At 39.6% G+C, this 144,179-nt stretch overlaps 1 protein-coding gene across 1 annotated transcript; it reads left to right on the top strand.

Annotated features, from left to right (window-relative positions):
* The first annotated feature begins 60,692 nt into the window (after nt 1–60,692).
* Nucleotides 60,693–143,122, top strand: MINDY4 (MINDY lysine 48 deubiquitinase 4). Its single transcript, XM_037386778.1, has 18 exons — nt 60,693–60,967; nt 63,098–63,217; nt 64,720–64,928; nt 68,711–68,969; nt 70,009–70,427; nt 85,784–85,842; nt 86,191–86,300; nt 87,441–87,557; nt 91,066–91,154; nt 95,637–95,738; nt 96,722–96,785; nt 98,151–98,216; nt 98,470–98,537; nt 116,237–116,300; nt 118,191–118,352; nt 129,635–129,815; nt 134,601–134,673; nt 139,494–143,122. The coding sequence occupies exons 1-18, from the start codon at nt 60,905–60,907 to the stop codon at nt 139,540–139,542; spliced, it is 2,274 nt and encodes a 757-aa protein (XP_037242675.1). The 5' UTR covers nt 60,693–60,904; the 3' UTR covers nt 139,543–143,122.
* The last annotated feature ends 1,057 nt before the right edge of the window (nt 143,123–144,179 follow it).

Raw genomic sequence — 144,179 nt, 5'->3', positions numbered from 1 at the left:
TAGCTTCTGCTTCGAGATCTTCATGACCACATGCCCTGTTACCTCCCCACCAGCAGATGATCACGGAAGACTGAAAGAACAGGCAAACATATGGACAAATACTCTCCATCATTTTGCAGCTTAAGGGTTTTCTGCATGAGGGATGTTGTCTTAAAATTGAATAGGCCTTGATAGATTTCATTTTTTCCCCCACCACATACTTTTCAGTCCCGTTTTGAATCTATGAATTTTTACCATCCATCACACCTTGCAGGAAAGATGTTCCACAGCTGAAGTACACAGAGTGCACCACTCTGCAAAGAGACCTTGCTTAGCACTGAGCTAAGCAGCTCTGCACGGAATTAGTGCAGCATCTCAAGTCCAAGGAACTGCACAACCTTTTCAGTATGGTGTCCAGCCTAGGGCTGTCTGCAGGTAAGGATCCATGCTATGGCTACAGCTCATCCCAGTTAAAAAGGGTCCCTATCCAAAGAGTATCATCACACAGCTGGAGCAAATACGCACCTCCAGGACAGGCACAGATCTGTCTAAGCCATAGCTCACCCTTGGGAGTTGTTTTTCTTCTAAGGGTGAACTGGGTCCTACATATCTTAGGAAATCAAGAGCCCATGCAGCACTCCCTTGGCAGAAATTGGTCTCACTGGAGAAAGGAAAAGCTAAAAGGTCCCTAAGCCCTCTGCCTGCTCCTCACCATTCCTCCCAAGAGAAAGGAATGTCATACACTGGAATAGCCTTTGTTAATATTGACATCCAGGGAAAATGCTTCTAAATCCAAGTTATAGCTCCACTGATCAAACAGTCTTAATGTGTGGCAATTTCAGTAGTGCTCCGAGGCGCACAGAAGGTTCCATGCTGCCAGTGATGTCTCTAAGGAGACAGGGAACAAGACTTTTTTTGCAAACTGTGTTCTTGTAGCACAGTAGAAATGATGATTTTATTTTTACTTCCCTGCAGGGAAGCTCTGATCTAAATAAATTACAGGTGTACGTTAAAAGAAAGAACACCCCCTCCCCTCCTGCACCTACATAAAATTTGCTTAAAGAACAAATCTGCATAGAAATAGGAGATGCTCTCATGCCTGATAGATGGTCATGTAACAAGCTAATTGCATTACCAGGAAGAGAGAAAACATTTTTGGTCTCCTTTTTAAAGTAAATTATACCCTGTTAATACATGCTTTGCTGCCATAATAAGGCCAAAAATGAAATTACTCGTCCTGCATCAAAACCATCAAAAGTAAACATGCTAATTTCCTGTTGCATCTGTTCGATGCACCCAGTTATTCAAAGACCATTTCATGAGACTACTTGAGTATCTCTTCACAGTGAGTCAGCAAGTGTAATCTCGCTTCCCTTGAGATGACTGCTAGAAAGCAGAATTTTGGGGAATCTACTGAGCTCAGGAAAGTTTTCACGGGCTTCCTTATAGACCTACCGCTGTTATTCCCTCCAAGCTTCAAAGCAAAGGTGCACCACAAAGACCATGAGAAGGTGCAGCCAGCCAAACTGCTCTGTGGCCTCTACACGCTGAGGATTACTAGAAGTCCTGGACAGTAAAGTAATTGAGTAGTTACAAATTTTAAAGATGCCTTACGTAACAGGTTGTATGCCCTGAATTTTTCTGTGTGCAGCCCAACAGCTTGAGGCTGAAGTGGAGCTTGGTGTGTGGAGCCCCTTGCAGTGGAAAAACCCAACAGAAGCTCTTCATGTACCTGCTGCATCTGGTGACCAAGGAGCGGTTTTGAGGCTATAAAGACCAATCCATTTCACCACTCTTTTAAGGCCAGTGAACAACTCTACAGACCCAAAAGCATACAGAGAGATGAGCCTTTGGGACATTTGAACATCAATGCTTGTCATCAGGCAATGCTACCGGAGAGTCAAGGTTGGATTGAAGGTATCTAGAGTGGCCAGAAGAAATTTGTGCAACAACAGGTAACGGGTCACTTCATCAATTTTAGTTCCCTTCTCATGGCAGCAGCATGGCAGCTCAAAAATACAAGCCAGACTTTAGGGATGTAAAACACAGCATAATAAAAATATCTTGGAGTTAAAAAATGAACTAAGGACTTTTGTGGAAGAGGCATAAGGTTGAATAACTGGAGCTGACATCTTTATGGTTGCCCTGGTCTTTTCTCTTTCCAGAGGGAGAGCATGCAAATCAAAGGTGGCTTCTGTGACCGAATTCATCTCTGGAAAACTGGGAAGGGTTTGAAGATATTTAACAAAATCACAACCTTTGCAAGCCACGACTCATTATCTGCAGTATTCGATCACAAAGATTGCAAAGGCCCACAAACAACAACAGTCCTATGCAACCAAAGTAAAACTAAATCAACCCTTAAGCAACCCAAAACATATTTCTATGATACAGTAAAGGCCTTGGATGCTCACACTAGGGATAAATAAATCAATAAAAATTTAGATCTCCAGTCATTCTCTTCTGGCCCGCTTTGAATGTGCATTACTAACAGAGGGAGTGGGGCTGACAGAGGAGAAGGGAGAGGGAATAATTTTATAACCTGTTCTCAATTCTCTGAGCCACTCCACTACAGTGACAAAATGGAATCGCTGGTGAAGTTAAATCAGAAACCATTTGGATAACCATGCTGTGTTGCTACGTGGCACCTCTTCATTATTATGGTCGCAGTGGTACATTAATTGTGATGGGTCACCAGGTAGCATTTTACTCCTTTTAAACACCTTCAATTGCATATTACTCCAGCATTTCCCAATCAATAGGAAATAGGATTACAAAATGCCTGGTTCCTTGCCCATGCAACATTTGATTTATTTTCAAATACATTGTCAAAGTAGGTAAGAAGCTATGCACAATGCAGTCCCAGAGCAGAAGTAAGGAGAAAATGTATTGCAAGGTCATTGCAAAATTGGAGGAGCAATTTCAGGTGGAGTAAGCAGTTATTTCAGTTTTTAGCTGCTCCTACGAGTTAATACTTGAAAACCATTATGGTTCCATGTGTTAGCACTTTTGCATGCAATGGCATGCTTTACTGATCTAGTTAATTAAGTTGAAACCAATAACATAAGCTCGGAAATTAAGACATAGTTATATCTCACATTCAATGGGTGTTGCAGTCAGTAGCTCAGATTTGCCATATGCAGGAGGTGAAGCAGTTCTGAGCTACAGATACTGGCAGTGGACAATTTCTGGATCTTTTTACGTAGGTTGATTCATGATAGTGAAAAAATGAGGTTAATGGGAAGATACCAGAAGGTCAAGGGCTGTGGATACAAAGAGGTCTTCTGTTATTTCTGATTTAGCATATTCCAACATTAAAAAAAAAAAAAAATAATTCCCCAGGGAACCATTGGCTGGATTGTTAACATCACCTCACAGGGGATGCACATCTGTCCAGGTGTCCCACTTCATGCAGAGCACGCAGGGGTGGTGCAGCTCATTTCCTTCCCACTGAATCCTTCTGGCTGCATTTTATTCATGTCCCTCCACCTGAAGCATTTGCAAATGCATGGTTTAGGAAGCTGCCTGCCCTAAGGCAGGTGAACCCATTTCACCCAGACATCAGGAAGCAATAAGGATGGTTATCTCCAAAGTGCCTTGTGACCTTGTGAGATGTGCACAGGAACATATTTCTTTCAGCAAAAAGACATAATCTCTCTAGAGAGAGGTGCTTTCATTAGCTGGGTTTACTCTGCTTGACACTCAAACTCAGCTAATAGCCCAGAAAAAGCAAGCAGAACATGGAGCTTTCAAGCTACAGGGACAGGTTTTTGGTTGGTATTTGACACTAAAAGCATGTAGGTAATAATCAAGCTGTGCTAATTTCCAGCAGCTAGAGATTTGACCTTAACAAGGTCTTTTTAGATCTTTGTTCTGTTTCTCATATGGACAGGACTTCTTACCTGATGGTGCATGAACTGCAATTAGGTTCTTGCTTACAGCTGGTGGGAATTTGGACTGGACATGATTTAGGTCTTGTTTTCAGACTGCACAAAGCCACTTCAGAGCTTCAAGTCAGAGAAAGACAGTTTGGAAAGATCCCAGCAGGCACCTATAGAAGTTCAGGGCTACATCTCATAAGCAACTTCAAGACTGGTTCACAGTCTTCCTCTGATGGACCCTGCAGCACTCTCCTTGGCACTGTAACTCTGTAGGCCTGGGGATATATTGCAATAGGTACTTAAACCTGCAGTAATATACACGAAACAGAGCCCCTCTTCCTCGAGAGTACTTCTTACACGGGCTCACCTCACAGTATGAATCCCCAAACTAGTCAGTGAAGAAGAAAGGACAGTGTACTGATCAGTTGAAAACCCACTGGGTGTCAGAGGTTGGTTTCCTGTAGCAGCGCTACAGCTAGAGAAATTCAGTGTGGCCCTATGGAGCGATGGGTCTTGGCTGCACAGTGACACAACTACAAGCAGAGGCAGAAGCGCTGCACCAGACACGGCCATGTGGTTTAGCTTGTCCTACTGTGACATGCGATGGGCTATAGGTTCAAACATTCTTCCCTCGGGAGGGATTTTGACCCAGTTCCTGCACTTCTGAAACCTGGGATGGCTCTGAGAACGGTCAGGAGCAGAGGTGTGAGCATCTGGAGGCAAGCCAGGGGATGACCCTACCACCAGTACAGGTACAGAGCGATGCTGACAGCTGCTGAGCAGTTTTTGAATTTAACCCTTCATGGGGCTGCAACCAATTTCACTGGGAGCAAGTCACGCAGCCTGCCTGCACACCCTGCAAGGGTCCCAGGCATGTAAATCAGTTTGGAAATTGAGCCTAGAGTTTTACAAGTCAAAAGGGACATCACTGGTCCCAGTATCCCAAACTTGACAAGATCTGTCCATTAAAGTTGATCTGGGCTGTAGTGCCAGTCTGGGAAAAGTGCTGCAAGTAATAAAGATAATCACTTTTCCTACCTTATAACTTTGATGTATGTAGCCTCTTGCTTAAACAGACATAATTAAGAACGGTGTGAATGTTACCTTTGAGGAATGAGGTGATAACTCAGTGTGTTTAAATTGAAAGAGTCAGCACAGTAATGAGTCTGCACGCACATATGTATGTGTTAATCACGTTATCCACAGTGCCTGACTACGATGTGTGCTTTCTGAATTAGTTACGTGTTTCAGATTAACAACAGGATCCTTTACTCAATTACAGCAACAGTCCTGATGAGTTTGTTTTCATATTTATTAATTTTCCCATGATAGTGTGTTTTGGAGAGCACACATACATTTTTAATGAACTGAAATTGCTTTGTATCCGATAAGTGATTCTTTCCCCAGATGTTGATATTACATAGAATGAGATTCCATTCCCTGAATTAAATTCAGCCTCCCTCAGTGTTTTGCCACTGACCTGTTTCCATTATATGATCCTGACAAATTAAAAAAGACCCCTCCTCTCCGATTTTCACTCTCCAGATAAGAATTGCCATGGGAAAAGTATTTCTAAGAAAGAGGCTTGTTCATGCTGTACATAAAAGTTAGGCTGCTTTAATGCAAAGTGGATGGTAAAGCGCATTGGATTGCAGGGGGGACAGGTTTTCATTCCTTCCTCTGCCACTGACCCCCTGGGAAACCCTGGTCAAGTCACTTTAGAGGACATTTGTCTACCCTAAGATTAGATTCTGGCCTAAATGTATTTCCCAGGTAATGGAAAGAGACAGCTGTCTCCAGAGAGTGATTCGGTTGATGTTAAAATGGGAGGGGGAGGAATTAATCACCCACTGGAAGAGTCTCTCTGCCTCTGAAAACAAATAAAAGAAACTAGCTGGGTGAGCTAGAATAGGTGGTTGAGCTACCATCTCACTTGCTCTTAACTTCAGGAGAATTACATATGAGTTACACAGTTATGAGCAAAAAACAGATTTGGTCAAGTTTTAACCAAGATATACCCTTATTCTGGGGTTTGGTTTGATTCTACTGATAATTTAATTAAAACAAACCTAAAAACAAACAAACACAAAAACCCTGCAGTGTAAACTTGCTCTCAAACATCTTTGTTTCCAGTCAGATCTAGTTACAGGCTATGAAAATAAATCTCATTGTTACAGGATGCATAAAGTAAAATTTGGCTGCACCAGCTCTGCCTAATTACTGCATGAACAAATTAAGCAAAACAAAGAGATGGGAGGGAAAAGACCTTTTCAAAACCATTTACAACTAACAAATGTGGCAAGAACTGAAAAAAATGTACAGCCCTATTCAACTCCCAGTTCAGCTGCCTAAATGTCTTAGCACCTATTGTAATCTCAGGCTCTGTGGGTGTATCCTGCCAAGTCTCTATAGCCTCTGCTGCTTCTCATTAATCCTGTACCATCTCTGGCAGCCACCCACAGATACCCACGTAGGGTAGTGCCACCAGATGCCTGTGTTCAGGCAACTGAATCCTGCCCTAGAGTCCCCTGGAGCTCACGGAAATCTGATCTTTGAGTTAAATGGGGGCTATTTAAGGACTATCTGAGCATTCTGGGATACTCAGATTTCTACAAACTTTTAGCAAGTTGCAAGTATCTGTGGGAACATAGTAAGTATTTTAAGCAGTAGAAGAAATTCACAGTGCCAAAGGGAAAGGGAAGCATCTGGGCCCTGCAGCAGATTGTGAAATTTTGCTCGGAGCTGAATTAAGCCTAGTATTGAGGTTGAAGGTTGTGCAGATCTCACAACGTTTTGGGCTGAAATGATGGAGATAGGTGTTGCAAAACTATCTCTAATTGACACTGATAAACTGTTACATCTCTCCCTAAACTCAAACACCTATAGTTCAGTCCAGGTGGAATGCGCCAAATTAGGTCAAAGCTGTTAATTCCATGCATCTCCCTAGCACATTTAAGACACTGATCAACCTAAGCATAGATAAGCCTATCAGTACTAACAGAAGTTGGCTAGACTTCAGCATTTATCATATTCTCTACAGAGTGACTAATAAAGCTAAATTCCATTATGGGATTCAACTATGTTCATATTTACCAGGTAAACAGATTTTGCATGTAGGGCTTGTTGCAACATTCTAATTTTCATTCAAGCTATCATTAAAAAATATGAATGAGGTTGCTGAAAATTTAAATTTTCATCCTAAGAAAAACACTTTCAAATTTCTTTTCAGGCTGTAATGGTGCCACATATTTCATTCTGACAACATTGAATGTTATTGTTTTGATTTTGCTATTAGGGAGCAAGAAATGTCAATACGAGAGTCAAAGGAAAGCTGTTAATTTATTTTCAAAGTGCTCCATCAAATAGATGCATTTCTGCTGGATATCAAATTCCACTGAATCAACACGTTTAACTTCACAATACTGTGTCAGGTTTAAGACATATATATTATTGGGTAATAAGCCACCTTCATAACAGCAGGCACATTCATCATCACCCCTAGACATTACCCATTTACTGTGGGCTTGTAAACAGTTAGGGTGCCTCTACATTGGTGATTTAAATTGCAGCAGGCATTCTCTTAGGTGTCACTGCCTTGTTATCCACATTTAGAGCTGGGCAGCAAACATTTACACCTGACATGGGTAAAATTAAGTCCTTTTCTCTAAGCGGAACCAAGGCCAAAGTTGCATGCCATGGCACTGGGTAGAGCGGCCCTCTTGCAGTTACTGGTTTGTGGTACCTCCTTTAGGAGAAAACATGAGGTCTTCCTCCTAACAACCTTATTACAGAGAGGGGTGCACATTTCTGGAAAGACCATGCAGGAAGATGGCAATATACAGAGCCCACCTGTTAGCTGGCTGATGCCAGGTTCCCAAGAAGAAGCAATCAGTGCTATACAAAATATCAAAAATTACTCTCTAAGACAGTGATGTTCATCATCTTGTAATGGGCAGAAACTGGGTTGCAGAAGCTGCCCATCTGCCCACCACTACCCTTCTTTTATCCAGCTGGCTGAAGTTTTTGGATCAGAGGACATACCATGATGTGTACCTTGCCTTGACCTCTTTGTTTTGGACACAGGTTTGAGAGAGCTCTGAAGCACCCGTGCCCACTGCCAGAACAGATGGCCATGACAAGATCTCTGTATCACAGACAACATAATTCCAAAATAATTTAGAATTCTGTGTTTATGTCAGTATCCATGGTAAATTCATAATTCCAACAAAACCAGATGTTGATTTCTTGACCCTTCTTTCCCACTGTAACACATTTGCATTCCTAAAACAGGTGACATGGTAGACAGAGAAGAAGGAAATTAGCCTCAAATGCTACTGAAAACAGCACTTGCAAACATATTCCAACATTAACAACAGCAATTCCAGTTTTGATGGACCTCTAATTTCCAGTTCTGTTCAAGCTCCATCGTTATGTATTTGTTGAGTGATTTAGTCCCTTGCAATACTTTTGGGATGGTACTCACCCATGTCTTTTTGTAATATATTTGGAGCTTCTCCATTACCAGAATCAACACAAGCCATTTTGTTCAAGCACTTTGATCTCCTGTTGGGTTTTACATTTATAAAATATGATTGTAATAAAATGACAGAAAGATACATGTGCAAAGCATATAACTTTGCAGAAGTCAGAAAGTCACAGGGATCCATATGTCTTCTTTCTATGCCTATACAAAGCATAGATTTCAGGCATAATGGGTGCTGGATTACACCAGTACTTATCTCTTTGTCAGATCAGTGGAATAATAAGAGGAAAAATAGCAAACAGGATCGAGTTTTGTTGTGTTAATGCCAGAAAGCCATAGTGGGAGGATCAGGGTGCCTTCAGCCTCGGCTTGGATGTACTAATCCCTCAAGATGATGCATTTAAGAGCAAACCTGTTGTTTCTCTGGCATGCAACACACAATTAATTATGTTTACCCAGATGGGAAATTTGCTTGCCATAGGTTCCTGAAAACAACCTGCCCTTTTACTCCCAAGTGTGTCTTGCAGGCAAATAACACTTGTACTTAAAGATTTGTCTTCAGGAAGCTCAAAAAAAGTCCTTGTCAGGCCAAAAGTAAGAGGCTGACTTACTTCCTGCATGTTCTTTTTTTGGCAGGACACCAGCATTACATAGCTCTCTTGAAAATTAAGAATGCTATAAAACCAGGATGTTTGTTGTGAAGTTACAAGTGTCCCAGCTCAAGCAGTCTTTTCTTACTCCCCCCTGAAATACCCTCCATCCCAAAGGTGTATTACACCATTGTTCAGACACTGAGATTTCTTAAAGTCTGTCTGATCTAACCCCTCCTGGGATTAATAGAAATACCACCTGATGGCGTATTAGACTCTCTCTCTCATTAGCATTGCATCCATAGTCGAAAAACTTGCAGTCTCTCTTTTCAAGGACAACAGATGTCCTCCTGGTCCTGTACACATACCTCTCCTACAGTCTCAGTTCATCAAAATCTCTGGGTATAATGGTGACTTTGCATTTTACCTTATCATCCTTACAAGGTGCACTGTCAAGTGCAATGAGAAACTGAAACCAGCCGATGTGATTACATGCCACTATTATCATACACAAGGATCCTGTAAGTTATTAAATGCCACAGGAAAACATACAGTGAGTAAAAGCCACAGGGCAAGCCCTTGCAACGGACATACATGTGACAGCAAAATGCATCTCTTTCTCTTGGGAAGCTCAAAAGTGACCTACAGATTTCAGGACCGCACTTCCAAGAACTCACCTCTCCCAATTCTGCCTCAGCTATGAGGTATTAAATATCACATTCCAATAACATCACTACTGCTGTTGAAAAGGCAAGAAACCAACTCAACAGTGCAAACGGAAAAGTATCTGAGAGAGAAAGACCTTGCAGAGCACGAACAAAACACCACACAGCCCCATCACAGCACAGCCTAGGGAAAAAAAATGAGCATTATAACAAATAACCATTAAACATCACTATAAAGAATGCTATAGGGCATTGTTTATCTCCTTTCTACATCCAGTGCTTTCACAGTTTTGGCACAGGTGCTAAGGAAAAGCAGAGCATCAATTTTGGTGTGTAGTAAGAGTGCAGGGAGCAGAGGTACTGAGGTGTGCAAAAAATAATTCCAAGAACTGAATGCAATTCAGCTGGCTGTCACTGTTTAGATGCTTAAGTTTTCACCTGAGTATGCAGAGCTGCCTCACTCGCATCCTCCTTTTCCCCCTTTAAGTGGAAGGTGGTGCTGTGTGAATGGCCACTTGTATGACAGCTGGCCCAGAAACACTTGAGCAAATTCAGACTGGTAAATTTAACATATGTTGACCATACAACTGCTAAAAGGCATTCCTGACCCCCAAGTGGTCCTTATTCAGTCCTTTTAAATCCCAATTTAAGGGGATTTTGAGCATCAGAATTAGAGAGAGGTGTTTGACTCATTTCCTCTTTGTTACCACTTCACTCCTAAAGATCTTACAGTGCAAATGAGGTTGCACTAACCCATATTTGGGCTCCGGTTGTTTTGACCGTAATGGAACTGCACTCACTGAAATCTACAGACCTGTTCAGCTAATTACGTCCTTAAATCTACTTGGCTGAACTGCTGTCTAGGCTCCATGGACTGCATTGACTAGACTTCCCTTAACCACAAAAGGAGCTCAGAGAGTCAGATGTCCAAATCTCAAACTGAGCCTCACCTTTAAAATCAAGTAGTACAGATCTGGAGCTCAGATTTGCTTTGGTCCCCAAGCAGAAAGACATATGCTGAAGAGCTGAACAAAGCAACTATTTCTCTAATGTTCATTGGGCTGTGGATACAGGCAACGATCCTGCATTGCTCATGGAGGCAGAGGGGAAGTGAGATGGATGGATTAGGTATCCCCAGCGTACATTTAACTCACCTGAGTTGTCCCAAGTTCAATTCAAAGAAAGGGTAAGATTTGCCTAATTATACCAACAGTCCCCATTTCCATCTTCCTAGGTCAAGATTTAAATCAGTAAGTGTTATACAAAAAGTACGCGCATGTCTTCTTCTCATAAGCATTTACACCTTGGTACAGCTCTACTCATTTCAGGTCCAGCTCTTTGCATATGCAAGAGCAGGACTGATGGCATCCAGAGATGCAGAACCTCCAGGATTAAAATGCAGCTCCACAAGACTTTGGGGCTGCAACTGCAAACACTGGCATGAGTGGTTACATTCTCTTGTCCCCATGTAGGTGTTTTGTGTTATTTGTCATGCTCTACAGCATCTTTCCCAACTTCTAGAACAGGACAGACCTACCTAGCACATCTGTCAACCCAGGAGGAAAGTAATGAGTACCTAAGGCTCATCAAGTGGCATCAAATGCCTAAACAGTATCTAACAGCATGGAACAGCTCTAAGTCTCTGTCCAAAGTCTGTGGTAGGCACCTGTACCCTTTTCTAGCTCTGTCCCTCAGTGTTCATCTTAGGGAGTCTGTAATTGAGTTAGGAAGGAAAGTGAAATGCACTGCCGGCCCTAGCTATAAGGGTGTTCACTCCTCATGGCAGTTAACAGCATCTGGGCACTTCAGTCCCTCCTTCCTACAGAGCCACTGCCTTATTTCACAAGCTGTGCAGAAATGAGCCAGGGACCTCGGCAAGAGGGGAAATGTGCTAAGCATGAGATGATCACTACAAAAGCTGGTTCCTTCAGAGGTAAATTCTCTCCCTGTGCCACATCCCCAAAACTAGACCCAACCATGGCACTCAGGTGACTGTCCTTGGTGATAACAGGAATGGGGGACCAGCAGAGGGTCCCTTGACAGACCTCTGTGATGGTGCAATTTGCATCATGCTGCTGTTCAAAATTGCCCTGAGACTGGTGTTTTCTCAGTTGCCTCACAAAAAATAACCATTTACACTATTGGGTAGGGGTTGATGGGAAATACAAAGGCTTGAAAAGCAGATTTGTCACAGGGACCAGGGTATATGCTGGTCCAGTTTGTCTGAATGGTGCCACACTTATCAATAATTAGCAAAAAAAGAAAAAGTACTTAGTGTCTTTCTTACAAGCATTCATGTTATTATTTGATTTCTTGGAAGTCTGTGAGGTTCTTGGCAGAAAAAACAGGACAGCTTCAGGTTGTAACTTTTCTTGATATTCCTGGGGGATGCAAGCGGAGTGACATATGAGTTGGCAACGTGTGCTGACAGCCCAGAAAGCCAACCGCATCCTGGGCTGCACCACAAGAAGCGTGGCCAAGGTCGAGGGAGGGGATTCTCCCCCTCTGCTCTGCTTTTGTGAGATCCAACCTGAAGTACTGAGTTCAGCTCTGAGCCTCCCAACATAACAAGGACATGGATGTATTGGAGCGAGTCCAGAGGAGGACACAAAGATGCTCAGAGGCTGGAGCCCCTCTTCTCTGCAGACAGACTGGGAGAGCTGGGGCTGTTCAGCCTGGGGAGACCTTATAGCAGCCTTCCAGTGCCTAAAGGGGCCAACAAGAAAGATGGGGAGGGACTCTTTATCAGGAGCTGTAGTGATGAAAGCTAATGGTTTTTAACTGAAATTTGGATTAAAGATTTTCTTCCTTATCTCTACCATGAGGGTGGTGACACACTGGAACAGGTTGCCCAGAGAAGCTGTGGATGTCCCATCCCTGGAAGTCTTCAAGGCCAGGGTGGACGGCGCTTTGAGCAACCTGATCTAGTGATGTCCCTGCCCATGGTACGGAGGTTGTAACTAGATGATCTTTAAGGTCCCTTCCAACCCAAACCATTCTATGATTCTCTGACATCCTTCCCAGAGTTACTATGGACTCTGGGGCTTGAGCTGAACCCTGCCGCACTGCGATGGGGAAAGGCTCTGCTCCAGCAACCAGGCTGACTGGATCACAGCGCAGCAGTCCTGGAAGGGCCAGGAGCAGAACAAAGCCATCAGAGTCTGCTTGCTTTGCTCATGCAAAGTCAAGCCCTGTGCTTTTGTTGCAGCCTGCCAATCTCTAAAATTGGCTAGTGACGTGACAGAGCGCTGTGTGAGGAAGAGGACAAGGCTGCAGTCTTTGCCTGCGAGAGCTGAACTTCCTGGTGGTGTTCCCTCCGAGGTGGATCAGGCAAAGCACTGTTCAAAAACGCAGTACAAAACCAATTAAAGGGAAGAGTTCAAATCCGTCCTTGAAGTACCTCAGCACCATGAGTGCTCTGACAGCTTCAAGCACTTGCAGTTGCAGCATCCAGAAGCCAGGAACAATCACAGATAAGATGCCTGAAGGTGGCTAACATTGCCTCAGCAGTGATCCTGCACAACACCTTGCTGCCTTTGCTTTAGCAAGCAATGGCAGTCTAGGTTTGATGGGGCCATCATAAAGCCTGGGTTTCACTGCAGATGCCCTGCTTTTCTTCCTGGACTTTTTAACTGAGTGGAATTTGAGGTTTTATTACACCTGTGGATTTACTGAGGCTGCTGTACATCCAGAAATGTTGGATTTATCTATACCAGGTGAGAATTAAGCCCAATACTTTCTGAAAAAGTTCAGACTTCCTACATTATACACAGTGACAACAGACCCATACATTGGCCTGCCTAGAAACACTCAAGCTAACAACAACCCAGTGGATTTAACATACCAGACTAGCAGTTAACTCCCGGATCTAATGCAGATTTTTCTGTCAGACCCTGTGAGACTTTACTTCATCTTTGTGTGTCCTGTATCCTGACAGATGTAACACCGTATCTGTTGCCTGAACCATGTGGAAATAGTTGTCAACTCTGTGTATTTTCTGGAATATAATTTTCTTGAACTGTTAAACATATTACTGTAGTGGATTAATAAGCAATAATATAAAATATTTACATTTCACTGTACCCCAGAGTTAAAAGCAGGAAGCCTGGAACATGTAAGTTATATTCACCTGATTCTGGTGTTGCTTTGATTGCTGGTGTTCCTTTGATTTTTAGCACAAAAAAAAAAAAAATTACTGGAATTTCATTTAGAGATAAGCTTCCAAAAAAGCTGTGTTAATAAGAATCATGAACTTTCTGTTGAGCTTAATTCCAGTTTCTTGCAAACCTGTTGAATGGTCCAGGATTGCTTCAAATTGGATGCAGATTTCTTATGAAAGGTCATGAACTTTGATAATACCTTTATAACCATCCCAGATTTAGAAATATTTCTGGGGAAAATTAAGTGCCTAAAGGCTAAACTGCATCCTGTGTTAGAGCTCCCATGTTTGGGTCATATTTATAGAGTATAAATTAGCTTTGTCTGTTAGTAGCTCTCTGACCTTTAAGCCTTCAATGTAAAATCTTGTAGTTTTTGGCTTAAAGTAAATTAAAAAAACACAACCCAGGTAGTTAAAGGGATAAAATGATATAGCAGCAATGGCACACAGATGTTATGTTCCTGGGAGGACTGTCCTTTGTAACCTTCAAGCTGTCGATTCTACTCAATCTCCAAAAACTGCATTATATTTAATACTAAAATGAGAGCTTGTAGGGACGGGCATCTTTGCCCATCTGTTTTTCCTCTGAAGTGCTCAGTATTTTAGGAAACAATAAAAATAACAAAGTGCTAAGAGCCAAGTTTTTTCAGGAGGGACTAGTTATTTTGGATTTGTTCTAGGAGAACTGGCCTCTTCCCAACAAGGTGAGCATAAAAGTCTGCCATGTGTTGGCTTATAACAATATACAGCCTTGCCTGTGAGTCTATAGAGTCAATAAAGCTGCTGGAACATACTGCAAAGAGCTTGGGGCCAAAGCTGTGCTTAATGCGCACCTCCTAAATGCTCCTCTTTGAAGTCCTGCGTTTGATGGTTCTCTAAAACTGCCTTTGGGCCTGATTCACTGAAATCACTCAAAGCTTTTTCCATTTCCTCCATCCTCTTTTTAAGCTGTAAACACATACCCCAGAATTTCCTTGGGGGATGGAGGGAATGATTTGGCCTTTTCTGAACTTTTACTGTGCTCTTACCTCCACACTTGAAGGTGCCTGTGACAGAGTTCCACTGCTAACTGAAGCTCTTGAGTGTTTCTGCTCCAGGTTGCAACCTTGAATACTCCCAGCTGTGGTCCTCTCTGGCTCCTCCTTAACCTCCTGATCCCCTACCCTCTCCATTTACCTCCTCTGCACCCAAGGCCCCACCCAAGGCTGTGGTATCACCTTACTGACTTCTTCCTAACCCTGGCTAAACTTGTCCTCTAAGCATCAAGAGGAGGAAAGCTCATGGAGAAGATGGAGGTGATGACAGAGCCTGTTTCTATATACTAACCTCTCAGGTATCCAAGCACAGCACCTGTGGGTAGCATCAGCTGGCTCCCTGGATGCCTCTGGGGAGCAACAGACATCATCAAGGATGCCCTGCTTACTGTCCTCCTGCAATTCTCTCCAAACCCGTGTTTGAGCCTTTGACCCTCACATCCCTTCCCTTTCCCCTTTGGTTGTGCCCGTAATAACTTTTTTTTCTTCTCTCCCTTCTTCCCAGCACCAAAGTACTTGACAACTAGGTGTCCCCTGACAGGAGAATGACAAAAGAATAAAATTTAGCTCTTTCAGTGAGAGGGAAAGAGCAGCTGGTTCAGGTGAAGTGCAGTTCTTTGTGCAAGATTAATGCGTACCTAGTGATTTACTAATTTACTAAAGTGTAACCACTTTATTGGCGAATTAATTAAAACAGTGTGAAAATGATGGCTGAACAAGACATCCTTTCCTGTATCTGCCACCCCTGGGTGGTGACTGTAACCAGTTTAGTCTTCTGAAGGAAGGGAAGGCAAAAGGGAAGGGAAAAGGAAAGGGAAAAGTAAAAAGTAAAGGAATTAGGAAACTCTTATAAAAAATTCTGAACTTCATTACAGGAAAATCAAAGATCCAGTCTCATCTCACTTCTTAACACTCCTCATACTTCCAAAAGCTATGTCATGTATCACGAGGCTTTTTTCAGGGTGTTATTTGAGACCAGAAAGATGTTTTAAAACAGGAATTCTTGGGTTTTTTTCTGATTAAGAGTGCCTTAGTGATCTCCCAGAGGAGATGACATTGGAAATCCAGGACTAAAACACAAACACAGCCTAAAACCATGCGATTTCAATGCAGAGAAAATACTGGAGTGCCAGACAGAGTAGCGAACATGTGTGGGCAACCACTCTTTCCAAGAAAGAGTAACCAGATACATGAAATAGCTTTCAGCAGGACGTACCCCTCTGTTTCTTCTCCCCAGGTTACTCGGGCCTTTCTCTGAACAAGCCCCTGTGGCAGTAAAGAGTTGTGTGCTAGGTCTCACCAACCATTCAAACACCTGGAACTTGTAGCCAGTTGAACCTTCACATTGAGGTTCCAACAAACACTGTGGTACCTATTCCAGTGTAAAGGGAACTTGCTCTTTCCAGCACAAAAGAGCAGACACTTTAGGCTCTGTGACCTGAAGGGGGTTACATTGACAGCGGGAGTCATTCCCAGTTCAGCTTCAGGGGAGCAGAAGTGTGCCTGAGTGGATGAGTCCAAATATGTGATTTACCTACAGGAATTCAGGACTTAACCTCAGTACAAAAAGCCTTACCCAAACAAAGGTCACTGGTGTCACTGAAAAGACTGACCTGAACCACAGCTGTCAGAGGTTATGCAAAAGACAGAGTGCTGCAGCACTAAAGGTTGATTATTCTCATTTCTGACATGTTCCCATCTTGTTGCTTCTGTTAACACTACTTTCTCCCATCCTTTCCCCACTCTTTCCTGTCTTCTTTTAGCATAAAAATGAGTCTGCTAGACAATGCATTCACAAGTTAACGCAGTGCAACAGCCTGCGACTACATTAAGAGCAACTAACAGGAAGGTTTTATATCTAAGCTCTAGGGAAAGAGTAATGAAATAGAAGGATAGAGCTCAGCACTGCTGTGAAGCTGAGCAGCTTCAGCTATAAAAAGAATCCTTTTACACAGACATATAAAATAAAATACAGCCTGAAAGCTTCTCTGCTTTGAGAGAAGCATTAAGCAGCACATAAGCCCCGAGCTGATGAGAAAACACCTGGATTGGACGTGTACGGAAGAAAGGTGCTTAAAAGCTAGGTCTGCAGCGTACCTCCTAAAACCAGCCCCGCAGAGGATGCGTGCAGGCATGATGGAGCCAAGGTGGCTTTTCTGGGCAGGTGGGGTCCCAGGTCTGGCTTGCTCCACGTGGCCAGGTGCTTCACACATGGCTTTCCCCATGTGTAACTCTGGGATATCACAGGATGAAATGTGATTATATAACTGTTACCGCACTCCTCTAAGCAATTTTAATGAACTGTGGAAATGCTTTGTACAGGCTGCGGCTACAGCAGTGGTGACATTGCCCAAAACACCCATGTTGCCTCGGGATCCTGGGCCAGGACTTAAAGTAGGGCTCAAAGTGCAAAGGCTCTATAAGTGTGAATGCCAAAAAGGATTTGTCACCTATCACTTCTGAGCATTTGTTATTTCACTGCTACACTAGGTCAAAGCCCAGGCAACTTCTGGCAACAGCATTTCTCACAGAGAGTATCTGGTGTTTGTTTTGAGACATCAAGAGTTCAGTCCTTCATCTCCTTGGCTGCGATGATAATTCTGTCAAAAACAGGGGTCTTGTCTGAATTTTCCTTTGCTATCCAACACTGGTTCTTGCTGTGTTGCTGTTAGTTTAAATAGCTTCTTAACTACTTTGCCATCTCTTGTGGAGAACATACTTCTGGGGTGCAATCAAGTCACCTCTCAATCATCTGTCTGACAAACTGAAGAGACCAAGCTCATTAAATCACTTATCAAAAGTGTCTTCCACAGCCCTCAAATCATTTTATGTGTTGCTTCTCCTCCCTGATTAGTTTATCCATGTCCTGACGCCAACAGATACCACTGTGAATTTGTCCACTGCTCCCAGTTAAGGTGATTTTTTTAACCAGCTGTTCCTCTCCCAACACCTAAAAGGTTGATCAGACACACACACACACACCCCCCCCCAAAACGCACACACAAATCCCAGTCTGTGACTGCCAGTGCAGACTGAACTGCTCAGAATTACACTTACAAGATCATCTTTGGAGTCAGTGTTTTCAAAACACTATCATCTATCCAAGAATTACCTGCATTCCTAGAGGCAGCAAGTTGCATTTGTCTGCAATAAAAAGACCATTTACACAGGCCTAGCTGATAAGCAGTCAAAATTGCCCTCTCTAAATGTCTTCTCTTCATTATTATTTACAGGTCCTTCATCATTTTGACACCCACAAATTTTATCAGCTGTGATTGCATATTTACTTTTGGATCATTAATGACACTGTTGACTAGTGCTGGGCTTGGTGCCAATCTTGTAAAATGCCAGTAAAGCATCTCAAAAAGCCATTTCATTAGCTACAGGAATGCTGTTTGCCTTGTTCTTAATAACCTGGAAGTGTTTCTACAGATAAGAATACCTACTCTCATGAACTGATGAACATTGCTCATTAGTGTCCATACTATTGCTCAATCCCAATTAAAAGCATTTGAAAGATGCTTTGGCATATTGGTGCACAAAGCTTCACAGTTTCCCTTGATCAAGTGTCTGACAAGACCTATGTTCAATAAAGCCATGCTGACAAACATTGTAATTGCATTGCCATCCTCTGTGTCTTCACTAATCAAATCCTGTATCAGCTTTTCCATAATTCTGCCCAGGGCTGGAAATCCAATAAACTGGCATGTAGTTAACTGGATTACCCGATACTTAAACATCTAAAATTAGTTCCTTGCTGAATTCTCAAAAACACTATGACACATCCGATTGAATCCAGAAAAGATGAAATGCCTACACACTTCCAATTGTTCATGTTAATCCACTTTCAAAAATGCAATGTAGGGCTCCAGCACCAGGGCTCTTGCAGATTTTGCCACAGTGAAGCTGGTGAGATTGAAGAAAAGGTGCTCTCAGCTCCTCAGCCACTTAAGCATCTTAACAGAAACCTAACTTTGTTTAGCTATCTATAGAGTTATACAGGCTGCTCATCTCCATAGTGACCAAAACACTGTACTCTAAGATTATGACTTTAGTAACTGCATTTGGAATGAATCTTTCATCTATAAATATCTCTGTTTAGCTCTGCATTAATCCCCACAGCTACTGACTTCACACTAAAGTTGCAAGCTCAAGCAAGCACAAATGTGTGAACTCATAATCATGAAGGAGATTTCAAGAAATATCTGAAGCTTAGCACTTGAATTTATGGATGAGTTAGCCTGCTTCTTCCACTGTGAACAGTTTTGTCTCACAGCTTCAGGGAGCTCTGCTCACAACTCAAAACTTAAACACCTCCCTCATGAGAGCAGAAACACTTCTTGGGAAAATAAAAGTATTTGTGACCTCCTTTCTCTGGGTTTGGGGTTTTGGTCTTTTTTTGTTTGTTTGTTTTGTTTAGTTTTGTTTAATTTTTGGTTTTACATAAAAAGTTTCAGATCTGTAGATAAGACCCAGATCTAGAGACAGTCAAAACCAGAGTTATACCACTAAAACTGAATTCTGCTCTCCTTACATCCAGGGTTTGTGTTGTGTTCCTCTTTGGGTCTTGAACTCTACTATTTCATGGTCACTGCTGCCAAGGATGTCATAGATTGTCATAGCCCCAAGTATTCATGACTCAAAACTTCAGCACTGCATATCTTCACAAGACATTCTCCCCAAAACCCACATGAAAACAAAGAGTGGCTAAAATCCAACCATAAGGCTTAAGAAAAAGCAGGGGAAAAAAGTTGTGGAATATATTGTTTCTAAACTCCCTAATTCAAATTGAAGCCAGTGGAGCTTTTAATGTGCCCACTGGCTAATTAGAGAGGGAAGTGCAAAAATCGGTAGATAACTTTTTCAGTAACTCTAAAGAAAAGGCAAACAGCACACACATCACTGCAGTCACAGCAAGGATGAGAATCCAGGAAAGGTTCAGAGATTACATGCATTTTGGGTACTACACTCCTCTCGTGTCAAACACTAAGGAACACACTTGCTGCTACATAAACAGGCAAAACCAAAAGTCATCCTCACAGCTATCCTCCAGTCTAGACACAGACAGCCTGCCCACATCCACCAGGAAAAGAAGCCAAATCCTTAGCTGAGCCAAGACAACACAGTACTGCGAGTCCTCAGTCAAGGTACTTCACGGTAGGGAGAAAGTATTTGAAACTCAATTTCTGATATCTATAAAATGTGAATAAAGAGACTTACAAATCTCAGAAGGTTAGGCAAGCTTTGTGCCATGCCCTGAAGACACTATCCTCTATTGTCTTAAAGCTTATTATACATAGGCTTTGATCCTGTTTTTAGCACCATTTCAGCTAGCAGCTATATGTCAAGCTACATAACTGTATAATTATATAGAGAAGGAAGAAGACACAAAAGCCTTTAGTAAAAGGAACAGACACTTCACATAAAGTTGTATTAGCCTGAGTGCAGTGAAACGTTAAGCCAAAAGAAAAGGCCTTCAGAAGTAGTAATGTGCCCCAGCAAAATCTGTGAGAAATAAGCGTTGCACTCGGTGCATAAGTAGGGCCACGAGAAAGCTGATACATGCTCTGAAGTGGAAATGGCTAGAAGGCACATAGGCATAACATGCTTTCCTTAGAGAAAGGGCTTCAGAAGAATCAAGGTCAGGGCATATAGTGACGTCCCTAAAGATGAGAGATCAAGTTATTTCTTTGTATCAGTCCCTGTGGGTATGGACACAGTGTACCTTGGTCTGGGTTTTGCCTTCTGGGCAAATTGCTGGTTCTACAACCTGGCCCAGCCCAGTGACCTTCTCACAAAGGTGGTCTGGGAAAACCAGCAAGTCCTGGAGACAGCAAAGTCTTAGAAAATAGCCTGCAGTTTAGAAAGCCAGATTAACATCTAGCTTCAAGGCCTGGCTGTTATGCTCTGAACCACTGTAACTATGAGCTATAGTTATGAATGCTGTAACTATAGCCAAAATGAGACATCCAGAAACACTACTTTGCCCAGGACAGATAGATAGTCCAGGTCCTTATTCTTGAGTCTGGAAAGAAAGTTCCACTATAGCTATATTATGACCCCATTTCTTCCAGTACATGTTGCTCCTCAACAGCTTCTACAGTCATTGTTACAATAAGCTATTACACTAAAAAGAGCACTACAAAAGGCCATAATGGTATGGGGAAACGGGAAAATAAGAGACTTCTAGGGAATAAACTTATAGGAAATAAAAGATGGAGGCATATTGCAAGAACAAGTCGAGATGAAAAACCCACAAGAGAGGGACAAGTTGAAGTCAGGAAGTCAGAGGGGCTTAGGAGACCAGCTGAAGCCATGCCACAAGACTGACCACTGACATGTGTCAGCATTAAAAACCACTTTCTAGCACAAACAAAAAAAAGGGCATCTATTGGGTTTTGATCTGTTCCAAGCAGCAGGACACTTTTCATGTCAATGTTTCTTTCTATAATGGAAAAAACCTTCTGCTTAATGAGCAACATGCACCAACACCATGGACAGAGCCACCTTCCCACCCCCTGCCAGACCCAGCTGGAATTAGAGCTCATGTCACTGGGAGCATATTTCAATACCAACACCGACACTCTCCTCACAACATCATTTACATCCCCATCCAGAGACTGTTGGCTTCCTCCTGCCAGCGGTAATTTTCGGATCCATCACCACCACCAACCACAGGCAAAATCCTCCCAACAGCTGACAGCTCATTTCAGTCCCTTCTGACAGATAGTTAATATCGGAGTAGCCATCAAATAAAAAATAGCACATAGCCCATTGATGACAACGCGATAATGCTGGCACGGGAGACAGTTCATGGCTGTCCTTCGAAGCTGTCCACTCCCACAAACCTTGCTCCTCCAGACAGACACCCCGCTTCAAAATATTGTCCAGGCATCTCGAATGCTGTCACCAACACTGCTGTTGCATCATGCGTATTTAGGATAGTTGAGCACCTCTTCCCCCTGTAGCAACAGCACGGTCTATTTTGTGTTTATTTCTGGCTCAAGTCTTTCCATTTGTTACATTTGGCTGTATTCCATGCACAGCTGAAGAGCCAAATAGCCAAGGGCAGAGGGCTGCTATTCCATCTTTGATAGATGGGAACTAAAGTTACTCTTGGCAGCTAACTTGAAGCTTCTATAAAGAAAAAAATGGGGCTCAGTCACAAAAGGGCCATGCTCTGCAGGCTCTGATAACAGGTTTAGTTAGGATTACCTGAGCCTGGTTTTAAATCAGCATGGGGAACATATTGTTTTCAGGATTATTTTGCTGAAGTGCATTTAGAAATGTCATGGTGTGTTTAAATAGATTATGGTAAGAGCAGCTACAGGCTCCATAAACAAACACACACACCCAAACAACAGAAAAAACAGATCCCCATTTGATCACTTAAATATCATCTCAACTTTGCACTGTCAGGAAATAGAGAAACACACAAAATACAGTCAGTCTGATGTGAGAAGACAGTCTGATGAATTCAGAGATTTCAAATCTCTTGGAGTTTCTTAATTATGAGAGCTCTAATCCCTAAAATTGTTCAGTCTTTTCCCACCTTTATTATAAATTTTAGAAAAACAGCAAGCATTTATGGTACACATAATATTTACAAAATGAGGAACATAAAGTTTTGTAGAAGTGCACATGATATGGGAAATAGGTTATAATGTCACTCAGCTTTTATATGTGATCTTTTTATCAGGAAAGCTCAAAGAGAACTCTCAAGCAAACAGCATCATCTCTTGATTTACACAGGTAAGAAACTGCAGCACAATTGCTTTGCACAGGATACCCCACTTTGTTCTTAGTAGAGCCATGAACAGAATGGGTGATTGCAGAGTTAATTCTTCTGACTTAACCATCAACCAATGTTGTCTCTCATATACATACTGGCTACAAAAACTGTATCCCAGCCTTTGCCAACCCTGATTTGGCTCTTAGTTGATGGAAGTGAATGCAGCTACCTAAAACCCCAAGGAGCTGCATCTAGGTTTGTCAGCTGAAGATTGGGTCCACTATATTTCATATTAATGTATCCCTGGAATATACTATGTCTATTCAAAGTGTTTCTTAATCTTTTATTACTTCTACATCAAACACTGCAGAATGTGCTAGCTTTATACAATTTAGACATCTGAGAATACCATAACATTCCATTTTAATTCCTCTTTCTGATGGATAAGTATATAAAACCATTCCTAATCAGTTAGTCTGACTTTCAGAGACAATCTCTGAGTAAGTAAACTGTGACTAAAAGGAGCTCTGCAACACTAAGTGCCATAGATGGATCTGGCATGATCTAGACTAATGACAGATGAATCCAGCTCCAGCCAAATCCATGGCAGCCTGTTTTCATGTTAGTAGTCAGCAAGAATGAAATCCCATTGGAATCTGGGGGTGTCTGAAACTGGATTTTTTTCAGTCTTGAAGCACAAAGCAGTGAAAACTCTAGAATACTGAAGTGATTTGGAAGCTGAGATCTACCCTCAGCCAAGCGTCTTTGATGATCTTTCTCTCACAAGCTCAAGGTCTAAACCTGATGTGTGGAGGTAGCAGGTCATGAAACGAGTGTTAGGAACTTGCGTGAGGATGCAGTGTAGGTGTTGAGGGAAAATAACTGCATTTTTAGTCCTCTAGACACCTCCTTAGGTCTGAACTTCAGGTTTGATTATATAAATGTTGGAAATAGGTCAGTGACCCCAGCAGGTCCTTATGTGTTAGAAAGTCCTCGTGTGACCTCAAGAGCCCGAACCACACTGGAGCCCTTATAGGAACCTGCTTCCCCAGAGGTCAAGACTGTCTATAACTCAGGGGGTTTGTTTTACAAGTTACCTTCTACAACAGTATTCTAGTACATTGGCCCAGTGAGCTAGTCTAACACCTCCTCCACAGCTACCCAGACAGAAGCACAGTCCTGAGGGAACAGGCACAGAAAAAAAAGGCTTATAATTGTAATTTCCTTTGTTCCTTTGCCTTGGGATCTTCCCAACAAGCATGTGGTCCCCATTACTACTGCATATGGTAAGTAATGCAATACTGAATGCATTTTTTTTGAAATTTTGAATTATTTTTTAAATAGTAGACCTTCTCCTCATTGCTTTGATTTCAGGAAGAAAATCACAAAATTAATTTCATTCTCCATTCACAGCTCTGGATGAGGACAACCAACTTCTCTGTCTGAGCAATGGAACTAGTGAGCCTGCAGCCTCACACACCACCTGCAGATAAAGCCCCCGAGGTACAGAGCAGTCTTCCTAGATGGTGGGAAGACACAAAAACCCACCCCAGCTAAGGGAAGTGCACCATGATCTGCTGGCACCATGATCTCTTTAGCATTCTGACTTTTCTTCAGGTTGCTGCTGATCACTCAAGACTCTATGTTTAGTCAATGTACTGTGTAGCAAATAGCTGAAGGAAGCCTGTGCTTGATAACTCACGCCTGCAGGAGTTCTGCAGCTATTCTTTCCAGCTGGAAAAATCTAAATTGTTTCCAAACATTTTCCCTCCTGAAATGCCAGAACTGATATAAAGAGCTTACTTTGTCTGGCAAGCTTGGCTTTCTCAAATCTAGTTATTTCCCCTCTGCAGGTCTTCCCACTCCCCTCTCACCCCCCACCCCCTGCTTTTGTAGCAGGACAAGAAAGCTTAACCCAGAAAGCAGATGCACGCTAGGCAAAGTGGGCTGTATGAACAGGCATGAGCTGTAGTTAAAGAACAGAGCGGTTTGTGTGCAGAGTATAAATGAACACAGCGACAGTTAAGTAATAATAAATAAATAAATGACTCTTCTCTTCCAGATGTTTTACAAGTGACCTTCCCTGTAACTGGAAGCAATTTCCCTCTATCTGCTAGTCCCTTTTCATTTCTTATGCAGACATTATATCCAAATTTTCCGGATATATCATATATTTCACCAGCTGTCACAGGGCAGCAGCTGGATTTTGCTTTCAGCTGCACATGTGTGCGTTAGTTAAACAATGCACATCCAGAAAGATGCCAAAGTCATTAAGGAGAAACTGGACCCAGCACAGCATCAATTATTCCTTCTGAGATGTAGATGGAGATTAATTTCACCTCACTTCAACTGCCTTTGAATTTGCATCTTAGAATACTGGCCAAAATTTGACAGGTATGCTGACACCAAAATGATGTTCAGGTAAAATCTGGCTGCTTTCCAAGGCTGTGGAAAGTTATTATTCCTCTCCACGTGGCACTTGTGAGGACATATTTGCAACACTGTGTCTGGTTCGGAGTCTCCTGTACAAGCGAGATGTTGACAAAGTTGAAGGGAGGCCAGTGGAGGATCATGAAGGTGATTTGAGGTCTACCAAACCAGGGAATATGATGCATCAGGGGAGCCCGAGAGAGCTTGTTCAGCCTAGAGAAGGCTAAGGGGGATCTGACTTCTTCCAACTATCAAATAGGAGGCAACGGAGACGAGGAGCCAGGCTGTTGAGGAGTGCACAGCAGAAGGACAAGAAACAGCAGTTACAAGCTGAAGCAAGGGAAATTCCCACCTGAAAAATGAAAACTGTTTTCGCTATGGCGGTGGTGAAGCATGGGCACAGAGGCTCTGAGAGACTGTACACTCTCAGAATGATTGAGGTTGGCAGAGACTTCTTAATATCTTCTAGACCCACCTGCCATGCTTAAGCAGGGTTAGCGACAGCAGGTTGCCCAGGACCATGTCCAGCTGGGTTTTGAGTATTTCCGAGGATACAGACTCCACAACCTCTTGTGCCAACCTGTTTCAATGTTCAACCACATTGTTGAACAACATACCTCCACTTGTTTTAATGTTCAACCTCACAGTCAAAACAGGTTTTTTATGCTCAGATGGAATTTCATGCACTCCCATTTGTGCCCATTGCTTCTTGCTTTGTTAGTGGCCACCACTAATAAGAGCCTGACTGTCTTCTGTAGACTTTCCAATCAGTTAATTATAAACACTGATAAAAGCACCCCCCTGCCTTCTCCAGACTAAACACTCCCAGCTCTCTCAGCCTCTTCTCACATACCAGATGTTACAATGCCTTTATCAACCTGTGACCCTTTGCTGGATTTGGTCTTGTCTTGGTAAGTCTGTATCTTTCTTGTACTTGGAAGCCCAGAACTGGACACAGCACTCCAGATGTGGTCTCATCCATTGCAGGAGCGGGCTGGAAATTAGGACCATGCGTGCAATCAGTTAGCTGAGGGGAATGTGCTCGAGCTTGTATAGACACAACAATTAACAGGATGAGTCATGCTGACAGAGCATGGGGGAGTGGGGGACGGATGGCGCCAAGGAAAGGTAACACCTTGCTGTTAAATTAATGGTAGTTAACCACCAATCGGGGATGGCCTAGTATGCAATGCTTAGCTTCAAGAACCAATCTGTTTAAAACGCGCAGCTTCTGAAAGTGTATATAAACTCGTGCTTCTGTACAATAAATCGACATTTGCTTGCATCAAGCTGCGTCTCGTCTCTCCATTGCAGCAATCCATGCTAAATAGAGAAGAAAGATCACCTCTCTCAACTTGCTGGCAATGGTCTTGCTAATACAGCCCAGGAAACTTGGTTGTCTTTGTTGTGAAGTCACATTGCTGGCTCTTATTGAATCCGTCATCCATCAGGACCTCCAAATCCTTCTCTGCAAAACTGCTTTTCAGGTGGTCATTCCCAGCACATACTGATGCATGGGGTTGTTCCTCCCCAGGTGCAAGCCTTTGCATTTGCCTTTGTTGAGTGTCATAAGGATCCATCATTGGAGATTTTCAGAACTCTACTAAAACCTTGAGCAGCCTGGTCTGAGACAGAAGCTAGTACCTCTCAGAGCAATATTTGGGAACAAAGACTCTAGGGGGCAATTCCAACCTAAATAGTTTTGTGATTTTACAAATAATCATCACAGATGTTTCATGGCTCCAGCATACTGGGAAGCTTCAGCTTTATGAACATGAATCATTACATAAGACAGACCCCAGCTAAAACACACAAAATGCAGAGTTAGGGGGTTTCTCTACATTCATTCCTGGCAGCCACAGATCAAGAATTAGCTTATTTTCCCAAATTTCACTTGAGCAACTTCCCCATCATTATCCAGATTCTTAAATTTCCTTCCAACGTTTTTTATCAGTTCAAGTTCATGAACTCCAACTTCACATATGCTTTCAGCTGTAAGTGCACACTATTATTTTTTTAAAATCAGAAATGGATGAGAGAAACATGCAAAGTAAAAGAACAATGCACAATAGACATCTGAGTTCCCATATCTGACATAAATGTTGCACTGCGAGGAATGACCGGAGGTGTACATGGGCTTAAATGTGTGCACATAATTAAAGTGAACGACTGGATATAGATTAAAGATGACCCCAAAATAGCGACAACCACAGCTATGACATGTAAATGCACTCAAATACTTATAAAAAGCAGGTTGGTTCCTTCCCCTATCAAAGAAGAAGCAGAAGCCAGGAGGATGACAAATCCCCAAAGTATAAGCAAGCTGAGCTGTTCCAGGCAGATGTCTATCAGTACTACTCAGTCCAAAAGAAAAAAAAAAAAAAAAGTATTTTGGAGACATTGCTAAATATCACCAGCCAGCCATCAGCACTGTACAATGGGATTGCTGTGAAAGACTGTGACAAGTCTTAACCATAGGGAAGCTGAACTTCTGGTTTCTAATCATAAGCTGCTACTTTTGTTCCTGCAGCTGACTGCTCTTAGGAGAATGGCCCAGGTATCACATCTGTCTGTCTGCTTCAGTACCAGTGCACTTCCCTAGGACCTCTGGTAAAACCAATCTGGTTTGGCTTTTTAATTATTGACTGTTTCCCTGCTTTTTTTGTTTTGTTTTGTTTTGGTTTTTTTGTTTGTTTGGTTGGTTGGTTTTTTTGTGGTTGTTTTTTTTGTTGTTGGTAGGGAGTTAATTTTCCTCTGAGTAATTCTGAAATAGAGACGAAAAATTATACTGTGCCCACATGTGAACGTTAAAGCAATGCATGTGTTCATGGCCAGATAATAAGCAATTTTGTTGCTATATATTCAGGTACCTACTTGGGAGAGCACAGGAATGAAATTCAGAGGAACACAGTATCATCAAGTATTCTTGCCACTAATGCAAAACTACACACATCTATTGAAGACAAAGTCAGTGCACTGATTCTTGTCCCAGTTTCTAGGTATTTAGCAGCTATTTAACCTTCCTTGTCGAGATGATGCTACTTGAAATTTGCGTTACTTCTTCTGTGGCTGTCCAGTACAGCTCTTGGTAAAAGGACTGATTTATGAGCACCAAGAGCACAGAGGTAACATCGGTCCTTCAAAGAGTGCTCCAACAAGTGCTATTAGAGCTACTTAGACATTTCTATGCAATAAATAGCACATTTTCCCTAAGAGCCAAAGGTTTCTGATTTCTGTGCTCATTCAACAAAAACCTGAAGGTTTTTCACCCAAGCAGTACTGCACCCCCAAGTTACATGGCTTGACAAAACGTTTTCAAGCAAAAAATTTGCTCACAACTAAAACAGCTAATAAAAAGATATGGAAAAGGAATCACATCTGCCACGGCTGCTGTCTGAAGGTCCCTTCCAAAGTGCCTTGAAAAATTAAACATTTCCAGGGAAGGCTGTGATGATTCTTCATCATAGCAATTATTTCTATTAATTATATCAGCGTCAGGGGTCTCAGCAAGATGCTATGCTAGTTGCTGTAGCATCCTTTGAAGAACAATCTGGTGACAAAAGCTGGCAAGCTAAGTAGAACAGAGTCAAGGAGAGTGAGAAAGGGTCAGGTATTCTTGTTTTATACTGGAAGAATCGAGGGGCAAAATGATTAAAGGCCTTCAACAAAGGGTCACAAAAAATCCTATCTTCAAGCTGAGAAGAGACTGCAGATGTCTTTGATCATTTTGGAGCACAGCTGCAGACTATTTACTCTTGATATCAATCTGGTAAAGGTTTTTAGAGTATTTTTGCTCAAGTCAGACAGAAACTTCCCTCTCATTTCCACACTACAGTCTGAAGCCTTCATATAATATGTGAAAGTGTCTAACAACAGGGCTTCAGCCACAACATACTAACTGCTCACCATCACAGTCACAGCAACATTATTACACCAGCCCTACCTACACACCAGCCACAGCCTCACCTAAAAGCCTTCTGCAGAAAGGAATGGCTACCCACCCACCAAGTGACCGTCTAAGCGTTTAGGAGGACGGGAGTAGCAAAGGAAGCGTTTCTAATCTATTTGGTAATAATCCTGCCAGTAAACGCAAACTGCAATAGAATTAGTACCAGTAATTCTGTCTTCTCTTTATAGTCATTGTTCTCTGGACAGCCTGAAATTTGATCTTCCAAATTTGACGATAAATTGGCCACCAATTCATCCTTTCAAGAATTATTGACTTTTTTCCCCCCATTTTTTTTCATTTAATACAACCTGGAATTTATCACATTTCACAGCTGCCAAATTTTACTGAAATTCGAATTATAACTACTTATTTCCACAGAACCATAATAAATTACTCTTTTCTCCCTTATCAGGATGGTTTAAGCACCTATACTCAGGGCCTCTACAGGACAATAATTAATTTGTCCCTTGATGCAAATCCAGTAATTAATTTTCTACATTTTTTACATTTACTCAAAAGTGACATACTAGCCCTATAGCAAATGAAGGTCCACATGGTATCAAGAGGACTGTGCTTGGCCAAGCATTAACATCTCACTTGACCAGATCCTAACATAAACATAATTGAAGTGTTCTTTTGTTTTAAACTAATACCACAAGTAGTTCATATGCATTGTAACCCTCTCTACTCACATCAAATCAAGATACAAAATATGCAGGAAACATGTATTTCACAAACAGAAATGTCACACTTGGCGATGAAACAATTTATTGCTGGCAGCTAAAGAGAGTCACTTCTCTCCCTGATGTCATTAAGTCTCCTCTGCTAATGCTGCCATAACTGAATCTTGAAGATGTGCTTTGCTTTACAAGAGTCATACCCTTGGTAACAGAGAGGCATGCTCTGGGCTTTTAAAAACTTGTGGTTTTTTTTAAAGAATTATACCCTAGTTTTGAGCTGCAAATCCCTCCCTTACTGAAGTACGTTAGGAATAAATCACTAAAGTTAATGGGGTCAAACCAGTGACCAGGTGACAAGGCAATGGAAGAGCAGAAATGGTCAGTGTTATTTGTACTGCAAAACTGTTATGAGCCTGTCCCTGGCCTGGAGTAGGCATGGGACATGATAGAAAGCATTTCCCCAAAAGTTTACATTTCAAGTGGGGGAGATGACATATAGATGAATGATAAAATGGAAACCCAGAGAGAGAACAAGCTAGACTGACCCAATATGACATCAGACACTTAACGAGGAACATCATCTTCTAAGCAACGTTGCGATGCACAGGGAATGATTTAGTGAACTTGGCAGTCCTGGGTTAATAGTTGGACTTGATCTTAAAGGTCTCTTCCAATCTAAATGATTGTATGATTCTATGCAGAGACACTAGCACCTCCTGAGGGATAGTGTATCCTTTTGCTGACCACACAGACCCAATTTAGGTCTCCAACTCAGGTGCCTCTCAACTTCCTCAGGCTTTTAGGTGCCCTTCTCAACTACCAGGAAAATCAGGCTAAATAACTTCCCCATACGCATAAAAAGAAGTCACTAGTGAAATGATAGCAACCTCAGCCCAGTGGACTGAAAACTGGACTGCTAAACTCAAAGGGTTGTGATCAGTGGCACGAGGACCACGTGGAGGACAGTCACTGGTGCTCTGTCCCAGGGGGTTCATACTGGGGCCAATACTGTTTAATCTGTTAGTTAGTGACTTGCATGTTGAGAGAGAGTACACCTGCAGCAGAGTCACCGACAATAAAGAACGAGGAGCAGCGACTGATAACACCAGATGGTTGGTTGTGCTGCCATTCAGAAGACCCTTCCCAGGCTGGAGAAATGGAGAGGGACAAGACTCAACTACAGCATATGCAACGTCCTGCAGCTGGGGAGGAACAACTTCATGTACTGGGATGGGCTGGGGACTGACCAGCTAGAAAGCAGCTTTGCAGAAAATGCCCTGAGGATCCTGGGACACACCAACCTCAACATATGCCAGCAATGTGCCCTTGCTGGAAAGAAGGCTACCAGCATGATGGGCTGCATTAGGAGAAGCATCACCAGCAGGTCAAAGGTTATCCTTCTGCCTTATTCCATATCGCTGAGGAACACCTGGAGTGCTGTGTCCAGCTCCCCTGTGTTCCCCAGTGTTAACCCAGCTCCCACAGCTCTCCACTGACAGTTGCCCTGGGTAGTTTTCTAATTATTTATACCTATAGTCAATTAGATTTTCACCAACACTCTCGTTCACTGTGGTGATGGGTTATGTTAAGCCTACACCCAAAAAACACCTGCCTTAACCAAAAAGGCCTTTCTCCCTCAGAAAAGTGCATACGCTGGTACGTGTAAATGGTATCGACAGAAAAACTTTACAGTTAAAGAAAATTGCTACAACTATGATGAAGCCAAATGTTTCAGAGCATTAAAAATAAAATTTCAGTATTTCATAAATTCCAAGGAACAAGTTTCTATGTTTATGACAAAATTGGTGGTAGTTATGCCTCACAAAAGAAATAATTGATAGGATGAAACGGTTTTACTTCAAGTCATTGCTTTGGGTGGAGTGCTTGAAAATGAGATCCATCAAGACAAAAAAATAGAATCATTACACAGCAATAAAAGTGTACCTAAGTGGTTACTTACTATTAAAAACTACAATACTGATGGAAGAATGAAAAAAATCAAATTCAGAGTGAGAGGCTTGCTATACTCTACAACAGCATCCCACCTCCAAGGCTCCGTTTCTGAGTGCACAGGTTAACGTGCTGCTTTTTTGACATGTTAGTAGGCTGGGATATGCAACAGGTTTCTACAAGGAGAACATCACTGAATGGGGATGCCGAGCCCAAAAGGACAGCTACAAAACTTCAAAACAACTCTCCAAGGTCAGTGTGGGAGACAACCACCTACAGCAGAGATCACCTGCCCTCTCCAAGGGCACAGCTAAGTCTTGGCACCATGTTCAGCATGTCACAGCCATCCCAAGCACACCCTTGTGGTAAGTACACCCTAAAGAAGAGCACAACCCAGGGAGAAAACTACTGCAGCCACAAAACCTTCGAGGCCCCACACTCTCCCCATAACCGCTTGAGTGACAAGCGCAGTATGAAGATTGCTTATTTTGAACACAAGGCACATAGAGGCTGGCTGAGGTGACTGATTCTTCTCCCCCATTTCCCCTGCATATGAATGCATTCACACTCCAGTCAGTGTGAAAAACAACAAGCTTGCTCACCCTCGCACTGTCACTTGGGGTGAACAGTTATATTTCTGAAGCCTCCTGTGGCCTGCACAGCCTCCCAGAGACTCTGCGTGGTGCAGAACACTGACGGGTTCGAGGGAAATGGAGGCACACATCACCCAAGTGACAAAACCATCCTCAGCTTGGCTACGACAAGAGCAGCAGGGAAGAGGGCAGAACAGAAAGAGACCAATGGACTGTATTTGATAGCCCGTGCTCCTCGCAGCTCCTTAACAGGGCTGAAGAGCATCTTTCCGTATCCTGGCCAAGCTCCAGGGAAAGTGACAGTGCAGCACCCATTCCGCTCTGCTCCAGCAAGCTGCATGTCAGCAGAAACTTCATTTAATAGATTTTTCTTTCTGCACCTGCCTTCTTTCTGTTCCCACTGAAATGAAAAATCACAGGAAAGGAAAGGGAGTAAAATCCACAGTGCACCTTTCTCATGCAAGCCTGAGAACTTGCAAGCCAGTGAAACCTAATCTTGCTATTTCTAGTCCACTGTGCCATATCACAGTTTGAGTGATAAAGAAGTGCAGGTCAGGGAGACAGACTCTGTATTTAAGTTAGTGTATCTGAGGCTGGTCTAATTTCGCTTTTATTTATTCTTTTCAATTCACTTGCTTCCATCTCCTCCAGCTCTCATTGCAATCGCCATGCTCAGCTGTCAGCTCCATGGGGCAGGCAGTCCTGAGTCTGGGCAGTTTTCACACCAAATAACACCACATCAAGAATGAGCACATGGTTCCTGAGGCAGCAACTGTTTTCTGTGTCAGGCCCTCCTGGAGCTTCTCACCAGGGCAGAGATTGGAAATTCTCTACCATCCCAGTCCCAATTATAAAAAAGCAGCAGACAGAGGAAGGTCAATTCTGATAACTGAGTCAGTCGAGCAGAAAAATTAGCACCTCTTAGTGATTTAGCATCTCAGACCACTGATGTAATCCTTTCAAAATTCAATTACAGCTAATTAAAAGTAATTCTCTCCTCTGAGTTGATCACTTACAGTTCCAAATTACAGTTAAATCGTGCTGTAACAATGACCATAAAAGCTAACGCTCTAAGGAAAGCTGCAATGTTTGCTACTGATGTAACATACCATAATATACTTAGTTGGCAGCCCTCTGGCACACTGGTTTCACATAAAGCAAGACTAGATTACAGTGCTGAGTATCCTGATCTCCCTCCTTTTGTTTTACCTGCCCCCCCCCCCCCAAATTGACATCAGATTGCCTGGGAGAAGCAGTGCTTGAGAAACTGCTGTTGTGCTTCACACACAGCTTCACCTGGAATTACAGTATCTCGTTTGTAAAGAAGTGGTGTGCTGGCTTCCGTCTACTTTTTAGTCTAGCACCAGCAAACAAATGAATACATTATTATTAGCACACACTTAATGCAAGGTCAAGTTCTGGTGACCCACTCCAGCATTTGGTCTGGATTAAAATGCTCTGTACAGTCAGTAATCTTCCTCTGACATCTGGGATGCATATAAAGCTGCTTGTTAGAATAATAAAAGTAAAAAGAGAGGTAGTAACTTTGAGCCATAGGCTTAATTCTGGAATGGGTTTTAAAAGCCAGGCATCACTCTTCCTTGCAGACCATTCAGCAGGATTATATCTCATTCAGGAGTTTGATGTTCCTGTTCTTCTATCACTTCACTGTAAAACAGGGGCTGGGGAAGCAGCTATAAGACACAAAGTACCTTCCCCTCCTTACTGCCCCATTGCACTAAGTGCTTAACTCCAGGGACTCTCTATTAGCAATTTCTTTATCATGTCATCTGGATAATAAACCAGCTACTTACACCACTTTTATTGACAAGATCAACTATGGGATTTGCAGGAGCAGAATGAAGTTCCTGTTTTCTTTCAAACTGCCAAGGTCAACACAAGCCAGAACACCAGTCACAGCAAATATATCGCAGGAAGGACATGGTTCAGGTGGGAAAACATTTCTGGTGTTTTTACTCTCAACAAAGCAAGCCTTGCCAATGATTGACCCTATTACAGTATTTGAAAATGAACGTTTCATCACACAAGCTTCAGAACAGAGGCTGGTGATCGTTTTCAGAGTGTATCACACCCTCCATATTCATCAGGGCACAGAAATGCACATAAAAAATACGATTTGCCTAGGAAAATTCATTGCTTTCTGACACATCACCTCTTGCAGGGACCAGAATATGCTACTTTGAAGAAAAACAGATTTTCTGACTAGACCACCAATCCAGGAAAATAACACTTCCCAAAGGAAGAAATTTTCTCTGGCTCTTGCAGAGAACAGTTAAGCCATGTTGTATATGACACAATTATCCACATTTTTATTACCTTTTGTGTCTTAATTACTATTACAGTATGCTTGGCAAACTGTCACTCAACAGCTTACAATCACAGTCTTTGACTACATTATTTCATTCATTAGATTACACAAGCAGCCAAAGAAAGTTGCAACACAGATGCTGGTTTCTGTCCAGCTACAGTCCTCCCAGCTCACACAGCTGGCTGTATGGGCAGCCCTAGCTACTCATTTTCAATGAACTGCTCTTCAATTAGCTGCACTGCATCTTTTTGGCACATTTCTACAACAGCTGAGAAACTGCAGGTATTAGTCCCTGGGTAGATGCTGCTTTATCAATTTTTATTATTTATTATTATTATTATTTTTCTCTGTGTGTGTGTTTTGAGGATGGGAAGAGAACATTACTGCACAAACCCAACATGCTGTGTCTTCAGAGCAAACTTCATCCCCAAAGAGAAACAGTAGGAAGCCTTATTCAGTAGGGTTTTTATGTCTTCTGTCCAGGTTGTCCTGCTCCAAGCAAGGCTCAGCTCTGACCAAAGATTTTCAGTTATCAGGGCATTTGTAGCATCCCTCTCTCTCACAGGCTCTCTAGAAGCTAGAAATGGAGCTCATCTCCCACACCAGCATTGAGGGTAGCAATTGAAAAAAAATATTTTTTTTTTCACAATTCACAAAAAAAAGTGGGCTAGGTCCTTGCCACTGATTTACATAGAACCCATAGGAATGCCAAGATCTCTTTCCTGCATCATGTTCCAAAACATGCAATCCTATTAAGGATATTCAGGATTAACAGATAGGAAATTAAAAAAACCAAAACCCAAACAAAAAAAACCACCACCAAAGCATTAACAAAAAATTACCTTTCCCAAATTACATATAAGAAATTGTTGCATAAATTATAGACCAGACTAGATTAGGCTAGACTATATTTCAGTTGGAAGGGACCTACAACGATCATCTACTCCAACTGCCTGATCACTTCAGGGCTGACTGAGAACTAAAGTGTGTTATTCAGGCATTGTCCAAATGCCTTTTAAATGCTGGCAGGCTTGGGGCATTAGTCACCTCCCTAGAAAGCCTGTTTCAGTGTTCAACCACCTTCTCAGGAAATAAATGCTTCCTAATGTCCAGTCTAAACCTCCCCTGGTGCAGCTTTGAACCATAAATTACTACTTTATCACTAAAGGAAACATAATTCTCTCAAACACCTGACAGTCTCTGGCACATATAGTCAGATGAGCTCTTCTCCTGGAAGGATATTCATTCATCCATCCTCCAATTATTGTCAGTTTATTATGGCGATGAAAAAGCAATGGAAAGACCATTGCAACATAAAAAGCACAAAAAATGAGCCCGAGCCAGAAATACTATGCTTCTGGAGTACAATGAAAGAGAAGATGGTACCTAGCTGCATCTTGCCTACAAAGTAGATATAAATATCTTATTGAGAGCCTTAGCAGTGGTGAGGTTAGAGAAGGAGACAGGACCAGAACTTTGCAACATATTAAGCTCACATGGCTAAACCTTTCATCAGGCTGGTTACATTACAAAATATTTTCATGTCTCAGAGGGCAATCTCAGCTAACACCTGATACGCAACCTAGGAAGCAGAAAGAAAGAAAAAATGCCCACACTTCGTCATAGTTTTTTACACCTCTCTACTGTCTTTATTCCAGAAACTGGTCACTTGATAGTATTACCTTTCCTCTTTTAGCACCATTCAACCAGGCAAAAGAAGGAAAGTGCAGAATAAAGCCTGCCAGTTATGCTGAGGCAATGTAGTTAGGGACAGATGAGACCGGGAAGTTCGTACAGCCCGTGGCTATGACACAGCTATCATATATATAGATGGTTCAAGGGCCTGCAGGACACAAGCATCCAAGCTCACCTACCTATGGGTAGTTCAGAAGGCAAGAAGCCAACAGAACAATTCACAGTTGTTGTCTGTTATTATCTGATTATTATATGTTGACATCTTTCAAAGGAGGTGAGCCCAGAACAACGGTCAGTGAACAGACTGGCATCTCCAAATAGTTCACCCTGGTCCAGTAATGCTGGAGACAGACGGGTGGGATATCTGTTGCCATGAATACGTCATTGATTTTTATTTGATTATTTTCCATGGCTGGATGTAGCAACGTTCTTTCAGTGGACTACTTATCAGCAATCTACCAGTAAGATGAAGCAGCACTCACTCACAACACTCCATTGAGGAAGCTATTGAAATTGGACTCCTATAAATGTTCTTTTGTAGTAATTATCTCATTAAAAAGTCTTTCTGTTCTGATGGACAGAGCTTTACTACCAGCACAGTGGCATGCATATGATGTTTCCATTTCGATTCACAACACTCCTTAATGGGTGCATCTAATTTTGGATGGAGGGGTCATTTAATTTTATATTGCACCTCAGAAAGAGCTGCTTCCTGCACTCCACCCATCTTCAAAGCATCACAGAAAGCTTCCTCCTTTCCTCCCATAAGATATTTCCATAGCAGAAAACCAAATCACAAAATTATTCCATTCTTTGTTCCAAACTGTGTTTTAAGTATGGAATAAATTCACTTTCAGTAAACACGTGGGCTACCATCACTGTTCTGCTGACTGGGCTGTGAACTACAAGAGTTTAGACTCAGATTAATTTCTGAGATGCATTGTCAGAACAAAGATTCACTTTTAAATAGGGAAATTAAAAAAATATTTCTTAGTAAATAGTTTGGGGGAAAAAAAAATCTGCAATTACTGGTCTGTTTACATGTTACAGGTGATAGATTACAGACTGACTTAATGATAATGGTAGTTCACCTTAAGAGTTTCCACAGGGACACAAAGCAGCTTTAATTAAAAGATGATATGAAAAATCACTTGTTGAGACACAAGTTTGTTAATAAAACAGTGATAAATTACATGGTGGATTTAATTGGAGAGAAAGCAGTCCAGCACACTTAATTCAGTTCTTTTATTTATTTCCACACAGAATATGCTTAAAGCATTTTAAGTATACCTCTGTTTAAATGATTTAGGGAAAGAGAAGCCTCAGCCTGTGATTCAGTAGAGGCATTCAGACAATATGGGGTGATTTAAAGGACTTAAAAGTAACACTGAGGAAGCACATCTGAAATATAGCAGCTATTTTAAAGGACTATCATTTTACCAGTAGCACAGAATATATACAAAGCAAGTCTTCTGTTTAACATTTGCACTGTAAGAGGTTTGAATACACCAAAAGGTGCTTTGGGTAGGTGTTTTTTTTTGTTGTTGTTTGCTTTGGTTTTTTTTCCTTTGTTGCTACTTCTATATTTCTAAATGCACATAACCAGGGAGCAACCCCAGGCTCTCAGAGAACCTCCTGCCATTCACTTCAGGGGCATTTGACTCAACTGTGTGGTACTACTGAGGCTGACAGACAATTCCTGTTGTAGTGGGTGTCTTTCCACCACTCGAAGTATTGATGGTGACAACGTAGCAGCTGACCAGATGTTTTTAAGATGTAAATTGGAAGAACCTGATACAAAGTTGGGAATGCAGAGCTTCCTGGGAGAGCACTGGAGGGCAGGAGGAGCTCAGGCTCATCTCTACTGATCATGGAAATACTGGAATTAATCAAACCCAAGCTTCACTCCAGAAGGGGCTGATTTTCTGACACCTATAAAGGGCCTGGGAATTAACATGGTCAATCACAGACCCTAGAAAAGCAGGGAGCCAGGTTAATTGACAGTGTAGACATGTCCTGTCCTAGTACAGCAGACTCTGGAGTGATCTGTTTTCCAAGAAAGTAAATTGGCCCATCAGGGGCAGAGTATCCTGCTGTCACTGGAATATTCTTGGTTTCTGAAAGATGTAAATACCTACTTTCTGCAAGTCAATCCTCCCAGGATAACTGGGCATCTAGGATCTGTCATTTTGTCATCCATGTTTTTCATATTAAATGCAATTTTTTCAGTTCATTCTGTTCTGACACTGATACCCCAAAAATATTAATCAGAAAGTATGCAGTTGAATTAATGTGGGTAAATAAACCTTTACATGTTTGGGAAGGATTGTTTCTGTGCTTGATTTCTATTGCCATAGCAATTTGCAGTGAGATGGCTGGTACTGAAAAAACACTTGTTCAGTAGAGGAACTGCAATAGTAAGAAGTATTAAAAGAGCAGCAATGTCAGTATTTTAATGTCTAGACATACCAGTACCCTGTATCAGAGCAGTATCATGAAGACATATGAGTTAGTAAATTGGAATGGTTAGATCAAAGCTGTTAATTTCTGCTTGTCTCCATGCCTTTCCCCACAAAGAGGGGGCTCTGCCAACATTCCTCAGCTGTCCTCATCTTCCAGAGCCAGGACTGATCAGAGCTCAGGTTCTCTCACTTCCACAGTCTCTTGAAAACTGCAGGAGGAGTTAGATCTCCTATTTGGCTACAACAGACAAAAGACCTGTATTAAGAGAGCTGCAGTAGGGGAAAAAAACCCTACCTACCATATGATTCTTTTATGGGAGGCTGTCGCTTTGAATTCACTGTTCATATCATATTTTTTGTTGTTTACCAGATACTGCAGACCTTAGTATATCAGAGTTTTGTCACTAAGTGCTACTAATCACTATTTCAACATAAAGACCGTATCTTTGAATAAGACAGGAGATCAGTTGTTACTCTTACTTCTGCAACAAGCTTACATTCTTCCTTAAACCTTCAGTGGAATATCCTGTTCAATTGTTTGATCTGACCAAAGTTTGCCAAGTAAACTACAGTGATACCTAAGAAGCAGTAATTTCACTGAATTTCACTCCTCTTAATGTGGACAGTAAGCTTCAGCTGCTCAGTTGGTACGGTGAACCTGGCTACCGGGTCCTAGCTATTCTTCTAGTCTTCCATTATCAGTAAATGGAGAGATGGGCACCTCCAGGAGGTGACTTATTCCACCTATTCGAGATACCATCTATTTCAGAGTAGTACAAATTACTCACTAAATGCCACCTTCCTAATGCACTGGCAAGGCAACCTAGCTCAGCCACCCAGAAGTTCAGCACCTAGTTCAAAGTCAGATGATCCCTACAAGAAGAAATCCATCCAGCTCCTTAAGTTATCATCTGATGTATTGTGGTGTCCTCAATCCTTTGCAGTCACTTTGCAGAGAAACTGCAGCACTAGCACAGTTACATGATCTTCTCTTCAGAGTAGAAGCTCTTAGTATAAAAGCCCTCTTATTCTGAAGGCACATTATTTGGTGCAGATTTAGGGGATGTGCAGAAGAGCCCATTATTAGTTTTCCCAGCATCTCCATTCTACAAACAATATGAAAAAGCGTCTCTGAATTGATTAAATACAATAAAATTATAACAGCACCGACCCAAAGCTAAAACCGCCTGGCTCCAGAATCCATTTTGATGTGTTGAAAGCAGTACTGAAGACAGTAAGAAATTTAGCTGGGTGCTATTCTAGCTTGGTGCCGTTGCAAAGGGAGAAAATGCCACGTGTAGGGAGCAACTGGGACTTCTCACTTGTGCATCAGGTTTCCCAGGAAGGGCCAGAAAGGCTAAAACCTTGCCCTTTGATGTACAGCTGCCATTGTGACATTGGACAGTTGGGAGGAGAGACAATGGCAAGAGACAATTCTGTATTCCCGCCCCCCACCCCCCCCAAATGGGCACTTCTAGATTACCCTAGCACTTTAACTGTCCAAAAGCTCTCCGAGAGAGGACAAAGTGCCTTGGACTAGCTACAGCAGATCAAATTCATCTCAGGGTTGATACTGCTGGAATGAGTTTTCAATGACTGGAAGTGAAAAAAAAAAAAAAAGTCTGACATGAATTGAACTCTGCTTGCTGACCGGTATGAAGGCTTCATCACGGCCGTTAAATGATTCCTCTGGATCCCCTTGCTTGTGCCCCCCCTGCAGTCACTCACTTCCCTCATTTCTTTCTCTATGTACCAAGGGGTCTCCTGTTTCACCCATCTCCAGCTCCTTTGTGCTAATCCCCAGGAGCTGGCTTGGCCAGATGCTAAACTGGTTCTTCCCTAGTGACTGGCTGGACTTTAGACAGTGTATTTCCCAGCTGTTATTCAAACACATTCAGCAAGACTTTCCTTTTCAAGACATGATTTAGATCAAGTAATCTTTGTTTTCAGTAGTGCTGCATCATAAAATTAGGTAATTACTCTTACAAATCTGTCAGGGCTCTAAGTAATTAGATAATTTAGAACATTTAAACTAGAAGGCAGGAAAACTCCACATTCTCTTCTATGTGTGGCTTAGAGGAATTAGCCTGGGGGATACAGGCACGCTGATAGTCTATTCTATTGGGCGAGCTGGTCAGCAGTCAGAGATGTCCATGAGTGTACAGCCATCTTAAGACTGATTTTTCCTTTGGCTGCATTCCTCTTCCTTTTCTATTCCATTTGCACCAAAAAAGAAAGGTTCTTGCAAGGAATCAAATTTCTGCCTTCAGCTGTGTAGTGGAAAGTTAGAGGGAAGACAAAGCCAAATTATCCTCAGAGGTGCACAATGAAAAGACAAGAGGCAACGGACACAAACTGCAGCAACAGGAATTTTGGAAGGATATGAAGGAACAGCTTTTTTCAATATGAGACTGGTGCAGCACAGAGACAGGTGCCTGGAATCTCTGTCCTTGGGGATTTTCAGCACTCAGCTGATGAAAACCTCAAGCCACATGATCTGACTTTGAAGTGAATCCCTCAGGGCAGAGGCTGCACTACAGACCTCCAGAGATCCCTTCCAACCTACATGGTTCTATAATTCTATCAATCATGAGCACAAATCTATAATTCTGTATTTCAACAACCTTGGCATGTAGGGGCAAGGCTGACTCAAGCAAGATTACCTTGTTAAGCTGAAACCACATGAACAGGGTCTCTAGTGCTGGGATCATAGAGGCCCCTTCAACATCAAGCCATGTAACTGAGGTGAAGGTAATGTTGAATCAGAATTTATTGAAAACCTGAGTACAACAGTTACCCAGTGACATTTTAGGCTTAAAATCACTGTCCTCTTAAATTACTAGAAAATGAGGAAGAATGACTAAAAAAACCTTTAAAACAAATTATGCATGCAAAAATGCTTCTCCTTACCCTCCCCCTTCTCCCCCCCCCCCCCCCCCAAGTGTTATATCACTCAGAGGACAACACCTGGGCTCAAATCTCACTGTGCACACAGCATCTGACATCACCATCACCAAGAGCTTGTCTTCAGCAGTGAAGCCTGCTGTTGCAGGAAGGCTGCTTTCTCTCCCAATCTATCACGGAAGTGCCATGCCTAGCTCCACACTAGCATCCACACATATTTCAAAATGTCCCTATTTTCACAAAGCAGATGTACTGTTTCCCAGCCAGTTCTACTTGAGAGAGTCCCTATACCTCCCTCCATCTGCTCCCCAGGCCTACGCAGGCAACAAACTGTGCAACCTTGTAATGATGATCTTGGCTCTATGCCTCCACGAAAAAAAAAAAAAGAAAAAAGAAAAAGAAAAAAGTCATCTGCTTCAGCTAGTTTTAGTATCTATAATTAGCTTCTACCAAAAAACATGAACATAAAAGCATAGATTTTTTTTTTATAATCTTTGAATGATGATCCTAAAGACAGCACAGGAATATTTCAGAGCCACAAACGTTTCAAAGCTACCTTATGGGTAATTTCTAACAAGCTTCTGATATTGAAGGCATGCTTTCAGTAAGAACAGAAACAGAATCATAAATGCTTGCTTGGACTGCTGGAAAGGCAGGATACAATTTCCATTGGAATTTTACCTTTCCTTTCCCCCAGTGAAAAACTCAAATGTTTCTCCAGAAGAGCAAATTCCAATACCTTTGATGGTTGGACAGACCTCAAGGTCTTCATTCAAATTAGGTGAACATGTGAAGTAGGAACAGCCCTCAGGCATAAAACATTTTAAATCCAAATTTTAAATACCTCTGAATTTTGAAAGAGATTCAAGGTTCGGGAACTGTCTGTTACAGGAGGGAAGAACAAAACTGACATTGGAGTCAAAATACATGTTTGATATTATAGAAGATGAACACTCTTAACATCTGAAAGTTTTAATTGTAGGTTAACTGTAAATTACAGATTGTTTGAAGTGGAAAGTTTTAGCCTTTTTCTACAGAATCTCTATTAAAAATTATTTTTACTTCCCCCACATTCTCCTGAATTTTACTGCCTATTTTCAATTGCATGTTCTTGCTGTAATCAATTATTTAATCCCTAGACCACTTTCCGATCCAATGCCACTTCTATGAAGGTTTTCACTAAACAATCTGTAACACAAACAAAACCTCCCCACACATCTGGATGAATGGTGAGGGAAGCAGAGGCTCCAACAATTAGACGCTGTTGTTGAACTACATAACACTAATGAGGACAGTTGTTCAAAAAAGGAACAGCATTGTTAGATGAAAACAAATGGCCCATAAAAACAGAGCAATCACAAGAACTGACATTCAAAGATATGTAAGCAGCAACTGTAACCTTATAGCCTCTTATCCATGCTGGAGTAAACAGATAATTGCTGATGCATAAACATAAGAAGGCCTTAGGTCTCAATAAACAAAAGGATTAAACTGAGAACATTCACAAACAGGAGAAAATGAAAAGTCCATAGACTCCTCTTGAGAGGCAACTATGCAGCATTGTGCTATGACCTCCTGCACTTACAGCCCAGTTCTGTGAAGCCTTTATCACTGAAAGCTAACGATCCACTAGGCTTTCTCCCTCAGTCTGATTTAAAACATGGGGAAAGCAATGGGTAAAATGGTAACATCCCAACTAATCATCTCCTCTTGAGGCTCCCTTGTGCAGCAAAACCTGTGTGACACAGGCTGATGCACGTGAGATGTTAACTTACCTCCCTCACTCAAACACTTGCTATTCCTGGACTTCACTAAACTCATTCACTCGATTTCTGTGAATCTTCGTTTTTAAACCCTTTTATGCATGGAAAGATTTCCCCATCATCAGGTCTGTTCTTAATATAAGAGAATCCAATCAAAGTGACCTTGGTGCAATTCTATATAAAATAGATATACGATGCCACACCAAAGGGTGTCATTAAAGGTGTATTTAAGAACAGAAATAAGGTTTTGCCAGACCTGTCCACTGCAGATTTTCTTGCACCTGCCAGTGTGACCTGGAGAGATCTAGCCTAAAAACCGTCATGATTTCATCCTGTTGCTACTCCAAATTGCAGAATTACCTCCAAAACTTGGACTCTAAACGCTGCAGTAGGGTCTGGATCAGTTAATCTAATTCTGAGTTCAGGAGCTTGCCATAACCCAGGGTTGTGGTGCAAATATACAGTACAGTTGTCTTGTATTTGAGGTAGCAATGCTGAGGACTGAATAAATGACCAAGACAGCAGCCACAGAAACCATATGACTTATTAACATATGTACATACACACAAGTAAGTGCGTGTCTGCAAACCTACAGATAACTTCAGCCTTATTTTTCAATCCAAACATTAAGCATTTTCAGTTCCTGTGTAGTTTCTGCAGATCTCATTTTTTCACACAGTCTAGGTACAAAATCCAAACAAGTTTGTAAGCTGCTGGACTGGAAGTGATTCAAATTACAGTGCAACAAATGCAACTAGGCTTGAATTCCTGCAGGACCTTGGGACAGACATCCTTTTACATTGGCTCTCAGCAAGTACCCAGGCATTCCTCTTTTAGCAGAAATACTCATAAGAAATTAGTTTCAAGATCTCATGGGTGCATATTTGAGGCTCCAAAGACTATCTGTACACACACAAGTATGTTATTCATGCCAGAACTGCTCATCCAATCAAGGAACGGAAATGCTACTACTGTTTGTGGTTCATTTACCCAAATGCTCCCAAATACTGCAACGGAAATTTAGAATAGTTGGGACCACTACGACAGTGAAAATATTCAAAAAATGCATGACAAAAATTCTAACGTTACACTAAAAATCCTGTTCTTCTCTCAGAAGGGGAAAAAAAAAAAGAAAAAAGCTTATGCTAAATGGGTTCCAAAACACCTGGAACTGTTACAGGCCAAAAAAAAATCATATGTTTTTGAATAAGCAGTGGATAAGGATCTGTAAATAATATTTTCCTAATTAATTATTGAGAATATTATTTATGTTTTTTATTAAATTACATTTCAACTTCAATTAGGCAAAAAAATATATTGCTACAACATGGAGTAAAAGGCAGTATTTTATTTAAAGTTTCTTTTTTATTTATGGTTAGGAGAACATGAGGAGGCTCAGCTCCCCAAGCAAGCATCTGGAAAAAACTAGAAACCATGAATCACGAGCTCACCCTAGTGTTTTAAAGCAAGACTGCAGTAAGGAACTAAAAAATCCTTCACGTTAGATTTAGCATCTTCATAAATCATTTCATTTGTCTAACTTTTCCATATTAAAGCCACATTACTTGCCTGAACTCTGATTTCTTTTGTTGGTATTTATCAAATGGTTACTGATCTGGATCCCCCATTTTACAACAAACTGAATATATTAAAATGTTTTGATGTAGATTTTTACATCAGTTAATCAATTAAGGCCAAAGCAGTAAATTCCTGTTTAGTTTGCAGACTACAAGCATTGCAGAATTTATCATGGAGAATCCCTAGTAAATTATTAGTGAAGATTTCACTCTGTATCTTCAGCATAAGACACAAGACGGGAGAGAAGAGAGGGGGGAAAAAGCAATCGCTAAAAATCTGAAGTATTTCATGTGGGATTTATAAGAAATTCCCAATTCATTCATGACCTGGTTTTCAGAAACTAGTCCATTTACATAAGTACAGTCTGCATGCAGCTACACGCTGTCTTTCTAATTTTTCCTCCTTTTCCCTGCCTATTTTTAATTCCCAATAAAACAATACATTTCAAGCATCCAGTTTGATGCCATTAATGATGACACACTCCAGGGAGGAGGGGAAAAAAAAAAAAAAAAAAGAGACAGGTTTTTTGCAAAGCAATACCTATCAGCTGTTAATTGGCACAGCAACCCTCTTCAGTCTGCCTACAAACAGGAGGACAGAAAGTATCAGGAGGAGTGGGATGGCAGACACTTCAATTTCAACAGAAGCTTGCAGTAGGCTGCAAATTGTGGGAGAAAAGGAAAGGAAGGAGATGTCAAGCCTTTGAAAACTACAGTAGGAAAAGCTTTTCAAGGCCAGATGCAAAAACTTCTGCAGATTGCTCAGTACTGAGAAAAAAACCCCACAGCTAGCATGTTGTCCACAGCAGGTGAATTTCTTAATAGAAGGTGGCTGCACATTTTAGGGGAAGAAAAGAGTGTTTTGCAGCACGCAGAGCACTGTTCTCAGTCAGTTAGCCTGCAGAGTTGGGGGGGGGGGGGGGCATTGTAAATTTGCTGAGCCAGAACTGTGCTCCAAAGACATGCCATTATTCATGCATTTTCCAGTAGAAAAAGGGACAATAGGATGACACCAAGAAGAAAACTGCTTGACCATCCCAATGTGTCACTGTAACTGTGTATAAAAGAAACAAAATAGCAATGATCTGGTATGAGATGAGGGTTCTCAATTCATACCAGAAGTCAAAAACCACTGCAAACACACAGCAGGTGCAAAAGCTTGAGATGGACTGACATATTTGAGGGCAAAACTAAAGGAAGTGGAGCATTTCTGTTTATTCTTAACAGCTTTAAAGGTGTTTGAAAGGATGCTAAGGCAGGGCCTTCTGGCTGCTCCATCTTCTTAACTGCTTCTTAAAATCCTCCCCCAAAGAAACAACAAAAAAGGGATCTCAATCTATTTCTGTTTCAATCAGAACAATTAGATTCTGCAAGAAGTTACTGCTTGAAGGTAAAGGTTTTAAAGACAAGATATGAAAGCAAGGCTAGTCTGGAAAGGAAGCCCTACAGAATCCATAAAAGCAAGCAAAATCTTGGAAAGAGTCAAGGCAACAATTTATTTTGTTGACAATGATATGCACAGAAAAATGAAACATCTCATCTATTCTTTTGATTCATACCCTTGTATTAAACATATGTTTTATCAGAAGGGAAAAAAATCTTAAAAGAAAAAGGATGTTTGAAAACTGACTTGACAGTCAGAGCATGTATTTTGTACCTGCAATTTTATTCTGCATTTTGTTTATTTCCCAGCCTATCTGCCAAAGCATATTATTGTTCACTACTGGTTAATTATTTTCCTGACAACAGTGCCAATTTCTACTTAAATAACAGAATATACTCTTGATTTTCCACACAGTCATACAGCTGTTACTAGAAATCATTCTGAACCAGTGAAATCTTTCCTCAAAGTTTATCTGTTTTTCTGGATCTTTGAGATGCAGATCATTGCAGAAAAAAAAAATAATGTGAGCCACTGAACTTAAACTGCTTCTGTTAAGGTTTGCAAGTAGACTGGGCACTGCCTTGAGATTTAGTTAACTGAACAGACCATGAAAAACTACGGGACACAACTTGGAAACTCCTGCCCCTTAACTCCTGTCCAGAAATAGGTATCAACAGCTTACTGCACTGCATGAACTGCTAGGAGAGGTATCTGTTCTTTCTGAACACAGAGTAGCCCTATTCTGATTATTTGACTTTTGGGATGGTGGCAGGTGGACTCAGCAAAGGTAGAGCGGTCATTATCAAAGCATTTCCATGCAGGAAAGTAGCAACAGTTCCTATGAAGGGTAGAGAGACCACTGAGAGACTTCCAAAGGGGTGGGAAAGATGCATTTACTGAGAGTGCAGCAGCCACCTAGATGAATATCCCCTCATACGGACCAGAGGAATTCCTATCTTTATATTTGTGATTTACATAGGCAAGAAAAATGGGCAACGATTTTACATACTGCACTTTGTAATGGGCACTTGCAAACACTACACAAGAGCTTCATACTTTCAGGATCCTAAGCAAGCCATCTAAGTCACCAGAGTATCAAGCCAATGGAACTTGTTCCCATGGTAGTATGGGCTCAGAATTACTTCTATGCCCACACAACTGCTCCAGCAAACAAAGGACGCATATCATAACAAGGAAAAAAAAAGAAAGTTTGGTTGAAGTACAGTCATCTAAAATAGACTGTAGTGAAGAGAGGTTGGCCGATAAGAAATGTCCATCCATGGCCTCTGTGTTCTCTCTCTTCTCCTGCTTTACAAATTGCAGGACAACAAAGTTCTGCAAGAACCTCAGCAGACATCAGGACAGTTAACTCATTAAGACAGGATGAAATAAAAAAGGGGAAAAGTTCAAGAAATTTAGGCTATCAGCAACTATGCAAGAGTTGCACAAAGAATGAGCAGAAAAGCCTACTGTTATCAGATGCTGCATGAATGCTACAAAACAGACCCCAAGTTGTATTGCTTCCATATTTCCAACAGAATAATGATGAACATTTGTTTATAACTATTATCCCAGCATTAAGACAAGACTAGTTTCTCTGACTCCTGCTGCTTAACATCTTGTATTAGCAAACAGTCCCAGAGATTTTGACTAAATTAGTTTTTAACGATTTAAAATGCAATATTCACACAATTATGACAACCTGGTGTTGGGAAACTAATAGCACCATTGTACCCAAGATACACATCATTACACACAGGATATCCAGTACTCTCTTAAGAACAGGGCTGATGAAGAACAAGGCATCCATCACATTTCTAGATGAAATATTACAATATTAAAAATTACACAGCTGCTTACTTTCAAGGCCTCAGATGCAATTATAAAACTCAGTGGTAGAAAAGTACATATTGTTTGCTTTCATTAGTGTGCTTCTAAGAAATTTGTACCTTTGTTTTATACTTCTTCTGTAATAGAAGGCTGTTCCCATTAATCCAGTACTCATTTTTCAGAGAAGCAAGACAAAAAGATAGATGAAGTTTCAGACTGAAACAATGCCATAACTCACACTTCATGAGTTATACAAGGGATTACATTACTGTATTTCAAACTGCATCTGGCATCTCTGTGATTACTTGCTCTATGTTTGTAATTCTCAAATACGCAGAACTGCACAGACCTTTAGGGAAACAACCAATGCTACCATGCAATACAGAATAAAGGCTTTTTTGAAGCATTTTCCTATGTTCCCAGTCCCCCTTAGACTGACAAGGAGTAAGGAATGCTGAAAAAAAGCATGGTGCCATGCCTTTTATTTTTATAAAATGAAACAGCTTTTCAATCGCACATCAATAAAGTTCTTAAGAAAACACTAGCCAAACATTCCTCCTGAGTCCAGGGCTGGGACTGCAGCAACCTCAATAAAGCAGGTGTGCTCTGGTCAGATTACTGAATCCAGACCTGGTAGGAGGCCAAATGAAATGCTTGACATCTAATGACTGCCCCAATAGCAACAGACATCCCAAGGATCCAGGGAAAACAAGGTCCTTCAACAATGGGATGACAAATGCCAAGTAATCAACCTTGCAAAAGTAACAGAGGCAGGTGTATAATTATTTAAACAATATTGGAATACATGTTTGTAGTGTAATAGCATGAAGATGTTATAAGAAGAGAGAAGCGTGGCAGAATCCTTGAGGTTAGAAGTCCCACAACCTAATTCCAGTTTAGCACTGGAACTGGACACTACTGATCCCCATAAGGGTAATGACAGTGATCATGAAATGCTGAACACAGAAACTGTACATTTTGGACTGGTAATAAGAGGAGTTAAAATACCAAAACACAGAATGGGTCAGCAATTTACCAGGATGATATGCAGAAAAAAAACTCCTAGAAGAACCTGCATAGGAATGCACATAAGAGATGCTATTTTGGATTTAGATTCAAGTGGTGCTTGGGAACCAGTTCAAGTGGAATCACTGGAAGAGCTGTTCTTTAGCAGTGATCACAACACAGTTAGGCTACTATAGAAAAGAGTGGGTGAGTGAAGAAAGCACTAGATAAAAAGTGTGAAGAAATGGAACAATGTAAAAACAAGGCTATTAGTCAAGAGAAAGATGAAAAGAACAGCCCCAAAAGCAGGAACAATCAAATCTACAAACAATCTAAAAACTGTACAGGATACTGGATTAGAAGCCCAGATAAAACATGGACCAAAAGGAAAAAAAGGAGGACCCTCCCCCCCCCCCCCCCTTAATTCTTGCTTGGCTCAAGAGGGAGCTAAGAAGGCTGTCAGAAGGAAAAGGTCAGAATTTAAAGAAATGGAAAGCCTGTGCACATGCAGAGAACAGAAAACCCATACAACATGCCAGGTGAAATGTAAACAAGAAATTAAGATGGAAATGAATTCAAACAGCACCTTTCAATAGATACTCAACTTCATAGTAAAAAGTTCTTTAAAACCACTAAAAGCAGGAGGCAAGCTAAGAAATCAACAGGACTGCTTGATGAAGAAAGCATAATAGAAGCACTCGAGGGTAGAAAAAAACCACTCAGTGAATTTCTTGCACTGGTCTTGTCTGATGAAGGCCACGGGAAGATTCCCACATCTCTGACATTCTCTATAGTGAATCAGCTTCAACACACAAGTACTGGACCAAACCAATAATGCTACTGAAATACCCGAACGGGGCAGCATTCTTTCAGATGCGAATCTGCAGAACTGCTGGCAAAGGCCTGCTGCCCAGCCTTACAGCTGCTCTGCCAGAAGCCTGCAGCACTGCTGACACAGTTCCCATCCATAAGGGCTTCAGTAGGTACCTTAGAATTATGGGCTCATTAATGTCCTCCCTGGCAGTGACAGTTCAAAATAAAGAATAAATTTTGAGCACATACACAAATACAACTGTGTTTGGAATGATTTGGTACAGATTCGCAATGAGAAATCCGGCCTGACTAGGCTGCTGGATTTGTATGACTGTTATCAGTCAGTATTTGGGTAAAGGGAATCCCATGGACATGATATATTTGTATTTTCAACTAACTTCTCATTAATAAGCTATGTTGCCTCAGGGTTGGAAAGAAGATACTACACCCAGGACATGACCAAAGAGCATCCATGCCCAGAAACATGCTAATACCACCACCAGGTGATGAAGAAAGTGCAATACCTGCTTCCTAGAGCAACTACTCTGGAGACATTTAAAAGCCTTTCAAGTTCCCTTGTGCAATACCGTTTTTTTATATGTATTTTAATACTTCTGCAGCTTATCAGCTGTAATTTCCTATATTCCTGTTCACAGCAGCTCTAGAAGAGAATACAGTCAACACAAACTACTTTACTTTTAAATAAAATGTACAACTGCAGAACGGAAATGGAATTATTTCTAATGAATATCTGCATTAATGAGCCAAGCTCCAGCTAAACACACCATTTTTCTCAAAACCAAATTCTATAATTTGAAGTGGGTGTCATAGCCTTCAAGAGCTTAAGCACCGCTTTAAAAGAATCTGTCAATTATTTAATAGAAATCCTTTCCTAGTACAATGTTGCTGATCTATGTCTCACATCCAAGGTTAATTTAATGCTTAAAATGTAGCATTTCAAGTACTGTTGCATGAAATAATTTATCTTGGAAAAAATGTAGAGAACAAGGCAACACAATTATTCATGTGAATAAGAGAACATGAATCACAAAGGAGAGAAAATTGTTTCTCTAAAATGCAGACATGCAAAGATCAATCCATTATACCAGGAGTAACAAAGCAAGGAGTTTTAAATTGTAGGGTAAAATTATAGCTACATACAGTACATTTTAAATAGTAAGAATCTGGTTCACCATCTGGTCAAGTCAGTCAAGGCGCTACCATGCCACCCAGAAGATCTCTTTAAACTCACTCAGGTATGTCTGTACTGTCAATACACACTCTTCCTTCCAAAGGTCTCAAACAATCAAGAACACACATGAGCACTTGGTAGTTCCACAGAGGAACGCACACAAAGGTTAGCCCCAAGGAAAAACCAAGGAGGGTAAGTACCAGGAACAGGACCTGCCTTTTCAGCAGAAAGAGGATCAGACACCTAAATTTTAATTTATCAGTGAGCCTAGATGATGATTAAAAAAAGAAAAAAGAATAAAACCCCCACAACCCTCAGACCTCCCATGAAGTCTCAAAGGCCAGCTTCATCCATTTTCCAAGGTCATTTCAGTAAGTGGCCAAGAATCAAACCACTGCTCTAGAGCAGGCTGGTATAGCTGCCCACATTGTTTGTGACCAGGACTCCAAATCATTTCAAAGCCCCTACCTTGGGGTTTGGCCCCGTAATGTGGAGAACCCCAGAGCCAGATGACAAGGCAAAGAACCAACTTCCTGTCCAGAGAGATTTGGTACTTCCCCTGGGCTTGGATCAGGGATGCCAAGGAGAGACTGCCAAGGCTCATCAAGCCCTTGGGCACTTGCTGCTCATTCACATGGGCAGCAATGATACAGTCAAGGGAGACCATGAGCATATCAAAACAAAAGATATTTTGATAATCTGAATGATTAGAGCTCTGTGATAGACAGATTACAGGTTATAATGGAGGAATTCAGAAACACTGCAAAGGCATATGGAGATGGTGTTAGAAAAGCCAGAGCTCACCCACAGTTCATGCTTGTAGGACACTTCAAGAGCTAAAAAAGGAGCTGCTTCTCTCACATTAGTAATGAGAGGCTGACCAAAGAAAACAAGGGCCTGTTGCTCTACAATGCAGGTGACTTTATAATGGCAAAGAAACTTAAGCTTAACCTAGACAACTTCTTCTTTGCCTCATTTGCCGCTGACAAGGTCTCTCAGGCCTCTAAGATTCTCTCCAAGATGATGAACTACTGGCAGCAGATATGATTGAAGTCAAGGATTACCTGTGACAGCCTGACTTCACCAGTTCCATAGAACCAGATGGGTTTCACCCATGGGTGCTAAGAACTGACTGATATCATACCAAGGCTGCTCTCTGTCATCTCTGATAAGCTGTGGAGATCCAGGGAGGTCCTCAGTCATTGATGAAAGACAAACATAGCAGCTGTCCTAAAAAAAAAGCCAAAAGTTCTACCCAGGGACCTGTGAGCTAGTCAGTTTTCCTTCTGTCAGTGTGGAAATGGTGGAGTCCTCCTGGAACACAGGTCTGAGTGTGTGAAGGAGATGGTGGTTATTTGGAATAGTCTGTGGAAAAGGATATGGAGGTCTTGTTAGTCAGCAGTCTGCACACCAGCCAACAGTGTGCCATGGCAGAAAAAGCAGCTGACAGCATCCTGCACTGTATTAAAAGGAGCATGACCTGTTAATCAAGGAAAAATGACCGAGGGAAATTATTATCCCCCATGGCTCACTAGATAACATCTACATGATCTGTAGATGTGAAACATCACATACATTTTTGGGACCCCTGGTATGAGGAAGACATTGAACAACTGGATTCAGTTCAGCACAGGGTCACCACGATGGTCAGGGGCTGGAGCACATGCCCTGTAAGAAGCAGCTGAGGAACAGGCCTTGTTCAGTCTGGAGAAAAGCCGCAGGGTGGAAGAGATCTGTTAGGTTGTGTGAGAAAAAATTCATCTTCACAAACACAAAGAAGCACAGATAGTGGTAAATAGGAGAACCTGAATATTATCTTGCCCTGACTATTCTGAGATACCACAGGAGTCATCAGCTTGAAGGAGCACAGATGAACAACAGGTAAGTGAACCCCAATAACTCACCCAGAGAAAAAGAGCCCCTGCCACAGCTCCTCCCAGGGTTATCACAGGAGAGCCATCAATGAGACAAGATGAAGCTCTCCTGTGCATCTTTTCAGACAGTGCAGGAAGAAAAACAGGATTGTTCAGAATTTACTGGGGACACGAAGGAATGAAAGCTTTATTTCTAAAATGTCCTGGGTAAGTGTCTCTCTATTCTGCAGCTACGTGTGAACACAGAGGTCAGAGTCATCTGTTTCTCTCTTATGCTTTGAACTTGTTTTTTCCCCACACCTCTGACTGAGCTAAGGGAAAAAAAAAAAAAAAAAAAAAAAAAAGACAGGCAACAGAAAACCCAAAAACAGTGGACCCAAATAATGCTTTGGCAACAAGGAGCTCAACCAGCTTTCTTGTTTAGCAACCCATATACCAGTGAAGTCCTTTCCTGTATAAATCAGTCACTCTCCAAAACTCTTATTTACAGAAATTTCTTCTGTTCACAAAACATTTATGCGTTTCATATTTAGAAAATCTTTACAGAACTTCACTTTCTCCTTTAACATATAATGAAATGTTCTGCACTTTCAGAAAAAAAAACAAACCCCAAACACCCAGGAACACTGCCTAGCCAAATAAAGGTAATCTCAAAAAGCATCTAAATCATCAGGCTTAAGTGCAATTATGTTCTCCACAGCACAAAGCTGAGAACAATGGGAGTCAACAAATTGCAGCACATACACAATTTTGTGCAATTATACCAGCAATATATAACTTGTTCTAATTACTTTGCATTGATATCAGACTCTATTGTATTCAAAATTCTGTATCAAAAAGATGTTAGCTAACTCCAGGTGCCTTTTAAAAGCCAGATCTATTCTACTCCTTGTGCATTACTCAGGAATTATTCATATTTACAGACACCGCAATGTTCAAAGAGTATTTTAAGAAGTCTTTCCAGACCTCCCATTTGCTGGATTGCTGGAACTGTCACTCACACTACTGACAGTATTTCCCTTAGCCCCTAACCAGAAGAATGTTTCTGGATCGCACATATTTAGTAGCTAGTGGTGCTGAACTAGTCAAATTAAACTACACACTGTGCTACCCCAGCTGCTATGTGAACAGGCTGTGAGCTCAAAGTGTCTACCATGACTGTCACCAACTGGGATCCTGAAGCTTGGACAGTGATACTTGTGGGGTTGGTGACTAATTAGAAACAGAAGCCTATAAAGCAGCCCCAGTTACTGTTGATTAATAGACCCACACAGACAGGAGTGCCATTTCCCCAGAGTGTGACCATTCAACAGCCCTTTGCTCAGACAGAGATGAAGGATACATGGGAAATTTGCAGTTAACAGCCTCAGAAATGCCTCTGCAGCAGCTGTGGAGATGCTGGAAAACCAGAGCAGATGGGATGCAGCTGCACTGGGGGAAAGGTCAGAGCACAGTTAAACCATTGGAAGCTGGTGCCCCATCTATGGGTTACACAGCATCCTGCTGCCAAACTGGGCTTGCTGCATTAGGGGCTGGCTGCTACTGACCCGGCAGCTGATTAGGAGAATCAAGTTTACGGGACTATACAGAAAAGGCGGCTGAGCACCCTTATGCCTCAACAGCATCACATCTTGGCAGACCCTGTCACTCAATGCAACCAAAAATCATTCTGGAGACCTTGGAGAAAGGGAATCTCAAGGAGTGTAAATCTCAGCTCCAACAAGCTATGCAGTTAGTTAACACAGTCTGTAATCTACCATAACAGCTCTGCAGAAAATCAAACACCCCAGACTCATCTAGGTCATATACTACCAGCCAGTCCCAGACATGCTCGGACCAAGAGCTGAGGCTGCATCTCTCCACCTGCAGCAGTAGAATTCCCTAAGGATGGAGACCCTACAATCTGAGGACCAAGATTTACCTGCTGGGTGGAACCTGAAGGCAATGAAATCAATACCTTTACATATAACAAATATGATGAAGTACCAATAAAGTTACATTGATACAGAAGGGAAACCACCAGTGGTGAAATGCCTACACTGTAATGAATCGACATTGCTTAGAAGCCACTCTGGTTTCACATGTAGCCTCAGAGTTGCTAGGCCCATTAGCCTAGGGATATATCCCACAACAGCGGTGCCTGTATGTTGCTTACTTTGCTGTACATTACTACTATAGCCCTTTGTTTGCATAAGTTACAGCAAACGGCTCAAACTGTTAGTATCTAGACAATCTAGTCTTCAGTATGTATCTGACAGGGGGGATGGAGTTTGCAATGTTGTAGGCTGTAAGCAGTGGGCCATAATAGTGACCTCTGGGGAAGGAGACCACAAACCACCCTGTGTCAGGCAAAATCACTTCCAGTCTACCCCAAGACAAATGAAACAACAGTGGAAAGACCCATGTGTGCCAAAACTTAATCAGATCAGAGTATCTGAGCTTAAATATATTTAACAAAACATCAGGAACTTTTTAGGGAACTCTCAAGGGGAAAGAACACAGCATGCCAGGTCAGGTATGTTATATATATATATATCAGGTCAGGTATCTCCTATATATCTATATGAGAGAGCTCCAGCCTGTAGCTGACACCATGCTGGAGCAGGAACCACCACACTTATTGCCTCAAACTCCCAGATTGCCCATCTATTCATCAGAGGGATTTTGATGACTCCATCAGCTGGTGAAAATAAGGGAATATAAAACAGTGAAATGGGAAGATGGAAGTGTTTATCTGTTTTCTCCTTCCCTGCACACACACCACACAACCAACGCACCCTCCCCCCACCCCCCCCACCCCCGACCCAGTGCTCAAATCATGGTTCAAGAGTGGTGGACAACAAAGTAGCTCAAGTAAAACAGGGCAACTATAAACTGCTTCTCCTGCAATGCTGTTTCTGAAACTCAAGGAGCACTGGCCATGTAGTGCTCCAAATACTGTTCTATGATCAAACTGGACTGTAGAGCACATATGACAAGATACTACACCGGTAACACTAGAGATGACTGAAGTTGGATTGCTGTTGCAGAGAAGCATCTTAGCATTATCGCTACTAACTCCCATAATCAGCATATGCAGTCATGGAGATCTAGAAGGCTGTGGCTACCGTGCTCCAGACTTGGCAATAAGTTTGGAGAAACACAGTAAAAATAGCATAGCCAATGCTTTTAAGTAATTGCTTTTCATTAATATAGTCTGGATTATCTGTCTATAAATACTGTATTTTCCAGATAGATCTGCTATGCTTGGGAAATGTGGGACTGCACCCTTGCCGATGTCACCACCCCCAATCATGATGTGGTAACCCTTGACATCTCGCCCACCTTCCTCTGCAAAGCAGATCTGCTCTTGCTGTTCTCGGACACTGGAAAAATGGATATCATCAGCAGAGACTTCTGATTAAATGTTCTCCCAACAGTGCTCATGCTGAGCATGGTACACATCCCCAGCAGGTGCCCTCAAACTCACATTACCGCTGATCAACAGGAACCCAAAAGGCAGAGTGAGGGCTTGACAGCCAGCGTCCCTTATCCCTCTGTCTGCATAGAAGTGATCCTGCCCAGATCACTTGAACATACAGGTTTTTGGAGTATGTTGTAACAAGGTTACTGGCAGAAAAACTATATAAAGCAATAAATATACTACATAGTAAAAAAAAAAATATCCCCTTCCATGGGATTACACACTGAATTTTCTTAAGTTAATTTTCTACAGAAATAGCACATCCCCTTTCCCACTGCCTGACACAACCTTACTCAGCTGAGGAACCCCATGATCCCAGGGGTGCCTGCGTTGGGCTGCAGGGAAGTGGAGCATGCCATTGACACCTGATTTTGCAGCGGGGCTAGGTTAGGAGATTTGCCACATGCCAATGCAGCAAATGCTTTAGACCTCCACTGCTCGGTACTGCTCTGTCGGTAGCTGCATGACAAGAGCTTTTCTCAGTGCTGCAATAGCGACTTACAGGAGCCAGAGGGCATTCCTGGCACTTTCAGCTCGGGAAAATGCACTTCCAAGAGTCATTACCTCTTTTAGAAGGAATCAGAGGTATCAAAAGCTGGCAATAGGCAAACGGTCTTGTACTTTTTGTAAACACGTAACAGCATCCATTTTTTCTAAGAGAAACTGAGGGTAAGACACTGTAAGAGATTCAGAAGTAAAAGCTCTGAAGACCTTACCTTTGTCATTCTATATTACATTATCTTTGTAGTTCACTATCTGCACCTAGATTTTTTCCCCTCACATGCTAACCCAGACTCTTGATATAGCTTTCTCCACAGGCCTCCTGTGGCTTCCCACTGCACGAGCACCTGCAGGACTTCCCTCTGCCATCTAGTACTCTCATCTGATAATACTGGTTTCCCACCCTTCTCTTCTTCCCACAAAGAATTAGGGAGTTCTTCCTACTCTACAAAAGTAGGTCGACGTGGAATCAACTTGTGAGCATGTCCTGGTTTCAGATGTCAAGACATGTTCAGTATATAAGATGTGGGAAGAAGGAAGAGGTGGTGGTGTGTCACAGCACAAGCAAACAGCGAAAACGCTTTACCATTGGCCAAACTCTACTGTCCATGCTGTTTCTCCATCCTCCAGAGGCCAGACCACACTCCTTACCTCAGCTACATTGAGGTTTTCCTTCATCCAGCATCCTCCTTCATCCATATCCTCTTTCTCTCTGCTTCATCCACCACAATGATGATGATGATGACGATGACGACCACCCCCTACAGCTGCACATCATCCATGTCAATCAACCCACTGCCCTCAAAGCAGGGCCACAGCTGCATATTATCAGCATCAATCAATCCACTACCTTTATTCCCCTTCTGGGGAGTTATTCACAGTGATGGCATTTGTTTTCCCCAGCAACCATTAATGTGGGATGGAGCCTGGCTGTCCTGGGGATGGCTGAATGCCTGCCAGTAGGAAGTAGTGACTGAATTCTTTGTTTTGCTTTGCTTGCAGGTGTGGCTTTTGCTTTACTTGTTAAACTATCTTTCTCTCACCTCATGAGTTTTCTCACTTTTAAGCTTTGGATTCTCTCCTTCATCCTACCAGGGGGAAAGTGAGTGAGTGGCTGTGTGAAGCTTAGCTGCTGGCTGGCTGGGGTTAAACCACAACAGAGCAGAGATTCTTCCATTTTTGCAAACATTTAATTCTAAGTAGCTGAAAATACTGTGTGCCAATGTCTTTAAATAGTGCTACAAACGCCACAGCCAGAGCTGTGCTGCAATCACTGAGCAGTCATTACATTACACTATCCCTGTTCCTTCAGGCATTTTGGTGATCAGTGTATTGGGTTTACGTTGCAGCAGAAGGGGGGAAAAGTACAGGAGCCAGTGAGGAGGTACATTAAGAGGCTGGCAGGAAGCAGAGCCAGGACAGCTGATCCAATTAGCCAAAGGGATATTCCATACCATAGAGTGTCATGTTCAGTTTATAAACTGCGGGGAATTGGCTGGGGCCTGCCAATCGCTGCTTGGGGACTGGCTGGGCATCAGTCAGTGGGTGGTGAGCATCACTTGGTTTTTTTGGGTTTTTTTTTTTCCTTTGGGTTGTATTCCTCTCTCCTTCTCTCTCCTTTTCATTACAATTGTTGTTGTTAGTATTATTATCATTAATAATTCTGATTTGTTTCAATTATTAAATTGTTCTTATGTCAACCCACAAGACTTTAGCTTTTTCCCCCAACTCTCCTCCCCATCCCTCTGGGGAAAGGGTTGGGGGAGAAGGGAGTGAGTGAGCAGCTGCATGGTACTTAGCTGCTGTTTGGGGTTAAACCAGGACACACTCTTTTAATGAACTCAGGGAGAAATATTTACACCACCAGCTGATCTACTCAAGTGCTGACAGTCATTTACCTAAAACAAAGTCCACCCTCCCAGGTCCCTTCTGAAATAAAATCTGCTTTTTTGCATTGTTCACTAAGCTTCACAGGCACATCACCCTTGCTGTCTCCACTGGCTGTTCTTCCATTGTAGGGGTCCTGTGAGTCGTGTTCCACCCTCTGTCAGTCACAGAGCTGACATGCACATGTGGCAGAATAAAGGCTGGTATTTCAGCCCTACCAAGTAAAATTATAGAAAACCCAGCCAGTTTTTTCTTGCAGGTATACCATTTGTTACTTCTGGATGCAAAGTTAACTCATAAGTAAGCAAGACACCAGGTCTGAAGTTGCTAAAAATGGCTCACCTGACAGGATGGCTACAGGATTTCAAGAGAAGAGAAAAGAAGCAAAGAAAAGGGGACAGGAGAACTGTGCTGTATGCAAAGCAGCAGTCTGAATGCAGAGACCTGCTATGCAACAAGTGATGAGCCAGGCAAGAGCTTATGGGTCAGGACCAAAACAAGGGTCAAGAAAAGAGCTATTGCTGTGGGGATCTGACACAGTCTGCTCCATCGAGAGCAAAGGACTTCTTCAGAGAACTGGAAAAAGATTCACCGTTACCAGATCTTGCTTCTCATGCAGGATTTCAAGCATCTCAACATCTCCTGGGAGAGAAACGTGGCCTGACACAACCAACCCAAGAGACTTCTGGAGTGTGTTGACAACGTTTTGATGTTGTGCTGGATAGACTAGCTGCTGAAGACGGGTGCTCTGCTTGATCTGCTACGCATGCATATGTGAATATGGGTGAAGGTGAAATGCAAAGCCCTGCAATAAGAGGGAATATACCCACTCAAAAACACAGCCTGTGACTTGGTTACGCAAGAAAGCAACTTTGCAGAAAAGGCTCTCGGAGAGCAGGTAAACAAGCTGAAATTTAGTCAGTAGGATACACTTGCAGCAAAGGCACCTAACCACATACTAGAATGCACTAGTAAAAGCACAAATGCCCCTCTGTGAAGCACTCCTGAGGTCACACAGGGAATATTTTGTTTTATTTTCCTTCCTCCACTGTTCAGTTTAAGACAGATGAAGTGGATCACATACAGCAAGGCACCAGTCAGGCAATTAAGGGGCTGAAGCACACAAGAAGCAACTGAGAGGGCAGCATATGCTCAGCCTAAACATAAAAAGAACAGGTAAGGCTCTAGATGTTATATGCAGCTATTGAATGTTGGTTAAAACAAAGATAGAGCCAGACTTGCCTCAGAAGGCACAGTTAAAGGGGGTGAGACAAAACAGTCAGTAACTGTAGCAAGTGAAATTTTAACTAGATAAGGAAAATAGCTTCCCCACCCAAGAGTGGTCAACTATTGGAAAAGGCTGCCCAGGCTGAGCAATCTCTATTCTGGGACAATACCTTTCAGTAGAGTACCCTTCTATATGACCTCTGCAACCTAAATCAGATCCCCAAGCCCAAAGTGTTATCCACCACAATCTCAATTTAGCATATTGTATTACTGGCCAACATAGGTGTAGGCTGAAAGGAAAGACTTAATTGATGAGTGCTCCCACACTAGATGTTGCCAGTATGACAGATTAGGATTAATTTAGCAGCTGGATTGATTGTTTGTTTTACACCTGAGTGTAATTTTCCTAAAGAAACATACATAGTTAAAAGCTGCATTAGCACAGAGGTAATAGGTTGCAAATAACTATGTATGCCTCTTTAAAAAAAACCACATACATATATCAGGAAACTGTCTCTTCTCTCAGATTTGAACATTCCTTTCTCTAATTTTATTTAAAACAATTACTGAGATGCTTGCCGTAGTGTTACACCACGAGCTCTTTCAATTTTAAGTCTATCATCGGCTTCCTTCCCAGGGGGAGGAGTTCTCTCTGCTTCCGATGACATGGTCTCCACAGCAACGTACCTCCAGCAACTGGACTGCACACAGCCCTGCCGCTGCCAGCCAGCCCGCCGCCGCCCCAGGACTGCAGGGGCTGAAAGCCGCGCCGAAGAGCTGCAATGCTGGCAGACTTGCTGCAATGCTGGCAGACTTGAGTGATTTGTTAGACGAAGTAAAGAATACGCCCCCTAAGCACACTTCGGGCTAAACATGGACAACTCCTTTGTGGAAGAAGTGGCTGCATCACTGGTGAGAGAATTTCTCAGTAGAAAGGTAACTTGTCTTGATTTTCTCCAGCTAGTACAAATGAGAATGACACATGAAAAATATTACGTACTAAAAATTGAGGAATGCTGGGAGGGGGGACTTATTCCTGCCTTAAAGCAGCTCGACTTTAACAGTAACAAGCCTGTCGGGTAAGTATCTGCACTACATTTCCCACAATGCCTTTTTATTGCGGAATATGGAAGCCAGCTTCCTCCGTGTTAGAGAAAGCCCGATTCTTACCCACACACGCCTGCAAAACCCAAGATTAAATCAAGTATCAGTTTCAGGGTTTCTTTCTCATCAATTCCCTGTCTTGCTATTGTCCTTGTCTTTACAAGAGGCATACAACACTTCCCAGGACAAATATATGTATAAAGTCAAAAGGTACCGGTTTTAGACAAACTGGTAACAGGTTTTTTTGTTTGTTTGTTTTGGTTTGGGTTTTTTGTTGTTTTTTTTTTGGGGTGGTGGTGGTGGTGGTTTTTTTTTCAGATTTCAGTCACAGTTTGGCAGACAGCAGATTTATCTGGGGGGAAGGGGATGGGCACAAGGGGAGCAAAAAGGCCATTGTACTTTTCACAAACTTAGTGTTATAAAGGAAACTTTGTACTGTACATAGGTGTGGGGAATGTGTGACTGAGCAGAAGAAAGGGCACCTTCACATTTCCAGGTGAAAGTACCTACCACCTTGTATTACATTTAATCCTAAGGAAATATTGCTGATGTCCAGCCCAGTCAGTGCCCCAGTGTCAGGAACGCATTAGCCTGTATCAGAAATTAAACAGCCACCGTTTTATTAAGTGCTACATAAACCTCCATTTCCTTCATCTGCTTTGCATCCAGTCTCCAAATGCACATTTTCAATGTTTGCAAACAAAGCTGAAACATTTGCCAGCAATTTCAGATGAAGAATTCATTATTTGTCATTTACTACTAGAAGTATGAGGCTCAAGTCTCTCAGTTCAACTGACTGCAAAGATCTTTCAAATTAAAGACATTTACGTTTCTGAGTTAGATACCTTTAAAGGTAAAACTGAGGGGTGGCAGGGAGGGAAGCAAAAAAAGAAAGGGAATGACCTGCTGGTAATGCTGGTAAAACAGACCATGCAGCTTACAACAGGAACTTATACTTGAATTGCCACATCTGTTTCCTATGATACCCTCTGGAGTCAAAAGAAGGCACCACTAATAATCCTTCAAGCTTCTGGACAAGTGTTCCCCTGCTTCCCCCACATACTTACTACGTATCAGTGCCAACTGTGGTAACAGTCCTTTATTCACCACAACTTGTCCATAGCTCCCTAAATCTGAGCCAGACAACCCATTCACAGAAAAGGAAATCCTTTAACACTAACCCTTTCATGGAAGGAATCAGGACTTTTTTTCTCTCAAAAAGGTGGTCTGGTGTTATACCACTTGAATTAGTTTGGGATCTGTCTCTGCCATTTCACAACAGATCAGTCTCTCCCTCCAGAAAGTGAGATGCCCATACATTTAGTTTCTGAAGTACCGATGTATGCTGACTACAGATTAAAAGTACCTGAGGAAGTTTGAAGACCCCAAATCAGATGATTGCATGGAGATCTGACTGATTTCCAACCAGAGACTGATCAGAATAACTTCAGCTCATGATAAAGGTTCTGAACCCACTGAGAGCTAGATGTTCAGACTTTGTAATTTCCCAAGTCAGAAGCACATTTATGAAAAGCTTTATCACATCTTCATTGAAAAAGCAAACACAGTATTTATGCAACTATTTGTACCAGAAGACCAGGCATTAGCAGGGGCCTTCCTGCAGACCAGTCACTCTTATGAGGCTATTTAGCAGCTGAAGTCACCTGCATAGAGATTTTTTCTTTTTTTTTTTTTTATTTTTAATTATGATTTTCTTTTTATTCTTCATTCTTCCATGTTTGGTAATTTCCATCTCACAAACAATATAGCTACCTTAATTATTTTCAGATCTGTGGGTAATAATACAAGATTGTACCATTTAAGTATAGGTTGTAAGGGTTCACTTGTTACTAATTACTGCCATCCAGAAGTTTCACATTACATCCAACAAAGTCAAGAATAAAATACTCTGTAAACTGTACTGTCTCACGTACTCCAAAATCTGACAATTTTCCTTCTCAGGGTTTGAAGAAAACCATCACTACCATGGACCGAGAGCTTCCACGTTCTGCACTTAGCATCAGTAACAGGAATGAACTTCGAAATGTCCTACATCTGCACTCCTTGTACAAACAGAACAAGGTGGGCAAACAGATTATGTTCCCCAAAATGTGGTATCAGATATCATGAAACTAGGCCAACCAGATCAAGACTAGTGTATGTCCAAACTTCAGAGAACTCAAGCTCGTGTCTAGTGCAGCATTGCTGTGGGAACACTGACAGTTCTCTGAGGAATGGAGAGCTTAACATTTAGGTGAGACTGCAGCTTGTGGGATGAAGCTGAGGACTTGGTGGTTCATGAACCCTTGTTACAAGATGCAACCTCCAACAAACCAGGAGCAGTTACTTTAACACCATTATGGCTAGATTATTCAAGTTTGGAAGTACCCTTCAATGCCCATTTCAACTTAGAACATTGTATGTTGTAACATGGCAGGTAAAATTACACTTCTAGCACTTATTATTCTTTGAAATGTAATACAGACAGCAGTATTTGATGACAGGGACATTGATGGACAATTTCCATTTTCAGTTCACTCATGACTTAAGGCACCATGATGCTTTTGGTAAGCATCATGACACTATCCTGTAGTAAGTCAGTTCAAAAAAATCTGCCAGTGTAGTTGCATCACTATAGCAGACATTGTAACATTTTTTACACAAGCCCTAAACTTCTGTCACATTTTTTTGTGTGTGTGTGTGTTTTGTTTGGTTGGTTGTTTGGTTGTGTCTTTTTTTTTAAATGACATTCTCATGTACACAGGACACATTTTCAAGAGCGCTGTTGAGAAACAATATAGTAAGTGAGGTGGAGTGTTGTCCTGTATCTCATGCACACGAACAGAGTTCTAGAGTCCATGCTTCACACCGAGTTGTCATAAAATAAACCATGGGTATTAAAAATACTTGCAGTTCATTCTATGTTTTTCTCAGCTTGACCAGGTAACATTAAAAACAGTGTATTCCAGCAGTTACCAAAATGTGCAGTGTTTAGCTGAAATCTCATATATTTTCGAGCCACTATGCAGCTTATCGGCTGTATGGTACCATCACGTTCCCAATCCTGCAGGGAGTACAGCAGAGCCTGGCCGCGGTGTCTCCACTCCGCTCCACCCTCCACTGCTCCTCTAGGACAGCAGGGCGTGTGGTTTAGGGAACTGTGGTGATGTAGATTCTGTGCATGCCAACCGTCCGAAAGCCGATAGCTGTATTTTACTCCCCAAAGCCTTCTATAATACTACACTTCTATTAGGACCCAATTTTTCTCTAATTCCGCCCCTCTCAAAGTGATTTTCTCACAAATGGGGATAAGGAATGATTGTAACAGGTCATTCATGTATCATGCTTACTTCCTCTAATGCAGCAACACCTTTGAGCTCTTGACATTGTCCAACTGACATCTTCCAGTTATCTGGAAGGTTTGTACAGTTACAACTGGGATACACCCAGAGGCAGCTAACTCTGTAACGTAGTTAATACGTTCAACTACTGTATGGTGTGAAAACCACCCTATCTTAGGCTGCAGGTAAGACTGACAAAGAGTTTCGAAGTCATCAAGAACATTCATTTTTCTTTTTGGATAGGCAAAGGAGAACCCACTGAAAACACTTCTTGAAATAATTACTAATTACTTCCTTGAGCACCGTGGGACTTCCAGAAGCATTGGTTCAAGTTCTGCTCTATCAACTCCTCAAAGTAAAAGCTCAACATCTCATCCACCCGACTACTTGGATGAAGATCATGTACGTGGGAGTGCCACTATGCTCGATGAAAGCGGAACTCAAACCTACAGGTACAGTCTTACTTATTTTTGCTTCGTCTAATGACTTTTTTCTTTTAATTAAATAAGGGAAATGGTGTTAAAAGTTTTATCATTTATACCTTCAGCTATACTATCTTTTATTAATTATCCTAGTAACACAAAGCTTAAATTTCCAGATTGAACTCTCCTATGCAAACCACCCCTCAAAAAGGCTTTTATGTTCCCTACCAATTACAAAGCTTGATAATCCAAATGACATTTTTCAGTCACTGAAGCAAACAGAAATCTGAGCTTGTATGCCTTGAAAATTGGAAAGACTCAAATTGAAGCATGTTGTAATGTGAAAAACTATAGGCATATTCATGCCTTACATAGTCAAAAGCAAGGCCCATTATCTTAAATTCAGTATTGTTACAGTGTAGGTTCAGTTATTTCCATCTTGCAAAACACCTGAAACCAGCATGTAACTGAATCTTCAATTACATTTATTATTGCCTCAAGGTGGAGGAACAGCCCTGACTGTGCTTCAACAGAGAGCTTTTACAATGGGCACGAAAGAATAATTCACCATCGCAGCCTTGACTCTCGGGGAATAAATCCCAATTTTATTCCTCATCCTACACACAGCATGCTCCAAGTAGCTATATCTGAGTGTCAGTACTTTGAAACCCCCAGAAAGTCCTTTCTTATAGGGTAAGAGAGCCAAGATTTTGGAAGTTGATGCTAGCAGCTGAGAAGGAACGTTTGAAAAGGAGGCAGTGCAAAGACTTAGTTGCTTCTTGTTCAGGTACAGGATCTTTTATCATGTTGTTAGTGATGTTCCCTCTCCCTGTCTGATCCTATTCCTCCTCACGCTGCCTCAGAGCTTATACCTGCCTCACTGCCCTAAACCCTGAAGTTGTCCCATTCCCCCAGCGAACCTCCCCAGCACCTGCTGAGCTTTTTTTTTTTTTTTCCAACAGCAAAGCTTTCTCCTACAGAGGAATGCACTAACACCCCACTGCGACAGCTATCAGCGGAGCTTCACAGCTACTAATTAAACCCCGACACCCCCAACAAAATGGCGGCTCTCCCCTCAGCCCGCAGTACTTATAGCCCGCCAGGCGCACGCGCACTGGCAGTCAGCGCGTCCCGCCACGGCCCGCCGAGCTAGGGGGGGCGGGGGGTGACGGCAAAGCGAGTGCTGGGCTGCTGGCCCGGAGCGGCCGTCATCGCGCAGGAAGTGCTGCGTTATGGGGCCGCTCTGCTTTACGCTGGAGGGTACTCTATGGTTTTAATTCGTCACGGGCGGGAAAGACGTGTAGTGCGAATGAGTTGCACAGCCTCCATCACCACAGGTGTACCCGCACACACGTACACACTCACTATATACACATCTCTGCACACACACACGCGAGAAGAGTTAAAAGTAAAGCCCCACGTGCAGAAGCAACATGTGTGGGTGGTGGGAGGGAATGGGGATGGCACCAGTGCTATGAAGAAGGGCCAGCATGGCACAGGTGTTGGCCCTCAAGGACTGAAGAATTTCTTCACTGAAAGGGTGGTCAAGCATTGGAACAGACTGCCCAGGGAGGTGGTAGGATCACAGTCCCTGGAGGTGTTTTAAAAACTGTAGGTGCAGTGCTTAGGGACATGGTGGCCTTTGCAGTGTGGGTTAACGGTTGGACTTGATGGTCTTAAAGGGCTTTTTCAACCTAAATGATTCATTGAGTCTAAGTGTTCCCCACCCCTGGCCAACAACAGGGTGGGGGCCAAAAATGTCCAAGTAAAGGAAAAGTGGAAAGCAAAAACCGAAATGCCCAACCCTTCATATGTATGAGCTTGGAAACATTACCCAGCCACACACTGAAAGCTGCCAGCTCTGAAGAGGGCAAAATCCTGTATTGACTTGCAGGCTTCCATCTAAATCCTGTGTGATTTTGTGTGTATTTTCTTCCCTTTGTGAGCACCCACCTCGCCGGCCGTGCCCTCCCGAGGCGGGGGAGGCCGAAGCTGGCTGGTGGCACAAGGGAGGAGAAACAGCCGAGCGGGTGTGCCAGGGGAACATGGCTTTTGGCGCCTGTCCTGATGCGCATCAGTATTTGTAACTGATTTTTCTTTCAAAACCAGCCAAGTATCTGGCCCTTGGGCACAGGTAGGCGCTCCTAGGCAGGTAGCTGCATTTTTCCCTTGGATCAGGACCTGTCCCAGCCGTTCCGTGGGGCAGCATTTCTGTGACATGGCAGTGAGAAGAGGCTGCAAAGTTGCCGTAACAAGGATTGTCACGTCGGCAGGTTGATGGGTTGGCTCAACCACATCCTATTTCACCCCACAAAGTGAACCGGTGAGAGAAACACCATGGCAAAGCACAGCTCTGTGATCCTCCCAGCCATTTCCATCCCCTCCAGCAAGGAAAAGTCAGGCATTACCAGGTCAACCAGCCAGTGCCTGAAATTAGTTTTAATTTAAACTACCTGGATAATTTTTAACAATGCTTTCAGGAGTGGAGAGTTTAATTAGACAGGCACTTTGCACTGGTTCCTTGTTAAAGAGTCTTCAGCTTACCTTTTGAAGTGTTTTTGAATGTCTGTAACAGTTAAAACAGCGTGTAAGCTGTCATGCTGTGCTCTTTGGCACTGAGGGGTTACATGGTCCTAGGTCAGGAGTAACAGTCCTCAGAGTTCCTAATGTTCCCAGAGACTGATCATGCTCCCTTCAGTTTACATCTGCAGCGTGCCTTCACAACATGAGACATAACAGTTCAAAAAACAGTTTTTAACAGAACATTTTTGTGGTACAACTCATGGAATTGCTTTACTATGAAAAAGGTTGAAGGAAAACATCCTAGAGTGAAAAACAAGTTAAAAGACAGTTATTGTAAAGAAAGCTAGCATTTTCACATTACACTAAATATAAATTCACATTACACTAAAATAAATATAAATTTATCAGCTCACACAAAAGAGGTCTCAGTGAAGTGGGAACTACTCAATAAAAGAAATTTCATTTAACAGTGATCTAGTATTATGCAGAGAGTGAAACAGATCCTGATGAAGAAAATCAGACTCATCATGGTTTCTTACAGGCTCAAATGATAACTCTTTTTTTAGTAAGAAAATGATTTGTTAAAAGATATTCTAAAGAAAGAAATGCATATAGTGTTGTACAAATGGTGTCACAGACCCAGGTGAATCTCACTTGCTTTTCAGAAAAGTTTGTTTATAGTATCAAATATGTGTAGGAAAAGAGATGCAAATGGTGAACCGCACCTTGTGTTGCTACATGGAGGACCAGGCTGCAGAAATCGGAAAAGGTCAAATGAGAGCACTGTAGCAACCTATTATCAATGAAAAGCCCAAATATAAGAACAGCTTTCTTTTTGAACTAATATAAGTGTTCTACATTTGAACAGTGAAAGGGGTCGGTAGAGTCAGTCTAAATTATAACAGAGGATGTTAGCAAAAGTGTTAACAAATTTTCAAACTACCAACCAAGCAGATGGAGAAGGAGCAGGAGCTGCTGGTGGTAGCTAAGGACCTGTCTGGGATGATATATATAGTTTGCTTTCTGTTATGATACGGTACCTGTCAAAATACGTAAGCATAACATTAAAGTGTTACACATATTATAACCAATAGTGATGCATAATAATGATACTGAAATAATGTCCTGAAGACATAGATATAGATGTTTAAGTGAAAAGTGATCGTATTTAAGTACCATTGCTAGATAATAACTTGACAGCAGTGCTTTAATTGGCCAGACAGATATTTTCCCTGATTTCTTTGTGCATTATTTTGCTATTTGAAGTTTTGCCTTTTTCTTCCTTGTAGATACGATGTTGAGAATCCACTTGATAAAATCCTTCCATCCAGAAAACATCAGCACAAAAGTGAAAAATGCCACACAGGGACAATACACAACATCCACTTACCCTCTGATGGGGATAAAAAGTTAAAAGATAGTCGAGAAGATTTAAAAGCAGCAACGATTTCTGAGGAGCTGAAATCCACAGTGAAGGAGAAGCCAAGGCCCAGATCTGGTCTCTTTGTCAAAGGAATGATGGCTGGACCAGTAGCAAGTTCACCAGAGGTGATTTCCAACACTTACAAAGTATTTGGCTTGGCCATGGATTTTATATCTAACCTTCTGTGATAAAGTTGTTTACAAGTAATATTAAACTGACTTCTGCATGCTAATCCATTAATTCTGCAATCTGAAAATATGTGGTAAGTTAGGGAAGAGGTTCTGCTTAACAAACTGTTTCAGATATAATCACTACATGCAACTACCCCCTGCATGTTTCTGATCTTAGGTTACAGAATTTCTTTATAAATCATTTCTATTCTTGATGTCTCTTGAGAGATGGGATTTTCCATTTTCCTAGGAAAATTGTTTTTTTACTTTAGCAGTATCTATAGCTTTCAAAGTTTTCTTAGCTATGGGTATCTGTTTTACTGTTTTTTTTTTTTTTTTTCCCAAAGCCCCACATTTAATCAGTAGCAGTTTGGAGTTGAAAATTACTTTCAGTTAGAAATATGTTTTTTAATTGGTCCAATCAGACCATATTCCATCCATAAGTTTTCAAACACAGTTCTGCAATCATTGCCTCTTTTTTTTTTTCCCCCCTTCATGCTGCTTTTATATAGCCAGGAATGTTCCCTGTGTAAAATAAGGCTTGTAATAATGAGAAAATGAAATATTTTAAACATATCATTTAGATAATACTGAAGAGAATATGGAAGTTAAATGAATTACTTGGATTTTTCTAAATATCTCTGATTTGAAAATATAGACTAGGTACGTGTGGTGGGTGTTTCTTGTACAGTCTTTCCTGTAAAATGTCTTATATGATTTTGTTTCCTGACTTGGGTACAACCCCAAAATTAAGCTTTTAGGAGGTATTTCATTGATGTTCTTGGGTAGAAGAAAGCAATTTTTAGCAGTATACAGCATCTTCAGTACTTTTCAAATTTTAAGTAAAAGCGTGTGTCTGTCTTATTACTGATTTTTAAAAAAACTGATTTACTATATAACCAATCACTAATAATAAATTGCCTAACTTTGCTTTTCATGTTTATTTAAAGATGCTCAAAGTTTAATCTAGGGTTTTAATGGTACTTATTTCTAGGATCTGCAAAAAAGGAGGCTTTCAAAACGATCCACTAGCATAAGCAGCACAGCACGGTTCAAGGGTGAAGAACATGTAGAAGATGACCCAAGTGTCCCAAGTACTGATTTTCAAGAAACCAAAGGATCTTCAACACAAGTAAATATGGAGTTTGCATCAAAGACTATATCAAGCTCATACACAAGTTCAGCCTCAGAAAAACTAAGACATATCCCCAAAGATACAGATGACTCTTTTGCCAGACTGCTGTCTGAAAGAGAGAGGACCAAGACAGAAGAAAGAAAACCGGTTCCAAGCTTTGGTACAGACAGCAGCGAAAAAAGCCTTAAAGTGAGTGCAGCTCACAGACATTCAGGGACTGGAAAGGAGAAAAGAGACAGATCCCTCAAGAAAAGTGAGAGTCGATTGTCAGGCCATAGGTAAGAATATTTATAAGAATATTATACTAAAATATTGAGGATATCTTATGGAGGACTAGGAGCGACTGAGATACACCTCCTGATTTCATTGAGAGGAAGCAGCTGGAAGAGGTGAAGATACTGAAAGGCAGACAAGTTGATTTAACTTACTATCTTTTGACATCCCAAACCACTCAAGGCTCCTATCTTGGTCAGTGGAGAGACCCTAGAGGTGCTGGTTTCTCTTTTACTGCAAAAGGGAGCTAGTTAGTATTTCAGACTTAGACTGCTTGGACATCTAAGCAGTACAGGTGACACCCACCTGTGGAGGTTATCTGCAGTTTTCCATGGAGACATTGCTTGCTCCTTAGGAAACAGTGTTGATTATATTTAAATATTGCAGTAGTACATCCAGAAAACCTCAGAGGATAATATTAAGGAGTACCAACCAAGTGCATACATATGTCCACATGGTTCAGTGCAGTGCTGTGTTGAGATATCCAAGCCATGCCCAAACAGGCTGGTTTAGCTACCAGCACAGTGCTGTACCACGTGGAGACACTGCGGGGTGTCTTTAAAGCAGAAGAGCCTGTGTCATTGCAGTATTTAGCCAAATTAACGTCCTCATGTACCATAATGCTACAGCCACACAGTCTCAAAGTATTTTACTCAAAAGTTAGCTTAGGTTTGTTTTACTGTGCTGCATTGCTTCACATTGATATAAAAGGTTTAGAAAAGCCTGCTTCTGTTAGCTCCAAATATGTATTTTTGGCTTTTCTCTGTCTTACACTCTTAATTTTTTTTCCTGTGCAAAATTTGAGTGGGAGGCATGGGGTTTTGTTTATTTGGGAGTTGTCAAAGCATTAGGACCCAGACTGCCACATGTGAAAGCTAGCTTTGTAGTGGGGCTGTGACTTGATTTGGATTTTCAAATGCTTCAGGTTCAGTTATCCATCAGTTTAACCAGTATGGAATTCTGAACCACTGAGGGTGCTCTAGGTCTGAGGAGTGCAGAGCATCTCGTCCCTGTCTGTGCACATATAAAGTCTGCATAATAAAACCTGCTGTCTTATTATCTAGCCCCTCTCCTCAGCAGCTCTCAAACAACTTCAAGCAGGAGGTATCACTCTGCCCATACTATGGATGGGAAAACTGAAGCAAGCAGAGAGCAACCTGCATGCAACAGGCCACCGAGCATGTCAGCAGTAAAATAATGTATAGGGCTCAGGCACCCTGAGAGTTGGTCTTGTGCAATCTCCAGTGCTAGAGGTGAGCATGTGTTATAATGGGTAGAAATGTTTTCAAGTTTATATCACCTGCTGCTCCATAAACTAAGGCACATGCCACTTCTTTGATCACTACTCCTTTGAGGAGAACCTGAAGCAGGTAAAAGGAGTGGTTATGTGCCTTAGTTTATGGAGCAGCATTCCCTTCTGTGGGCTGTAAAGTAGTATTTCTGTTTTACTAAATATAACAGCAGCCAGGTTTGCTGCTATTTTTTAAGTGCTGAAAAGGCTCATTAATATGCTAAAACTACAACCTCAGATTTTTAAAAATTATTATTACTATTTTGTTTCCCTGTTTAATTACCTATAAACCTTGAGACACAGTATGTGGAGGGCCTGTTGAGATCATGAGGAAGCAGTGATGTATTAGGTCTTTCCACACTTATGTTAGGGGTACTGGGAGCTAACAAACTGAGGATCTAATGGGGTTGCAGATGGGCCAGGAGTGGCACTCACTTCCTATCTGGAACCAAAAAGCAACTGAAAATAGCCACCAGCATTTAGTTAGCTAACTTCATTTATAAAACATTATTGAGTAACAGACCAAAGTACTACAGTCTTATGTTTTAAAATCCGAAAGAGGTCAGTTCTCCATTATGTACTGTACTGGAAAGCTGAGCTATGTCAGGTAATGGCTGAACTCAGGCATTACATGTCCAGATGTTGCTGGACTGGAAGTGGTGCCTGCAGATCCACCTTTGATGTTCTGCTTCCAGAAGGATTTATTAAGTCTTGCATGTCTCTGTGTGAATGCAGAAAGCCAGATCCTAAGTCGCTGGGGAAGCAGAAGCAATGGAATCTGACTCCATTAAACTCTTGTTTCATATGACTTGACAAGAATGTATAAGGCAGTGCTGACCCATCACTTCACCCTTTCCAGTTTCAGGATGGTTTCTTACCTCATTTTCAGAATGCATTGAGGTACAGAACACAGCTTCAGTGGGCTTTTGACAGCTCTCCAACAAAGCTGAGAGGAGCAAGTGTATTCCTGGTATTTGATAATCCATGTATATAGTACCTTATTTATGAGTGTCAGAGGCATATTGGACTGGATAAAATTCTTTGGGAAGGCACTGTCTGATCAGGAAATCTCTTGTACTAACTTCACTCAGCTGTAGTTGGACGTGCTGACACTTCCTAACCTTATGCAGTAATTGTGGAGTGGGCAGAAAAGGAGAAGCTGCTGAAAGGGAGCTAGCCCCTGTGTACCATTTTCTGCAATGTGCTGCAGTACTGTGCTCCTTTGCTGTAGTAAGTGGTTTGAAATAGTTTGGTGTTTTTTTTTTTTTTCCTTCAGACGGCTGGTTTGGTTTCAGCAATAACTGAAGAGGGAGCTATTTCCTAAGCAAAGTACATGTAATCTGTTTCCAAAGCAGAACGGGGACATTCCTGCCAGACAGTTTGACTTAAGGCCAGTAGCAGAGCATTTGAATTCATGCTGAGCTCTGAACTCCTGAAAACTCTCACTAAAATCAGCAGGACTGCTGATACTCCTGAAGTTAAGTGGAAGTAACAGAGAGTTGAAGTGAGACTCCAAATAAACATCAACCATTGCAATATGAGGCCTGGCTCTTGCAAGACTTCTGTATCCGTTTGGCCAAATCCTGCAGTGTTTGAAAGCCTTTAGGATTTGGCCAGAGTGCTTGAGCATTTTGATGCATGAAAAATTACAATGTAGGAGTGGATATTTGTCCAGACCCTCCATTCTCTGTTACTGCTACCTAATGCCTCTGACATAAATGCTAAACTAAGTATTTAGATGAGTAGCTAAAAAATCTATATAGGATTAACCACAGCTGGCTCATCCACAGACACTGCAATTCAGGTTTTTGTTCCCATACAAAACTAAAGATATAAAAATCTTATTTTTCCTTCCATTTGCTGTAGTTTTTCATTCTGTTTTCTCATATGCAAAAAATGCTATTGTTGCATATAGGCTGCAGGCATCCATTGCTACATATGAGAAAAGCAAAACGATTGCCATGCTTCAAAAGACAAGCTGAATGTTATCGAATACATGCTTGCAAACTGAGTGGACAGAAATACCTAGCTATAAAAATATCCTGTGGAAATACAGATCCACAGTATTTTGACTCACATGTTTTAATGAAAGAAATGATCGTGCTTTTTTTCCAACTGCACTTGGACTTGCTGAACTTCATGAGGTTGGCAGGGGCCACCTCTGAAGCCTGTCAGGGTCCCTCTGGATGGCATCCCTTCCCTCCAGCATGTTGACTGCACCACACAATTTGGTGTCATTGGCAAATTTGCTAAGGGTCCACTCAATCCCACTGTCCATGTCACCAATAAAGATGTTGAACACCACTGGTTCCATTACGGACCCCTGAGGAACACCACTCATCACTGGTCTCCACTTGGACATCAAGTCATTGACCACGACTCTTTGAGTGTGACCATCAGCCAATTCCTTATCCACTGAGTGGTCCATCCATTGAATGTATGTCTCTCCAGTTTAGAGACTTAATGTTGATCCCCTTGCAGACATACTTCATTACATAATGAGTGCACTATATTCCTTTAATCACAGAAAGATAGAGGTGAAAAGCGATTTGTTCACCTGCATCTTCATTTACCAACATAGTACCTAGCATATGATGCCTGAATTCTTCCCCAGAAAAGGAAGAATAGTGGTTGCAAATAAGTAGAAAAAAGGGATTATTTTCTTCCTTGTATTACAAGGGGAACAGAAATTTTTCTTTTGGGTCAGTGATAGCTCTCTATGTCCTGATTGTGTTGTTTTCCCTGTTACTAGGAGTTATTCCATAAAGAAAGTATCATATGCTCTAGAGTTTGCCTACCTACTCAGATGTCATTGTGAATGCAATCTATATTACTTTTTTGTTAAGAATTCCTTTATTGTTAATTAAACCAGAAAAAAGCAATATATAGGTGACAGCAAATCGTCATGTATCCTTAGCTATAAACAAACAGCAGCTAATTTCTTGATTCATAGAATCATAGAACACCAGGTTGGAAGGGACCACAAGGATCATCTGGTCCAATCTTTCTTGGTGAAAGTATGGTCTAGACAAGATGGCCCAGCACCCTGTCCAGCCAGATCTTGAAAGTGTCCAGTGCTGGGGAATCTGCAACTTCCCTGGGAAGATTATTGCAATGGCTGATTGTTCTCATCGTGAAAAAGTTTTCCTCTTGTGCCCAATCAGAATCTCCCCAGGCGTAACTTGTACCCACTACCCCTCATCTTTTCAATGTGACTCCTTGTAAAAAGGGAGTCTCCATCTTATTTGTAGCCAAATACTGGAACACAGTGATAAGCTCTCCCCTAAGCCTTTTCTCAAGGCTGAACAAACCCCGTTGTCTCAGCCTTTCCTCACCTGGCAGGGTTCCCAGCCCTTTGATCATCTTTGTGGCCCTTCTCTGGAAATTTCCAGCCTGTCCACATCCTTTTTCTATAGCAGGAACCAAAACTGAACACAGTATTCCAAGTGTGGCCTGACAAGTGCTGAGTAGAGTGGGATGATGACTTCTTTATCTCTGCTGGTGATGCCTTTGGTGATGCAGCCCAGCATCCCGTTGGCTTTCTTTGCCACAGCAGCACACTGTTCATTCATATTGAGCTTGTCCACCAGGACCCCCAGGTCCCTTTCCATAGAGCTGCTCCCCAGCCAGGTAGGTCCCAGTCTGTGCTGCACTGCTGGATTATGTTTTGCCAGACACAAGACCTTACATTTGTCTTTGCTGAACTTCTTCAGGTCTTTGTTAGCCCGCTCTTCCAGCCTATCCAGGTCTTCCTGCAGAGTGGGCCTCACTTCTGAAGTGTCCACTTCCCCACTCATTTTAGTATCATCAGCAAACTTCATTAGGGTACACTTGATCCCATCATCCAGATCACTTACGAAAATATTAAACAATGTTGGGCCCAATATCGATCCCTGGGGGACCCTGCTTTTGACAGATTGTCTGTTTAAAAAGGAGCAGTTTCCACCATGGTGGAAATGCCATGGGTGCGGCATTGTGTTGTGGTTATTGTACTGTGTATATTGTGGTGTTGGTAATGGTAACTGGTCCTTGGAAGCTGTAGGTCCAGGAGGTTATTACAAGGACAGTGTTTCAGTCTGAGTTTTAAACTTTTCTCGGGAGTTGGTTTTCTGAGTTTTCCTATTCCATGACTTTAGATATAATGCTTCAGTGGCTGCAGTATATTTCTTCCTTTTTGCCTATATTATGTAATAGTAGTACAGTCATGAATATATGAAGTAAATAAGGAAAAGTTTGCTTTGACAGAGAAATCATGCAGCAGAAGTAATTAACAGTGAATCAGTTTGTAATACTTCCCTATGTGACTTTATCATGCGAAGGTAGATTGTTGATGAGTTTTCTTGTTGTATAAGCTAATACAATGTATACAGCACTCCTGTTATTTTACTGTAGAACTGTCCATTTTAAGGAAAAGAATGATGTTTCTCCAAGACCATAGGGAGACAAACACAAAACCAAGAATTTGTATGTTGATACCAAATTGCACACACACATACACATCTATACAGAATTATATCAGTAATTCCTTCATGCTCTTTCGTAGCAATTTTATTTAACTTAAATTAAAAATCACATTTTTGTCTCAGTGCCACTTCAGTGGAGAATTTGAAACCCCATCCATTCTTCCATGTTATTTTGATGCTGGTGTTTATAGTTAATTCTCAAAGGAGTACTTCTTACTGTTCTTTTTGTTGAGTCCATGTTCCTCCCAGTAGCGTTAGTTGTGTGAGAGGCACAATCAAAATGTGGATGACTCACTACTTTCTGTTGTTTGTTTTTTTTTTTTTATTTTGAGATTTTCAAGGGAATAAAACATTATGTTTAAAAATACACAGTCAATATGAATGATCCAAGATTCCAACTAGAAAGTTGCTGTATCTATACTTACGATTATGTTAAAATGCTTCAAGTTCCGCAGGAATTTGGGAGACATGATGTTGAAGGAACATATTCAAGTCAAAGGTGCCAAACTATGAAAGACTTTCCTGAGTCTTTGTACCTGTGCAAAGCCTTGATGGACAGTGAGGAAAGGTTCTTTGCCACCTTTAATACCTTGAGGTGGGGTCAGCTCTCCTTTGAGCAGGGGGGTTGCACCAGATGACCTTGAGAGGTCCCTTCCAACCTCAGCCATTCTGTGATTCTGCTTAATGCTGAATTCCCTACAAGAAGGAAGTATTCATCACTAAACTGAACACACAGAATGAAGAATGAGGGTCTGTAGTGGAATGGAATTAATGATCTTTAGGAAGTATAAAAAAATAAATAACTGTTAAAGTTGATGCCTGACCTTGGATTAAAAGTTTTCTATTGCTTTTCTGGAAAAAACATGGTGAATATGAATAATGAGTTATTTGGGAAGGCTAAATGGTGTTAGAAGGTCAAGATTTCCCCATGTTTCGTGGCTTTAGCAAACAAAATGGAGAAAGGCAAGCAAACCCACTTCACAGCAGTTGAGAAACTGTTCTTTTGTCTCAGCTACAGAGAAATACTACAGCTGTTGATACAGCCTCTGAAGTTGAAGTGCTCTCCTGATTTTCCATGCCCCTTAATTCTATCAATGCAAGGTGTGTTACTGATGTGGAAACCCTCCAGTTCTCAGCCAAATGGTTTCTAAATGAGTAAATGTGAGCTGCCCAGCTGTGTTCTGACTGGGCAGTTCTGCAGTGTAGTGGAACCACATTATGCTGAGTTAGATGGGCAGATATTATCTGTAGACCTCAGTTTCACTTCTGGTAGTTAAGAAGAAGAACATATTGGAATGTCTGAACTGCTAATTTTCATGCATAATGTCAACCACCCTCCCTTCCCCAATTTTAAGAAAAATAGCATAGAAACTAGAATCAGAGCAATGAAGGAAGAAAAAAGTGTAAAACTGGAATCAGAGACTAAAGGGAATAAAACAATTTAGCAATTGACTCGAAGTTAAGGATATCTTGCCAATTTCATAGAAACTGAAAGGGAATGGCTATCAGAAGGGCAAAAAGAAATCTGAGTATCTTTACATCAGAACAAAAATTTCCTTCTGCCATTAGCAAAAGGATACAGCAATAGATCCCATTGTCCAAAGGCAGAGATCTATAATACAGTTTCAGGAGCAAGGAAGATAATTGATTCTCCACTCATCCTTTGATTGTGAACAAGCAGCCTACTTATCCGGTTCTTCTAATTGCTTCTGCCATACCCTCCTTTGCCTTGCCATTAGTCTTGGCTGCAAACTGAATGTGAGCTAGTGGTTTCCTTTCAGAATTCTGCCAGTACAGATGACTATTTCAGACAGTAGGGACAGTTTTATGACTGTGTAGTTTGGCTTCAGATGCCTTTTCCAACCAAAACCTAAGTATCTTTGATGCACTTCATCTCCACCACCAGGAAAGCAAGTGCCAGTGAGTTCAGAGCCAGGGTTTCTCTTACTGCAATTGCCTCTCAACTGAGTTCACCTTACATGAGGACTCTTCAGTGGTTCCCAAAATATCACTCATTATTTGGTAATAAGCGTTTTTCTACCAGTGCTCTGCATTCAAACACAAATGGGGTAGGGTTAGTGAATTGTCATAGATACCAAGCTCCTTAGTGGAATATTACTCATATTTCATAGAAACTTAGAAATTACAGATGGAGAAGACCTTTTAAGGTCATTTGTTTCTATGACAGATTATTCATTACTATATATATCTATTTGCTGTAATACTTTTTCCAGAGTTTTGTCTAGTCCAGTCTTAAATGACTCAAGTGACACCTCTCCCCTAAGAATATGTTCCAGCGTCTAGCCTTTTGTTTTAGGCTGATTTCCCTTATATTCACCTTACATCAGCTTTCTTTCTGGCGTGTTATACATAGCTGAAGTTGATTTTTGACTGATCTTTGTGTTCCTTGCTACATGTTCGCCTCTTTTGAAATACTTACAAATATTTTTCATGTTCCTTTAGGCATTTTTTGTTTTGTTCAAAGCTTGTACTGTCTGCTTGTATTTTTATCTTTCCTGCTCTGAAATTTTGCTGTTGTTTTTCTGTTAGGTTTTGTTGATTTGTTTATATTACTTCCATGTATTTAAGGACTGCTCTAACTTTGTCACACTGTGACTCTCACTGATAAAGGGTAAGAACAGTCACCTTCTGCTCATAGCATGATTCTCAGCATTAGAAAATTACATTAGCACATTTGTCACTGCAGTTTATCACAGGCATATGCCTTCTTACTTCCAGTTTCAAGCACACTGAATGCACAATTTCTTCTCAATGTTTTAGTGTGTTTTCCTCCAAAATGGCCTTTATAGTATAATTATGAACTCAGTCTAATCTTCTGTGGTAAGGCAATATGTGTTCATAGAGCAAAGGTACCTGCCTTCAACTCCCTGCATTTCTGTGTAAGACTGACAAGGAGGGAATGGCTTGGCTTTGCTTTGCTTTCTGAACTACCTATGGCTTTCTTCATCCTGAATGGAGACCAGTACAGGTGAACCCATGGTGGTACTGAAAATTCCTGCCAGTTCCCTTTCATATGTTCCAACAAAAATTCCCTGAAAATTCACTTTTATGGAGCTGGGAGATCCTTAAAGGAAAACAAAATACTAATCTTCTCAAAAAAATCCTTTACAAATATATGCAGGTTTTTTGTATTCTTTCAGATATCTGAGAATTTCACAATAGTATTTTGAAAGTGTTATGGTCCTTAAAGGGTAAATATTCACACTTTCTGTTATTAACAAGAATAAATGAGCTTATTTTCTATGTGAGGACCAAGCCTATATACCTGTCAGTTATACATGACTGAATGCCAAAAACTGCCAAGATCCTCTCACACATTTTTATCCTGGACACAAGCTGTGCTGATTTACGTTGGAACATTGGCAGAGAATGTTGGCTGTGAATTTCTCAGCAAGTCCAGTGCAGGATTTGACTTCATCAGCATAAGCAGAACACAAGCAATCCAGGAGATCTCTGGACTGCACTGATGATAGCTTCATGATACAGGTGATTGGGAAATATTTTCCTGTGGGAGTGGAAACAATGGAACAGGTTGCTTAGGGAAGCTTTGGTGACTCCATCCTTGGAGATACTCAAAACATGACTGGACATGGCCTTGAGCAACTTGCTCTACTTGAAGCTTCTCTGAGCAGAAGGTTGGACTAGGTGAGCTCCAGAGGTCCCTTCCGACCTCAGCTATTCTGTGATTCTGAACTCATGACAGAAATAAGAGAGCTGAAGGAGCTGACCTCTTAAATATGGGCTTTCACTGAAACAGGAAAATACAGTGCCTAATTATAGTTAATATATGAATGTCAGATTTCATAAAGAATACTAATCAACATTTTGGTTTTAATTGTATTTTTTAAATAAAATTGATTTCCAACTCAAAGGAAAAATAGTTCCAGCAAAGTTATGTAATGTATATTATTTACCCAACAGATATGATCAGCTCCAGTCTTTTCTACTATGCATTTTGTTGTAAAAATAGGTTTTCTAGGAGTCATGAATTCTGTACTGTTTGCCCAGTGGGCTGTAATATTTCACTATTATATACAAAATCAATCTGTCACATGAGATTGCTTTGTCTAAAATGATATCTGGCATTTTAGTAAGTAATAAAGTTTTGATCCTGTGAGATGATGAACAGTTCCTAAAAGTACTCATCACCTTGATAGCGCGTTCTGCAAAATGTGGTCTGAGCTCAGATGGCCATATTGTTATAAACTGTTATAAACAGTCAGAAAACCCCAACTGATTCAGTATATGCCAGCATACTCATTCACATGCAGTATGCATGAGCAATGTCTGAGGAATTCATTAATTTTTTCCCACTGTGAGAGGAAGAGGATGTATGGGGCAGTAGTGGCATTTCTAGGAAATAGTTTAGTCAGAGTGCAACATTTCAGATAAAACCAGAAAAGAATGCAGAGTTGGAGCAGCCTAATAGTAAATTACCTTTGCATGTTTCCTTCCATCTTTCTTTGTGATCTGTGTGTAGCATCAGGCGTTGTCCACAAGCCACATGAAGAAGCACATGGCGTCATCTCAAGTGTTCGTCAATGCTTCGGTGTGGCTTTGTTGGCAGGAAGCACAGTAAGAATAGTGCAGTTGGCACCTTCCCTGAGAGACTAACCAAACCCTCCCGGAGTGTGCTTAGCGCCAGCCGGGGAATAAGTCTTTATTTGGCTCTTGCAATTGGCAATCAGAATGGCTGTCAAACAAAATGGGGTCACTGTTGGGCAACATGGATTTAACTAGCCCATATATAGAAAAAGAGAGAGAGAGAGGTACTGAGTGCCAAATCACTCAGTAGTGAAAACCTTCAAGTTACATAACACCTTTTATAACATAATGCTTGGGCTGGAAAAAAGAACCTAAAATAAAAGTAATAAACTATTGTGACTTTTTGTTTTGTGCCAATGGATTTATGGCATCAGAGCCTTCGACATAACATCTGTGTGTGCTGCCATTTGCCCTTTTAGTATTTTTCCAGCACTCCATAGGAAGAAGCACTTTGCAATTACTGGAAATGACAAATGGCTTCTGTATAATTTCTTTATTTTTGGAAAGGATGTAAAGTGGGAAGGGTCCAGCCCATTGCCTAAAATGCGTTCAGTCAGTTGAGAGCTTGCCTTGTTCATGCAGACATAGAGGGAATCTAGATCTTCTCAAATGGAAAGCAAGAACAGACAATATACATCGTATATCACTGATAAAGCTTCACACCATTTCCTTTCACTGTGTCTACATATGAGCATCAAGGAAAGCATAGTAGGAAGCAGCATAAGAAATCACCTGCTCCTTAAAAACAATTAGTTGTTTGCAGGTAGTACAGGGAATTTTTGTTTCCTTATCTGTTACTCTCCCTAAGATTAGATTACTTTACCAGGCATTAAAATCTTCTCTGCAATATGGGTGCTCATCACTAGGCGGTTGTATGTATTTACCTTTTTTAATAATAAAATAAGAGAACTACACTACTCCTCAGTGTAAGCTTTTGTCTTCTTCCAATTTAACACTTGATATTAGCTTTCAGGAAGAGAATTTATTTTGCTAAAGTCTGTCAAGTTACAGGGGGTTGGATTGTTACAAATCTGAGGTTTCTGACAAGAAGTGTAAGGCCCTGAAAATTCCACATCCTTAAAAATAAATGGTCCAAAACTTGATGGCCAAAACCAGGCAGAGTGGGTGCATATGCCTGAAAAACAGAATGGAGGGTTGTATTCACCTCCACTGATGTGAATTTATTGAGCGTTGAAGTCTGGGAACTCTTCTTAATGTTTTATACAGTGTCTCTTAACTGGTATCTTGTAAGCATCTATCTTTAGTGGAATTTTAGCCCTCAGTTTTAATTTACTGATACTTGTTTATTTTGCTGGCAACTGTTTTGAGTTGCTAAATGTAATGGTCAGTTCACACAAGTGGTTGGTACTGTGCTCCTTGAAAATTCCATGGTAGGAATGCTGCACAGAAAATTTTTTGATAAAGTACAGTATGAATAAATGAGCTACACTTTTATTATAGTAGGTCTGGTTTTACAGCTGGAGATAAATATTTGTTTCTTGCCTGTGAGAGAGCATTCTATTCATGTGAGCCCAACTCATCATGCAGTTCAAACCATCTTGTAGCTCAACTCGTGATTATCATCATTATTTTTTCCATACACAAACCTTCTCAGCAAAGGTGTTTTTTTTCTCCTGAATTGTCACTACAGTTAAAATGCAGCAGGACAGATGCAGATTCGTGTGTGAGCTTATTAGAAATGACTCTTTCAATGACAAAGTTTTTTTAATTTACCTTGTTCATGTCTGTCAATGAGCCATCTGTTCATGAATTATCTTTCATACTGCTAATGTGCCAATCAAATCAGGTGCAGGCCTTAACTAAAAAAGAAGTTTGGAGAAATTAAGTGTATGAGCTCTGTTGCCTTTACCAACCAGGCTTGCAAGCATGTCAGAATTTTTATTAAATCTTCTTGACAAGGCCTTTTTCCTACGGAAATATATTACCTGGTATTCATTATGATGCTTTGCATCTTTACAATTGCTTTTAATAATTCGGTTCTTATAATTTTGCCCTAAAGCAGTGGCAAGCTGCATTGCATACAATGGCCTTGTTTACCCTTTTGCAGACATTAGCAGTCTAAATTTTCTTCTCTACTCCCCAGATCTTACTGTACCAAGAATGACATATGTGTCTGTATATGGTGTAACAGCACAAGGCTGGAGGATTGCAACTTCTAGGCAACCTTCTGACACTATATTATGATGCAGAAAATATGTATGTCCTGTAGAAAAGCTGTTGTAATCAGGCAGTGAAAATAAGTTTTACCAACACAGTCATCTTAAAGCCAGTGATGGTCAGTGTTTATTTTTTAAGCTCCTTTGTTTATTTGACCTTTTGTGTATTGTAGTATAAATAGGAAATAGTGGAATGTGCATGCACTATTGTGCCAAGAAGTGATTTCTCTGCAAGTTCAGCTATTCTTCGTAAATTCAGTTTTCTGCAATGCGTGAAGATCAAATAGGACTGTTCAAATATTTAGAGAAAGTACTGTATACTATGTTTATAATGAAGCATATTTTCTTCCTGTCCCATTTTTCTGCCATGACGGATGACTTCCCCCTTCCTCAGTATTCTAACTGTATGGTTTTATGTGTACAATAAATTTTCCTGAACAGTAACCATCTGCTGAAATGGAAATTGCAATAAATGTCCTGACAGCGTTTTGAGAAACACAAGTTACTCTTGAAGGAACATACACCTGCAAAAATACCCCACTTAACCGAAAAACACCCTACATCAATCTTTGATGTCCGTACTTTCCTCAGCTTGATGGGAATTCCTAGCCTTGAGAATTCAAAGCACTTTGCGTCCTGGGCTTGGTTCTTCCTGGAATGGGTGTAGAACCAAAATCTTCTAGACTTTCCAGAAAGCAATGATGTTACAAACCCTGGTGCCACGTGGGCTATATATCAATTATACCACAATTGACTTGACTTTCTTTTACAGATTTTTTCAGATGAAACACTGCTGAGGAGAAGTGTTTGGGACAAAAATGAATCAAGGCTACTAATTTGATGTAGGGAGTGATCTATGTGCCTAAACAAAGGCGCATAGTGCTATTTGACACTCTAAGGTATCCAAGACATCTAATGAAGCTAGGAGATATGATACAGTACCTATAGGAGACCAAGCCCTGAAGCAGCAGTTGAGGCTGGATAGTATGCTGTAACCTGTAGTGCTGCATTCTTAAGTACTAAGAGCTCTGCTTTTTGCAAAACTAGATTGAATTGGATTGACCTGGGGAGAAACACATTATTCTGTAGGAAACAAGAAGCAATAGTGTACAATTTCAGGCAGAACAAAATTGTGGATTGTGGCTATGTTTAGGTGTAGTTGTGACATGAGTACCTGGCTAAAAAATATTTTATTGGCAAATATAGTGTCATTGCAACCCTTTCCCTGACCCGGAAAGATGAAAATACTAGCAGGTAGCTAGCAGAAAGAAATCTCCACTGAAATTCAGTATTAGAGAAAGCAAGAGGAAATCTGATTGTATTTTAGAATATACCACACTCAGCTATTTGAAACTCTATATCACATTTAAAGTACTGTTATATTCAGCAAGGGCTCAATACTGTTTATGCCACTACACAGATTTGCTCTCAGCCAGCCCTTTTATATTGACCTGCTGGGCATCCTATTTATTTTTACCTCAAATCCCTACTAACAAAGTGATTCATTTCTATTTTATCTTTTTTAAATTGTGGCCATCCACATTTCATTGCATAAATCCTTTACCTTGTTTATAGAGAAAAAAATGTTTCTGTTCTTATAGTATCAAAGACTGCCAGTGAGAAAGGTGCCAAAATGCTTTTAAATGGGAAAAGTCCTGAATGTGATAGGTCTGTGTTCTGCTTTTGTTCATCTTTCACACGCTGAAAAAGGAAATTAAGTTAGTGGAAAGTATGTGATATGACAGCAGTTGTTGCTATAATAATATCATGCATACAAAGAATATTGCTGAGGAAATTATTCCATACTATTTTTGAAAGAACTGTCAATGCAATACCTTTTTTCCAAAGCAAAGGCCAATGATGCAGTATTGCTCTTTTGAAAAAAAAAGAAAAAAAAGAAACCGAACCAAAAAAAACCCACAACCAAAATCCCCCATGTTTTTACAGTAGTTATTTGAAACTTTTCCTTGGTTCTGAATTCATTTTGGTATCAATTCAACAGGAAAAATAAATCCATCTAACCTCTGAAAATCTAACATTCTATTTAAGTTCTGACTTCTCAAACAAGTTTAAATGCTTAGTCCTTTTAGTAGTTGTTTATATGAATTTTCTACCTGTTATTTATTTAATATACAATTAAACCACAAGGGCAGTTGGACAACTGCTACCTATTAGTGCATTAAAAAAATTACCCTGGTAAAGGAAGCTAGTCTAACACCTAATCCCACTTATATTATTTGGATATTTCAAGTAGTTTAAGGACTAACTTATATCTCATCGTGATCCTGATCAGAGATGTAAATTTTATTTTAGGTCCAGATCCTTTGAACTCAGAGGCAGTCACATATCAATTAATTTCTTCACTTGAAATTCAGGGCAGTATAAAATATGCCCCTGTACATGAGCTTGCAGGACCTGACATATACTGAAATTACAGAAATTAAATGAAACTGATGTTGAAAGAAGACTGAAATTCTGAATTAATTGCAGCATACTGCCCTGTGCTGGCAGTTTTTACTGATGAGCTCTTGAAGTTCAGCTTTCTTCCACTGAAAAAGTTTTTTTGCTCTAACACCATTTATTTCCTTATTAAAAAAATGTTAGTGAGACTGAGCTTCTTTGTATGGAACATTTTAAAAGCTAAAGGTGAAAACCAATTAATATGGTTTTTAGCTATGTGCCTCTTTTATTATCTTTCTCTACTCACCTACACACCTTTCTATGTGTGTGTATACATATATATACACACATAAAAATTGTATGTTTGTGTGGGCACACTCAATATTTCTCTTTGTTTCTTTGAACAACTCTTCTCATTAGAAGTGAACATTTAGTCATTCATGTTTTGTTTAATTTTAATGTAGGAAGTCTCCAACATCCACTTGCTATAAAGAAGACCAGATGAAAGATGTCCTAGAATTAGGTAAGTTATGTCAAGCTTCAGTTTGGCTTTTGCCACTGTATTCTTCAGAGCAGCTGTAACCAAATGTGTATGAGTCGCTTCTTTGTAACTCTTCATTGATTCAGAATAATTGCATTTGATATTAACTTCTTAGGTAAGACTGTGTAAAGAAGTCATTAAGAAGTAATTAAACAAAGGCTGGCTCATGTGTTTTTTATCTGTCTTTCCTGGCTAAAATTGTGTTTTCTTTTTTATAAAGACACATGAGAAGAAAGTGTTAATTGTCATATTGATGAACCCCTGTCACCGAGCCTGCCGGGGGAAGCAATTTTTTTAATCCAACACATTATATGATTTATTTTTTTTCAGTTGATTTTGAGGATGAAGGAACAACTGGAGAAGTTAGTAAGAACCCGGATCTTTCAACACTGTATATGCTTCAAGTAGTATCAAAGGCAATTGATATTTCTCTTGCAAAAGTAAGATGATAGTGGATACAAATAGATGTGTGAGAATGTTATTTTACTTCAAGTTAGCCAAAGCTGTGATGGAATGCTCTGTGTTGCATGTTTGTGTGGGATTTAACGTGCTCTATTCATTCCCGAGTATATTCCTTACTTAGTGTTCAAGTGGAAAAGTAATATAGGGATGCCTGTCCAAAATTCAGAAAAATACCAGAAGGGCATGCCACTTGAAACGCAGATAACAGCTTTAATTAGTGAAGCTTGTATTATTTTATTAATGCCTCTAATGAGTTATTCACATGCTTATTCTCCAGTCCTTAAATTGACAGTGGTTCAGAACAAGTTTATTATTACCCTGTGTGTATCTGTCCCCATATCTATGTTTCTCCCTTGCTTATCGTCCTTATTTTAAGCAGAGATGGAACCATTAAATACCTTTAATATTTTCCATCCCATTCAAACAGAGGGAATAAAAAACAGAGAAAAGATGGCGAGGGTGCCTTCCAATTTCATTTCTAGATCAAAGAGCTCCGAGTAACAATACGAACACCGAGCAGTCTGTTCTTACTTACTCAGCTTTACTTTAGCATGAATGCAATTTCTTCAGTTTAGCTATTCCTGAGTAGTAGTGGTCTGCAGTTGTTCAGGGCCAAGATCTGAATTTGGCTTATGCTGATATGCAATCTGACATACGGTAGTCAAACGTTTGAGAAACATTTATCTTGTATCAGCAATTTTGAGGGGCAAAACTGCCTTTTCTCAGTCCTGCATGCAGCAACAGTGCTTTTCTCTTCAATGTAACCATTAGTAGGCATTGCTCTTCTAGCTGTTACATTTAAGGCAACATTCTGTAATGCATTCATGGGAAACTGTGCCCCAGACAATCTGCATAAACAGTTTCCGATGCTGAGCAGCACACGGCATTATGAGTTGAAGGAATATTGCAGGAAAAGGAAAAAATTGCTCCTTTTCATTTGGGTGTTGCTATTTACAGTATGTATAAAACAGAAAAGGGTGGGTATAGTGAGTTAGTCATTACCCTTCCACACTCCTCCTTTCTTTTCTACAAATAACTGTAAGAAAATGTACCCGTGTTTTGGATTTGTTTTTAAAATGAGAAATTTTTTTTCTTTTTCTTTTTTTTTTTTTTATTAGGAATTAAAAAATCTTTTGTTTGGCTCTAGTCTTTCTTGCTTCAGTGAAGAATGGAAAATACAGAGTTTTACATTTAATAACATACCACAGTTAAAATACGGCATTGTGCAAAAAAAGGTACTGTAAATTACTTCCTTAAAGTCATCTTTGCTTTTTACATTGAGTTTACAAAGGCTGTGATTCAGCAGTAAAAAAAAAATGTCTTCTAAAGACTCTTCTCTTTCTTCAACTTCTCTGGTTATCACTGGTTGATGTCAACTTGTCAATCTTATTAGAAGACTTGAGATGGGTGGAATGTTTCTGAAAGAACTTAAAGTAGCTACAGAAAGTGTGTAAATGTGTGTGTGGCAGGGAGTTATTTGTAGGGAGGAAGACAAGCCATCTCAGCTGAAAGCTAGTGGTGGTAAAAGAATAAAAGCACATAAATCAAGGGTGGAGTTTAAGAGAAAAAAAGATATGTGGGCGCAATGTTTTATAAGTTTAAGGTGGAACTTGATCTGTCTCAAAATGAGGGGATGTAGCAAGAATTGCCTGCAGTGCCTGGGAAATCACAAGGAGATTTTTGCCTCTTAAAGACATGGGTTTCACATGATAAGGCTCATTTCTAAAATAAAAAGGGAACAAATTCCCCTGCAGTGTTACTGGGACTGGGGACTGGGACTGCTGGTGGGACCACCTCTTTTGCAGCCATGTTTCTATAATTGTGGACTGCAGCCACAAGATGCAAGCTCCTCCCTAAAACAAGGTTTTCATCAGTTCCTAGGCATCATCTACCAGATGGCCCTTTCTAAAATCCCCAGCAGGTCCCTGTGGTGACCAGATCTGGTAAAACCACCATACCATGACCAGGGTCAGCCTGGAAAGCATGTTTCCAATCCACAGAAATTTTTGGTGCTAACAAAGGTCTCTTTGGTCTAGGGCATTGAGTGGGAGACTCACTCATCTGGTGTTTATCTTGTCAACCTTGCCTGAGCACCCGATTCTTACGGACTGAGACTGCAGTGCTTCAGACTGTCCTTCTACTCTGTATGCAGGATGCAGTTGGTCAGTGTGGTTTCTCAGCTGGTCAGTGCATAGACCCAGACCAGGGACCACACATAGGGCACAGGAAATGTAGCTGCCTCCAAAGTCAAACAGATCCGTCATAAAAATGCATCCTCCTCAGCTGCAGCTTAATGCTTTCGTCTCTGTGGCTCCATACATATGCTTCTGGGATATCCATGCATCAGGTCTCTTCTCTTAAGAGCAATGATCTGAGGACTTCAGTAAAGACTAGGAAAGGAGCAGACTGCTCGTTACAAAACACTCATCAAGCTTCTGTGCTGATGCAGAAAATCTTTATCTGGCCTGAGAGAAGTAGACCATTACGTACTATACAGAAGTGAGAGGAAGAGAAGCTTTGGGGCAAGGAAAATGGCTAACAAATGATGTCATTAAGATTTTTAATTAACTTACCTTGTCTAGTTAAATATTTCATTAGGCTGATTATGTCAGAAGAAAGCTGCCTATGTTTAAGCAAAACCTAGCAGGAAAAAATATATTAAATGTTAATTTAAACTCCAAAAGGAATCATGGCAGTAATGTTTACTGGTGCACAGTAAATTTTTGGTGTTTCCAGACCCTGCTGCTAGAGAAAGGATGTCTTGTCACTTTTAGCAACTCACTGGCCATTAGATTTCCTACTGCAAGTCCCACAACAGGAAGGGTAAACCAGAATGTTTTGCTTAGATGCTTTTATTTCACATAGTTAATATATGCCTCCTCACTTCCAAAATTCATTTCAGCTGAACATTTGTTTGATTCTTTCCTACGTTAAGTTTCTGTGGTGCTATAAGAAGATATTCAAAGTGGTTCCTATAGTTTTTTTGACTGGGAGAATTTCCCTGGTGGACTGAAATAAACCTTGTTTTTTTCCTTAATGTGTTTCAGATTATTCACTCATTAGTTATGTGTGTAATTCCAGAGAGGTAGCATGCATGTATTACAAATGAGAAAATGGAAGTTATCAGTATCTAAGCTATTTTCTGGTTACAGGACCTTTATTTTCCAGGTTGCATACTGTGCATAACTGCATGTACCTGCAGGTCTCATCCCTTTAGACAATGCTGTACTTGAGACAACTAGAGAATTAAACTGATAATCTTGATCACATTGCTATCAAATGCAGCACTGCTGGCTGCACTTTTAATTCTTCTCCAGGGTTTTGAGAAGAGTTTGACAGATCTTAAACTGATTCATCACAGCCTGGTTGTGATCTACAGAGGAAATCAGAGGTGCAGCTGTAGCATATGGCAGCAGTGTAATCCTGGGTTAATCTCATGCTATGGAGAGTAGCAACAGCATAGACTTTGTCATGGGTTAAAATCAGAAAACAGACTCTCCAGAAAACTTTCTTACCCTTATTGTTGGTTTTATTTTTTATTTTACCTGGCTAGACAAAGCTAGCACTGATACGTCGGCCAGTATGAGATGCTGGTTTAGGAGGGACCTGTGTTAAAGTAATGGACTTCCTAATGTTAAGAATGAGCCCATTTCTGAGAATGGCAGCATGTGCTGACAGACACATGGGAAAGCATCTGCGGGGTTTAATATACTGAATCCTCTGTTAAGTTGCAGTAATTCCGAGTACTGACAATGTGACGTGTGGTATTGTAGTATCTGTGATAGTCTTGTGTCCTGCACAGCCTGCTCCGTTCATGCATAGGTGTTGCAGACAAATGATGGCTTTTCTGTGTCTCCTCCGAAAACTACTTGAGTAAATAATATGATATGAGCCATCTGGGAGAGAACTGAATGATAAAGGAGGGAGACTTGTGCTGGAGGAAGTTTTCTAGGCAACAAGAGGGCATACCTTTTACTTCTCAGGACAGCTTGTACAGCTGTCTGGCATATAGTTAACCCATAGGAACAGGTCTTGGGCATGCCATATGGTGGGCTAGATGGCAGGGAATAAGCAAGGAGAATGAAATACATTGCTACCCCATCTCATAGTCTTTCAAAACAGCTATAAATCTATTTTCCATAAAGTTTAAAGTTAATATGGTATTTACTGGTATTGTGATTTTTTCCTAACATTAATAATTTGAAAGGTTCAAACTTCCTTTGTTTTCTCTCTCTTCACCAGTGAGATAGCTGCCTTGTACAGAGGGCTAGACATAAAACTAAAATCTGTGTTAAGTAATGTAAATGGGTTCTAGAAGGGAGGCATCATGGTCAGAGGAGGTAAAAGAGCAAGGCTTATTTTCACTCTTTGGAAAACAGTCAGATTTGATTTCTCTTTGGAAGTTAAAGTAGACTGTGGGTCAATAGGTCCACATAATTGCATAATTGCAGATCTGATTTTTAAAAAACTTTCCTTTGATGTTATACGTCAATATGTCACGACAGATGTCTAGGCATTTTCAGGAAAAATAAGTGGAAAACACAATACCAGCTAGTAACAATGATTTTCATTGGCTTGCAAAAAAACCCCATCAGCCAGAGGGTAGTACAAAGTCATGGATGGAAAGAGAGAGATGAAAGAATGACTTAAGCCTCAGTGGAAGCATATGGCTCGCAAAAGTTTTCATCAGCACCAAACAGTGCAAATTGTTTTGCTCATAGAGTGTCCCATTATTCCCCTCAGGGTGGCCCATGTGGAGTACTGGCTGCAGTTCAAGCTTGTGTCCTACAACAGCTTATCTTTGCAGACAGTAACAGGAATAAAGACGCTCGGTAAGTCAGCAGTTGACATCAGAAATATTTTCCGTATAAAAGTAATTTTTTTTTTCTCTGCTGCAGCCACTCAGGAGCCTTTTGAGTTTGAACTTATTGAACTTCTCTTTGTGTCTGAGAAAGAAATAAAGCAGCATATGATTTGCTTGTATTTACTTCCCTTTCAACTGTAGGAATTTAAAGTTGGTGTTTTATTTGTATAATTACTTGCTTGTCATTAACCCAAGAATCTCTAAAAAAATTGAACAGCTTGAATTGAGGCCAATGAAAATTATTTAACTTTGAGATCCCATGGAGATGTGATTTCAAATAAAATGTAATCAAGGTTTGAAAGACCATGAATTTCATGCAGTTTTTGACACTAAGAATCTCAGGGAGGGTGAAAAATTAAAGTAACATCTATAATTATTTTTTATTGCTACTGTCTTTGATCTTTCACGGTTAAACTCCTTAACAGAATTTTAATTTAAATTCTGTATGTACTTAATTTAAAAGAATATTACTAAGCATTGCTAGTGTCAAGGAAAATTACTTGGACTGCTATAATACTAATGTACTTGTTACTTTGCTAAAGGAACAGGGTTATTCAGTGAAATGCTAGAAAATAATGTCTAAAAAACTACTTTATCACCAGACTGCTTGTATTTGCCTTTTGTTTTCAATAAGAAATTAAATGCAATACAGAAGAAAAAATTCACAAAGTTTTCCTGTGTTTTATAGGTACAGTTTGTTGAATAGGGATAACAGTATTTTACTGGTTTAAGCTGCTATCACCTTGTGTTATTTGTGGGTGATACACTGAACACAATTCAGCCAGAAGAAAAGATTTCATGCTGAGATTTTTCTTAAATTTCATTACCTTACAATGTAAACATGTTCATCGTGTACAAATTTGGCCTTAAATATACCCTTATCTGCTTGCAACTGTTTAGGAAGGGACGGTCTCTTTTGATTTGTCTTAGTTTTGTCTGTCTGGCATTTAATGTAAATTCATTGTTTGGGCTTTTTTAATCAATAATTGAAAGAATCGGGCACCTGTAGAACATCATTATTTGTCTTCAGCACCCAGGATGGGAGGTGACAGTTAATCAAAGGATTACCAAGTCCTAGGGGTAATCCAAGTCCACGCAAGTGCACAGGTCCAGCAGTTCTAGCAGATAGGCAGTCCTAATGTGAGACACCTAGTAAGCCATTAGAAATGTTGAAACCCAGGCTTAGAGTCTGAACACAATACTGAAAGTTGTACCATTACTACTATTGCTGTGGCTAGTTATTATTGGCACTGATTGCTTGCGGACCCCAGAACAAGGGCCAAATAAGTTGCTATGAATTCATCACTTGAAAATTGCCTGTTCCTTGAAGTCACTTAAAAGCAATTAGCATGGGCTGATAAAGAGACGGGGTCAGTGATATAAGATATGTGCAGGGTGTAATGTCAAGTTAATTCTAAAATGTTATGCAGTTTAGGTTTTTTCTTCTTCAGTTCTTCAATATATCTCATTGTTAATTCATATCAAGAGCCTGCTGTACAAAGTACACTTTTTAAAAGTGCAAAAATTAGCTAGCAAAACTTTATTATTCTAATTCAGATGATAATGAGAGGCACATTAAGGCTCTTGTCCACATAACAGAGAAAAGTCAGAAACTTCCATGCAAGAAAATCAGTACATATTTAGATTTTATGACCAGGAATCTCCACAGAACTCACTGAAGAATTATTTCTGGTTATGAAAACCAAGAATTTGTTTCAGCTTGGAGGACAGCCTTTGATCATCTGCTCCTTGGTCCCTTTGAGTCTCAGGTCATCCTTAGTGAAAATAGAGATGTTAAGCTTTTCTTCTTTCAACACAGTTCAGTGATTGTAAATGATATAAAAATAATGTGGCACCCAAATAACAGGATTGAGGCCAGATTTTTTATACTACTAATGTCCGAATGCATGCCAGCTACAATGTGTCCTGTTTACTTGGCAATATTTGCCTCTCCTATTTTTCCCTTCCTATTATCCACATGGTTTTAAAAGATTTTGTTTTATTCATGAGATATAAACATATTTTTCTTATGATGTGTTTGCCATGGGCAGAAACTCTTAGTCAAGCAGAAAGAAAGGGAAATCTCGGAGCCTGAAATGAGAGGATTAATATTCCTTTCTAATTCTAACCTGAATTTTCAAATTATTAGGCACTTCACAGTAAGTGTTTGACTTCAGGCTTCTTCAATATTCAAGAAACAATTATCATGTCTCCTTCTTACTCTGCTACCTCTCTCAGAAACAAAAAATAGTTGCTATGCTTACCATAAATTTCTGAGTGCCTGTATTAGAACACAGGCAGAGATAAGAGAAAATTATGATTATATATTTTTTACTTGAAAACTCTCACCAATTATTTCCCATATCTCACATCCTTCAGAGAAGGAAATATTCTCTAAATGAACATTATGTTCAAGGCAGACATTGTACTTGAAAGTCTGTTTAATTTTTTGATGTTTGGTGTTTCTTGTTTAGTCTTTTGAATTATTAGATCTTTTACTGTAATGCTGGGAACAGGTTTTGACATCATCTCCCATACTGGTAACACTCTTAAGACTGATAATATCTGAATTTCAAAGACTGCCATTCTTGAAGCCACTAGAGAAAATTCCAGTTCTATACTTCCCAGGGGTATGGATCTGTTGTCCATTTCTTTAGGCTCATGAATGTTGGGTTTTATTCTTAAATCTGCATTTTCCATTTTCTGACTTTTGGCCTCCTTGTCCTAATTTCTCTGTTCATATCTTGGAAGTTAGAATAACAGGAGGTATTAGAAGACTTCATAAAACACAGTTTGTAGGAAATGTGTTGACAGCATTGCTTCCATGTTTGGGATCAATAGATTACTGTAAACATTCCTTAGTTTTGCACATCATTGCATAAGTTCCAAACCAAACATCTAAGTAAAAAAAAATATCCAGAAATAGTGGGGCTCCACAGACCAATATTGGGTCAATTACTGTAATGTTTTAGGTCACCACTTTGAGCATACCTTATTTAAAAAACGCAAACATAGTGTTGATTGCAGGTAGTACTTTAGATAGTTTAGTAGTAGGTAAGAACATTATGGTGTATATTTGTTGAAAAGAGTTAAGAAATAAAAACTTAGAAAGAAATTAAGTATGAGGGCCTTTATAAACTAAAAAACATATTTAATATATAAAACAACCCTGTTAGAGAATAGTGAAACAACTTAATTACAGATTTAAAGTTTAATTAGCTTCTCTTGTCCATTATTTACCAATACATTATTGATTTCCTAAAGTATATTTACCTGTTTTTTTTGTCCAACCATTTATAAATATGTATTCTGAAAGAGCATCCACTATTTCTTTTAGAAGATTAGTTTTCAGGGTATGCTTATAGATCTATGTATAATCAGTTCTTGTTGTTGATCATACCTTATTTAGTATTCTCTTGATTTTGGTCCATTGGTCTTAATAATATTTTTGTTATAATCGTTCCTTATAAACTAGACGCCATCTTTAGTATTAATCTCCTAGAAACAGAGATTGTGTATTTCATCTCTTAGATTCACCTGTATTACAAGGGTATTGTCATAGAACATATAGACATAGGCTAGCAAGCTTAAAATTTCATAGCTTAAATACTCATAACAGTCTAACCATCATTACAAGCAGCAAAAGCTCATTGAGATCCCCCAGACGCAACACACTGCTGTTAACACTTGACCTAGGTGAATTAATTTCCCTTAAATTTCTCTTTTGCTTCTGTCTTCAGAAGAGACCTACCCACTGTGGCCAGTTTGTTTTATTAGCAAGCTAAAAAGGAAGTTGTTTTAGATACAACTCTATTCACCAGATCTGATCGTCTTCAGTAAGATCCAAGGTACCTTCTTAAATGCCTAAAATGAGATTTAAGGTGGTTCACCTCAAAGAATGGTTCCAGAAAGCCCATACATACTCTAGCGGCAACTTCAGTTGCATCGCCCTCTGTAGAGCTCTTTAGGTGCTGAACATCCGTGCCACATTCTCCTATCAACTTTTCAGCCCATTGCTGAGAAGTCTTCATAGTGCGTGCACAGCGAGTGCTCTCATGGCATTTCATTCAGATGCTTTATTCTTAGAGAAAGGTCAAATTCAACTGTACCTTTATATTGGCATGTCTTCTCAGTAACAATACTAGCTCCCTGTTTAAATCAGGATTTTTTTGCTTTGGCCATCCAAGTTGTCTATTTCTTGACTACAGAAGGAACTGAGATACCTAAATGATCATTTTCTGAGGCAACTTGACAGAGCCTCATTATTAGGCACTACAACACCTACGTAGTCTCTAAAAAAAAAAAGAAAAAGAAAAAAGCTTTGTTCTTTTGGCTGCAAACCTGCTATGAATTTGTGTATATTGTATTTGGGGCATTTTGCCCTCTGATGAGTGAGCTTCCCAATACATATTTTGGTATTTCTCTGTTTCCTGCATCTCCTGGACTGCAGTTGTCTTCAGCCTTCAGAAGTTCACAGGACCAAATGCCTTACCATGGCTATTGCAGACATACTGTGGCGTGCAGGAGGCAATGAAAAAGCAATCGTGGCACTGTAAGTAGGAGAAGCAGTTTTAGTTGTTGTACAATGCTCCTGTGCTTGTGCCTGTTATATATGTACATGGTTTACCAAATGAAAGTTTTGTAAGATGTATTTATGCAGTCTAAAATGGCTTAGGGAGAAATGCAAAATGTCATTCCTGCTGTCCCAGTAGCTGGGACAGGATAGTCAAATTCTTTGAAATTGCTGTGAAAGATACTGTAGATATCATTGAGGCTAGGGTTCCTCTAAAATCTTTACAACAGTTATTTTTCCAGACAACAGCATTTTCCTCCAACAATTTTATATTGCAGGATATTTTGTTATGGCTGGGATTATTTTCCTTGTGCTGTAGCTGCCTACGTTACTTAGATTATACTATGCAGTTAGGCTGCTTGTACACAAGTCATCTAACTTTAAGATTGCTAGCTTTGGCTGTACTGGATCCTACATGATATTTTTAATCATGTAAAGTGAACCAGGTTTTGTGAGAATATGTCATATCTTTTATTAGATCAACTAAGATAGCTGAAAAATAACAGAGAAGCACATAAGTCCTTCTTCAAACCTGAGATAGAAGCAGCAAATTCAAAGACATTTCAAGTGATATTTTGCATATTTTACATCTATAAAATGCTTCCTTTGTGATGATATTGTAGATATGTTCTTCTGCTTGTTTTAAAGTATTTTTAAAATATTCTTTTCCAATAAAAATGTTACTAACATCTTAAAACTATATTTATCCTCTTTTGTATAGAGAAACTCGTAATTCATATTAAATTGACTGGGAGAGCACAGCACAGCTAAATTATGTGCTTCATTGATAAGTTTGTTTAATATGTAAAATGAACTTATTATACAAGAAGTCCTTTTTAAAAAAAGTAGTTAAAAATATTAATACAAAATCTTTGGCTCATCATTCAGTTCATATAACATGTTGATTTCTCACTTTGTTCCTTTTAACATGAGCTTTGGTTTTGTCTGAGTATCTTCTTCAGGCCATCAGGAAGACAGCAGTTCATTCCCATAGGAAAATACAAGGCAGATGGAATCTTAGAAACTGTAAGGCTCTGTGTAACTCACAGTAACATTCTCCATATATCCTCTTTCTAGCTATTCTCATTTTAGTACAATGAATCTGATTTCCATTGCTCTTTTAGTGTTATAACATCTTTTATGTCAAATTAGTTAGTTGTGATTCAAAACCCAATAGGAAATAACAAAATCCTGTAGCCTCTTTGGCTCTGAAGTGTCCCAGTATCTGTGGGCGATTGGTCTCTCTGAAGTCCTTTTTGTTCTGTCTACCTTTCAAGCTTATAAACTGTGCCTTTTATTAATATGTGATAAGAGTGAACTGGGTCCTTTCAAGTTGACCAGCATGGCTGTGAGCATTAAAAGGCAGTATTTTCTTCTTGTCTTACATAGAATTCTTTGCTTTTTTTTTTTTTTTTTTTTTTTCCTTCAGAAGTTCCAAATGGCAAAGTGCTTTCCAGTTATGTCTTGTTTCCGTCTGAAGATCTCAAGTAGTTTTGCAAACAGCAATGCAATAAGCCAGGCTTCAGTGGTTTGAGGAATTACTGGCCTCCTAAATGGAGGAACGGATGATCTTTTAAGAACCAGCCAGTTTTGGAAGAACTGGAAGTGAAAATCTGTATAAATAGGGTGAATGCAACAGAAAACCTTGGCTATAATATGCTCTTCCAAGAGACAGGATAGATTATTTAATTAATATGTTATCATAATTCTGATCTGCTGGCTATTTCAGAGTGCAATGAACACCATTGTGCTGCCTCTAATATTGCTTAACAAAGGTAATGTGGGCATAACCACAGAGAAAATGTGATGGAAAAGAATATAATCCAGACTGCTTGATCTTTCCACACACAGTATCCACAATACCATCGTTTCTGTCAAAATCTGAAGATGGAAAAATAGACAAAGAATGTTGAAATAAGGGCCTGGATCTGTGAACTTCATGTTAAATAAGAGTAGTCATGGGAGTATTCTCTTGAGTATGATCAGAAATGCTCTGATATATGGCTGCTATAGATGGCCCAGCACATACATACAAAATCCTGAGCTACTTTCCATTCTGTGTTTTCTAAAGCTGCAGTATTCCTGTGTTTGTTGTAGGAATTGTTTTTCATTGCATAAACAATGCTTAAAATTGACTCAAACTGTCTGTTTAATTAATTTAAAAACAAGAAGCAGTATTACAAAATTCAGAATATATGAAGTGCTGAGATACAATATTATACCAAGAAACAACAGTAATAGGTAGAGTTCATTAGATCTTTATTCTATTTTGTTAGTTCAAATCTTTCCAGTCAGATTTAAAGTTTTCACTACTTTAGCTCAGCTTTCAGGTTATAAAAATGCATTGCTATTGTTTCAGTTACTTTTTTTTCTTTTTGCATTTCTTCCCAGCTAATACTACATAGTGCCACAAGATATGAAGATTTGGTTGTATTTCTTCAGCAGAATATTCACCAGGTACTCTGTATAGAGAAGATAATAAACCTGTTATAGTTCAGCTGCCATCTTTCTGCTTTTATCAGTCTCACGTGATAACATCTGAACATTGTTTCAAACACTATATGGGTATGTCTTGCTTTTTAAGAACCAGAGCAAGAAATTAAATTTTGGCATAAATGAGAACAATTCTGCTTTCTGTTTGATTTGCATTTCTTTAGAATTGGTCAAAAAATGTACGTAACAAAATAAAACGTGTCCTTTTCTTTTTCAGTTTGAAATTGGTCCCTGCGGGTGCATCCTTCTGACTGTGTCTGTCATCTTATCAAGATCTATCAATCTGTGAGTGTCTTTGTATCTGTGTTTCATAAACTGCAAAGCAAGAAAGCTGTACAAAGTGAGGAAATAACTGTGATGTAGTTAACTCTCTGGCCTTTTTAATCTATCTTGATGTTTACTCTGAAAAATATAGGGAAGTTATGCAGATTTACTCACTTAATCTTCGTTTCATTGTATACACGCACACACACTTGTGTATATATATATTTATATTTGCTGTTAAAGTGGCAGTGATCAGCCCACCACATCTGATACAAATGACTCCATCTAAACATTAAGCAACATGTTTAAGGTAGTTGCCTATGCTCCCTGTCTTGACAGCTGAAAGCAAGACTCATTTAGAGAGTTATTTACGTCACATACTTTAGGTATCTGTCTTAGGTAAGGATGAATAACTTGTTTGTGCTGCCACAATCTCTCCATCAATGATGATAAAGGAAGGCTAGTATACAGTGGATTAGCAGCTCACTTTTAGGTGGCTATAAATAAGGTATGACATATCTGGTCTCAGTTTATTGGTTGGATAAATATACTGAGTTCTAACCAACAGGTAGTTGTTATAGCCACTTTTAAAAACTCATTGAGGCTTGCCCAAGCACATTTGCAGTTATTTGTGCTTTTATACAGATTAAATGTATTTCTGTGTTACTGTGAATATCGGAGTGGATCACAATATAAAAGCTTTCTTCATTTTTTCAAATTCCACTTCTGTAAAAATCTCCTAGCATTATCTGCAAGTGAAAAGAACTGTTCCCTGACAACTTGCAATAACCACTGACATGAAGAGAGCAGTTGTTCTTGAAAAAAGCATGGGTTTATGTAAGCTTTTATTTCTTACTTCACTACATTGTCTTGAAAATAAATAACAACTTAGTCCGAATTTGTGATAAACCTTCAACTTCTCACCTACTGAGATTCCTACAAGCATTTACAGATTTTAGTTTTGGTTTTGTCATTTCTTCCTTCCTTCTACAGGCCATTGGCTTAACTCCACTTTTGCACCCTTAACACAAATGATGTGATAATTTTATAGCATAAGTAATTTATTCTCATTTTTCTGAGCTAGTTACCACAGAGAGGTCCAGATTAGTAAAGGTATTTGAACAAGTAATGGTATATTTCGCATTTGGTAGGATCACCAAAAGCACCAATGTTGCTAATTGCTATTGACTGCATTGCTTTACTTGCTATAAAATGGTAAACATTCTTTAATAATATAAGCAAGGAGCTTATTTTCCCCATCACCTCTCAGTTCTTAACAGATGGATTATGACAAGGCCAGTCAATCATCTGGGTTTGTGTTTGGGGGAGCTAAGTGTCTATAGTGAGTGTGAAAATTCCTTATGGTACCTATTTGCATTTTTAGGTATCTAAATATTTTTACATTTCTGGACCACAGTGTCAAAATTGTTTATACAATGAATCAAGTAGGATTCATGACTTTCTCACAGAACTTCATTTTAAAGTACCTTTACTCTTCTAGCTTGGTACTGTGTAATACATTGCTTTGCTACCTATCTTTTGTTTATAAGAATCAGGAATTTTTCTCTGTCATTAGATACAGTGGAATGTGTTTTCAGATCTTTGCATATTTTTTTTTTAGAAGTGCAAACTGAATTTTGTTTATGTAGTTTTCAGTAATAAATTTTAATGGCTATGTCATAGTACTTCCCTTAGGGTATTGCAAATATCAAGACAAATAACTGACTGCTCATATCATCAAGAAACATGTACCATTTAGTGAGTGTTACAAGCATTGTAAGTAATTATTTACATAACGGGCATATTTCTGGATGAATAATTGAAGACAAATAAGAGTTGTTTTAGGTAATGGAATTTTCATCCAGTAAGAGATCTCCCTTGGATTTTTGTCACAGTATTTTAAAAGAAAATCAGTGGTTTGGTTGTTTTGTTTTGTTTTTTTTAAAGAAAACTCCATGGAAGTTTCAATTATCCTGATTTTTGTGTGCATATTCTATTGAAACAGCTAGATTAATTGATTAATTAATTAAATAATTTTAGTGGAGAAGCTGACATATTTTAGTTTCCGAAATCACATTGAAATGCTTCTGTTTGGGTCAGTTCTTCACCGTGTGCTCATAATGCTGACTCTCCCCCCTTGGTAAATATCTCTTCTATAAATAACTGGCATTTCCTGTAAGCAAGTTGAAGGCTGAGAATGGCATAGTCTCGAACCGTGGTTACCATAAAGATGCAGAGGTATGTCCAATGAAACCAAACCAGAGCATTTACATTTTGTACGACAAAGAGAAGACTGGTATTTTGATTAATGAATACTGAAACGTTTCTTTCAATCAAAAATATCTCTCCCAATGTTTTCTGTTCCATGAATAAGATCCACTGTTCATTAAAGCTTGCATGTTAGGATATAATTAGAAGAAAATAATAATACTTTATTTTATATGGAAGCATTAATTACAAGTTAAAAGGCAGATCACTGAATGTGGACTAAATGGTGAGGTTGTTTTATTGAAGGGTAAGTACCACTTTAGCAAGACCTGTGCAGTTCAACCCATCCAGAACTGATCTAGGAGTGACAGATAATGACACCACAAAGCTTACAGACTCCTTAGAGCAGTCCCATCTGCTTCCTGTCTCTGTAGAGATGGAAGATGGCATGCAATTGTGACATGCCATGTAACTTGGGAATGAAAACTGCAGTGGTTGGTATGTTTCAGAATGATCAAGACCTGTTAGCACCTTCCTAAATCTGTGACTAAGTTTTAGCAGTTCAGAAAGATCTCATAGTGCCAACAATGGAGTAATCTCATATGAATTTAACCTTCTAACAAGTATGCCAAGTCTCAGTCCTCCCAGCTCCCTCTGTAATCAATGAAGAGAGAAGCTTTTCCAAGAGTCAGCCCATTCAAAAATAAGTGTCAAGAAAGGTGAAGAGAATTGCTGTGGACAGTGCCTATATTTTTTCTTTGATTTTGGAGGGAGAACTACTAGCTAAGACTCCTATTTTTTTAGGTGTTTACTGTTTTGAGGGTAAAGATCTACCTTACTTATCTTTATTTACTTTCTATGGAAATATGTACATCTAGGCTTTCTTTATGCCCCCAAAAAAGGAAAAAAAATGTCACTGTTGAATTGACTTATTTTGAATGACTAGCTTAGAAAGAGATAAAACGTCTCCTGAAATGCTTACTTATCTCCCCTACATAAAAAGAAAATCTAAATGACCTACTCATAGAGGCTTTACACTGTAAACATCAAGTAGTGAAATGAATTCTGTCTTACAGTGACTGGTCAATAAAATGGGAGATGAAATTCGGTGTTAATGCAAAGCATTACACATGGTCAAACCACAGTCTGAACTATACTTACCTAGTGATGGACTTTAGTCTTTTATAAAAAGGAGAGAAAATCTGTTACTACTAATAATAATTTAATTATCTGAACATATAAATTCAATTTTCTGTGATAGACAAAGAAGAAATTATGCGTTGGGAGTTACAGTGATAAGAAGTGAGAACAGAATAAAAACATGGTAATACAGTTGTGTAATATATGATCTTCTCATGTTTTTATCTTGCATGTAGTCTTGTCTCGCAAGGTCAGTAAAGACACATTAGAACTAGAACACACTGGAAGACAAAACCAAAGCTTCTCTAGTGTGGACCAGCTTCTGCATGAGGACAGATAAAATCCTTCCTCTTTGGCATTGATGGATGTGATAAAAGTTTAGACATCTTTGATAAGATTGAACAAGGAGTGATTATACTTTATTTCTCAGAGTCCAAAAGCTTGGGCGCTGTCATGGAAATGCTCAGGCTTCAGTTTTAAAACAAAAGACAGTACTTTTTTTCCACAGCATAAGTAACTTTCAGTACTAGAAGATGAGGGCAAAAGTATGAAGAGGTTCAGATAAATTTAGACAAATTACTGGAACACACATGCTTCGGTACCTTTAAATACACCTGTCTAGATGTAATCTCTATGTGCCCTGTTTTTGTGTTCTGCCTTGATGTTTGCTACTGCTGCTGCTGACTGTATGCTGGGATAGGCTGACTTTTGGTCTGGCTCCATAATTTTTACATTGTTACTGAATTTTCTTGTAAATGGAAATTCCAGATTTCAGCCAGGTCTATTGGGCAGTTGTTCTAAATCACTGAGAATATAAATATTTCTATTTAGCACTGCTTTGTAGATTTTCATAATGAGTTTATCATACTCCATGCACTAATGATCATCACTGGTAGAACTGATAACAAATGGCCAAAGAGGAGTGAGAATTTTTGAGGAAGTTGCTGAGAACGTGTTGTTGCTTCCGGTACAGGAAGGAATGCTAGTCAGTAACAATTGTAACCTCTTAACAATTGTAAGCTGTTTTTAAATTTTTTTTACAACCAGTGAAAAATTAAAAAATAGTAAGCATATTGTATTAGCTCAGGGGACTAATCTTCCTGAATGTGCAAAATGTGTACTAAAATCTTCATGTTGTTAAAAGCTACAAAATATTTTTCATGTACCTGGGAGACACTGAGCGTAAAGGTGGGCTGTAAGCCCCAGTGTGGGCCTCACCATTGCATCCAAGACTGGCACATTGTGTGTAGGAAAGTTATGAATACTCAGGAGTATACTCAGGAGTTATGAATACTCAGAATCACTCAGGAGTGATTTATGCTGACCCCCATAACGGCAGCTTCAGTAAACCCAGGTTTAACTGAAGTTGCAACGTGTACTGGAACTGCAGTGCAAGTTTTCTCTGCTAGATGCTGCCTCATCACCTCTAACACTTGGCACCTTCCTCATTGTCCTTACGCATGCAAAACCATTGCTGCATTGGGATGTGGCTGATTCTGATCCACTCGTTGAGAAGCCTTCGTTAAGTTTCAGCTTCTTACCAACCAGTCACACTGTTTTCTTTGCCATATTTTTCTTGATCAGTGCAATAACTTTATTGCATAAATCCATCATTATTAGAACCTGCTATAGCAAAGAACATATTGAATGAGGAAATTCCTTAGGTCACATTCCTTTGTAGAAAAGCAGTTTATTGCCATTTTCAAACTACCTGGAGAAAATAAACACAGACTTGTGTTACTCACAAATTTGCTGACCAATAGAATCAAACCTCCAGTGTTTGCAATCTCTTTTGTCAGCTTAGGGATGTTATCATTTACTGATAGCAGATCACAAATGTAATTCTGCAGTCAGCATTGGTCATTTGGGTATGTTTTCAGTTTTTTCTCTGAAGTGTTTTTGTGAGAATAAAACAATGGTTTTATCTGTGGAGGAAAAAAAGCAGAGTGGTTTCTCAATTCAAGAGGAAGCTGTGTACTTCATTAAGGTTGGCCTTTTATAAACCTAAGAAAATGCACAACACCGTTTTCCTTATTGTGATCCCACAACTCTAATAACTATCTTTCTGTAGCCTTTACTGCTCCAGAAATGTGTACACCCTGTTTCAAAATTCTTCGTGCTGTTTCCATTTCTGAGTTTGGGAGTTTTGATTGTTTGAGGGTTGGTTTGGTTTGGGTTTTTTTGCTTTTCTTTTCTTTTTTTTTTCTTCCCCCCCCCCCCCCCCCAAAGCCAATGCTGTACTATTAAATTATTAAATGTAATAAATCACATCTTGATTCCTTAGCAGTCAAGGACTTCTCAAAGCAAATAAGTCTGCCCTTAGTTATCAGCAATTTATCTAGTTTTCTGAAATCATCTGTCATTTAACAAATTTTTACTAAGGGGAATCATGTGATTAAAAATATGTTGTTTTGTGCCCTTGAGCGCTTATTCTTCATTCCTTTGCTACCGTTTTACTGAATGAGGGAAGTTAAATTTCTTTCACCTGTCATTCTAATCCATCCTTGAAATGAACACACAAACATCAAATCATGTTAATCGCTATCTGGTAAACCTGTTCCATCTCAAAAAAAATCCTTCCCATAATAAATGAAGCTGAGCTGCACTTGACATATTATAGGACAGAGAAGTTTTTTCTTCTTTGAACTTCATGTGAGAGGAAAGCCTAATCAGAAGGGCTAACGAACCAGTGGCTACAATCCCTCTCTGGCTGTGCAGAGCATCTAGCCTCAGCATGTACAGAACTCGTATACCTTTGAATTAATAACTTGCTCATCTGAGGAATCTGATTTTTAAATGCTCTGAAGATTTTGGATGAACTATGCATTGTTATCATTATTATGGATGTATGCAAATACATCCATTTGTCAACTTGGTTTTACTCACGTAATTATTTGTCCAGTTTCAAGCCATATTCCAAGAATCTTCCTGCTTTAGTCCATTGGCAAACTATTTTATCGATTAAAAAAATTACTCAACACTTCTGTCCTTACTTCCTGTGTAGAACAGCATTTCACAGTGAGACATACTGTCATGTACGTACTTTATATATTTATAGTACAGTGATATTTATGGGCTGTAATGAAGATCAGAAGCTCTCCTTGCCAAGGAGTAAGAAAGAGTAAAACCACATCCAGAGTCACCTCAGCATACCACTTACTACTCCCCAATCGCCCTGACCATATATGCCCCGATTTATGGGGCAAACAGATGTGTTCATCCTTATTTCACACAGGAGAAAGTTATCTCAGATTTGCTGCAGGGTAAGAGCATGTATATATATAATTCCTATGGGTCACACTCTACCTGGCATCAAGATCAGTTGTTTGCCCCTAGCCACACAATTCCTGCTCTACAGAGTTTTCATAGAACAGGAGAGACGTGACAAATGGGAAGCAGAAGCCTGTAGGGATTTGTCAAAGAGCTTCCAGATGTGTATAATTTGTTGGGCATGTGCTATAAGCATGTGAGCACATTGGTTTTCTGTGGCCAGAACAAAGTGCCACAAATCAGAGAAGAAACCATAAACTGACTACTGAACCTTGACATCTCTGGCTGTGCTGTTACCTGCCTTTCAGACATGATTTGCTGCTCCATTTTCATCTGGATTATTTCATATTGATGCAAGAGCCAAAGAAGGTGCAGAATAAGCACTCTTAATTAACCATAAACATCATTATGATTAACAATTTTAAATAATCTCAGGTAACCTTATTAACATTATAAAATATTAGCGCAATGAAAACATATTTGAAGCCAAGCATTGGGAAGACTACCTTTACTCAATAAGACAAGTTTTTATAGAGTTCTGTAACCAAAAATAATCATCACTGTGGTAATCTGTATCAAGCCATTTTCTTCTGTATCTTTTCCTATATCCTTTCTGTATCCTTTTTGATATCTTTTACTGTGAAATAACCCTGATTCTGACGTATTACTTGACTTTGAAATCCTTCAGTGACTTAGGACACTGAAAAAGAAAGTGATGCTCTGTTGGCACATGAATTGCGGATGGAACAATGGGTCCTCCACCCTCAGTCCACTTTCCTTAACTGATACCTTTTCCTGTCTCAGATCCAATCTTTAATTTAGAGTTCCCCTAAAATGCACCTACTTTCCTCACGCTATTTGGCTTGTGAAGAAAGGCTTTCTGTAAAATGACCATTTGGCTTTTCCAATGGTAAAAGCAATTAGAACTTTACATAAAAGATCCAGTCACATGGGGCATACTCAGTTCTTGATGGAGATATATTTTTCTGTGAGCCAGTTTTCTGGGAAAACTTTTTCAGAGGTAGTTCCCACCCCACTTGAGAATGCCTGGGAGACCAACAGCAAGGGGAAATTACGTGTGTGAGCAGTTTTCACTCTGTCTAGAATTATGTAATAAAAATACACATATTTTATGGCTTAGTCTTTTGGTGTTTGAAAAAGATAGGGAAGCAGCTATTTTTAAGGGGAAACAGCTGTCAACTACGTTACAGTGCTAAAAACAAGTAGCTTGACCTAACTGAAAAATCCATATTTGAGAGTCTCAGACCTCTCCAAGACCCATTTGTGACTTTACAACATGGAGGAAACATGAGATTAGATTTGTCAAGAACAGTGGGAGGAGAGCAAATGGGAGAGTTTGTGTGGGATCCAGTCCTTGGTAGGGAAGAACTGAGTCCTTGTTTGTTTGGGTAAGTGAACTTCTGTGCTTCCTGCTTGATAGGTTGCATGCAATTCATAATCTTCAGGATCTTCCTTGTCTTTGAGGCTCTCATGTGTGAATTAGACAGAGGCCTGTCTAGCTGAAGTATTCTGTGGGCAAGAATTGCTTTCCACATTAATAAATATATTAATAAGTGTAGAACTTTGATGAAGGACAGATTTGCAGCATCAGCTGCTAAGAGGTGATAAAGGAGGGAGTTTGCTTGGAAGAAGTTTATGTTTTTCCTTCAAAGAAAGACAAGACATGGGCAGTAAGTGAGGCAGCCTTAGCAATATTTGAAGGTGGATGTGAGACCAAGATCTGATGCTATGAGATTTATATTCTTTCATAAATGGATATGCAGTGGCATATATTGATGTATGAAATGTCATCTTATAAAACTTGAGGAAGATGGGACTGAAGAACAAAAGAGTAAAGCTAGAAATTATGATAGAAGGGGATATTGAAGACAAGATACAGAAAGGGAGAGTAGGGTCTGACACAACACAAATATGTAGCATCTGTGAAATCAAATCTGAAGATAAGGAATCTATACAGATGAGGAATATGACCCAGGTGGAAACACAACCACAAAGGCAAAGAAGAGGAAAAGTTGAATTAGGTTTGAAGAAGTTTGCTGCACTGAAGAACAAGCAATAAGGTTTAGTGGTAAAGGAGACAAAAAAAAAAAGAAACCAAATTCAGAAAAAAAGGGAAGAATCAAGAAAACAAAGAGGTTTTTGTCCTGACTCTGACATATTGCTAGGTAAGGGAATGATATATTGGTACATAATGGGGGTGTGTTTGTGTGTGAAGACAAAAAACGTGGGATTTGAGCAAATAATAGAGAGAGACATGTGACTCTAGTCTCCCTGTTAAGAAAACTGAGGAAGCCTGTCACCAACATGGGTCCACAGAACAGAGTAGTGGACTGTATACTGGCTGATAGCAAATTTGGTGTGGAAATGCAACAGAAAGATTTCTTATGGCAACAGGGGAAAAAATCCAGATACATCCCCCAACACATCCAGTTCCTTCTAGAACAGACAGAATAAATCATAAAGTTGAGGAACATGCCCAAAGAGAAGGAACCTTATTAGCTCGTCCTCTGAAGAATTTTCTGATTTCTAAAGAAAGAGTGCGAAAGAATGAAAACAGAGAGGTGCACAACAAATAGCTCTAGCACTAGCGGTCTGAGTCCTGGTGTTGGAAAATACAAAAATTATGTGATGCAGATGAGGTCAGACCCAGACCTTGACTCACAGAAATTTAAAGCTAAGCAATTTCCTTATTGTACCAATAAAACAATATCAGGAAAATATGTGAAGTTTCTGTGTAGAGTGGATGTGGCTGTTACTAACAATAAAGTAAAGAATGCTCCAAATCTAAATTAATATTCTGCCTTAAATTTCAGTAAGGAGGTCAAGATTTTCAGTGGTGCAAAGTCAGTGTGGGTAACTGGAATCCATGCATAGAAATTGAATTAAATTTGTAGGAGGTAAAACTGAACCTGAAAATGTGATGGCTACACAACATGAAGAAAAAAAATAAACTAGGTATCTTTTTGCCTGTATCTTATTCCTAAACTTAGGTAAGATTTTCTGAGCTCTCTTTTGCTTTGTCAGACTTTATGAATGGACTTGATGCTGAAAGCTTACATACTTCGTCATATTAAACCACTTGCCCCATTAAAACATACAGTAACCTTGTATCTGTGGGGCAGTAAGTCTGGAGAAGTTGGTGTTCTCCATCTCCAAATACTGAAATAGCTAGCACCTAAAATCAAAGATACAATGACAATAATGCTTAATACCTTTTCACAATACAGGTCACCATATAAATGTGTGACGGCAAACAATGCTTCCATTTAAGAAAGATGGAAAGGCAGACCAAGCAACTTGGCCTTTATCTCAGCAAGTTGAAAAGCTGTAGGCAAAATTCTGAACAAAATACAGAAATAAACTAAATACAGAAATAACTAAATACAGAAATAAATGGAAAATGTCAGGGAATGCAGTCTGATTTTACAGAAGAAAACTTATACAAGACTGAACTGATATTCTACTTTGATAAAAGAGCTGACTTTTTAAAGTGGGAAATGAGATAGGTGAATTCTATCTGAACTTCAAGAAAGCACATGCAATTATACTGCTAAATGGAGAATTTTTAGTTAAACTGAAAAAAATATTGGAATAAAATAAGTTAATGGAGAGGTAATAAAATGCTTTTGTATTTGATATTATGCCAAATGAGAAGTCATTTGCTAATGTGAAAATAAGAGATCTTTTAAGAATTGTAAAGGTGATAAAGGTGCTCAGAAGAGTTATTACTGTGGGGGAGGTTACTGACAGAGTTCCTCAATGATCAATCTGGGATTAAACTGAGGTTTTGTTCCTTACAGTAATGTTGGAAAAAGGGAGCGGTGTGCTCATGAAATGTACTGATGACTCCAAAGTTGAAAGGTACTGTCAATACATAGAACAAATTGTGTTGCACAAAAAGAGTTGGCTCAGCTTCATGAGGGATGGTAATAAAAGAAAAATTTCTTTTAACTGCAGAATCGACAAGGTCATGCAAACAGAGACTACTTACTACTGTACTGTGGGGATTCATAAATTGTAAATGGCAGGATGAGCAGTTGAGAAAAGTAGTGGAGCACGCAGTGACTTTGAGCCAGTGTAATAAAATAGCATTGAATCTACTCTTTAGGGTGTATCAGCATAAATAGTTTTAGGAGGTGAAGAAATATTGATAGATTGTGCAAGGCACTCGTGTGTCCTCATTGAAATACCATCTCAAATTGGGATCACCCTTAAAACTGGGAGAAGTGTAGGGAAAAGGAAGATGAGGGGAATGAGAAACTGTCTCATAAAAGAAAACCAAAAGTTTTTTATCTTATCTAACCTCAAAGTCAAATTTAGAAAGGGAACATAACTATTTTCTAAAAAATGAGAGGGTAGCAGTTGTAAGTAAACAAGATGGACTGAGAAGAGTTATTTAATTTAAAGAACAATGTTGGTACCAAATGAAAGTGTATCAGTACATTTAGCCTGTCATTCAATAAACCTAGTCAAAATGTGACCAGATTTCAGGTTCCTAAGCTACCACTGAGAAAAGTATGGAAAGCCAAGAAAGCATCTAAGAAATGTGGTTTTCTATGAAACAGAGTAACCGGGATGGCTGGATTTTACCTGCCAGATGCAGAGAACATGGTCTTCCTTTCCTCCTCTCTGCAACTCTGCTTTATCCCAGTGTGGGATATGGCTGTATTCCACACCATGGCTAATACAAGCTCAGAGTATTTGTTCTGAGAAGTATTTGAGATGTGAATTTTGTCGCCCCTCAGTTCCATGAGACTGTCCATATAGGGTCCAAGGAAAGGTTCATCTAGCCTATTAGCCTGTCGTTGATAGTGGAAAGCTGCGGCTGCTGAAGGAAACTGCGTGAGAAATGGGGTGAATATGGAGCAATTATTCTGCTGGTATATTCTCCATATTTCCGATAATAATTCAGAGACTTCCTAAGCTGGCAGTTGTATCCGGACCATTAAGTTTATTAGCCCTTGATGAATCTATCCTCCATGAATTTTTCTAAAACCTTTTTGAACCCTTTAATTGTTTTGGCCTTTGCACATCCTGGGGCAATGAGTTCCCCAGCGTAGTTATGTGCTTTGTCAAAGATTTTTTTCCCTTTGGTTTGCTTGAACCAGTTGCCCAGTAAGTCTACAGAGTGTTGCCTAGTTCTTGTTATGAAAAGTAGTGAGAACATGTTCCTTAATCATCTCCTTAGCACTGAGAAGTTTTTGAACTTCTGTTGCAGTCCATTAGTTGTGTCCTGCAGTGAAATGGTTCTCATCTATCTAGTCTCTTCTCATAGGAGAGCTGCTCCATATCTTGACAGTAATTTCTTCTGGCCATCTGAACTTCCTCTGCTTCTACTGTCTAAATCCTCAAATTCTGTTACTGTTGAGCTAAAATCTATAACAAAGTGGCTATTTGAAACCGAGTGTTCATGCGTTGGCTTTAATTGACTTGTCCAACTGAGGAGTCTTTTTTTCCAGGCTGGCTACCCAGTGTTTTCATTTCTATAGCAACCTTATTTCTTAGTTGTATTCTAAAAAAAATATGCTCATCCTTTCTGCAGTGCCGGCATATTTGTGAGTATGATTTATCTGTCCAGCCCCTTGTATATCACAATTAGATGGCAATGCCCAAGTCATGGAAGGTTAGCTTTACTTTATGTTAGTCAGATGGAGAAAAGGAGTTTTCCAGTATTTTCTTTTTCTACTCTGCAAATTATGCAAGGTCACATAAATTACCTTCAGAATATACCAATTTCTCTCCATGTACAAAAATGTAAAGAAGACCAGAGTAATTAACTGATGTTTATGTGTCCATCTTTAGATATAGGAGAATTAGTGATATGAAGCCCATCTTTAAGTGATTGATTAGCTTTGTCATTTTCCCAGTCTTGTTTTTTTTCCCTTTCAGGAAATCAAAGCAGTTCACAAATGAACTCTCTTGATTTTAGGGACATAAAATATGTTTATTTAAAAAAAACCTCCTAAGATGTGAAAGAATAAGTGTGGTAATACTACAAAATAGAGCACTAACAAAAACTTTCATATTTTTGCCAAATATCAGCCAGTGTACTGTCATACTGTGCGCTGTTCAGCTGTTTGATAAACATAAGGGCAATATGGTTAAGCAGATCTGGGTTTAGGATCTTTGCTTAATGTGTTGCAGTCAGGAAGACATATTGCATTCAACAAGAAAGATAATTTATTTTTTTAAAAAAGTAGTGGATTGAATGTGCCAATAGATTAATCATTTCTCACATCAGATCTATCTCTCAGAAATATAAATACTTCCTTTAGCATGTTAGCACCCTGTAGCAACAAAGCTGATGAATTAGATGTGCATGATTGCCTCAATACATTTAAGAACTTTGTGAAAATAGCAGGTACATGAAAAAAGTGATAAATAAAGAATGAAGCCATTTCTTGCTTTCACTGCTTTGAATCCCAAGCAGCAGTCTTTTTTTGTCTTTTTTTTTTTTTTTTCTTCCCCCCAGAGGAGCCTTTCCCTTCTTTTTTGAACATTCATTTGAAATCTTTGCAGTGTGCCTGTATATAAAAAAAAAAATAATAAAAATGGAACATTTACACAATACGCCAGTCACCCATCCTGTCATTTTCCACATCCCCATTGTAATTATTTGAAATCCTTATGCTTGAAGATGAATTTTTCTCCCTCCCAACCCAAATTCTATTTTCAGAGTAGACTTGTAATTGTGTGTTTGTTAATATAGCTGTCTGTTGCCATGAACAAAGTGAGGTCACTTTTATTACAGCTTTGCCACATGGCTAAGGACTATAAAACATCTAGCACTTACTTGAATGCATGATTTTTTCGTTTATATTGTTTTATTTTGTTCTACTGTCAATCCAAACGATATCAAGGGTAAATAACTGACATGAACTAACTCATATTTTGATAGTCTGGAATTATTCCTAGTGTTACAGTTTGTATGTGACTTTTGTATTTAATATTCAATGCTCAGGTGTTCTCTGTTTTAGACTTGGCAATAGTTTTCCTGGAAGTAAATTGAGATTTAAGGTGTATGAAGCATTTTAAAAATATCTTATTTATCTGACTAAATGTTATTTGCTAAGAAAAATTTAATCTGACTACGGATTATTATAGCATTGTATTGTATTATTGTAGTATCCAGTGCTCAAAATATTTATATTTATGCACTTTTAAAACTTCAGTAGAGCCCATACAGATCACTGTAATTTGTTTAATCAATGCACCATCACTGCTAAGGTTTATACTGCCATTACAGTTTCTTCTAACTGTGGTGGTTTTGTCTGTCTGTCTTAAACTCTTAGAATATTTTTTTAGAGTTTTCATGTCCCAGAATGGATGAGCAAATTGAAAACATGAGGCAGATTCCTAATCAGAACTGTCATGGCTACGCTGAAGTCAGCAAGTTATGTCAGTGTGGCTGTAACAATTCAGAGCAGTCGAAGGTTCAGCTAAGAACATCTATAGAACATCTTCAGTGCTTTACATCCTTAATAAACACGTTATTTACAACTTGAAACTAACAGTTTCAACAAGGCTGAAGATAAACATAGAATCACCAACAGGAGCGTGGAGAGAATAGGAGATTTATAATACTAATGGTAATTTTTGGAAAAGCTATTTCAGGCATTCCAGCCCCAAAACCAGCAGCATTAGAAAACATGAAAAAATACATATAATTCACACCAGATGTATTTAGTTGATTTCTGTCATGACAGGATTTCTCCAGTTGCTATAAAGTAGATATTTTCTCTGAAGCCATCTTACACCTCTTTTGGTTTTGCCCCGTAATAACATTCCTTTTATGTGATAATAATGTGAGAAAAAAATATTTGGTTGCATGCTGAATAAAAAGACAGTGAAGACCAAGGATATAGGTGCCTTACCCTGATCATCCTGTTATGGGAAAAAGAAAATATTTAAATAGAAATATATTTTAAAAGAACAGCACAGAATTAATAAGCCATGTGGAGATAAGTTTTGCTATGTTATGTAGGTTTTGTGAGTGTATAAACTACATTCACATTTTGTCAAGGTACCAGAAAAGCTGGACTAAGCGATTCCAGATGAATGGAGAATTCAGCAGTTCAAGGGTTCCAGGGCAAAAACTGAAACAGCAAAAGGTGAAACTATGCCTAGCATTTAGGGAGTACGTTAATCTGGGTGTATTTGCTGCAGTCTCTCTCTCCTCTCAACAGGCTGCTTCTGCCTTAGCAGAAGTCACATCTTCACTGGCTCCATAGAGAGTTCAAATTCCCTTCTCCTTGGTTTCAGCACAGACGTAAGACATGTTACGCACATTACAACTGCACATAAAAATCAAGCTGGGAGATCTTACAGAGTGATCTGAAATCTAGCAGATCACATTGCCAGCTTTTTGTTTGTGTATCAACTCAGGAAATAAATCCTGCTGAAGATTGCACTTAAGCATAATTGAACACATGCTTAATTTTAAATATTTGTCCAGGAGATTTTAAAAATCAGTATCTTACTTTCTGAGAATTTCTTTTCCACAGATTTTACAGGATTACCAGGTGAGGCAAACACCACCAGTCTGCCAGCAGTCAACATCATCCTAGCTCACTCTGCAGTTAGAATTAGGTTTACTACCATGACACTGGAAAATACTGACAATATAACACAAGGAAGAAATCTTTACTATTAATGCTGTTCTGTTTGGTGTCTTTTTGCTGACTATTTACTTTATAATTCTGTCAAAGCAGCATGCAGAGCACTGGGCTGTAAATTAAGGAGGGATTCAGTAGAGTCCAGGCCTTTAACTCATTGTCTGATGATGACCGGCATACTTAAAAAGTCTGCTGGCTTAAAATTAATGGGGTTTTCTGTTTTAAAGTGTTTTAAAAATTATAAATGGAAAATTCCATGCAGGGACAGGCTAGTATTAGCAGTAATGATTTATCCATTATGTCTATTTTGACATCTGATAGCCAAAACACCACAATGAACAGATGGTTCAGATTTGCCTGTCATCAAGGAATGTCTTCACAGCCTGGCAGAGAACAAAATGCATTGTTATCATTATCTGATATTTTTACAATGCATAGAGTGTACTTGCAAGTAAAAGCTGAACACTTTTTATTCTAACACAATAAATACACCTGCACAGAAACTGTTAAGTCTTTGGCAGGTATGAATAATAATCTTAAAACCATTTAGAATAGGTGTAAATCTCCTAGCTATATGCCTGATGTTTGTTTCCTCATTAGCAAAAATGATTTGAAAGGCAGATGTTCTTCTTGAAAATCTGAGCTACACCTCTAAACTCCCATATTGTTTGTACCTACAGATGAAATTAGAACTTCCTCCTATTGTCTTTGTCGTACGTCCCATCGTCCCTAACTGACGCATATTGTATAGTCTACTCATTTCAAACAAGGCTATAGCATTTTCAAGATGAAACTGTTTCTAAAACTAAAAAATGGCCAAAATCCAAAGATTATTATCACCTCATCCAATGCTTGCAATGTTGCATGAGAGAATTTTCCGTATTAGAGGCATACTTTCTGTGGTCTTTTCTTTGATTTCACGCTAATAAGAGATGTTATTGTGGCATGTTATCATTGAGACTGACTTGTAAATGATCTTTAAATTAAATTCTTTTAAGAAGGACATTGTGATTTAATGGCTATGACTTGATTGGAATGTTTTTAAGCATCATTATGGCTCAAGATCTTGTATATTATATATTACATTCTGATCTTGGCATTCAAAGAAATCTCATGAGAAAATAATTATGTAAAGTTTGGGATGAAGTCAGTGAATGTCCCAGCTTTTTACTTAAGGTATCAATTTTTTAACAGAGCATGTGTAGTAATATTGAAATTGCTAGCTAGCTCTACTCTAACCATGTACATTCAACTCTTACTTTGTCATAAACAAAATATTTTCTTTTTTTTTTAAATAATCATGCTAATTGCCAGGAAACAGGAATACTTGGGTGTATGGAAATTTTACAAATCAAATGAGAGTGAGAAGGCCAGATGTATGTAGAATAGCTAAGTTTTAATTGAGGATTGTTCAAGCATTCTCTCTACCTTTGTAATACAAAAATAAGGAAGTAGCCAAAACAATTGAGATTGACATATTTTATACTAAAGGGAAATTGCTTTTTTATGAACCATAGAATTAATCTGTGGAGTTTATTGCCATAGCTGTGTCAGAATATAGTACATTCTTTTTTCTCAAAACTAGATTAGACATTTATATGTACAAAATAATATTTGCAATTACATTTTATATGCAGGATAAAAATGATCACAGTTACAACCTTTCTTTTATAGGTTATCAAACAATCACTAATTCAATAATTCCAAGAGTTATGGGAGAGGGAACTTAGTTCTTGGAGATGTTACTCCATAATTATCAATAATGCAATTTCATGGACTTTTCTCTTTGATGTTATAAAATAGAAGGAGTCACACAGTGGTATTATAAACGTGTACACCTAGAGATCTGAGTATTTTCTTTTTCTTTTCTTCATTTCATGAACAATGTACAGTTTATATGATCAGTTTGTGGTTATATTCCAAGTATTGATGATAGGAATAACAAATACATGCCTTTGTGAGAACAGCTTATCTAAGTCCTGGAATAAATTGCCCAGGTAGGTTGTAGAGCCTAACTCATTAGAGATAATCAAAAACCATCTAGACAAGGTCCTGGGCAACTGGCTCTATGTGGCCTTACATCAGTGGAGGGTTGAACAGGGTCACCTCCAGAGGTCCCTTCCAACCACAACCTTCCTGTGATTCTGCAATTCTGTAAGACAAGTAGTCCAGCAGTTCTAATTTCTAAAGTTCTATCTAGCAGTAACAATGGCTTCTTTTGTCCTCTACAGCTATTTTCTTTAGTTTACTTCTAATAAACTTTTGCTTGTCACAGGTTTTGTTGATATAGACACTTTTCTTTTTTCTGCCATGCAAAAAATCATCATGAAAGGATTCTGAAATGTAGAACTATATTAATGGTTGAGAATCAGTTTGGTGTTTTTTTCCCCAGGATTTAGACATGTTAAGTCTAATGAAAAGAAGCAATTGTATTTAATTTTAATTGTATTCTCCATTCCTTTTCAGGGTGCGCAATGATTTTGATGTGCTTACAAACCGATTGATTGGCAGCCATGGCTACTGTACTCAGGTAAGTTAAGCATCTGGTCTTTGGGGTGTCATATGGCTCTGCATGCAGAGCTGTGAAGTGACCTTTGGGAAGAGATGGTATTTTTTATTTTAAGCTCCTTGTGCTTTTCCTTTTTCCCCATAATGCCAAGCACCTTCACCCTTTATTTTTCTTTCCATGTGTTTTCTTGTCTTAGCTTTCAGACCCTCTGCTTTTTTGCCTGATCTTATGGTCCGCGTGTGTCTGTATCTGTGTATGCATGTTCTCATACTCTTCTCATCTGCTTCTTTTGAACTCCTTACTTGATCTTAGTGCTGGGATAGGGCTGAGACTGCAAATTCTGTTTCCTCCCTGCTGTTTCAGAAAGGTGGCTGAGGTTGCATGTCTGATCATACAGCTGCTCCATAAACGGTCACTGCCCAGCTGACTGAGCTGATGCTGACAGAAGCTAACTGGTACTTCAAACTGGAGACACTGACTTATAGGTGTGTCTCAAAGACATGGTGCTTGAAAATAAGCAGTCTGAATTGCTGTTTGACACTTAGGACCACAACTTCATGTAGTCTAAATTCCAGTTTGTGTCCTGGACCAAATGTGTCCCACTGGCTCTAGGCCTGTGGAGGCACCCACAGAGTTGGAAATACTTTGCCTTGGACACATAAGTGGAATGTAGATCCCAAAATTCTGGGACATGGATTCCCCCAAAGCTGTGACATGGACAATAGTATAGTCTGAATCTGGTCCACAGATATTAAACGTATTTTATTAAATTGTATTTAATTTTAATTGTATTGCCATTTTGGCTGAAAAAGGCAAACTTCATGTTCTTCTCTTATATTGTGGTTACACAGTGATTTCTCAAGAAAGTGGTGGAACACCACTGGTGGATTAGAAGTCCTAAAAACATCCGTGAAAACCTGTAAATTTTTGGGAGTCTTTCAGAAGAAACATGGGGCTTTAAATGTGTGTGGTATTTTTTAAAATCATACAAGTCCAAACTGGCAATACCAATGTTATTCATGTCTTTGGGCATGGGCATTTGGACTATTTTCACTGGAAACTTCTTTCTTGTTATTTCCCCTCATGTTTCTTGACATATGTTATTTATTAATAGTTAGCTGGTTGATTGCTGTAGCGCACAGTCTGCTGCGAGATATTGTTACATGCTGATTCAACGTAGCTGGCCCTTGTGGGATCTTATGCTAAGCAAAATGTCTGGTGTCTCTGTTGCTTGAACATTACATGCACTCACATGTGTACATGCACACACACACCTCCTTTCACACATATTTAGCTTCTGACACACCCATACTCCTAGTTCAATTGGAGAAGAAATAATCAACAACCTGCTACAGTAAGTATACTAGTGATATGAACCAGATGTGATGCTATATGGGTGACTGTCTTACTGAATGAGATTAAATGCATCCAGAAAAAAAAATATTAACAAATCTTGTCCAACATGCAAAATGCATCACTGAGCACATGCAGAAATATCAGATAGTACTGTACCGACTTTTAATTGACGCAATTCATGTAGTTGTTTTCATTGTATAAAAAAAAGGAAAAAAATTATTTAATTTAAAAAAACCCCAATCTTAATATGAGAAGGTTGAGAGTTGGATGTAAGAGTAAATTGATTATCAGCAGTTTGCCTCTGGAAAGATGAACACTGAAAACTCTGCTAATATTTCCTCATTTTACTTTGGAAGTAGACTTTAACCAAAATATCTTGAAAAAAAATTATAAACAATCTTAATCCTAACCCTAAACTTAAACCCACCACATAAGGTTCTGGTACATGTGTAACTTTATCAGTCCTGAATCAATCTTGTATTGATGTCTGGTAACGACAAGACGTTTAACTGCTGTTTGTTTTTGCTTTGGATTTTTTAAACATGTCACAAACAGGAATTGGTGAACTTGCTTTTGACTGGCAAAGCTGTGTCCAATGTTTTCAATGACGTGATAGAGCTGGACTCTGGAAATGGCAATATCACAATTTTGAAAGGTATCACAAGCCGCAGTGATATTGGTTTGCTGTCTCTCTTCGAGCACTATGATGTTTGTCAGGTATGCTTTCCATTCTTCTGATTTTAATTAAAAAGGACGCAAATTTAAAATTGGCTTGGGGCGAGTGTAGCAGCTTAGAAATTATGGGCTTGATTCAGTAGCTCACTCAGAGGCATCTAGTGCTGGTTTAAATGCCCCAAGGCAGAGCATGGTCTCCCTTCCGGATGCAGGTTCTGTGTCACGACTGCCACCCCTTGGTAAATGACTTGGTTAGTCTACAGCATCTAAAATCTTACATGCCTGGGTGGTTTTCTAACAGATCTCCTGAAGTGGGAGTCATTTTACAGACTAACACACTTCTATTTAAGGGGCTATTGTATAGATCTGTATGCGTGAACTAGGACCTGCTCAGTGCAGTCTGTGGAGGTGAAAGCTGTTCAGCTGACTAAACATAATTATGTAGTCTAGGCTGAGCTGAACAAGTTCCCCTGACTGTATTCACTAGATCTCCACTTACTATAGTGGAGTTGAGACACGCAGCTCATAATTGGAAACCTATGTGTTAGTCATGTGTATGTAAGCAACTGAATCTGGAGTTGAAACTCACCCTAAGTATTTGGTTTTCCATGAGTTCCTGTGTGATGGGAAGCTAGACTGAATACTCCATGCTGTAAGGGTGATCATATTGTATTAGCAGTAAAAAAAACCACCAATAGATAATTAAAATAGTTGTCAATATAATGGGACCATTCCCTTTAACATGTCTTTGAAAATAGTACTTTAACTGCAGTCATCACGAAAATTAAGAGATAGATTAAAAGTTTCAAAGAACATTTGTTTTATGTTAAACAGACAATCTTGTGTTTGACGCAAGGATGCATTTTGAGATTCTCTTGCTTGTGTTAGGTGCTGGATTAGATAATTGTAACAGTCCCATCTGGATTTGCAGTCAGTGCCTCTATAAAAATTAAAAAAAATAAAGTGATGAGCAAAGAATTTGTTTGTACTGATGTAATATAAATGTGCGACTGAAAACAAAGCTTGATTTTAACTGTTACTCAGCTAAAGTCAGTTACATTTTCCTAGTACTGACAAATTATATTTTTTTGTTATTTTAATTAACACAATCCTTTACATTATTCACAAGATTATAATGAGGCTTAAATTCAGGCAAAACAGCATATCAGTGTATCCAAATCAGATTACTTCAGAACAAACTGGACTAAAAATAAATTAGCTTCTGTGTCTAGTTCAAGCTCCTTGCCCTTTTCAATAAACACTGTAACATTTAAAACCTAAAAAAAAAAAAAAAAAATTAAAAAAAAAAGGTTAGGCACCACTGTAGCATTTTTTCCATTTTCTAGTGAGGAAAATGACTTCTAAGTAGCAAAATGGTGAGGTCAGTGCAGGTAAGAGCTATTTCTTTCCCATCTGCCCTCTAAAAATAAAATAAAAGTTACCCAGCGAATCAGACACTCTCTTCCACTTGCTCTGCAAATTACATGGTGAAGGGGGGCTGTTTCTGCTACTGCTGTGCTCTTCACTGGGAGCTGGACTCATGACCAGTGATCTGTTTTCCAAGCCAGTGACTCTTAATCAGTTACAGAAACTCTAGTAGATGTAGTTTCCGTTTTCTCCCGTCTACACTAGTTAGGCATCTGATGCAAATTGTCTTGCTTTTTATTAAGAACATCTGCAAGCGCTCTCCATTTTGGTTTGTCTCAGCACACACTGCAATGCCTGCCTTAGGACTAGGACAAAAGTCAGATTCTGGCCTCAAGTCTGCGGAGTCTCCACTGTGGCTTCAGGATGAGGGGCCAGATTCTGCTTTTGGTTAAAAAGACGTAAGTTTAGAACAGTTTAGAAAAAAATAAATGTCACTGATAGTTTGCAGTAGTGGAACTGAGAATAGCATTTGGCTGTAACGCTTTCAAACTGACTCTTTCCTTCCTCTCAGTGTTTCAGTAAGTGGATTCAGCATCCAATTACATTGTGGCTATGAGGATGGTAACTGAAACCAGTCATGGAAAAGGACTGTCATTTTTGGTTGTTTGGGGTTTGGTGGGGTTTTTTTGTTCGTTTTTTGTTTTGTTTTCAGGAGTAAGAAAATCCTGAGCATGATATACGTATGGTGAATCATAGACATTAGAGATGGAAAACTCCCTTTGGGTCATATCCAGCCAATCTCTCAGAGGATAATTCAGGGCATTTTTATGTCCTCTTGTATAGTAGGCTTTCTTTTAAAATCTGTGTCTGTGAAGTTCCTGCCTTTTTGTTCAGATAGCCATTTTTTAGGATCGTAGTGTGTATAACTGTGGTCTTACCTTTTTTCTCAGGTCTTTTTTTTTTTTTCTTTCTCTCATGCTTTAAAACATGAGAAAGTGCAAATACAGATTTACAAATACAGGCACTTGTGAATGTGGAGATTTTAATATCTACTACACAGCTTGTGCTTTGGATATACTAATATTAAATCTGACTGTTCATTTACTTAGTTTCCTCTGATTATCATTTTTACTTGTAATCTAACCTGCCCCCTAAACAATTAATCCCCATCCGCTAGACATTTGCAAGCTGATGTAACAGTTCCTCCCTTTTTCATCAGTACATCCTGTCCAAAGCTTATTTTTATTGCTCTCTTCTAGACTTCTTCCAACTTACCAACACATTTAGGAAGGATATGCAAGATTCCAGGCTAGATGCAGTAAATCTGCATGGAGAAAGATTTCTATACCATTTTATCTCCCTTATCTAATATATGGAATACTTGTATATAATTCACAATTTCCTTGCCATGTCTTCTGAGCTGAAAATATCATGAGGGCATGAGGATGGAATTAATCCTTTTGCCAAACTTCAGCAGTAGCAAAGCAAAACAAAATGATCAGTCGGTTTTTCTCCAGAGATTGCCTGAAGAATCCATCTGTTGCTGATCCATTAATCTCTTTCAGTGGATCATGCTGGATGTGTTATCTCTGCTGATTAGAAAAATGTGGGCTTCATGTAATTTGTCTGGAATTGTTAATGTCTAATCATCACTCTTAGTCCTAATGTATCACCAGACTCCGTATATTTTTGTAATGCAATTACTTGTTGCAAATTGTTTCACAGTGACAGATGGATTCATTCAATCTATTTCATATGCAAACATTTAGTTTTGTAATGAGATTCTGTATTTTATTGCAAAAAAACCTAAAAGCCCAATTCTGTTACTTTTTGGTAAGCAAGTTACACATCTTTGGATTTCTTTTCTTTGTGCTAAGCCCAGATTTAAGCTATATTGATTCCATCTCATCTTACACATTTAACTAAGAAGCCTAACTTCAGATTTTAGGTTTCCTGGGATTTCTTTAGATCTCTTAAAGCAATAGGAACATTTTCAAAAGCTGGTCAGTCCACATACAATTGGTGCCAGCTTTCCTGTTTGCTGGGCTGCAGCACGCAGCAGTTCAGCAGTAGTGTCTTTTCTGCATCGGGGACAAGACCTCAGAGAAAGGGGTGAGGCACAGAAGTGGGCAAGGCCAAATACAGAAGTCATTAGTGAAAAAGTCCCTGCATTTGGGTCAGAGTCTTTGGCCTAAATGTCATGTTAAGATTGCAGGTGAAAAAACTTTGAGTGATAAAATGCTCTTTAAAACTAATTGTGACATTAAAAGTAGAAACAGATGCTCATCATATTTATACCAGCTCACTTAAGAGACTAACAGCAAAACCAGGGAAAACTAATCTGCATTCTCATCTGAAAAATTTAAAATACACTACTACTAATGGTAATAATTATCATTATTATGATTAATAATGTTAACAATAATAATATCTAGCATTTGTGTGTCATTTCCTATGGATAGATTTGTGCTTTGCAAAAGAGGCAAGTATAATTTCCATTTTACAGGGCAGGGGTAACAGAGAAACAAATGTCGAAGTGCTTATCCCAGTAAGTTATCCACTAAGCTAGTGGCTGAATTGGGAGGAGAGTACAGGTCTTCTGAATCTCTCATTCTAAAGCTAGTATGGTATTGGCTGATGGAACTGGCTATCCTTCTGAAATGCTTTTTGAAACCACTTCAGTAATGTGCTACTGTACATGAAGTGTTGGAAGTATTCAACGTTACTTGCCTCTTTTGAACCTTGACTCTGATTCCTCTTTGTCTTCAACTGATTCCTGCTTTTAACCTGTCCTGCTATAGTAGTTAAACCTCCTGTCAGCTGACCTTCCAAACTCACCCTACTCTGACTCTTGACAATGTCCAAGCCTGCTTGAGCTGTCAGCATTTCAAAAGACTGATGCTTTTTAGTTTTTGCATTTCTGAAAATGATGAGAGAATGTGGCATTGACAAAGATGTTATGCTCATTTTTGCTGTTTCTTTTCAAAAGGAGAGAGAAACATAAATAAACAATTTTTTTCATTAAAATTCCACAGATGGGAAATATTATCTTTGGTCCTTTTGATGAAACCAGCACACCCTGTGCTATAACAAGACCTACTTGAATTATTAAATTCAGCACACATGCTCTGTCTTCTGGCACCTCACCTGTTTATTTGTCCTGTGGAACGTCCTTCCTATAACCTTCTTTGCTGGGAAATATGTCTGCTAAACAGGCGCCTTTCTCAGTCAGATGGACTGGATTCAAGCCAGGTCATTGGTGGGGCTGTGGAGGGGACGAGTTAGAAAGAGGTTTAACCATCTTGTTTAAGAAACCAACAACAAAAATATACATGTGCAAAACAGAAACTGATGGTTGGTTTTAATTTTTCACTTATTTTTCAGTAATGGGTATACGGTAGATATTGTGCCCTGTAGACGCGTTCGGCAAGGGGCCCTGCTATTTCTGTAAGACATTTGTGAGCGCCAATGTGGGCAAAACCATGTGATACGTATGAGTTTGACTGAAACAAAGCTGACAAAGCATTGGCCATTTAAAAAGTCTGTTCTTCATTCCTCATTTTTACATCTTCCTTTCTAGCCTGGAACTGAAATTTTCCTTAATGAAGTCCTGTTGTCCTCCTACTTATCCATGGACAGTTATTTTCCCAGAGGCCAGTCACTGTTGCTGGGATATTGGCATTGATTTCTTGTCAATGTCCTTCCAAATAAAATAAAATAAAATCACAGAGTATTTATTTAAGACAGTAAGAATAACAAACCCCACATGTTTAAAAGAGTTCTGAATGTTTTGCATACAGACAAAACAGAAAATGATAAGTCAAATACTTTCCACATGTCTCTCTAGACTATAAATAGCTGCATTTGGATCTGGATTTATCTCATCTACCTTTGGGTCCTTTATAGTCTGAAATTGCTTCAGGTAAGAGGCTAGCCAACTCCTTTTATAGCTGGTGAACAGGCGCATCTAAATTTCTGACAATACCCATTTCTTCCTTGTTCAATTTTACAGATAGCCAAAGCCTAGGGGCCAACTGAGGTTAGAGGGCTTAGAAATAAATGCTGAAGAATTAAGTGGACTGAATCTTAACCTATCTTTGTCATTGCAATGAAGTAACTTACTGAAGTGAATTATAAACTCCTTCATGTGTATTAAAGGAATGGCAAAATACTGAAGCCTGAGTGAGGGTCTGAATCTCCCTCAGCATTTATTCACTTGATGGGACATACCAGAAAAGCAGCAGAATGGGACAAGGATAAAGAAAAGTTCCTGAGGCTACCTGGCACCCTGACATCTATTTCCGTTGCCACAACTGTTATGTTCTTTTGTGTTGTGGCAGAAAAAGAGAACTTTAGTCAAAAGCCAGTGCTTTCCAGGAGTCTTTGTCCTGGGATTGAACACATCACTTTCTATTCTTCTTCATTAATGTTGTCCTTTCTCCCCCCCAAATTCTTTATCAGAAAGATTTCCTCTTCTACAACGAAAAGGATTCAAAGCTGCAGAGAAATTATGTAGGGCTTGCACATAGCAGTACTGGGTTTTACTACAATTTATAAATATCTAACTAAAAACTCTTCAATTTCTGTCTAACCTGGCATACTCATGAAGTTATGCATACTCTGAACGTCAGATCTTGTGAACATTAGTTTTGTTTTTCTTAATCTGATAGAAAGCAAGTACATATCAATGGCAATAACATTCTCCTCACAATGTCCTTTCACTATATGCAAATGTAATAGCAGTGTGGCTGACCTGGTGTTCTAACACTGCTGGTCGAGTAAGTGAACTGAGTCAGTGGTGTTCTTGATCACCCAAGACCTTTTGCAAGGGTATCTGTTTTTACAGAATTGACACTTTGGTCTTAACACTGTTGGAACATCGTTTAATATTAATTCAGTAAAGGTCATTGCAATTTTGAGGAAAAAATGTTGACAGAAGAAATATGCTGTGGACTGTAACCATGAAAGCTTTGTCTAATTATCCTTTTGTCTATCAATTCTATTGCATTCAGTACAGCTAGCAATTACACAATTTGACAGAATGCAGACCTTTGTGGAATTGTGTGTGGGTTTCAGTACTGCACTGTATGATTACTTTGGAATATAAGCATCTATAACTATTGTATTCAGGCAAACAAATATAAAGCAAGAAATGACTGAATATTATCTCAATTTTTTTTAAAAAAAAGTCCCACAAGCAAAGAAGTGAAATTATATTCAGTGATAACAAAACTAGAGAAAAATACCATCACATTAGCCATATCCAGTGACCCTCCTTGGTTTTGATATCATCTTCTCTTCTTCTTTGAATCATAGCCACTGTGTAGGAGTGATAACCTCATGCTTGTTTCTGTTCAAGGTAAATTGTGTAATGGAGTCACAGAAACACATAATCTAGGTTATATTTCTTGTTTGTTTCTTTTGTTGTACACATGGCAAAAGATAGCCCGGTTCAATAAGCAAATAAAAACTGAATGGCGAAGTATCATACACTCATTCCAGCAGATATACTGGAATAATTCTCCAGTAATAAGTGTTTGTCTGTAGATAATTTCACCATTGTGTGAATACACATTAAAGTCAGATGTGGAAAAAGACCGTTCATAGTGTTGAAAATGAGCCCTTTAAAGGTGCTTGCTTTTGAGAAGTTGACATTTTCCAAAGATGAAAATTGTGTTCCTGAAAGTTATGAGCGTTCTTGCAGGATTTGTAAGGGAGAGGATTAGGGTTAGTGAAGTCTCCATAGGAACTGAAAACATACAGCATGAAAAGGCACCTAATTCATTCCTCCCCTCCCACCTTTTTTTTTTTTTTTTTTTTTTGGCTATACAGGATTCATGAGCATCTTTGAAAACAAATATTTTGAATAGTAATGCGTTGCTACTCTTCAATGCATTATGATACTGCAAGCAGGAAAAAAAAATATTATGTTTTGCAAAGTAGAAATACAGCCATTGAGCCCTTAATAAAAATAATAATATTTAGTTACATAGATTGAAGTCACATATTCCTGATTAGCCTTTGGAAGTCAGAGCCAGCATTACAGTCATAGAGCTGCATACAACAGCTGGAAAGAAAAGCCCCATTCTCTGGCAAGCACTTGCTGGATGACACACACTCTGACTGAGTTTAAGGGGTTTCCTAAAGATTCTGTACACTGAGTATTCATGCGTGTTCTTCCCTGTCCTGCTTCAAGGCCCTGTTATATTCCAGGCCAGGAATATCATTCCCTATAATATTCCAGCCTGGCCATGCAATTGAAGAAGCACTCACCACTCACCAGATGGACCAGTTAAATGAGGGCATACTTTTAGTCCACTCAATAAATAATGCTTGAAGAGGCAGGCAAAGGAATCCTCACAATAAGAATTGTCCTTACTTTGTCAGTAGCATGGTTTCGTATAATAAGTTGTAGAAAAAAATCTAGACATGTTTTGGGGAATGACATGGAAGAGGACAGTTCCTTATATGAAGTCTAGACAAAGTAACATGTTTGGGGAGAGGAAGAAATTTTCACCTTATGGATAAAACCTATTTCATGCTGCTTGACCTTAAAACTGGAGTGTAGGAGTAACGTGAGGTATCTGGAGAGCCAGAAGTCCCTGGAAGGTTGATGGTAGTGGGACAGAGTGGCCAGTTTTGGGGAGAAGTAAACCTGCAGTCCTGCAGTGACCGGCCAACAGCTGGAACACAACTAGATGTTAAAGGCAGCAGCTAATCCTCAACTACTGTAACTGATGTAACTGAAATGAAGACTTCTCCCTTCATAGGGGAGATGAGGATTTGACCTGCAATGTTTTTGAGTTCTCCTTATTGTCTTAAAGTTCATGACCTTGTCTTCTTGTGCAAGCATTGTACTTGAAAACTATACATATTTGGAAAATGTTCCTATGGACCTTACTCATCTGAAGGGTTTGTCCTGAGTTCAATAGGACTGTTCATGTGAGTAAGAGCTGGGGTGAATGTGCGCTTTGAAGCAGTTCTGTATCTCTCTAATCTTGTTTTGTCAAATGTTGTTTGATGAAACTTAGAAGTTACTTCAGCAGACGTATGTAGGAAGACATATTTTTAGGAGAAGACTGGTTGTTCCTTTTAGGCTTTGATCTATCTGCATATTAAAATATGCATGTTTGTGAGAATGAATCTTTTCATCCATATCCCTCTAATTTGCCATCTTTTGTTACATCTGTGTATTTCCCTTCTTGATAAGTCCTGTTATGAGTATTTTTGTAAGCCTGTAAAAAAATGTCTTTACTTTTAAGCCAAGAGTTTACATAAAAAACAAAAGCTGTTGTATAAAAGGCTGTTTTAAATAGATATTAGCAAAGTAATGAGTCAGGGAACAGTTACTTAATTAGCTGGAGACTTGTTATCTAACATAAGAAGACATTCCTATTGGGAAAGAAAATTGATTTTGTGCTCATATAAAACTTCAGATATAAATTCTAAATCTCAATAATAAAAAAAACACACACACTCCTTATCACTTAGGATGCTGTTTAGATTTTTAATTACAACAGCATATATGTTGGCTTCTGCCTCTTAGCAGTATATTCGATGACGTTTGCACCTGTGTGCTCAAGGTGAAGAACTGTAGAAGCTGTATCTGCAAATCTGTATCTAGAAAACATATAAGAATTATTCTTTTTAAAGTCTTCCAGTTTCCACTATCACCCACTGCTTATGCTGAAGCATAATTTAAATCCCATAGTGGTAAAGTTAAAGGTAGCAACAAGCAGACATGGTTTCTGTAGATTGTATCACTTACCATATTACTGTGCAAACCTCTTCAAAACTACCTTAGCCTCTAAACTAGCAATGTGTCTTTGATCCATGTGTCTGTATTAAACAGAAACTGATTCTGTATTTCTATGCAAATATATTTGCAGACTTGTGTGCCATTCCTTGTTTTGCATAGCCATAGTATACCAGCTATGCAACATCTGTTTAGCAAAGGATACATAAAATCAGGGGTAAAATAAAGATGGTTATACACAGTGTCCTGCACAGTAGTGATTCTGTCTACTGTAATAGTAATAAGCAGAGCTGTCGTCAGAAGCATTCCACTCAAAGCAAAAGTTTTATGTTATTTTTTAGTTTGTCTGAGCAAATTATTGATGATACAAACCTCAACAATACAATGAGGGGAAAACCAGCATTATTTGGAACTTAGAATACAGCTTTCAATGACAGGACTATAGCTAATAATACATATTTGTTGTAGCTGAATATTAAAATCCTAGCTAGAAAAAATAAGGTTTCTTTGCTACATTAAGCAATCTAATCACCATTTTTACTCTTATTTACTACTGAAGGGGCTAATATCATTAACTGATACTGCAGCTTTACAGCAGCAGCATGCGATAGGGGTATGGTGTCTGTCTCAGAACACATTAGTGTGAGGTGACAAAAATACTGTAAGATACTCACTGACTTCATGAGATGCAGGAAATTTCCATGACTCATTTTATGGCAGCATATATTAAGTTTGAAAAACATGGATAACAACCCCCCAAGCATTAAAGCATAAAGATATATATATATGCCTTAAAACATGAATTCCATGAGAAATAATAAATATGAGCCTAAATATATATAAAACTAGCCTCAATCCTTTGCTGGACTTGAACCTTAAAGACTATGGAGTGACACATCAGAAAAAAATGTTTAAACTGATAAGTGGATACATGTATGGATAAAAGCAGTTACTCACAAATCCAAAGAATTGCTGCAGTATACCTCATTTTAAATAGCTGGTAGATTTAAGGATAATATTTTCAATTCATTATTTTCAGTTGAACAGAATAGAGCAGACTATTTCAGTTGCAAGGGATCTACAAAAATCATCTAGTCCAAGTGCCAGATCCATTCAGTGCTCACCAAAAGATAAAGCATGTTGTTAAAGGCATTTTCCAAATGCTTTTTAAATGCTAACAGGCTTGGGGCATTGACCACCTCTGCAGAAAGCCTGTTCCAGTGTTTGACAACCCTGTCAATAAAGAAATGCTTCCTGATGTCCAGTCTAAACCTCCCCTGGTGCAGCTTTGAAGTATTCCCATGCATCCTATGGCTCTCCTCGGGAAGCTGTAGAGAGTAATGAGGTTGCCCCTCAGCCTCCTTTTCTCCAAATGAGACAAGCCCAACATCCTTCTCATAGAATGTTCCCCCATTGTTCCCAGATTAAAGCTCTTGAGTATTCCAGTTTAAAGCATCTTACCTATGAAAATACTTTATATTCAATTTCATACAGAATACTTATGGTATTTAGAAGTAAGTATTCTTTCAAACTTTCAAAAGGAAGGCAAAGGCTTAGAAAAGACAACTGTTACAGAAATCATTGGGTTTTTTCAGATGAGAATATTTCATCTTTAAGAATAATGAATTGAAAGAAGTGCTTCTGTTATTGCTTCCTTCTAGTAGCTGAAAATATTTTACATACCTGGACTGTGAAGCTAGAAGAAGGAGCTAAACTGTATTTAATTTTTAATCCAGGAGAAGATTTTAGGCTCAGTTTAGCTGCCCACACAAGGTTGTTTTCATGTCATCTGAGATCCTATGAAATCTCTTGCCTGGCTTCCAGGTACTGTTGCATAAAAGCACGGTCTCCCATTGATCTCGTGTAGTGTTCCTGACCTAAACTCACTTTAGTTTTATAGCTGTTGCAAAGCTCAGGTTTTCTTTTGGTTCTGATCATCTGGGATATGATCTTTTTGATATAAAGATACTACAGCTGGATTTCATTACCTGTCTATAACTCAAGGCCAGATACTTGTTTTATATATTCCATGATTTACCAGAGCTATCCTGGTCTGCTTCACCAGAAGTACATAATAAGCCTTTATTAATATTTTCAGACTATAATAAATAGGTAATCTTCAACATCTCATGTTTTCCACAGAGAATTGTTTCTCCCCCTGCGCCCGGTGATGTTCTAATTTTTTATATCTTTCTTTTAGGTTGGTTGTTACTTGAAGACCCCTAAGTACCCAATTTGGTTGGTATGCAGTGAAAGCCACTTCAGTGTGCTTTTCTGTTTGGAAAAGGATTTACTAGGTGACTGGAAAACAGAGCAGAGATTTGATCTATATTATTACGATGGCTTGGCCAACCAGGAAGAAGAAATACGTTTAACAGTTGGTATGTACAACTCAGTAACTCTGTGTTTCATCTCTGGTGGTGATATCATCACATCAGAAAGAATCATCCAAAAATACGGACAATGATGGTTTCAGGCATTAAAGATTATTAGTATGTCTATTCCCTAGTTTCTGTGATTAGTTTTGGTGATTAATTGGAAATTAGATTTCGCAGGGGAATTTTGAGGATAAGCTCTTGAAAGGGTTAAGCGTGAGCATGTGCTACTTTATACAGACTAGTAAATCAGTGACACTGATTTCCAAGGAACAGATTATGATCTGGCCTATTCATGCTCCCAGGACTATAAACCATATTTAACTACTCCCATTCTCCATCACATCTTCTCACATCATTTCTACAGGCAGAAGGTGCAAGTCTCCTGTTCCTCAACCCTACATACCTGGACTAAAATGAGCAGAGAGGGTGAGGAAGCATGAAATCCTTGTCTCCAAACCCAGCTACTTCAGAAAACAGCAGTGATCTGCTAACAAAATCTAGTCTCGTAACTGCTTGTAAGCATACCTGGAAATACAAGCATGCAAAAGATCTTGCCAAATTATGCAGCTGTTTTTACAGCAGTTATCTATTTCTCCAACTGGAAGGCATTCAGATGAGAAGTTTTCTGATGCTTAGAAAGCTCCTACTTATTGCCATATTAAGATATTCTTGACCGCTAAATTCCTATTTGCTAATAATATTCTAATCTTTTGTTATCTTTCCTTCAATATGTTTATACAATCTAATCAAATTCCTTCTCAGTCTTAAGAAGCCACTCTATTGTCGTCCAGTCTTTAAAAATCAGCTGTCTGTATTCCTTGTTTGCATCTATATTCTGGCTCTTGGACAGGATGAGTTATACATGAGTGTTGTATGTTCTAATTGAGCCCATGTGGCAAAGCTGTTTGTATGGTGGGAGTGCTGGGTGCTTTGGCATCTCACAAGATTTGGTAATGAATTCAATAGTCTTTCTGCCTGTTATTTATCCTCTTGTTTTAATTAAAATCCCTGTTATTCTATTGTAGTGATCACATTATATACTATCTCAAAAAAATGTCTAACCTTTACAGGACTATAGTTGCCAACTGGTTCCCACATGGGCTGTCCCAGCTAAAAGATTCTTTGTAAGTGATACCGTTGATATAGTTCAGCATAGGAGAGACTGAGACACATTTTTTCCTGTTATGTTGTGTCTTGTAACATACAGTCCAAAACAAATGTCTTTCTCTGTCTTTTCATCATTAATAAATCAGGAACATTTACAAAATCTATAGCTACCAAGCACTCAGATCCCTGGATGAGAAAGTGCTCAGAGTATGTATGAATTTTTCACTTTACTGCTCAACCTGTCACGGAATATCTGCATAATTCTCCTCAAAGCCTAAACAATGATAGGTAGATATCTTCTTCTTGTAGCTATAGCCTCTTCCAGCAGTGTGTCCTAGTAAATCTTTTGTTATCTGTGAAATACTGCAAAACGATGTAAATTGCAAATAATTTCATCATTCCAGGGAAATGCTGTCCCAGTTCTGGCTGTACAGTAGTAATCTTTTGTTAGGTCTGGAGAAAGACTGAAATAACATCCAAAAGGAAACATTGATCATACATCTAAACCTTGCATGCAGTACCAGATGGAAATATCAGAATGCTAAGTGTTACTGGTATTTCCATCGTGGAAATATCAACAAGCTATGATGGTTAGGCGTGTTACCTTGAGATATGACGTAAAGTCCTGGGTGCTGCACAGCCATATCTCACTGGTGCTGCATAGCAAAATTGTTTGCTTTTGACTAGCAGGAAAGTGAATTCCTTGAAATAGGAATCTTGTTTATAATTAGGAAAATCACAATCAGAGTCACATTTCAGGAAATCTTGATATTACAGTGGGAAAGAAAGGTGAAAAAAGCCAGAAAGTAAGAGTAGAATTACATTTTGGGGGTAATAACAATTGCTACTTTATATTGAGAATTTGCCCTGCTTCTCAAGCTCATAACCATTTGCCAAAATGTACACAAGAAATATGGAGTTCCTTCCTAAAAGCAGGCAATTCCTGCTGGTGAATTCAACATACTATCCTACACAGATAAAGTCTCTTTAATCCTTTCCATTGGGGCAGAAATTTCTGACAGACAAAGCAAGCAAACCAGTGTATCTAAATTAATAACCCTCTGCATTTTGCTCATCTTTTTTTTGTCAGATTTTTAGGGACTGGGTGGAGATTCCATGGTTTTTGTTATATGTCACAGAGAGTACTTGCATGAAAGAGTGCATTGCACAGTTCATAGAGATACCACTCATCCTTTCTAATATGTGCTATGTTAACATTTACAATATGATGTCTCCAAGTGAACATTCGGGGAACTTTTGTACAATCTGTTTTAATAAATCCTTCTTATATCTCATTGGTGCATACTTTCAAGTCAGTACCCTGTTAAAGATGTTTTCAAAAAGCAGCTGAATAATTGCTAGGAAGAATGTAACTGAATTTCTCAGAATATTCTTCCAGAGTCATAGACACTATCCGCAGCCCCTTTGCAGATCCCACAGAAGGTAGCACTAGCAATGAAATTAGCAGAGGTTCAAACACTGGAGGCGGCGGCTTCTAGGGAAGGCTGGTATGTTGATTACAGCTCTCTTCCAGAACAGTTTTATCGCAGTTAAGATGAGATTGTTCAATGTGCAAAAGTCTTCTGGAAAGGTGACTAATACACCATGGCTTCTGGTGACTAATACATCCTAAGGTTGCCATTTAAATTATGAGCAGTATTTCTTCTCTCAGTGATTGTTCAGATTCCACTCTTTTGAATCCGTGCTCATCATATCTCCTGAATAGCAAGTTTGTCTGTAACTGCTGGCACTCAGATTCTCACTACAATTAGCTTAGAATTTAAGTGGAGATACAAGAGATCGTATCCATATCCTTCTTGCTGTTGGTGACTCCAAGATGGAAGAGCATAACTTCAATATCGCTTATGCCAAATGAGTTGTATAAAACACTTTAATGCACTTTGTTAATGAATTAACTTGGCTAAATGTCCCTTGCCTGCCCATGAAAGATACACCTTAGTGATACTTTTTTTCCTATTCCTTTGTATGAAAAGCCTCCATTCAAACCTCTGGGTTGGAAGAATTCAAGTCTAAAAATGACAAAATTCAGCAAGTTGGCAATGAAGGGGAAAGGCAGCCATCCCATATGCTGTCCTGCTACCAGTAGTATGGTCAGGACAGTGGCTGTTGCTTCTCACTCTGCGAGAAGACCCAGAACATCAGTATCAAGAATACCTAGAGGGGTCCAAATACTCTTGGAAGCTTCTAACGAACCATTATAAACTCTTCAGTATTGGGATAAAAGAGGCCCTTTGAAACTTAAAAGATTCCTCTAGGTTCCTGAGGATCTAGGAGAAAACTGCCAGTACTTTATGTACTTTTAAATACTGTCTTTTTCCTACTGCTGCAGCCCTTACAGCCATTCAGTTTTCTTCATGTTTTTGTACTGACAAGATCAAGAAGCAAGGGAGAGCCAGGTTCTCTCTATGACATGAGAAAGCCAGATATAACTGAGATTAGGAGCTGTGAATGTAAGAGCAATTGCCTCCCATCCTGTCTACATCAGTCTCACTGAAGCAGACCCATATCCTACACCCTGTCTTGGCATCGTTTGTTGCTTGCAACCTACCCATTGGCTGGATGACAGACAGAAAAGAAGAAAAAGAAAAAACCCTAGTCTGCTGCAGTTTGAAATGTTTCACTCCAAAACAGGAAACAGCTGAGCAGACTGACATCCAAGCTGGTTGCAGGATGTTTTCTCCCTGGGAAGTTCAGCGACTACTTTCACTGTTGACAGATCCAGTGTCTGAGACACTGACCTCTCTGTTTTCCCTGGAACAGTGCAATTGCCTCTCCGTCCCAAAGGAATGCTCGCAGCCTGTGGTAGCTCTCTTATAGCCAACACAACATTGTCTTCTCCCATCTCCGTGTTACTTGCTCAACAGTCAAGGGACAATCTTCTTTTCCAGGGTGAAAGAAAACCCAGTTTGGACTGGATTTGGAGTTTCCTATTCAAGTGTAAGACTACTGCCATCCTTAGTAGTTGAGTAATGAAAATTGCTTTCTTAGTAATTACGACATCAATTGCAAAATAAAAACCTCATGACAGCCCTCCATAATATTCTTTCATCTAATCCATGTTTTTTCCTGAAACCATCTCTATATTAATAACCTAACCTCGGTCAGGGCGTGAGTCTGAACACTGTTCCACTATCATCCTTACTGTTAAGTAGTCAGTACAATCCTGGACAAATTTCTGGCCCAGAATAACTAACACTGGGCACAGTCTGGGGCTCATTCGCCACAGCATTTGCATTCAGACATGCCCTTTCAGCCTTTAGCCTGCCATCACACGACGAGGCAGCAGACTGATAGCTGAAAGAGTTCAAGAGATGACAAAGCAGTGAGTGCCACTGCCCACTCTAAGGTCAGCTATACAGTCCCTGCTGTTTGCAAAGAGCCATGGCCGTGGGGTCTGCTCTGGGCATTCCTGGCCCTGTCTGGGGCCGCTCTGTTCAGATAGTGTAAACGAGGGCATGAAATGGCATTCAAATGCCAGCAGGGCTCACCTTCCAGGGTGTTTCAGTCCAAAGTAGATACGTGCCTATTGTGGGCTAAGAGGTTTATGGTATGAGTGGAAGTCCTTCGCTTCCATGGGTGGAGTTTCTAGAAGCTACTGCAGTATTCTATATGAATAGAAAAATGGTGCAGCCGCTAATAATGTCTAATATGTCTCTGCAGACACAACTCAGATGTGCGCTGAAGATAAAGAAAACGATCTTACTCCTCCGCTTGAGCACTGTATTAGGACAAAGTAAGTGAAACTACAGTTTTTCATACAGATATATTCAGTTTTTTGCATAAATAATACATGTAAGGCTGGAGTGCGGTAAAAAAATATTGCAGCAAGTAACCTTGCAAAATTACTGCTTAAAAATCAGAAAGAATCTGAATAGGCCAAGCTGTGATAATATGTAGTATACATTTAATTGTGTGTTACTGTAGTTAACGTCAAACTGGCTGAGATGTTCACTTCATTCTTAGAGGAAATCTTATTACATCACAAGAATTGACTGAGCCTAATTCAGTTTGAGATCACAACTTGATTTCAATAGATCTAAATTTAGATTCCCAAGGGTGATTGATTCCTCTTGTAGGGGTATAATGAGAAAAGGAGAAAATTTCTTCCAATTTCATCAGTCTTTTCTGAAAAATATAATTGCACTGGGTTACTTGGGTACCACTTTTGATGCGTGAAGCCCTGTGCTCAATGGTCTTAGCTTTCTCAAACTTTCCATGTGTCTATGGGCAGCACAGAGTTTCTCAAGATCACAAAACACTGTGTCTTGTGAAGTCATTCTTGACAGTTCTCAGGTCATATTCTCTGCTTAAATACAAGGCTAGTTCCTGTCATGTTAGGATTTTCATGGCCATTTTGAGGTCTATATGTTATTAAATGATGGACTTATAAGCAATTTATCCAAGTCATACTGAAGTTAACGAGAACATTTTCAGTTTAGTTAGACATGAAAGAAGCAAAATGAAGAAATTTAACTGGGTAGAAAAATCAGCTTTATATCAACTCCATCAGCATGACTTTGAAAGCTGCTATCTGGGTATCTTTGGAGCAAGAAGTAAAAGCCTCATTGTCAAAGACCGTAACATTTGTTAAATCAGCAAGCCAAGCAGCTTCATATTTCTCTTGTAATTTCCCTCCTCTCCTTGCCACAATTTATCCTGTAATAAAACAGAAAGAAAAAGAAAAAGAAAAAAAAAGACAATGGCTGCCAAACAGTGTGTTCATGTAGGGCTGCCATTATAAAGTTACAGAAAAGTAGAAGAGGCATCCTGTGACATGACAGCAGTGACATTAGTTGGGCTTCCCGCACATACAGATTGTATTGATTCCTTGGATCCAGTGACACATAAGCATGACTACAAACCAAAATAAATAATATATAGCCTCAGAAACCCACACGGTGGGGGTGAATAATGCATGCAATGACTTAAAGTTATCTTAGAACATCTTCCATTGCTGGCATTGTATCAAAGTTATACAGTTTTCACAATGGTGATGTTTGTTTATTTTAAATTCCCTGCTTTAATCTACTGGAGAAGTAAATTACCAGAAAATTCCAGTGTCAATTTATTTTGTTTGTACCATTCTCAGGACTGTCTGATTTACCCTGATCAGTCTGGCTCCTTGTTTTCAGTGCTATCCATTTGCTTTGAGGGTATTTATTTTAGCATGGCCTTGCTGCTAAAGGCTTTTCATGTTATATTTTTCCTTTTTGTTCTAAGAACTTTTTCTTCCAATTATGAAGCAGCACATAAGGAAAAGTAAAAACAAACCAAACTAACCAATATTTTAACAAATTGGGAGATAAGAAAGAAATGTTTTCTATCATACAATTATGGAAAACACTCCTCAACTTAATTTTAAGTACAGCAAGCAAAGATCCATTACTTATTTTGACCAAGCATTCATGTTGAATCTTCTTATCAATGAACTTATTTTGATGATTTCTCATCAAAAAATGCAGGAAAATTTCTCAGGAAGTATCGATAATTTCCTAGTCTGAACAATCGAAACTGAGAAGACTCACTGTTGTTTCCAAATGTTTACTGGGGTTTTTCCTTCTCATTCACATGACCCAGTTCTGTTTTAATCCATGAAAAGCCTTAGCCATTGTTTACCCCAATACCTGAACACCATCATCCTGTAATGCATAGAGTTATATGCCTAACATCTGTCTGCTGTTTGTTCTCTTATCCCTCCCAAAGGGAAAACTGCATATTTAATAGACTGTTTCTGTATTTAGTTTTTTTCATTGTTATTATTATTATCAGGGAAGGGTTGTTTTCCTTCTGCAGGAGGAGGAGGCTCATGTTTTTAGTTCTTATTCTATAAAATGTTAGATAAGCAAGATCTGAGTTTAAAACAGGTAACATTTCAGATGGCTGGCATGGCTAGTCACCCACAGGTATCACTTTAACCTGCCGGCTCCCAGCACAAGAGTCAGTACAAGTACATGCGCTTTTATTGTGGCTTTCAGCCCTAGACATCTGTAGAAGCAGTGAGATTCTGACCAAGGGATGTCTGGAATGTACATCCCTGGGTTGTTTGGGAGATGCCATGCAGACATCTTATCCCATTCTTCTATGAATATTCTTCTACCTCAATCACGATCCTTGGCATCTCCCTGCACTGGCGGAAATAACATCTGTTAGCCCTGCCTGAGGGGAATAAACCTTTGATCTGATATTATAATCTGAATTCAGTGGTATATTTTCTTAACCCTCTAGCATCAGCTTTCCTCTGTGGTGGTGAGGCTGCATGATATATTAGTTTATCTGTTTGGCTTTGAAGTGACACATCCGGTGGAAATTTAGTGGATAAGAGGAGAGCATGGGCATTTCATCCCAAATTGTTGGTGTCCTCTAAAACAATACCAAATTATTAATACAAGAGAGAGTCTCCAAATGTTATTCCAGACTGATCATTCTTCAGTGCCTGAACCAGTTCCTCTTGGGTTCCCATTAACTCCAGGACCCTTGGGTAAGGTTGTAGTTGAACCAGATGGGTCAAATGTAGTTTTCATTTTGCTAATCTGATAAATTATAACTGAATCAGCGGTTATTTTTTGAAATATGAAATTGAAATATGAAAAAAAAATTGAAATTTTTTGAAATAAATGAAAAATCAGCTTCCATTTGAATTACATTGTGGCAGGATAGTTTGAGGAAATTATCATGCTGCATTGCCTGGATGGTTTTCTTTTGGTCTGTAAATAAAAGACATGTTCAGCACCTGTGAGTGATGCTCCTCACTATTTGACACCTTTTCTTGTGAAGATTCAGTAGGTGAAAATAGTTATGAACTTTTTTTTAAAAAAAAAAAAACAACTTTTTTTGCTCCATAGGAGCAAACATCCAAAGACTCCTTTTTGGTCTACAAATGGCTCAGCAGATATGGTTTGAAAATAAACAAAGACAGTAAGGCTTGTTATGAAAGTTACCCTGAGTCCTGCTTCAATATATCGTTTTCTGCTGAAGATCTTTAATTACCCTTATAAGATGGAAGGTGGTGCCTTGGAAAGGTTGTACACAAGATAAGGGATGATTTGATGCCATTACCTGAAAAATCCGATGGGGACAGAAAGTGTTGTTCTACTCCCCACTTACATTTGGTTCTTCTGGGGGTGGAAAACTGGCAGGGACAGTTCTCACCACAGGCAAATGCCAGACTAAGTCGAATATACCCAACTAGAACATATTCTGCTTTTAGCTTCAGATGTGGGGCATCACTGCTATGTATTCTTACCAAGTCCTGGGATGAGGACTTAGTCTGTCTGATTTTTTTTAATTTTTATTTTCTCAGCAAAATAAAAAAAAAAAAGGAAAGAAAAAATTCACAACAGCCCTCAGATGGTCACTTCCTTTGATACTTTGCAGTGAATACAGCATAAATTCAGCCTTTGGTTTAGTTTTACACTTAACTGATTTTAGTCAGGGAAGGGACTGAGCTGCCATACCCTTGCTGACACATTCTTTCCCCAGTGGCAGAAAGAATGTGGCAGTCTGGCAACTCACTGTTGTCTCCGCCCCCCCCCCCCCCCCCCCCCCCCCCCCCCCCCGCCGCGAGTCTTACTACTGTTGCACATGTACTCTGAGACAGATTTTCAAAACAGATATAAATACTTAGATGCTGGGAATGCACCAGTTTAGTTCTCAGAAGATGTAGCCCATGAACTTGCGAACATGAGAAATGCCACAGACAAGGGTGCAATTCATGCAGCGAATGACTGGCTGTACAGTAAGTTGACTCAGTTCAGCACAGTGAGGTCACTGGAGAGCATCACCCTGCTTTCACCAAGTCTTTGTTCAGATCTTTGTCTTCTGCCATGATTTGAAGACACATTTGGCAACAAATGCAGGACTGATAGCTTCTTTGTATTCAGTGTTGGTCACATTCCTGGAGTAGCAGCCAGTATAGAGACAGGAACTAAAAATGTGGGGCTTGTGCACACGTGTGTGGAACATTGTTCGCGGTATATATCTTTAGTGTTTTTCTAAAGAAGGCATGAGGGCAGAAAAAAAGCAAACCTCAGCATAGGAAAAGCAAAACATTGCCATTAAAATGAGCCAATACCTCCAAGAAATCACAGTCAGCAGCAAAGATGGCTGCTAAATGAAATTATCTGGTCTCAGGGTCTGAGAGACACAGAGTTCCTAATCGGAAGCCTGCCTGTATAGGAGTGTGCAAATTGCCTAGTAACAGCTGAGACTGAGCATTCTGATTATATAGGGTTAATTCTTGTACCCATCTTGGGGATTCCCTACGGTCTCTGCAACACATAAGTACTTGTTCTGAATTAGCTGCTGCTGGGGACTCTCTCTTGCCTAGAAGAGAGTAGAGGAAGGGTAAGGAGGCTGACCTCCAAACGTGGCACCTAAAATTAGGGAGCACAAGTACCTCACTTCTGTTATTTCCCTTTGAGAAGATGTGATTAATTATCCCAAATGAGTCCGTCCTAATCTCTTTAAGGTTCATTGGATGGTTGAGGGGTGTTGGGTTGCCTCTCCAATGACCTGGTTAACTGATGGATGTGAAACGATTGCTTTCATTTCTAGGTGGCAAGGAGCTGTTATTGACTGGAATGGCACAGAACCGATCTTGTGACCGAGCTGACCTGCATTTTATTTGTAAAGACAAAAAGGAAATGACTGAATTAGCACATTCCTATTCCCACCAATACAGGAAATAGAACAAGAATTGTGAAGTTTACGATGAGGAAGAATGACATGGTTTACAGGCTGGAAGAGTTTCACCTCAATCACCTCGTGCTTCAGATATTTTGCTTATAATATAAACAACACTTACGTAAATTCCTTGTCACTGCCTTTAACATACAGCTTCTGAGAGCAGACTGATTTTCCACCACCAAATCAAGGTTACAGATGAAGCAGTGAAGTCGTCAATGTCCCCTTGAGGTCTCTTTCTGGATCCACTCTGTATCCTGCAATTGTTTGAAAGCATCTGATGAAAGATGGTGAACAGATGATTTCTGTCACCGTACATGCCTTCTCTGTACTGCCTAGTTCTTCCCCTACAAAACTCCAGTGCAAGTAAAAAATATCATCCAAGAAATACATATTCACTTCTTTACCTGATATTAGTAAGTCTTGTTTTGCACTAAACAGATTGGCAACCATATGGAATTTTCAGATAGCCTGACCTAGATGAAGTTCTTGCTGTGTCATAAAATTTACAGCAAGCATTGTGGTTTTGTGTTACCAGAATAATAACACTAGTATGTTCCTTATACTGGGTGCAATTGCTGTGTAACCGTGCCTCACACTGATGTTCATTTTCCTTTCTGGATGAGAGGTAGCTCTATCAGTATCTTTGCACTTATGCCATTGTAACTACTTACACACTAGGGTTTATTTACACCAAAATGATAGATCAGATCTGTGGTTTACTTCTTCATAATTTCAAGAAAGCAGAAAAGCTGTTAGGTTTAAAATTTAAATGATCCCTATCTGTGATAGATACTCATTTTCATGATGAAATAAAATATATGTACTGAAATAATGTACTGTGGAGATGTATCATGAAGTACTGAAACAGCAGTTTGTATTCTGAAATGAATTCTTTAACTGACATATTTTGGCAACACTTAACCAAAATTGGAACAAGTTACTGAAGATTCGAAAAAATGCCTTTGAAAAAAGGCAGATAAATGGTGTTTCTAGAAGTATTCCTCTCTCTTGAGAGTGAATATTTCATGAAAGTTTAATAAAGAACTTTTACTTGCTGATATTTATCTTAACACCTTCTTCCTAGTCAGTATGCAAAATCCTCTGAGTCCTGATAAACTAGTTGCTCTTTCTAAAATCAGTTCCCAAGAAAAAAATCAGTGTCCTGTGGTGTGTAGTGTGGAGATACCAAAGTGGCTATGCAAATATAGATCTCTGGGAATTAGCATTTGAGCTAGATTTGTAAACCAACCTGAATTTAAGCCATAATGGAGTACCAGAAAGGTTTATATAGTCTCTGATGAACATGTCTCCCCCTTTGCTTCCCACATCAAACTATCTATATGCAGTAAAGCACCTCAGAGTTTCAGTCATTTTAATTTTATTTAATTCAGTGTAATGTAATTTGTTTGGTTTACATCAGATAGGCAAACTTCTTTAAACTTTGTGAGATTCAGATCTCCCATTCAGCCTCTGAGGCACAGGCAGCATCAGATCTGAGCTCATTCCTGGCTCTACTACAGGAATGTTACACGGCTTTTGGCAAACCCTTGCACCTTTGTGTATCTAGGGATATGTTTGTACTGTCAGCTATAGGTGGACTCAGCACTGCCTTTAGGATACACTTATCATCCATACTTCAGGCACTCCAGTTTCCCAGGAAGAGCTTGCCTCAATGGGAGCTGCAGTGTTTCTGGGAGTGGGACATCCCAAACAGTCAAAGATCCCAGACCCCAGACTTTGTTCCTCTTGACATTTCTATGAACTATAGTTGACGCTTTGTTTCATGAAGCAGATACAGTTTGATTTTCCCACCTACCTCACAGGGCATCTGTAACGTAAAATAAGATTTTTTACAGAATCATTTGGACAGAAAATAGTGTAGGGATGAAAAACGATGGAAGATTTTTGGAACCAAGTTTAACAAAAGATTCCTTTCTGGATTTTCCAGTCTAGTAAACCTACATCATTTACTCTAAAGCAGTGCTTTAAAGTATGACAGTTTGGAGATTGTAACTTCCACCCCCTGATAGAAGAGCAGCAGAGATAGGTGTTTATCTGGGGAAGGAGGGAGCTGCCTTGTGACAGGCCAGATTTCATCTGACTGAAGTATGGATGTTGACAGTGCAGATGTGCTCAGAGGAGCTGTTCTCTGTTCAGAGGAGGGGAGGTACCATGGTGTGATGTATCTTTAGGATGAGAAGAACTGTGCTCCAGATTGTGGGATGATGAGTACAAAGGGAGACCAAGAGGACTACCTCAAGTGGATTTCACCCATGGGGATGCCAGGATTTTTCAGGGTATAAGAGTACAGATTAGTGATCAGGGCTTGGAAATAGATTGTATTTTATGGTTTATCTTGGAAGTTAAATGAAGATGAGGAGAGGCCCTGAAGTCTGACCCTTTTTCTGAAGTTTTTTTTTGGCTGCAAGTAACTTTGAGGCTCCGTCATCACTGGTTATGGAGAATATTTTTGTTCAAACTTAATTTCTATGACAGCAGAACCTCAGTGAGACAGATTTTTCTCACCTGTTATCTGTCATTTTGTCCACCTATCTTTGTTGTGCAAAGTCCACCTGTCATCTGTTTAAGATGAACTAACTGTACATTCACCTGTGCTCTTGCTCACAACACCAGAAATAAAGCATTTGGACAACTTCACCAAGCCACCGCCTATATAGGGTATTTCCACCAAGCTGGAGCACTGAGAACCTCAGCATTGCTAAGCCCCTTCCACCATCCTTACTCCTGGAGCCTAAAAGCAGTACCTTCTTTCACCAGGGTTCAGTGCCAGTGTCCTTACTAGGTGAGAGAGGTGGCTTTTGAGATTTGCTAGGGCATCCTTCGGTAAGGAAGAAATGTTCCTGAAGAAACTAGAACATTAATTTAGATCTAGTTCTTCTCTAGAAAAATGCCAGAGCAATACCTCAATCCCTATCTGCATCAAGAAGAAGACTTGCATATTTTTATTCAATATAAAGTGCCAGAAGTTATTTCCCTTAAGACTTTACAGGGATTTTTGAGTCAATCAGACAAGGCAATGCAAAATGTTATACGGCAATGCAAAAACCTCTGCACAAATCTGTGTAGAATCATATCCTGTTCGAGCGGCATGCGTCTTTTTTTTTTTTTTTTAAATTATGTTTTCCTCTTCATTGTTTCTTGTATTCTTTTTCATTGCTCAATGAATGTGACTTCCTGAAATGAACAAAACAGCAACCATTTGATAATTGAGCATTAAAAGACACTGGTGACATTGGCACTTAGTCTGCATGATGTCTTAATTTCATTCTCTTTTCTTCTGTGGCATTAAAAAATATACCTTCTGCTGATAACTGATCCCTTAGCTAACAACAGACATGGCATGTTGTGTACGTAGATGAATATGTAAGTAGAGGAACTATTTTGGTAAGGTGTCGTACGTATCACCTTTGTACAAAATGTATATTTAACTTTGTCTTGTACAGAATGTCCCATACCAATAAAACATTTAAAGCAATGGTAATAGTAAAAGCCCAGATTTCCTTCTCATTTTTTTAATAATTCATTTGCTAATGGGGTTTAATCTGGGAGACTAGATTATAAATGTTTCATGGGCCTCATCAAGTCATTGGAATAATAATGAGAATTTAGGCCGCCTCTTCTGTGAGAGGAACCATAGCACAGTCGGAGTGGGATAAAGTTGCCCACGCTGACCTCAGTGGTGTTGCACCTAGGCAGCTGCAGATGCTTAAACCAACGAGTCTGAAGCTAGTTTAAAGCATGAGGTACTCTCTGACTCCATGTACACACGTCCGCCATGCTCTGTTTGAAACCCACCCAAATGGCAGTAAAAACTGCAAAGATCTCTGTTACTTGTCCTTGTTTAGTCTGATGAGAGTCGCATCACCCTGATCAAAACCAGAGCAGAAGCAGTCACGGTGCGGTTTTGTTGGGAGTCTGGGTGGGATGGGTGTGTGCCTACACTGAGTAGGTTTTTGGGGCATCCACGGGTCTACCGTAAGGCAGAAAAAGCAGCATTATAGCAGCAAACACTTCTGAAAAAGTTATCATTGTGGGTAAAATTCAGACTTAATCTGACAAACCTGCTGGTGTTTTTTTTTCCTATGTAACTGCCCTCACGCTGGTCAAATCTGGGAAAACTGAGATATGACTGACTATCATGAATGAATCTCTGCTGTCGCTATGTGCTTTGTTCCCAGATAAAGCAAAAATGCCAGCTTAAATCTGTTGTTTTCAAGCCTTCACTTTTCTGAGGCAGATTTACTTCTGGTTTTATCCCAAACGTATCTAATGGGCTAATGTGAAATGACAGGAAATGGTCACTTCAGCAATCAGAGGAAAGCTGAAGAGCTTGGAAAAATGACACAGCCACCAGCCAAGTTCTGCAGGAGTGAAAAGTGGCTTAGGGGCTTGAAAGATCGCATTGCTGAAACAGGACCTGATCTTCTGGTGGTGGTTGGGAGCTCCATTAAATGGGGAGGACCTCACATCACTGTGGTGTTTTTGAAAATGCAGGTACCAATTTTTTGAAGGTGTAAAATAGTTCTTTAAAGT

Source organism: Falco rusticolus, chromosome 4 (assembly GCF_015220075.1).
Source record: "Falco rusticolus isolate bFalRus1 chromosome 4, bFalRus1.pri, whole genome shotgun sequence".
NCBI classification, from domain to species: Eukaryota; Metazoa; Chordata; class Aves; order Falconiformes; family Falconidae; genus Falco; species Falco rusticolus.
This window is presented reverse-complemented; position numbering and strand designations above follow the sequence as displayed.

Bases quoted from the DNA above. Each gene is read 5' to 3' on its own strand.
- MINDY4 (XM_037386778.1), top strand. From the start codon at position 60,905: ATGGACAACTCCTTTGTGGAAGAAGTGGCTGCATCACTGGTGAGAGAA. The intron at 70,428-85,783 runs GTAAGAATATTT...ATTTTAATGTAG, and splicing joins AGTCGATTGTCAGGCCATAG to GAAGTCTCCAACATCCACTT. The intron at 116,301-118,190 runs GTAAGTTAAGCA...TGTCACAAACAG, and splicing joins GCCATGGCTACTGTACTCAG to GAATTGGTGAACTTGCTTTT.